The sequence below is a fragment of the Eutrigla gurnardus genome (genome assembly GCF_963514095.1).
Source record: "Eutrigla gurnardus genome assembly, chromosome: 24".
NCBI lineage: Eukaryota > Metazoa > Chordata > Actinopteri > Perciformes > Triglidae > Eutrigla > Eutrigla gurnardus.
Genome location: NC_139935.1, coordinates 10707161 through 10832918, shown reverse-complemented (window position 1 = coordinate 10832918; position 125758 = coordinate 10707161). Strand labels below are relative to the sequence as shown.

General features: G+C 43.9%; 5 protein-coding genes and 1 long non-coding RNA gene across 6 annotated transcripts in view; 2 read left to right on the top strand and 4 right to left on the bottom strand.

Annotated features, from left to right (window-relative positions):
* Positions 1-5152: 5152 nt before the first annotated feature.
* On the bottom strand, positions 5153-20016 carry LOC311010060 (scavenger receptor cysteine-rich type 1 protein M130-like; the record flags this gene model as incomplete). Its single annotated transcript, XM_084004541.1, has 8 exons — positions 5153-5272; positions 5383-5465; positions 6939-7268; positions 8109-8351; positions 8445-8759; positions 17871-18155; positions 18249-18515; positions 19932-20016. 8 exons carry the CDS (start codon positions 20014-20016, stop codon positions 5153-5155), a joined length of 1728 nt encoding a protein of 575 aa, XP_083860667.1.
* Positions 20017-46969: 26953 nt separating this feature from the next.
* Positions 46970-47451, bottom strand: LOC311009682. Its single transcript, XR_014596677.1, has 2 exons — positions 47197-47451; positions 46970-47103 (listed from the first exon to the last, which is right to left on the bottom strand). It is a non-coding gene; the product is annotated as an uncharacterized lncRNA (long non-coding RNA).
* A 14768-nt stretch (positions 47452-62219) lies between these two features.
* LOC311009664 (ubiquitin-protein ligase E3A-like) lies at positions 62220-71392 on the bottom strand. The gene is made up of 12 exons (XM_084003990.1): positions 71100-71392; positions 70469-70513; positions 69521-69825; positions 68177-69429; positions 67947-68091; positions 66906-67111; positions 66658-66822; positions 66163-66318; positions 65997-66070; positions 65743-65886; positions 63483-65110; positions 62220-63238 (listed from the first exon to the last, which is right to left on the bottom strand). Exons 1-11 carry the CDS (start codon positions 71174-71176, stop codon positions 64990-64992), a joined length of 2691 nt encoding a protein of 896 aa, XP_083860116.1. The 5' UTR covers positions 71177-71392; the 3' UTR covers positions 62220-63238; positions 63483-64989.
* Positions 71393-74256: 2864 nt separating this feature from the next.
* On the top strand, positions 74257-86971 carry sonb (SON DNA and RNA binding protein b). Its single transcript, XM_084004710.1, has 20 exons — positions 74257-74371; positions 74868-75083; positions 75752-75786; positions 76500-76708; positions 76797-76960; positions 77047-77261; positions 77838-78123; positions 78440-78633; positions 79353-79505; positions 80178-80347; positions 80433-80567; positions 80659-80745; positions 80820-81038; positions 81191-81301; positions 81793-81909; positions 82790-82937; positions 83539-83607; positions 83751-83866; positions 84437-84538; positions 85276-86971. Exons 1-20 carry the CDS (start codon positions 74289-74291, stop codon positions 85351-85353), a joined length of 2907 nt encoding a protein of 968 aa, XP_083860836.1. The 5' UTR covers positions 74257-74288; the 3' UTR covers positions 85354-86971.
* A 2287-nt stretch (positions 86972-89258) lies between these two features.
* On the top strand, positions 89259-102959 carry chrm4a (cholinergic receptor, muscarinic 4a). The gene is given in 7 exon segments (XM_084004101.1): positions 89259-89315; positions 98463-99061; positions 99854-100008; positions 100412-100652; positions 100656-100745; positions 101602-101865; positions 102675-102959. Coding segments are annotated over 7 exon segments (1650 nt in total). The 5' UTR covers positions 89259-89260; the 3' UTR covers positions 102921-102959.
* Positions 102960-121925: 18966 nt separating this feature from the next.
* Positions 121926-125758, bottom strand: part of LOC311009675 (midkine-B-like) — a 9403-nt gene continuing 5570 nt past the window's right edge. The window contains exons 2-5 of the mRNA XM_084004009.1: positions 124697-124773; positions 123636-123803; positions 122300-122461; positions 121926-122064 (exon numbers count right to left, since the gene is read on the bottom strand). Coding sequence (XP_083860135.1) covers positions 122036-122064; positions 122300-122461; positions 123636-123803; positions 124697-124773 — 436 coding nt within the window. The 3' untranslated portion in view covers positions 121926-122035. The remainder of the gene's footprint in view (positions 122065-122299; positions 122462-123635; positions 123804-124696; positions 124774-125758) is intronic.

The following is a 125758-nucleotide window of genomic DNA, read 5'->3' as shown; positions in this document are numbered from 1 at the left end:
AGAAGAGAGGAGAAGAGATAGGGCAGAGTGGAAAACCAAGTGGAATGGATGAACAGAGAGACTGGAGTGGAGAATCAGGAGGACCAGTTCAGTCCGAACAACAGAGGGGACCAGAAACACAGACAGGAGAACAAATAGGACCAGAAACACAGACAGGAGAACACAGACAACCAGCAGCACAGACAGGAGAGAGAGCTCAGACAGCTAAACAGAGAGAGGGTGGGAAAATCCAGAGAGGACCAGGACATAGAGAAAACAGTCAGAATGAAACAGTTGCCTTCGATGCTCTGGATCCTGTGAACTACAAAAATAAAATGTAATCGGTGTGATCATTTTATCTTATGATTGTGTATTTGATGTCATTTCAGAGGGCCAATGCAGAGAGAGGAGCATGTGGAGGATGACTGACTGACACACACACACACACACACACACACACATACTGCTAGCACAATAAAAACATTTTCTTTTTGCCAACAAGTGTATCAGTGTACTTATTTTTGTAGGTGACATTTTGGTATGGTTTGTGCAAAAACTGGTAAAAGGGGTGTCTTTCCAGGGACGGACCTCACTAATTTTGAAATCCTGGCTACGGCCCTGGCTCCTTGTACAACTTATAGGCAGGATGTGCTAAACGCACATATTGGGTCTCTACATCATCTCACTCACATTGAGATGGCAGCAAGCAAAAGTAAACAAATAATGTAAATACAGTACACTGACTAAATTGAAATATTATAAAATAACAAATAGCTTTTACGTTTTTCATGTTCTAGGCTTGTCAGTCACTGAAGCCTTTGAGCCAGTGATTAACATGGAGCAGGAGGCAATAATCGGTGGGTTTAAATGCCTTTACTGGCTGCAAAAACATGAAATTGCCCACCATACAAATTATCCAGCCTTGCTTGATCTTGCCATTACTTGGCTGTGACTCAAAATGAACAGTAGAAGAGGTCACACAGTACAGCATACCTCTTCAGCCTCTGAGTTCCCTGTCTATACCCCTTGGCCATGTTTGCACTTTTATATTTATTTAAATTTATTTTACTTTTAAATGTGACCAGCAACTGCTCGTTTTAAGATTCACTGATTTAACTTAAGTTTAATTGTATTTGTTTTTGTGTGTTTGTTAAAACAGTATTTCAAGATTTTGCCTTTTTATAAGACTCTGCATTTAAGTATTGTTAATAAATGGCTTACAATAACACGTAATAGTCATAATTTCAAATTTTATAAAAAACACGGTGGGCCGCCGGTGGGCTTCTCTAGCGGCCATACTACCAGGCTTTGCAAGTTTTCTGGGGGAAACCCTGCTCTATTATTCTCCGAGTCTGTGTGTGTCCCACCAAACCTGTTACCCTAGCAACAACAAGCCTCAGTTCAACAAGGAAGTAAGGCGCCTATGCAGTGAGACAAATGCATGTTATCATGTTCCTGTAAAATTATGAATGAACATTTGAGGAGGATTCAAAACAAAGAGACAAAGGTGCACTACCTCAGCAGTCAAATTCAAAATGAAATCATAGCACTAATTGGAGACAAAATCATTGACGAGTCAGAAAGGTGAAAAAAACAAAGTACTTTTCCGTCATTATGGACTTTACTGCCGATATAAACCAGAGAGACATCTGTTGGTGCATCTATCGCTGAACATTTTGTATGATTTGTCAATGTTGAAGACACCACTGGAAAAGGTCTGTGTGACACACTTCTGGAGAAGTTGGAATAGCTCAATTTGAACATTGGAGACTGTCGTGGACAATCCTACGATAACATGATAGGACATAGACAAGGGGTTCAAGCAAGAATATTGCAACTAAATGAGAAGGCACCGTGTGTCCCATGCAGCAGTCACAGTCTTAGGGCACTAGTTTCGTGGCGCAGCGCAGGTTGCGCAGGGTGGCGGAGCCGGCGTAATGCAAGTTTCGACCCGCGCAGCCCTGCGCACGGTCGGTTTGGCAGTTTGGTGGATCGCCTGCGCCAAGATGGGTGTAGCGGCGCAGCAGGGGGAGGCGTCACCGATTCAGCTTGGAGCAGTGGAAGTTTCTTGGCAAAAAGCCTCGCCGAGACTGCACCGAAAGCCCGCCAGCTCCAACCTGGTCAACTCTTGGTGTAAGGCGAATTACAGCTGGCGGAGTGGCAGTTTGGCTGACCGGCGCACAGTGCGCACACGTCACCAAGACCTCACAGGCAGGTTTCCACAGTTCCAGGCACATTAAAATGCAATAGATAATCACGACAAACACTATTTAATGCAACTAATTGAATCAACACGTGAATTTATATCTATATAGATTTTCCTGTCACATCTGACGTTGGATCAAAGGCGGATGGCACGCGTAAGGGAAACTCAGCCAGACTGAATTAACGCAGCTGCAACTTGGACGTCTCGGACCAAAACATCTCCCTCTCTCGCTCCTGTTTTTCATATCTATCCACTGCTAATAAAATGCGTCTATGCCTGAAAAAATCGTTCAGCTCGTGCCTGGTCTCGCGCCTCGGCAGCCTGTTGTCCGTGTCCGTGGAGAAACGCGCAACTTTGCCGCGAGCTGGAACCGGAGTTGGGGCTGCAGCTGGTCTGAGCAGCCTGCGAGGTCCCGGTGTCCCGCCGTTCTGGTGTTGGACGGGGAATCCGGTGCAGCTGTGGAGCGCAGATGATGAAGACGGTGATGATGATGATGAATGGCCCGAATTATGTCGACTGCTGTGCACCCTGACCCTGTTTTGTGAAAGACATGCCTAAAATGCGCCTACAATTTCTATAGTGATATAATATCGGCATTATAATTATGACTATACACATGCACAGTGCGTGATGAGCGTGGTGGGAGCGGCGGCGCTGCTTCTGTCATCGTCTCCTCCTTGTCTCCCACTCACGCCTTCTTCTCCTCCCTCTTTCCCACTTGCGCGGGTGGGAGTGACGGGAGGTGTGCCTGCGCGAGCCTGCGCGGTGCATGAAACTTGCAAAGTCCAGGCGGACACACCCTGTCGGCGTGCGCTGTGCGCCGACTGCGCCTGGTCTACGAACCTAGGGCCCTTAATCTTGTTATAGCAGATGCAGCCAAATCGTCTGTAGTCTCCATCTCCTTCTTTGGTGTTCTCAAGAGATTGTACAATCTGTTTAGTTCCTCTGTGCAACGCTGGGCAGTTTTACAGGAACAGTTAAGTCTTTGTCAGTGACCAGATGGGAGGCCAGGGTTGGCAGTGTGGAAGTGGTGCGTTACTACCTGCCTGACATCATACAAGCATTCTCTGCTCTTCAAACCATCTCAGCGCAGAAGAAGGACTCAGAGACAATGTCCACAGCAACCAGCAGAAAGGGTGAACTCGTGACATGGAGTTTGGTACTGTGCACTGTAATCTGGTACAACATATTGTATCAAATCAACCATGTCAACCATGTCAACAGTTCTTGAAAAACTTCAAAGAGAAACAAGTGCAGTGAGAGTATATCAAGATAATTTCAGGGAAAGTGGACTTGCTGCCTCTCAAACTGATGCTAGAGAGATAGCAGGAAACCTAGAGATTGACAGGACCTTCCCTGTAAGAAGACAGCGGAAACAACCCGGTAGTTCCTATATGAGGGCAGAAAAGAAACGCAATCCACGCTAGATGAGCACTTTTAACACTTTTCTGCCCCTCGTGGACCCAGCCAGGAGAAACAAAAGCGAGAGAAAGTAGACAGAGCCTCCAAGGTCATTGGCTGCAGTCTGCCTACCATAGCCTCACACTATGACACCAGAATCATCAGAAGGTTAGAAACATCCCCACTGACCCCTCCCACCCAGCACATCACCTGTTTACTCTTTTACCATCAGGGAAGAGGTACAGAAGCATCACCAACAGATCCTCACGCTTCAGAGATAGCACCTAGCTCCAAACCCCCCACTTCAATATGGACTAATCCCCCCGTTACGTACAGTATGTGCTGCATCTCTGTACAGTATGGTCTGGACAGACAGTGTCACCAGTGTTATGGTACTATGTACTATGGACTGTTCCACTGTACTATGGTCTGTCCCCCCTGTACTATGGACTGTTCTTACTGCATCAAGCACTTCATGGACTGTTTACACAACCTGTTACACACATCCTCATGTATTGTGTAATATATGTTGTTTATGTTCGTGCATTGATGTCAGGTGTGAATGTGAGCACACCGGGACCAATTCCTATCAACTGTATTGTTGAAATGGCTATAATAAACTTCATAATATACTTGATACTTGATACTTTACCGCTTGGACTCCGCTACACCGGGGCTGGATTCCGGAAAGCAGGTTTAGTTCAAACTCTGAGTTTGTTAAGCCTGAGAAGAGGGACACTCTGGGTCCTCTGTTCCACAAAGAGAGTGAACCTGACTCTGAGAACCTAACCTGCTCGCTGGCAGGTTTTCTTCAACAAACCCTGAGGTTCTCCCGATCCGTCTCCACCTTTTTCAGGAATCTGAACCAACTCTGGAAAAACGTGTCATCCTTTCCTCGTCAACCATCCATATGGAAGGAAAAGTGATTCTAGCAGCTTTAAGTCGGGAGAGGATTTGGATTAGTACCAGCACATATCTAAACAATATTCTCAGACGATTTTCAACATTTCCACGATAATCCACGACCAGATTATTTTCAGAGCTCTTTAGATTTTTTGGGAACAAGAGTTTTGTGAAATGTTTAAGGATCAGCTCGTTATCTCCATAAACACTAAGTAATATCTAATAACTCTGGTTGCCATGGTGAATCAGAGCTCCATTGATAATGACTTTGTAGAGTCGGCAGGCATGCGCGTAACTCAGAGTTGACTGAACTAATTCAGAACAGCTATTCTGGAACTGAAAACTTGGTTGACTCAGAGTTCAGGGTTAAGTTCAGAGGTTCTTGAGCCTGCTTTCTGGAATACACCCCTGCTTTCTAATGACATGTTCTATTTGTGCTCATAAAGATCTATGCCTTCAGTCGGAACCAGTAAGCTCGGAGAGCCACACACAGGAAGTCTGTTACAACATATGAAGACACCAACACATCTTTTCATGTCCAGAGTAATAACAATATAGTAGAAATGTGATGAGTCATATTTCCAGAGGAACATGCGTATGAACATGAGCTGGTGTCGGTGTGTTAGAAACCCATGTGGATGTGAGAGGAGCTCCTTGGAGGTGCTACTCTGCTCCCCGAGCTCCTTCCTGTTCAGTCGGCCCTCCTTCAGCTGCACCAACGCCCAGGTTGTAGTAATCCGGCTCCACGTCCTCCCGTCTGCCCGGCCTCTGCCCCCTGCTGGCCTGGAGAGATGTGACAGCACACAGTCATGTGACTTCTTGCATGGCTCCTCTCTCCAGGTCAATGAACACAGACTGAGTCAGTACTCTCAACAACAGACATGTGTCAGTACCTTACAGCAGAAGTAAAGGCCAACGTTCACCAACAGCAGAAGCAGCGGCACGGTGACCACTCTGATGATGACAGGTCTCAGATCTGATGATCAAACACATGGACAGTCATCACATGACTCATCATGACTCCAACAGCTGCCATTCAACACAAACTAGGGACCTGGCATTCTGTCCTCCAGTCCATTGTTTGCTGTCACCATTTACAGACCTGGTTTCACTTTGTTCACTAGATCAGGGCTGGATTCCAGAAAGCAGGTTTAGTTAAACTCTGGGTTTGTTAAGCCTGAGAAGAGGGACACTCTGCAGTGTTTCCCGCAGGATTTTTTTCAGCAGCGGTGGTGTGGTCCCCGAACCCTCTAGGGGTGTCCGGGGGCATGCCCCCCCGGCCGAATTTTTTTTGTACCCTTTACATTGGAATGCATGAATCTGGTGCACTTTGAGAGGAGAATATGCACTTAAATCCTATTCAAACAGTCCTGTGTATTACTGTAGATGGGATTATTGGTGTTGGAACTTTGCCTTTTGTGTCTTCATTTAAAGATTTTTATATTTTTGTATAGTAATATTTAACAAAAAATGCCACAACGCAAATATAATTTGCACAATTTATTTACAGATTTTTGCCTAATGCTTAAACACTAAACATGGTTGCTATGCCCAAAGCATAACTGTTTTTTACATAAGACACTTTGTTCAAAAATGAAATCTCCTGCAACAATGGGCAAAACACATCTTCATAAATTATAAACCTAACTAAAATTTGAAAAGAACACAGACTCACACACATGAAAAATAAAAAATAAAACTAATTGAATACCAATCAGTGTGAGCCCTTAGCACTACAAATAGACCTCAGGTGAGCTCAGCTCCTTTGTGAGACAGTGAGAGTCAGGGGAAGAGGACAAGAGAGCGACAGGAGGATGAGGACAAAGAAGAGTTTTTGCTCATCCACAAAGGCTACATCCAGCCTGGAGCATTTAATTCTCCTGGGCTTTTTAAAGAAGAGCTCCAGGGCTCTTCTGTAGGGGAATTTGGTGGTGGGGGGGCCATTGATGCTGACTCTCAAACATGTGCCGCGTGCTGCGCAATTGACGTTACGCGCTGTACATTTTCTAAAAGGAGTTACGTAAAAAAAAAAAAAATATATATTTTTTTTTTTTTTTTTTTTTAAGGATTTTTATTGCAGCGGCGGAGAAAATTCAGCAGAACGTGGGGGAAACACTGCTCTGGGTCCTCTGTTCCACAAAGACAGTGAACCTAAACTTCCACCTAATAGATATGGAAGCACATTGATTGGAGCAGCCTGACGTCGGGACACGATGTTCAGAATCAGAATCAGAAAGGAGTTTATTGCCGAGCATGGGCAGACTGGCAATCTGGCATCAGATTAAAACCATATGTCTTAGGCTGCCTGTTTGCACAATATTCTTCTGCTTCATTTTCAGCTGCAGCCACATTCTTTTTGTGTCTGTGGGATTAAACCTAAATCTAAAAGAATATTATTACATTTCACTTCTTCCAGTCATGCTAATCAGGAATTGAACAGTCAGCTTACCTACGACATTGACAGAGAGCAGACCGCTCTCAGAGGAGAAGTTATGAGAAAGAACATGGACGTGATAAACACAGCTGTAGCTTCCCTGGTGGGCGGGCTCTGCAGCAGGAAACAGGAAGTGGGCAGTGTGATTGACAGCTGGCTGGGTGTAGTTGTGTGCTGAGTTGGAGGAGGTGAAGGTGAGCTGGAAGGAGCCTCCTGGGTACTGTGGCTGGACGGAGCAGAAGACGATGAAGGTGGAGCCCCTGAACGCCTGAAACCCCTGCTGCTGGGCCTCGGAGACCCCGTCCATGGAGGAGGACACGGAGATGTTTGGCTGCAGCAGCAGGTCTGTAAAGACAGAGAGATGATGAACGGTCACATGAGGCTCGTTGGAGATGAACTGCTCCTCGCCTGGAAAGTAGACGAGATCAGGCGGCAGCAGCAGGAGGCGGAGCCTAAAAGCTGCCGTCCAGTCCAACACTTTCCAGCAGCCTTCATAGACGTCACAGGAAGTCATAGAAACAGTTACATCCTGTTAGATGCTACCTGTAGTTTGTGACCACGTTCAGATTGATATATTTTTTAAGAATTTATTCATATTTTTGTTCATAAATATCTGGAAATATGTGTATGTTGCATTTTATTCTCTCGTTTCCTCTTTTGATGTCTGCCTCGAATGATGTAACTACTTGTTTTGATAAGTGCTATAAATAACCTCTTATTGTCGTTGTAATTATGGATATTATGATTATTATCAAACACAAAAGATATGTTTGAAAGCTTTTAATGCACAACATGAGACTTATAGCCCATAATCTAGCGTTAAATATTAGAATGAGATCAAGATACGCTGTGGAAACAGGAAGTGATGTCACAGGTCTGACAGACAAACAGACAGACAGACAGACAGACAGGTGTGTCCTGCCAGGTGAAGCTCAGCAGTTTATGGAGGGTCTGAAGCTTCCAGAAACCAGCCCACTTCTCTACATTCTAGGACGTCATTGTCCTGGAGAACTTTACAGTTCAGTCCAGTGGAAACCACTGACTGTCACTGGGACAGAGGAAGGAACATACTGGGAACACTGCTGTCATAGATGATGTCATAGATGATGTCATAGATGATGTCATTGAGGGGCTTACCTGAGCAGGTTAGATTCAGGATGGAGGAAGAGGAATCTGATCCTGCACACTCCCTCAGAGTGGATCCAGAATGAACACAGTCAGACCTGATCCTCCACACAGTTATTCTTACGGACTCCTCTCTCCGTCCTACAGAAACAGCAGAGCCACAGTCCAGCTCTCTACAGACAACAGCTGCTTCCTTCAGGGTCCAGCCATCGCCATCCACTGGTCTCCAGTCTCCCTGATGTCTCATCTCCAGTGTTCCAGCACAGCGACTGGCTCCTCCCACCAACCTGACATCATCAGGTTCTGAACAGAAAGAAGAGAGTCGTCAGTCAAAGAGCAAAGTGAGTTTGATGAGAACAGAAATGAACCAGATCAAAGCTGCAGCTCCTCTTCTACCTGAGCAGGTGAGTCCAACAGCTTTGCCAGGTGAGCAGGTGTTTCTATCTGAGCCTGAGCTTCTACAGTCCAGGAGAGCAGACTCATGGCCTCCACACTGGAACTCTTTGGTCCACGTTGGAGCCCCCACGTCTCCATAGAGCGCCCCCTGGAGGACTGAAGGAGCCCCACAGCCAAGCTCCCTACAGACCACCTCTGCATCCTGCTGGTCAAAGTCAGCTTCACACACTGAGGACCACCACTGGTTGGACTGGTTGGACTTCACCTCCAGTCTGCCTGAGCACAGACTAGTCCCATTCAGCAGCCTGACAGAGTCTGGAGAGATGATAGAAGATCAAATAGAGAGAGAGAAAAGACACCAGACACCAGAGAAAAAGATGTCATGAAACTATTCAGTGATTCAAACTGGACTCAAAACAATTCCACCATCAGTTCATCATTTACAGTTTTTCTCAATTGCTTTGCCACAATTCTCAAAAGATAATGAATATTTTCTAAACAACATGTGTAAACCTCCAAACCACTGGCCACTGCTTCACAACAGATTATCATTTCTCATTCTTTTAAACAAATTGCAAATGTTTTAGCACATATATGCAAATGAGTACAAGTATCTACTATTTGCACAATTCATGATTGAAAATATCTTGCTGATCAAAACTGATTATGTTGCTTCTCAGTTGAAAAGTTGTTCTCTTCAAAACGTATTAATTCTTTCATGGTGTAAGTTATCACATACACAATAGTCCATTAAACTGTCTAAATGTGTTGGCATATGAATATCATTGGGCCCTATTGTAGCGGTCTGAAGTGTGAAGCCTCAAGTGTTTTTGTGGGCGGATCTCGGACATTGTTGCTATTATAACGGCGGATAAATGACTTGTGCCCGACGAAGAACTAAAAAGGGTTGGTCTTAAGTGGCTTCAATATTTATCGGTGTGTTTTGGGCGTAACATGCAATAAACCAATCAGAGTGTCATCTCCCATTCCCTTTAAAGGGGACATATTATGAAAACAGGTTTTCTTTGGTCTCTGCACCTATAAACTGGTCCTCCCTGAGCCTGTCAACTCCCAGGATGAGGAAAACAAGCAATTCCTGCATGGTCTCTGCAGCCCACACACCGGCGCTCCTGCAGGCTGTTCAGATTCAGTGCTTAACGTGACGTAACGATAAGGGTCTTTTGCATAAGCCAAACTCCTCTGCACGATGAAAGGAGATATCAGAGAGGGGGAGTTTCGCAACACAGCGCTGACGCAGCCGACAGCCGAGCGACGGCGCTCCACAGAGCGAGGATAGTGCAGCCCAACTTACCGGTTGAGGTGCTGGGTGATCCGGCTGGTGCTCCGTGAATAAATCCCAGTGCGGGTGAAGCTGGAGACAATCCTCCCTGTCTTACACGCTCTGGTGCGTCTTCACTGCTGCCTCCGGTCGGACGGAACCCGGGAGCACATGTCCGACAGCGCCGTGGATGACGGTCCGGGTCTGGTCTCTTGCGTTTCATTTTTAATGACAATGTGCCGGCTACGGTCCGTGTTAGCTTGTATGTGTGTGCTAACCACTTCATATCGGACTGCTTCAGTAACGAGGGTCAGTACAAAGCTGGCTTTGCCTCGACACTGACCTTGGTAAAAGGATCTGTCCCAACCATACAGGACCTAGCAACTTCACCTGAGCCACATAGGCGAGCCATAGCGATACAGCTACGTAAACATTGCCGCAGGCTGCCACGTAGTGTAAAGCCCAAGTTATGCTTCCGTGTTGACACAACGCAAGGGAGCTTACGGACCCCTTACGTCCTTCGGGACCCACCGCAAGGGCCTGACGTGCACCTCCTGAAAATCCTAGACTTGCGTCGAGGCGACGCAGCACCAACGCAGCGGCATTGGCTGTGATTGCAGTGTTTCCCCTACCATTGTACAGGCCTGGCAGGCCGCCAGGCCAAGGAGACCTGCCACCAGGCCAAAAAAAAAATCAATATGCCAAAAATAAGCCACCTATCAATTCATTCATAAATCAATAATCATTTACATTAGGAGCGCCTCCGCGCAGCACAGTAGACTTTCTCCGCAAGACGCGCGGCCGCAACAATCCTCGCCGCGCGCTCCCGCTACGTTCTTCTTCGTGTCCTTTACGCGCTTGATGTTGTTCTGATGCCGCTCTGCCTCGTTAAACCACCACGATGCTGCTTTCTACTTTGAAAGCACGGAAAGTTGACACTGTATTTTGATAAGCTGTTGCACTCTTCAGACTCGTGGTGTGAGCGGAACCGGACCGGTACCGGAACCGGACCGGTGCATTTATAAGAAAAATGCCGCTGTGTCTCCGTCCAAAATCCGCTTTCCTCGCGCTGCCTGCTCGCACAGATCCGCTCGTGCGCACATTCGCTGATGCAGGTCGAGTGTTGTCGAGAAATATATGCAGAGACGGCGCTCCTTAAAAACAACATCAAGCCATAGGCAGCCTAATAAAATAAGGATTGTTTTTTGATAAGCTGTGGAACTCTGAGTTAACCTATTTCTACCTGAATTTCTATGAACTATTAGGCTGTTGAGTAAACCTATAACTTATATTTTACTTGATAAAATAAGACAATATATGCACTCATATGTCGTTATAATGTTTTATAACGTATAAAAGTATCTGTAGCTATTAATGTGATGCTCCTCATTTTCCAGCCATATTTTTCCGGCCCCTAATTTTGGATCATTTCCATCAACCGGCACCTTAATAAGTCACTCTCTCCTTTAATCCTTGAAAACCTTGAATACACTCAGGTTGAACAAAAATGTTGAATGCAAATATAATAATTGCAGAATTGCAGACTGCTTGCTGTGCCACCTGACTTAATCCAACTGCACCAATACACCATCCCACGCGTCTTGTCTGTTTAGGGTTTTTTCGGTGGGTACCACCGGGCCTGAAAAAAATTCTAGGGGAAACACTGGATTGGTCCGCTAACTACATCCGCTGGAGACCGCTTTTCCGGTTTCCACTCATAAACACCGCCATTTAAACTTTTAATACTTTTATTGTTTGCACCTTGTTGCTTTTGCACAAAGAAATAAAACACTGATCGCTCTTATTCTACGGAAATAGTTCACCAAAACGTGTTTCTGAAAACATTTTATGCAAGAAATAAGCTATGCAGTTGCTGAATCTGTTAGTGCTGGGCGGTATACCGGTTCATACCGAATATCTGTTTTTTTTTTATGATCGTTGGGAACGCAGAGCGGCAGAACGTTGCGCCGCTGGACATTGTTTGAGAGGGGGCTGTTTAGCAGCTGCACCAAACAAGCAGCATGTGAGAGCACAGCCTGTGTTGAGCGTACGGACGTCATTGAGCGGTGAAAAAATGGATAAACACGGCGAAAGTTCTGAAACTGAAGTTTCAGAACGAGCAAGCGATGAAGCGGAAGAACTTGTGCCGAAAAGAGGAGCCGTGTCTGTTTGGAAATTCTTCGGCTTTAAAAAATCCGACGTCCGACAAACAACAATAGTCTGCAAATGCTGTCGGGCTAAAGTTGTAGTCGCAGGAGGCAACACAAGCAATTTGCTTCATCACCTCAGCCACAAGCATGTCCTGGAATATCAAGAATGCATGAAACTATGATCTGCTTCCTCCACGTCTGCAGGTAAAGTTGGCACTGCGGGAGAAAAGACGAGTCAAATTGCACTCAAAGACGCGTTTGCTAGGGGGACTGCCTACGACAAGAAAAGCAAACGGTGGAACGACATTACAAACGGCATCACCATTCACATAGCCAAAGACATGGTACCACTTAGTACTGTTGAGAAAGAAGGCTTCAGGGACATGATTAAAATACTGGATCCCAGATATGTTTTACCAAGTCGAAAATACTTCAGCCAAACAGCAATCCCCAACTTGTACCAAAAGCACAGAGCCAAGCTAGAAGCAGACGTGGCTACAGTTCCCCACTTCACAGCAACGACTGATTTGTGGTCTAGTCGCAGCATGGAACCATACCTAAGCCTGACTGTTCATTGTATAAGTGAGGACTGGGTGTTGCGTAGTCATTGTCTGCAAACAAGCTATTTCCCCGATGACCACACCGGCGAGTTACTCGCAGCAGGCTTGCAAGAGGCACTTGATTCCTGGTAGCTTTCTGAGCAGAGACTTGTGGCCATAACAACAGACAGTGGAGCCAACATCATTAAGGCTGTCGAGCTGAATAACTGGACAAGACTCCAATGCTTCGGTCACAGGCTTCACCTAGCCATTGGTAAGCACTAGTTATTATATTATTATGACTTGTCATGATTTGAGATTTATCTTCAACTTACCATGTGTGGGTTTATTGGAATAATTTGTGTGTGGTGGTGGGGGGTTATGGGAGTATTTTGGGGCTATATATTAATGAATCTGTACTAATTAATTTAACATTAGTATTAGCAAACTAACATTCTTTCTTTGTTGTTTTTACAGAGAGAGGTGTGAAAGATGACTGCATACAATGCGCAGTTGGAGTCTGCAAAAAAATTGTTGCAGCCTTTTCATAGTTTTGGAAGAAAAGGAGGGACCTGGCCATGGCTCAGGATGAGCTGGGTCTTCCAAAGCACATGCTCACAACTGAGACGCCCACCAGGTGGGGATCACGTCAGATGATGATACAAAGAGTACTTGAGCAGGAGAGAGCCATCAGTCAGGTTCTAAAAGCCGACAGAAAATCAAGGCACTTGGTCATCAGTTGGCAAGATATGGATGTCCTGGAGGCTGTCAACAAGGTGTGTGGATGTTTTTTCTTTTATTATGTGCTCTCTTTTTTTCTATTCCTTTTCTAATCTGCAATGGATGCACTTTAATTTCATTGTTATGGAAATAAATAACAATAATAAATCTCTCTCTCTGTCTGTCTGTCTGTCTGTCTGTCAGGTGTTGAGCCCACTCCAGGACTTCACTGATGCCTTGTCTGGAGAGCAGTACGTCAGCGTGTCCTACGTCAAGCCAGTACTTCATCTGTTCAACACCAGCATTCTTGCTGAGGAAGACAACAATACTGAACTGACCAAGGATGTGAAGAGAAAGATTCTAGCCTACTTCAACGAGAAATACTCAGATCCGGTCACAGATGACCTGCTCGATATCGCATCTTTCCTTGATCCACGATTCAGAACCACCTACACGAAGAAAGAAAAGGTGGAACACGTCATTTCCAGAGCAGTCGAAGAAATCAAGTCACTAAAGGATCAACAGCAAGACCCTCTCTCAGGGCCTTCTGGTGCAGCAGCAGCAGGGCCTGTTGCTCCACCTGAGGAAAAAAGAAAAAAGACCCTGTCCAGCTTTTTCAAAAAGCAGAGCACCAGCAGCATGGGCTGCAGCGGAGAAACGCTCTCAGAGGAGGAAAGCATCAAGATGGAGCTGAGAGCCTACTTGCAGACCACAGAGGTTGAGAGTCATGCAGACCCTTTGGAGTGGTGGAGATGCCATCAGGCAAATTTCCCCCGTGTTGCAAAACTAGCTCAACGGTATTTATGCATACCTGCCACCAGTGCTCCATCTGAAAGAGTGTTCAGCACTGGGGGCAATATTATCACGTCCCACAGAGCTGCACTCAAACCAGATGCTGTGGACCGTCTGGTGTTCCTTGCTCAAAATTTGTAATAGCTGAGATGCCAAATTTATGGAACTTGTCCATAAAGTTGAAATGTGTGAATATTGTTTCTATGCTACAGGATAATCCTGCAAGCCAAGTCGCACTTTTTTTGATACTTACTGTGTCTGGGCTTGAGCAATAGTATTACTAATGCAAGTTGCATACTTGAAAAGTTTTAGTTTACTATTTATTTGTTTAAATGTGTGTACCAGTATACCTCATCTTGAAGCAAAGAACATTTGGATGCAAGTTGTCTTAGTGAAAGTTTAGTTGTTTAAGTCTTCAAGTTAAACATTTATATTTTTAATACTTGAATACTACCTGGTTGGGCTTGAAGCAATATATTAATGCAAGTTGCACACCTTTTCTATTTATTTGTTTCAATATTATTTATGGATGTTGCCTTAATTTATGTTCAGTGGATAAAGAAGTTTGTAGTTACAGGAGACGTATTGTTTACATTGTGTAGCCAGTTGGTTTACAAAAGATTTTTTTCACGTTGCAAAACTTGCACAATAAAAGGTTCTGTATTTTGACTGCAACAGTCATGCATTCTGATTCCTTCACATCATTAATACTAGACTGGACATTAAAGGAAAACACCACCGCATCTCCATACTGAACTATGTTCTGCTCTGATCTTAGACGAGGTACTACATACCTCCCTCTCCTCTGTGCGTGCACTCAATGGCTCTTGCGCGCACTCCGCGCAGCGCTAATTTGCTAGCATGTAGCTTGTCCTTAGGATCCAAAGGGGGGTGAAGTTAGAAGCGACCAAGCACTTCCACGTTGTCCCTATCTAAATACGGTTACGTGAGTAGTTACACGACCCAAGTTTGGTTACACAAAATGAAACATGCCAATTTTTCTAAGCGGATAACAAGGATAACTATATAGTATGGCGGAATAACAACTGGAAGCACTTCGACGTCGGCGCAGTAATATCATCACTCCGCTCCCCCTCTTACTTCCGTCAATAGAACCTACGTGACCTGCACGCCGTCGCCTGCACCAGCTGTAGTAGTTTGTGCACAGCTGAGGAAGCATCAGAGTAAGATAGTTTGTGAACAATCAAACATCATGGTTATAACGTGGATCGTACAGGGTTGTGAAAACAAGCAGAAGGTATATAGTCCCGTCATGTTTTGAGTGATGATATTACTGCGCCGACGTCGAAGTGCTTCCAGTTGTTATTCCGCCATACTATATGTATCACCTCGTCTAAGATCAGAGCAGAACATAGTTCAGTATGGAGATGCGGTGGTGTTTTCCTTTAATGTTTTTCTACAATATTCACTCCTCATGACAGTAAAATATGTCATTCCAAGCCAATTTACTGCAGTAATTATTCTCTAAATTATTAGAAAATTATGTTAACACCCAGTCGTGCTTGAAAAAAAAAATACCGTCAAATACCGTGAAACCGATATAATTTTGAAAAATACTGTGATATAAATTTTTGGTCATACCGCCCAGCACTAGAATCTGTCTTTATTTTAGATCGACAACGGTCAGTTTAAAAGAGTATCGAGAGCTTGCGGGCGGCGGCGGCGCCGTCTCTCGAAACTCGCCGCGCTGCACCGGCATTGCACGGCTTCTTACATAGACAATGATTGGGAACATTCCCTCCGCTATGAACTCAGTCAGGACGGCGTTTAGTTTCCCGGTGGGTCTGGGACTTCACAACATGTACAAAGCTGTAATAGTGTTTATTACGGCCACGAATGATGAAACATTATCGGTGTAAATGCAGCGGGTGCCGGTCGGATTTCTCTCTCACCCCGACTGCAGAACGTCCCCGATCCCAAACTGCTCGCCGATCGCTCGCCACAATCCCCCCTCCCCCGCTGACGCCGCAGCCTCAGCCAAAATCACGTGAGAGCCCTGCTCCATACCTGAACTGCTCAGGGCAACAAGCGTACTTGTCCAGTACTCACAAGTCAAAAGTGAGTCGAGACGAGACGTGAGCAGGAGCAGGAGAGTGAGCGAGGATTGGATCGGAACATTTAGCCAATAGTAGCCATGCGGACCGAAAGGCTAGTATTGGCTGAAGTTTGGCGCAAGTGAAAAATTGTAGACTAGAGCTTTAACAGCGAGAGGCGCTTGTTCCATGGCTGATTGCTATATTATAAAGCCTTATAAGTGTGTGTGGAAGACCGGCCTGCGTCCACACATAGTTGAGCCTCCCCTCCCCTTCGTCTCCCTCTCTCCTCCATCCTCTCCTCCCCACGCCCCTGGGAATACCGCGGCTTCACCCTGCCCTCCTCCAGACTCCACGGTGACCGTATACAGGGAAACAGCGGCGAACTTCCTTCCAAGGCGCTGCACCGTAACGATACATTCCTCCGCTAACAGGCCTGTGTACGCAAGATGCTTATTTGTTTATATCGTCGTGGACTCCACAATGATTTCTCCAGGGTTGAAATGTTTCTTGTAATTATTTATGGTTTGCATTAGAGTTGTTCTGATTCCGATACCAGTATCAGAAATGCCTCCGATACTGCCGAAAATGCTGGCATCGGTATCGGCGAGTACTGGAGTCCAGACACCGATCCAGTACCACGTAATTTATTTTTCCGTTAGCTTTGACACAGTTCTTTTCGCTGCTCTTAAAACAGCCGTGCTGTACTGCCGGCGGCGGCTGCTGTTTCAGAGGGGTGAAGAAGAATTGATCACCTGACACCTGTTAAAAGGAGCTACTGTTAGCGCATCATGTCGGCGGTTTGGCAGTACTTCACAGTGGATGTTCCCACCTGTAAGACGGCGACATGCAACACAAGTCTCACGCATTTCAACCTGTTCACACGCTCACACGCCACATCTAATATTTCTCATGCAGACAAATTACTGGGATAATTAAAAAAAAACGTTCTCATATTTTATGAAAAAAGTTCACCGAAATGTGTTTCTGAAAACATTTTATGCTAGAAATAAGGTATGCAGTTGCTGAATCTGTCTTTATTTTAGATCGACAACATTCAGTTTAAAAGATATTCGCGAGCGTTGACGAGGCGGCGAGTCGAGCCGGGCGCCTCTGATTAGCATATAGTAGATTCGACTTCAACTTTATGCAAATGAGGAGCGGCCAACTCGACAAGCCGTCTCTCGACATTCACCGCGAGGCTACCAGAATGCACTGCACGGCTTCTTACAATGAATGGGAAGCGTGGAAACAACGCTGCCTGTGGACACGTACCTTCAGCCAAAATCTCACGCTGAACTAAGTTATAAACTTGAGAGCCCTGCAACATATGCAGAGACTCAATTTCGAGGGGTGGCACGAGTGTTACAAATTTGCACTACTGTTTGATACTGTTATATTTAAAAATAAATGGCTTCCATTTGCCGTATTCATTCATATTCATTTACAAAGGGTTTAACCTGAGCCAGGCCTCACTACAATGATAATCATATCACAGTCATGCAAGCGTATTATGATCTTTTTCTTTTTAAACACACTGGTATCGGTACTCGGTATCGTCCGGTACTCGGTATCGTCCGATACCCACAGCACGAGTATCGGAATCGGTATCGGGAGGGGAAAAATGGTATCGGAACATCTCTAGTTTGCATCAATGGGAACTGCTGCGTCCCTGTGGATGAGAGAAGCAGGTGTACGCGCGTTGTGTTGGAACATGGAAGCTATTTTGACAAATCAGGTTTTCAGAATATTAACAAAGTTTCAAGAGATGAGCCAAATAAATTGATAATAACTGTAACACCAGAACACATGTTCAGAACACCACAGCCTGCAGCACTGACACTGAGCAACATTACAGATGATGTCATAGATGATGTCACTGAGGGGTTTACCTGAGCAGGTGAGATTCAGGATGGAGGAAGAGGAGACTGATGTTGCACACTCCCTCAGAGTGGATCCAGAATGAACACAGTCAGACCTGATCCACCACACAGGTCTGAATGAGGACTCCTTTCTCCGTCCTACAGAAACAGCAGAGCCACAGTCCAGCTCTCTACAGGCAACAGCTGCTACCTTCAGGGTCCAGACATCACCAACCACTGGTCTCCAGTCTCCCTGATGTCTCACCTCCAGTGTTCCAGCACAGCGACTGGCTCCTCCCACCAACCTGACAGGCTCTGAACAGAAAGAAGAGAGTCGTCAGTCAAAGAGCAAAGTGAGTTTGATGAGAACAGAAATGAACCAGATCAAAGCTGCAGCTCCTCTTCTACCTGAGCAGGTGAGTCCAACAGCTTTGCCAGGTGAGCAGGTGTTTCTATCTGAGCCTGAGCTTCTACAGTCCAGGAGAGCAGACTCATGGCCTCCACACTGGAACTCTTTGGTCCACGTTGGAGCCCCCACGTCTCCATAGAGCGCCCCCTGGAGGACTGAAGGAGCCCCACAGCCAAGCTCCCTACAGACCACCTCTGCATCCTGCTGGGCAAAGTCAGCTTCACACACTGAGGACCACCACTGGTTGGACTTCACCTCCAGTCTGCCTGAGCACAGACTAGTCCCATTCAGCAGCCTGACAGAGTCTGGAGAGATGATAGAAGATCAAAGAGAGAGAGAGAAAAGTCACCAGACACCAGAGAAAAAGATGTCATGAAACTATTTAGTGATTCAAACTGGACTCAAAACAATTCCACCATCAGTTCATCATGAACACCAGAACACATGGTTACAACACCACAGCCTGCAGCCATGTTCCATCACATTCCCGTGTACTCGTGGCTTAAGGTTGAAGCTGATGTGGTCTCTGTCCCACTGTGACACAGAGGTCTACAAGCAGACAACACAACACTTCACTAACTGTGGATGCTCCACGTAATAAGGCAGGGAGACACCAATTGTGCCACGTTAACACCATATCACTCTCTTCACACAGCACTCTTGTTGCAGAATAGTGGGGACATCCATGTTCTCCCTCATGGTCCTCATGCAGCCGCTAACCTGTGATGATCACATTAGAGCTACACAGTTTGATGTGTGCACGAGGGCGTAAGTTTGCATCGGGACGATAAGGACAAGTCACAACCAAAGTTTGGGAAAGACAGACTTGTTCCAACCAATATTTTGATATATTTTAATATCACAGAATGTTATTTTACATAATGCATTGAATATAATATTTCTCAGCAAAATTTACCGTTTTCAGTCCAAATATGTCATTCACGTGAATCGTGTAGATCCAAAGGTGGGGGGTTGTTGGCATAATTTCACATAGACTGGAATGAGACTATTTTCAGAGTGTTGTTGGGACCTCACCAATGAGACTACACAATGCAGCCTACACAGAGACCAAAAGCCTTCACATGCAGTCAGAACAAAGGGGCAAAGGGGATTAAAAACTACAACCGCCATTTTAGTTTCACTTCTCACCGAGGTGCGAAGTGCAACGTCACACAACTGGTGCCCTATTGGCTGACAACCACAGGTACCCCAGGGGGGGTCCCCGGGAGCAGCCGTGAGGTATATAACCCGGAGCCGCCTTAAGAACTTTCTCTCTCCACCGTGACATGCGTTACAACAGGAGGTGAACTTTTACGTCTGCAGCATTTTCCTTTGTCCTAGGCTGCAGTCTTTCCCCAAACTCGCTGGACGAGCAACAGACTGTTTTCCCTCTCTTTTTCTCTACTCGCTTTATTTTTCTTTTTTTTTATCATTTTGGATCCTGAGGAGATCGCCGCGACAGCGTGACTCTCCTGTTTATCCGCGGAAGGAAGAAAAACACTTTCTTCCTCCCAGCTGCCAGCAAGATGGATAACTTCTACGACCTGTTCTTGTCTTAAGTCAGCTAACTAAATCGCCGAGCCCCGCGATTTTATTGTTGCCTGCAGAAGGGAGAAAACACTAACTGTTTTCTTCAACTAAGTTGATCCGCGAGGAGGATAACTTCTACGACCCACCCTCACTTGGATTCAGCCGGCTCGTCGCATCCTCCGTCGCCGAACGAGGACTCGCGAACCACCGTCCGTCGCCGGCGTCAGGAGACGCCATCACCGTACGGGACGGAAAACCTCACATCGACAAAGTTAGAGGCTATTTGTTTGGGCAGAAGCAGAGATTCGATAGTGTAGGACTGGCTTGTAATTCTTGTTGACGTGTTTTAAGTTTTGATCACGGACCGCCGAGTCCGTGGCTTTCTGTATTGTTGTATTCGAAGGCTGATTGTGTACCCACGCTGCTGGGTTGATTTCTGTAACAGTGTTTTGACTAACCTCAGCCATATTTGCGAGCTCAGTAAGTGGTCTACTATCAGTTAAAGGACCGGGGTCCCGCTGAACGAACGCCAGTTCATTCACGAGCTCCCGTGTGATAGTAACACGCCTCCTGAGTAGGCTTTGGCGGTAATAAGGTAATACGGTATACCACAGGTCTTAAAAATAGCAACGGTATCAGTTTCAATACCGTCATTAAAAAAATGCAATGCACTTATATAGGAGAGAGAGAGAGAGAGAGAGAGAGAGGATGGCAAGTCGCGCACCGAGTGACCTGGTCTCAAAGAAGAACACGACTTCTGCAGTTTGGCAGTATTTCGGGTTCCGACCTAATGAGAAGTAGAGCTTAGTTCAAACCCGGACCGACCCGACACATTAACTGTAATTAAGAGCCCAGCAAGATTTCAACCCAACAATTATTTTTCATGCATGAGGCTGTTGTACGTGCATATCCGTGGGAAGTGGGGGTGAGGCTGCACCGCTACTCAGTCACAAAAATATACAAATAATTGTATACGCTATAGTGCCGCGATTAGGATATGACTGGACAAAGCCGACACGTATGTTATCGCCTTCTCCCACTACTCACTTGAAATGATCCCGTACCTCAGACTTTCCGGATGACTTGCTCAACGTTAATTGTCCTGTTTTTAATTTATCCTTTATGTCTCCAAGTTCCATGTTGCACTTTAGCGTAACTGCTTTATTCTTTGATTTAGCTGCACAGAGCGGAACCGTTATGAATGCTGCGTGCGCACTATGTGTAGCGTCTTTTTTTTTTTTTTACTTTGTGTAACTTTTCTTACGTAGACCTACTCTTCTAAACATATAACCAATAATATTTAATGTTTATGCCTAGCCTTCTCCTCAGATAAGGGGAGAAGGCTAGGCATAAATGCAATGATATAAAAAAAAAAAAAAGAACGAACGAACACAAACGTTTGTTTAAAGGCCCGGCCCGACCCAGCCCGAGGGGTAGGGTGGGAAATTTCGGCCCGGGTCGGGCTCGGGCAGAGAAGCTAAACTCTAATGAGTTTAGTGACGTCGTCTGAGCCTTATGTCATAATTGTTAATTTGTCACGGTAATGCCGTATACCGGGGTAAAATAGGGAGGAGGTTTGACGGTATCAAAATTTGGATACTGCCCAACTCTACTTCTGAGCCTTTGAATATTGCGTGCGCATTCTCTCCCTCTCTTTGTTTGTGTCCCGCTAACACACACGCACACATACGACCCTGTTACGGCCCCAGCCCATGGCTGTGTCCTGTCTGTATATGTCTGTGTGTATGCTGTGTGGGTGTGTTTTACAGGTTGCTGATTGTGGGCTGGCTGGAAGCACCTGTGTATGGCTGATTGGCTTGCAGATATAAACCCCTGACGTGGGCTGCCTCGCTCTCTCACTCATCCCTGAGACCTCGATCCTGCTGCACCTCGTTTGTTATGTTCTGCACCTGACAACATGCACCACACATACCACATGGCACTCAAACACTTTCACACACTACTGACGCTCACTTCCACCTGCCATTGCACATTCCTTTTGTTGTCTAATCAATAAAACACATTGTATTTCGCTACATCGCGCTGCCTTTGCCTGTGTGTTGTTGCGGCCTCAGAGCTGGGCGTAACAAAGTTGGGGGCTCGTCCTTTTGAACGTGCTGGGCGTTTAGTGGATTTGTTGCCTTGTGGGTACGTATTTCGTCGTTGATGTTCTGTGTGAGCGCAGCAGTTGGGCACTGCTGTTTGGGTAATTGGCGGCGCGTGGCGCTCGTTATGGTTGATTGATCTGGTGCGGCGTGTGATGTCAGGTTGGTGGGGTTCCCTTTGTGGGGATTCCCTAGGTAAACGGTGACGTGTTTCTCCCTTTTGTGCGTTGGCACGCATGCGGTTGTGTTTGTCCTTTAGCTGTTTTCATTCATTCATGCAAGATGGATTTTGGTGGAAGCGGAGAAAGGTGAGTGTCGGACAAAGTGGGTGTGCATTGTTCTGTCGGAGTTTTTCCTGGTAAGTTTAGCGGCGTCTCTCCTTTGGGATTTGCCGGTGGGGGGTTGTTAGTGTTGGGGTACGGTGGTTGAGAGCTTTCCTTTTCCCTTAACCTGCTCGGGAGCGCTGTCTGTGGTTTGGGAGCGGTGACCAGTTTTACTGGGGGCTGCTTTCGTACCAGCGGGCTCTAGGTGCATAAATACCCGCCGCTACGCCTCATGAAGACTAGGGGGGAGTTAAGTAGGTAGTTTCTGGATAGGCAGATAGCTAGCGGGGAAACTCCGGCTTAAAGCGCACAGGTGGGTCTGACAGTTTACTTTTTTCTGTGTTTTTCTCGCAAGTGACTGAGATGGATGTAACGGTGAAGGCGTTTTTGGAGGAGCCTTCTGAGAAATGGTTGGATGAGTGTTCTAGGGATCAGTTGCTTAAAATAGTTGACCATTATGAGGTCGATGTAGGTGACAGGCGTGTTAAGGAGACCGTTCGGGCCAATTTGAAAGTGCATTTGTTTAAAATGAAGATTTTAGGCACAGTGAAGGAAGCTGGTGCTTCTGTGTGTGTGATGACTCGGTTGCGAGGTTTAGTGTTGGTCCTGGTTTGTCCTTTGAGCAGCAAAAGGAGTTGCAAAAGGAGTTACTAGAGTTGCGTTTGAAGTTAGAGGCAGAGAAGGAGCTTTCTTTGGAGAAAATAAAGCAGCAGACTGAGTTGGCGAAACTGGAGCTGCAGAGGCAACAGCTGCAGGTGGCTTGTGAGGAAAGAGCAGCGGCTAGTTTGTTACCCGGTGGTCCCTCTGTGTCTGGGGGAAATGCGGTACGTGCTGATGCTTGGAATGATTTGAGGCTGGTGCCCAAATTTAATGAACGTGACCCGGAGACGTTTTTTCTGATGTTTGAGCGTCTGGGGGATGCGCGGGGGTGGTCTGAGGCCACGCGCGTATTGTTGTTGCAGTGTGTGATAACTGGCAGGGCCCAGGAGGCTTATTCGTCATTGAGTAGCAGTGAGTGTGCTTATGTACGTCGCAATGCGACGTACATAAGCGCAAGGTTAAGACGACAGCTGAGGCCGCTGCCTTGGCCGACGACTATTTGCTGACGCACGGGGGGGATGCTCCTGTGACTCGCGGTGGCGGGCACAGAGACACTTTCTCCGGTGGCAGTGCGTGGTCTGGGCGCTCGGTAAGACCAGCAGAGCAGCAGAGGAACGAACGTGGTGCACGTGAGTCTGACAAAGTCTGTAATTATTGTTACAAACGGGGCCATTGGCCATTGGATTGTTATGCGTTCAAGTCCAGGTTGAAGCACACGGAGTCCAGTTTTACCCCCAAGCCAGCAATGTTTGTTGCGCAGGTCTTGGAGGGGTTGCCAGCAGGGAAGGAGGCGGGGCCTCAGGTGGCCGGTGTGGGGCTCAAGTCTTTTGAGCCATTTATCAGTGACAGTGTGGTTTCCCTGGTAGGTAGTGACAAGAGCTTTCGATTCTTTTATTTTGACATCAATTTTACCGTTTTCAGATGGGTGAAGTAGCGGTTGGTGTGCGCCCGGCTTTACCTCTGGATGGAATCGAAGTGATTCTTGGTAATGACATATGCGGTGGCAGAGTTTGGGCAGATGTTCCCCCTCCGATTGTGGGGCCGGTGCCCCTCGTTAGCAGTGAACCTGATGAAAACGAGAGGGAGCGCACCCCTTCGAGGTCAGGAGCTTGGCTAAGAGTAAGTTGGTGGGTGCACAGAGCAACATGAAAAAACATTACGACCGTCAGGTTGAAGATCGTGTTTTTCTCCCAGGAGATCAGGTCCTTGCTCTATTGCCCATTGTAACATCTCCCTTTCAGGCAAAATTTTCGGGTCCTTACTCTGTGGTTGAAAAGTTGTCTGACCTGAACTATTTGATTGCTACATCAGACCGTAAGTCGTCTACTCAACTGTGTCATGTGAATTTACTGAAACCATACTATGCTTGTGTGCAGGAGTCCGGTGTTCAGGGGGTCCAGTCGTCAGATGTCCATCCTGCCTGTGTGTCTGTTTCTCCATCCCCTGTGGTAACTGAGCAGGGAGGTGACGGCGTACCAGGCCCTGATGACGCTGTACTCTATGGCCGGCTCAAGAATTCTGAGACTCTGCAGAAGTTGGATGGTTTGTTAGGTCATTTAGAGGTTTCCAGACGTGCACAGTTGGTTAGTTTGATTAAAAGTTATGTATGCAAATTTGACTTGCTCAAGGGATATTGGCAGGTCCCATTGTCTGACAGGGCGAGAGACATTGCAGTGTTTATTACACCCACAGGCTTATATTCCTATTCAGTCATGCCTTTTGGTTTGCGTAATGCGCCGGCGACCTTCCAACGCCTAATGAACAGGGTTGTGGGAGATCTGGAAGGTTGTTCGGTGTATTTAGACGATGTCGTCATTTATTCAGATGATTGGGACGTCCATCTTGACCGCATTGACAAGTTGTTTGACCGTTTGGCGCACGCACATTTAACTGTCAATCTGGCCAAATGTGACTTTGCGAAGGCCACGGTTACTTACCTCGGTCGTGTGGTGGGTCAAGGTAGAGTATGTCCTGTGCGAGCAAAGGTGCATGCTATCGATAACTATGTTCCTCCTATGACCAGGAAAGAACTGATGAGGTTTTTGGGGCTCGTTGGGTACTACCGTTGCTTTTGTAGGAATTTTTCAACTGTTGTTGCGCCTCTTACTAACCTGTTGAAAGGTAAGGTTAAGTTTGACTGGTCGTCTGAGTGTCAGTCTGCGTTTGAGAATGTGAAGGCCCTTATTTGTCATGCTCCAGTTTTGGCTGCTCCTTTGTGGGATAGGCCCTTTAAAGTGGAGGTAGATGCCAGTTATGAAGGGGCGGGAGCGGTGTTACTGCAACCTGATGACTTGGGAGTTGATAGGCCTGTTTGTTTTTTTTCAGGGAAGTTTAACAAGCATCAGCTAAATGATTCTGTTATTGAAAAAGAAACACTGGCTTTGGTTTTGGCTTTGCAGCATTTCAGTGTCTATGTCAGTTCTAGACCTGTTGTTTTTCACTTCCACCCGCCATTGCTCATTCCTTTTGTTGTCTAATCAATAAAACACATTGTATTTCGCTACATCGCGCTGCCTTTGCCTGTGTGTTGTTGCAGCCTCAGAGCCAGGCGTAACAAAATTTGGATACTGCCCAACTCTACTCCTGAGCCTTTGAATATTGCGCGCGCATTCTCTCCCTCCCTTTTTTTTTTTTTTTTGTCCCGCTAACACACACGCACACATACGACCCTGTTACGGCCCCAGCCCATGGCTGTGTCCTGTCTGTATATGTCTGTGTATGGTGTGTATGCTGTGTGGGTGTGTTTTACAGGTTGCTGATTGTGGGCTGGCTGGAAGCACCTGTGTATGGCTGATTGGCTTGCAGATATAAACCCCTGACGTGGGCTGCCTCGCTCTCTCACTCATCCCTGAGACCTCGATCCTGCTGCACCTCGTTTGTTATGTTCTGCACCTGACAACATGCACCACACATACCACATGGCACTCAAACACTTTCACACACTACTGACGCTCACTTCCACCCGCCATTGCACATTCCTTTTGTTGTCTAATCAATAAAACACATTGTATTTCGCTACATCGCGCTGCCTTTGCCTGTGTGTTGTTGCGGCCTCAGAGCCGGGCGTAACACTGAGGACATAGCTCCATCTGGTGGCTGTACCGGCCATCTCTCTCTCCCTCTCTCGCTATTCTATCAGACGTCAGTGGCTCCGCCCCTGAACGCTGTGGGAAATAGCTCCATCTGTCGGCTGTACCCAGCCATCTCTCCCTCTCTCTCTCGCTATTCTATCAGACGTCAGTGGCTCCACCACTGCACGCTGCGGGAAATAGCTGTACCTGGCCCTCTCTCTCTCTCTCTCTCTCTCTCTCTACACACATGCACACACACACTCCACGTGTGTCTCTTCCCTTGTTTAGCTTAGCTTTGTGTGTAATTAGGTAATAAGGCTTTGTTAATTGCAGTGTTATTGATTGTGATCATTATTACTGATTTTAATAAATCTTATTATATTATAACTAGCGGTCTCTTTTGCTTGTTGTGTATGTCACTGGATAACAGCAGGTTATGAAGGCTAGTGCTCGAATTTCACGCCTTTTTAATTGTTCGATTGTTTTTATACCTTCATGCCAATGATCACGGTGATTGGCATGTGAGTATAAAACCTTTATATTGAGACTGAATACAGTTTTCCCATCCCAGGGTGGTGCCCCATATATTCATGATTATATCATAATGATATATTAAATCTAATTAATATTGATAATCATATTGACATTATTAATTAGCTGTTGAAAACCAAATCTGCTCCTACTATATCCCCAACAGTGTGATCTCCTTCACAATAAAATATCTTTGGTGGAACGTCAAGATAACGGCATCGTCGTCTTCTTCACCTTTCAATGATACTCGCTTTGAGGTAAGTCTCGTTATCTGCCAACGATATAATACGCTGTTTAATGTTGAATGAAGTTTAAGTGTGTCGTGATTCCTTTTTCCTAACGTTACCTTTTCAAACAAGTTTATAATGGAAAGCTAGTCGGCTAGTTAGCACGTCAGCTAGAGGTGTAATGATTCATTCGATTAATCGATGAACCGATTGTCAGGCCTATAGATTCTACTAAATCGATCTGCTAAAATAAATAAATTGAATCGTTTTGGCTTCACCAATAATCGATATGCATTTAATGGGATGAATCGTGATTCTTACTTATGATTAATGTTTTAATACGTTTAAGACGCACTCTCCCCTGCCAGCATGTAGTCTTTTGAATATTGTTCAAAATAACTGAGCAATATTTAATTACATTTTTGTATTCAGCATAAAATATTATGCAGGACTACTTTTTTTCTAGAATAAATATGTGATTTTTTTTACCTTTCAGAAGAATACAGATAGTCTCACTTGCATTATTGCATGTTTATTTCATGGATATAGAATTTTGGTTACAAGTTACTGAATCGAATCGTGGTTTACAGAATCGAATCGAATCGTTGCAAAAAAAAGAAATCGTCCTTGAATCGAATCGCCAACTACTGTATCGTTAATCGAATCGAAGTGAAGCCAAAGATTCACACCCCTAACGTCAGCTAATGTGACTGAATTGTGTATTAACGTTAGCCTACAATCAACGTCAGTTCAGATGTCATTATGAAGGAGCGCCGACCCAGCAGATAATATCTGGACACTTCTTTTCCAGAATGAGAGCTCATAGAGGAAGACGCTATCTATGTAGCACAGCTAGCGTCAGGGCTGAGGTGCAGATGGAGCTGGGCCTGGCTAAAGGTTGAGACAAGAAATGAATTAGAGCCATCCCATGTCTCATAATTACTGACGATACTTTATTTGATCACAGGGTGTCTGTAGGTCCTGAAATATGTCCTTTGTGCTTTTAGAAATTGGTATGCATATGTATGAGCAGGGGCGTCAATAGGTTTTAAGGACAGGGGGGGCTTAGCCCCCAGGAGATGCACAGAATGTGAGCGAACGTTTAATTTCACAAATAGCTATCAAAAACAGAAATTGCACGTTTTGGACAGATTTAACAGAGATACTTTACTGTGTAAATGTTTTAGGCCACCATTACATTTTTAACACAGTACAACAACAAACACAGGAAGTACTGTATGTTTACAGCATTAACAACAACAAAAAAAGAAAAAAATCCACAGTTACAGTGCCGTATTTAACCAATGCTTCTTATTCATTAAGTATTAGCCAAAACTGTATAAACTCTACAAACAACCAGGACCTTCACATTGCATTTCGGACTAACTAGCTAGCTACTGTAGCAGAGTTCTTTTTGAGCTGAAATGTAACTTTTGACCGCAAAACAACAAAGGTAAGACGTGCACAGAGATATGCAGCACGCATCTCATGCTGCCTCCTGTACAGGGGGCTCTCAGCTACAGAGTGTGCAGGCCAGGTTTTTATTTGTCAAACAGGGAGCATTTGGCAATCACGTGGGACTTTCTCCTGTTAGCTGGGGGGCTGCAGCTAACTTATTGTTACTATCAGCAGTGATGAATACTTACTCTCTTGAAAAAATTCCGTATATCCATTCTTGTTCACGTTCTTCTCCTAATGCTGATCTAGTAGGTTCTGTGTGCTCCGCTCCCGGTACACACACTGCAGGTACCCAGGTACCGAGTGCAACCTAGGTTGCAGGGAAAACGTGGACTGGATTTCAGTGATGTGAGCGTGCTCAATATGACCAAGTGGAATGGACTGGATAACGACGCACTGACTCTGACTCTCTACCGCTTCCACTATGAAGTGAAGGGAAACTAAGATTTATGATCACATTTAAGTTAATAATAACTGGCTGAAGCCCCCCTAAAATAGGCCTAATGACGCCACTGTGTATGAGTACTTTAAATGTATATACTGTAATTACATTGATGAATGATTTCTTCAGAGCCTCTGCTGGGTTTGCATGATTACATGTACTGTTGTAAGTGTTTGTGTGCTTATTGTTGTTGATCTGTTACTACATTTGGTTTTTTTTACCTGAAGTAAATCTTGTCTTTTCCCTTATTTTCTCCTCAGAGTTCACCAGAATGCTTCATTTATGTGATAAAACCACAGAGAAATCTTCTGGGGGGGGATGCCCCCAAACCACCCTACTCAGGTTTATTTGGCAAATTTGTCACCTTTTTCAGCCCCTCTGAGTTTGCAGGTCTGGACAAAGAAAAGAGACATCCGAAGCTATTTCCCCACCCAGAGAGTAAGCGTAGCTGCTAGACAGTGGGGTTGCTGGGCAGTGTCCCGACCAAAGCTGAGACCCAACTTCAGCCCTTGTGTGCATAAAAGCACCAGATGTGATCAATGATGCATGTGAATCAAATCCTTTAAAAAGTAGGAATAGAAATACATAAAAAGAAGCAACCAACTAGTTAGAATCTATAAGACAAGTCAATAAATAAAGAATAGTAAAAGCAACAGGTGACATGTAGGTTAAAACCAATAAAAAGAAAGAACACAATAAAAGTAATAATCCAGACCTTCAACCAGACTCCTGGGGCCCGTTCCAGAAAGCAGGTTTTCCTGAAACTCTGAGTTTGTTAACCCTGAGAAGAGGGAAACTCTGAGTTTTCCATTCCAGAAAGAGAGTGAACTCAACCTTTAGGTCAGTTACCATAGTAACTGACTCTGTGAACCTAACCTGCTCACTGGCAGGTTTGTTTCAACAAATAGTCCAGGCAAAGTAGCGTTTTCCGACAGACTAATTGTAAAATAATTTTTTTCAGCATAGATCATTTCTATGAGGTGTCCAGAACAACATACTAAAAGTCCTAAGAAATCCTAGTTGAGGAAATATGTTAATTTCTCATCAATCCCAGATGTGTGCCAATAAGGCCAGGCAACAATACACCCCAAAGGGGCGATTTTTTTCCTTTACTCCTATCAAAATGAAACTTTACACAATGAAAGTACCCATGAAAAGTTAAACAAAACGTATTACAAGTTTCTTTGAAAATAAATTTTAATATGCAAATGAGCTATACACTAATCGAATATAGCCAAAATACACCCAAAAGTAACTTTTTTGTATTACAAGTTTCTTTTGAAATGAATTTGAATATTCACATGAGCTCCAAACTTATTGAATATGTCCTATCTTGCATAGGCAGAAACACCATTCATATGTATGATAAATATATCAGCCAAATCTTCATCCAATCATCCTGCTGCTTTTAGACTGGCCTCTTACCTGGAAACTGTCTGGCTTGGTAGTACCTGCCAGGGCTATATCCCCCGCCGGTATAGTATTCAGGGTCACGGAGGAACACAAGCCTCCCCACCACGACAAGGTAGCAACAAAAGGGGAGAGTTTTTTTTGGTGTTTATTTTTATTTTATTTTTTTTTATTTATTTTTTTTAAAATCCAGCCTGGATCCTCGACCCCTTCTCTGTGGCTCTTGGTTCTGGCACCCCCTATATCAGTTCCTGGTTTGTTCTTTGCTTAGTTCTTCCCCTCTGGGTCATACTCATCTGATAAATCAGGCAACTGTGAGTTTGTGCAGCTAGTACCACGACATTCTCCGCAAATGTCAGTGCAAGGGAGTCCATGTTTTTTGCATGTGCATCTCTTTGTGCTGCAGTCTTTCTTGCAACTACAGCGGACAACATCTAGTATTTCTGGTGGTGCCGCAGGCTGATCGGTCATTATTGGCATAAATCTCCCATCCAAAAAATGCCACCCCCAGTCATTTGGGTCCATACGTTCACTTCCCCCTTTCCACGCCATTATTTGGTAAAAGACCCAAAGACTATGGAACTTTGCAGCTGTTGACGTTGGAGGGAGAGTTTGAGGCTCCACTGGAGATGAGTTCAGAGTTACTTTAATACAGAATCACCTGTATCTTAGCATATCCAGTGATTCATCTTTTTCGCCCCCATACAGTGATACTAGCGCTTTTTCACCTGCTGCAATGATGATGCCTTTTCCCACATTTTCCTGTGACTGGCTGAACACCTTAGCTTGTTTGAGAAAGCTAGTGTCGTTCTTTACTTTTTTCAATGCCATTCCCTTTCCTATGCCAAATAGACGTGATGTAGAATCACAGCCTAAAATGGCATGGATAAAGAGGATTGGGTTTCTAGCCTAGATATTGCTGTGGCTAGCTTCTCATAACACTGCAAAGCTCTTTTCAAACAGTGGAAGTCTGATGTGTGGCCCGTCTGGTCTAAAATACTTGCTTACTACAAAAAGACAAGCAGTTTTTTGTGTCTGGCAAACTTATTTAAAGAGCTGGAATGTCTGGAAAGTGTGTCAATCTGGTTTTCATCTGTCTTTAAATTCTTGTGAAGCTGTCTATACTGAGTGGGCAATCAGCTAGTTACAGCCAGCTCAGCTGTAGTCAATAGACTTGACTGGAGGGAGGGGCCCAAGTCAGAACATAAAGGACTGCCAGTGAAACTCCTTCAAGCCACATTTGTCTGGAGAAAGGAAGGAAGCTGCTTTGTCTCTTGTTGGTAAGTCAGAAACTAATTGTAGATTTGGGTTTAGGCATTCTGTGAGTAAAGCTAGTTGTAACCTTTTGGTCTTGTGTTGATAGCTTGTTGTTTAAATTGTTGTGAAGCTGTCCATACCGAGTGGGCAATCAGCTAGTTTCAGCCAGCTCAGCTGTAGTCAATAGACTTCATTGGAGGGAGGGGCCCCAGTCTGTGCATCAGGTAAACTGAGCACTGAGCAAGGCTGTCACTACAGCGTCAGCTGCAGCGTCAGGACAGCAGAACGAAGACAGTTGAACAAAGACAAGGGAGTCTATCTGCAGGAGTCAAGACAGCTGAACAAAGACAAGAGTCTATCTGCAGGAGTCAAGACAGCTGAACAAAGACAAGCGAGTCTATCTGCAGGAGTCAAGACAGCTGAACAAAGACAAGGGAGTCTATCTGCGGGAGTCAAGACAACTGAAGAAAGACAAGGGAGTCTATCTGCAGGAGTCAAGACAGCTGAAGAAAGACAAGAAAGTCTATCTGCCGGAGTCAAGACAGCTGAAGAAAGACAAGGGAGTCTATCTGCCGGAGTCAAGACAGCTGAAGAAAGACAAGGGAGTCTATCTGCCGGAGTCAAGACAGCTGAACAAAGACAAGGGAGTCTATCTGCAGGAGTCAAGACAGCTGAACAAAGACAAGGGAGTCTATCTGCCGGAGTCAAGACAGCTGAACAAAGACAAGGGAGTCTATCTGCGGGAGTCCATCGAGGAAGTCCATTGAGTTAGGCGTAATATCTCACCCCCCTCCCATCGCAGCCATGTGTCTTATCCCAGTCAGGACATCACACTGGAGAAGATTTTACCAGACACCCTTCGCTCGAGGCTGTAACCCATCCAATCTCTGCTACCCACCATTCTCCACCGGTAAGGAACTTGAAGTACTAGGGGGGCTGTGGAACTGCCAGTATGCAGTCAAGAAGGCGGACACCATTTCAGCGTATGCCTCCCTGGATCACCCCAGAAAACACTGCCACTCCAGCTGCCCTCTCAACTGCCTACTCGTTTTCACACTCCCCAACACGAACAGGGCGAGGAGGAGGAACTGGGCTCCTCATCTCACCCAGGTGGTCCTACCAGGTCCTTCCTCTGGACCACCTACCCCGATCTGCACTTGAATTCCACGCCGTCTCTGTCACCCTTCCTTTCAAGCTCAACATCATAGTGATCTATCGCCCACCCAGTCCTCTTGGTGACTTTTTAGATGAGATGGATGCCCTCCTGAGCTGCTCCCCTGATGATGGCACACCACTCGTCGTCCTCGGTGACTTCAACATCCACCCGGGAAAGCTGCACTCATCTGAATTCATTGACTTCTTCTCCGCATTTGACCGTACACTCTCCTCCTCTCCACCCACTCACTGGCCACCTTGTCTTCACAAGATCCTGTGGCATCTCGGCACTCTGTGTTACCCCGCTCACCGTGTGCAACCACCACTTTGTGACTTTCTCTCTCCCCATGAAGCCCACCACATTCTTCCCCTCTACGCCTCGAACTGTCACCAGCCGCTGCAACCTGAAATCCCTCACTCCCTCCGCTCTCTCCTCAACTGTTATTTCCTCACTACCATCCACAGAACAATTCTCCTTAATGCCTACTGAGGAAGCCTCCTCCATCCTGATGTCCTCACTCTCCTCTTCTTTGGACACTCTCTGTCCCCCATCTCACGACCTGCGCGATCATCTCCCTCCCCTCCCTGGCTGTCTGAACCTCTGCGAACCAACAGATCATTGTTGCGAGCATCAGAGAGAAAATGGAAGAAATCGGGCCAGCACAAGGACCTTGCTTACTACCACCACCTCCTCTCTGACTTCACCTCAACTGTTTCGGCAGCTAAATCTGCCTTCTACCTGGCAAAGATCAACTCTTCCGCCTCCAACCCCAGGAAACTCTTCTCCATGTTCTCCTCCCTCCTCACCCCTCCTACCCCTCCCCCTCCTTCCTCCCTTACTGCTGATGACTTTGCAACTTACTTTACCAAGAAAGTAAATGACATCAGCTCCTCATTCAAACCTATTCCCTCCTAGAAAACATCTCCCCCAACTCTCAACTCTGATGGCCTTACCAGCTTCAGCCCCCTCACCTCTGAAGACGTTCACACACTTGTTGCATCTAACCGTGCCACCACCTGCTCCCTTGACCCGATTCCCTCCTCTCTTCTCCAAGACATCTCACACGACATCTTGCCATTCCTCACCAGCCTGATCAACTCCTCCCTCACCTCTGGTCTCATTCCAGTGGCTTTTAAGACTGCTACAGTGAAGCCTCTCCTTAAAAAACCCACCCTAGATGCTACTGACATCCAAAGCTAAAGACCTTTATCTCTTCTTTCATTCCTCTCTAAAACCTTGGAGCGTGCCGCCTACAACCAACTGTCATCCTATCTCTCGCAGAACAACCTCCTTGACCCTAATCAATCAGGATTCAGGACTGCTCACTCCACTGAGACGGCCGTTCTCACAGTGACCGAGTCCCTGCGAGACACCAGAGCCTCATCCTACTCCTCCGTTCTCATTCTCCTCGACCTATCTGCTGCATTCGACACAGTCAACCACCAAATCCTCCTCTCCACTCTGGCTGAACTTGGCATAACTGACTCTGCTCTCACCTGTTTTACATCATACCTGACAAATCACACCTTTCAGGTCACACGGAATGGCTCTATGTCCAAACCCTGTTCTCTGGACACGGGTGTCCCTCAAGGCCCTCAAGTATTAGGACCGCTTCTGTTCCCACTATACACCAGATCACTAGGTTCTGTTATTACATCGCATGGATTCTCCTACCATTGCTACACAGATGACACCCAGCTGTTCCTCTCTTTTCCCCCAACCTCTGACACTCACATTGCAACTCGCATCTCGGACTGTCTGGCTGACATCTGTGTCTGGACAACTGCACATCACCTCAAGTTTAACCTGAATAAAACCGAACTCCTCTTCATCCCAGGGAAAGACTGCCCTCGCATGGACCTGACGGTCACTGTCGAGGGCATCACAGTATTACCTTTCTCAACTGTGAGGAACCTGGGTGTAATCCTCGATGACCAACTATCCTGCACCCCCAACATCACTGCTGTGGCCCGATCCTGCAGATTTGCCCTCTACAATATCCGCAAGATTCGGACCTTCCTCACAAAGGATGCAACGCAACTCCTGGTTCAAGCACTGGTCATCTCGCCTTGACTACTGCAACTCTCTCCTGGCCGGACTCCCGGCCTCTGCGACTAAACCATTGCAGCGTATCCAGAACGCTGCAGCACGCCTTACCTTCAATCTACCCAAATTCTCCCATGTGACCCCCCTCCTCCGTGACCTTCACTGGCTCCCTGTTGCAGCAGGCATCCAATTCAAGACGATGGCACTGGCCTTCAGGGCCATCAATGGAACGGCACCCATCTACCTTCAAACACTGGTCAAACCACACGCCCCGAAGCGAGAACTTCGCTCCTCTACTTCAGCTGGCCGGCTGGTACCAACAAATGTCGCTCAGCAAAGTCCAGACTCTTCTCTGTTCTGGCGCCTCAGTGGTGGAACGAGTTCCCGACCAATGTCAGGACAGCAGAGTCATTTGCCATCTTCCGAAAAAAGGCCACTAAGGACAATAGGAGATTGGAAAAATTTGCCTGGTCTGTTGAGTCTCGATTTCTGCTGCAACATTCGGATGGTAGGGTCAGAATTTGGAGTCAACAACATGAAAGCATGGATCCATCCTGCCTTGTATCAGCGGCTCAGGCTGGTGGTGGTGGTGGTGTAATGGTGTGGGGGATATTTTCTTGGCACACTTTGGGCCCATTAGTACCAATTAAGCATTGTGTCAACGCCACAGCCTACCTGAGTATTGTTGCTGACCATGTCCATCCCTTTATGACCACAGTGTACCCATCTTCTGATGGCTACTTCCAGCAGGATAACGCGCCATGTCATAAAGGGTGAATCATCTCAGACTGGTTTCTTGAACATGACAATGAGTTCACTGTACTCAAATGGCCTCCACATTCACCAGATCTCAATCCAATAGAGCACCTTTGGGATGTGGTGGAACAGGAGATTCGCATCATGGATGTGCAGCCAACAAATCTGCAGCAACTGCGTGATGCTATCATGTCAATATGGACCAAACTCTCTGAGGAATGTTTCCAATACCTTGTTGAATCTATGCCACGAAGGATTAAGGCAGTTCTGAAGGCAAAAGGGGGTCCAACCCGGTACTAGCGAGGTGTACCTAATAAAGTTGCCGGTGAGTGTAAGTCTTTTTGTGGCAAGTGACCCAGGTAAGTGTGGCAAGTGACTTCAAATTTATTGTGTTTATGCATAGGTTAACTAACTGAATGGACATGAATGTGTTAGTTATTTGGCCCCTGTTTTACTTGTGACTTTATGGCTTATCGGACAAGTCAATTTGGCTTAGTGTTGAGCTCATTTGCATATTTAAAATAGAAAAGAGTTAGTTTGCCTGGACTAAAAACCTGAGTTTCTCCTACACGTCTCCGCCTTTTTCTGGAATCTGAACCAACTGAAAACAATTGCCGTCCTTTCCTAGTCAACCATCGATATGGAAATTAGGGATGCATGATATTGGATTTTTTGCCAATATCCGATATGCCGATATTTTAAAACTCATTTGGTCGATTACCGATACCGATATATATATATAGATAGATAGATAGATAGATAGATAGATAGATAGATAGATAGATAGATAGATAGATATCGGCATATATATATATATATATATATATATATATATGTGATATATATCGATATGGAAATAAAAGTGATTCTAGCAGCTTTACGTCGGGAGAGGATTTTGATTACTTAGAAGGAAATTAACGTTTTTCCTACCGATCACATATCTAAACAATATTCTCCGACATTTTCAAAATTTCATATCATGGACATAATCCAGATTCTTTGCAGAGCTCTTTTGGTTGTTTGTCTCTACATGTCGGCCCTGTGATAGACTGGCGACCTGTCCAGGGTGTACCCTGCCTTCGTCCAATGACAGCTGGGATCGGCTCCAGCCCCCCGCGACCCTGAATACAGGATAAGCGGTAGACAATGGATGGATGGATGATTAAAATCATATGACTTAGTCTACGTATTTGTGCAATATTCTTATGCTTAATTTTCGGCTGCAGCCACTTTCTTTTTGTGCCTGGGGGGATTACACCGATATGAAAATGATTATTTGCTCACTGCGCTACTTTGTGAACCGTGGGAGTTGAACCTCTGTCGCCTGCACCGTAGGCAGCGTTGCTAACTGTTACACCACAGTGTCGCTCTGTGAGGCTGAAAGTAAAGACTTATCACCTTTAGATCAATCCACTGTTTCATTCAGTTATACACATTAAGTCAGGCAGTGATTATCTGCCACGCCAACTGTCTCCACTTTGATGCAGTTACGTTGGTCCGCTTTCTAAGGATGACCTCGTTTTCTACATAAACACTCAGTAATATCCCTAACTCTCTCCCGGTTGCCATAGTGAATCGTAGTATCGGAGCTCCATTAATGATGGCTTTGTAGAGTCGGCAGGCACGCGCTTAACTCAGAGTTTACATCCTCAGAGTTGACTGAACTAATTCAGAACAGCTGTTCTGGAACAGAAAACTCAGATTTGCCCATCTCAGAGTTGGTCGACTCAGAGTTCAGGGTTCAGTTCAGAGTTGTTTGAGCCTGCTTTCTGGAAGGGGCCCCTAGACGGTGCCGCTAGAAAGGAATGTTTCCAGTTTAGTTTTAAAGGACAACAGCATCGGGGCTCACCCACCATGATGAAAAGCTAAAGGCACTTTCACCAGTTTTCCTGGAGAGCTGGGGAATAACCAGACGGCCTGTTCTAGACCACCTGAGAAGTCTGGCTGCTTGGTACCTCACAAGCCTGTCAGAGAGATATCGGGGTCCCAGACCATGTAGGGTCTTAAAAACACCATTATCATTAACAAATCAATTCTAAAATGGACTGGAAGCCAGTGAAATGACCTGGGCCCGGTTTCCCGAAGCCTTCTTAAAGCCTTCTTAACGCTACGTCATTCGTAACCCCTACTTAGAGTTCCTACTTAACATTTTGCGTGTTTCCGAAACGTTCTTTGCTACGAATCTCTTTCGTACGTCATACGTTGGTAAGAGTGGTCTGGAGCACTGTTAGAGCCTTCTTAGCTCTATCGTAGGGATGTTTCAGCTCCTGACGCTAGTCGCCGCCACTGTACAGTAATCCAGAAATTCCCGCTGCGCATGGAACTGCACATTGCCAGTGTTTCACCAGTGGTTTTAAGTCATTCATGAAGAAAATAAAAATAAAATGCGCATGCATTTCATCACAAGGCTAAGCTTTACCTCAACCTCAGAAGTAGCTGAACCAAAGACGTCGCCATCTCGGAGCCGTTGGTATAGATAATTTCATAAGGATCAACTTCAATCCCATGGATATATTGACCGACGCGGCTATATTGCATAAGTTTTGACTTCAACGGCAACAAATACGCATGTAATTAAGGATGTAATTGGCTCAATCTCCTCCGCTGTTTCTATATTTATTATATATTTTTTAAATTAGTATAGGCTACGGTAGTATGTTCGACCATGGTTAAATAAATGTTTAGGCCTAGAAGGATTTCTAGCCATGTTTTATTGGCAAACACTGCAATAGCCTACATTTTATAATAGAGTGCTGTCATGCACGTGCGCATGAAATGGAAAATCGAACTCTGAGCAATCGATTTCAGCACTTTCTTTCTGGACAGCGCCGTGTACATACGACATAAGGAGGGTTTCTTAAGAAGACTCCTAAGAGACTGTTCGGGAACCACGACTATAGAGGTAAACAACTTTGGTAAGTCATAACGTAGGAGTCTTCGTAGCGCGCTAAGAGTGGACGTTATCGGGAAACCGGGCCCTGAGCACAGCTGTTATATGGTCCTACTGCCTGTTTGTAGTTCTCTACTGAAAGGAGTTTGGTAAGACTTTAGATGGAGCTGAGGGACGAGAAACCAGAAACCAGCCCACTTCTCTACATTCTAGGACGTCATTGTCCTGGAGAACTTTACAGTTCAGTCCAGTGCAAACCACTGACTGTCACTGGGACAGAGGAAGGAACATACTGGGAACCTTGCTGTCATAGATGATGTCATAGATGATGTCACTGAGGGGCTTACCTGAGCAGGTGAGATTCAGGATGGAGGAAAAGGAGACTGATGTTGCACACTCCCTCAGAGTGGATCCAGAATGAACACAGTCAGACCTGATCCACCACACAGGTCTGTCTGAGGACTCCTCTCTCCGTCCTACAGAAAAAGCAGAGCCACAGTCCAGCTCTCTACAGACAACAGCTGCTTCCTTCAGGGTCCAGTAATAGTCAACCACTGGTCTCCAGTCTCCCTGTCTCACCTCCAGTGTTCCAGAACAGCGACTGGCTCCTCCCACCAACCTGACATCATCAGGCTCTGAACAGAAAGAAGAGAGTCGTCAGTCAAAGAGCAAAGTGAGTTTGATGAGAACAGAAATGAACCAGATCGAAGCTGCAGCTCCTCTTCTACCTGAGCAGGTGAGTCCAACAGCTATGCCAGGTGAGCAGGTGTTTCTATCTGAGCCTGAGCTTCTACAGTCCAGGAGAGCAGACTCATGGCCTCCACACTGGAACTCTTTGGTCCACGTTGGAGCCCCCACGTCTCCATAGAGCGCCCCCTGGAGGACTGAAGGAGCCCCACAGCTAAGCTCCCTACAGACCACCTCTGCATCCTGCTGGTCAAAGTCAGCTTCACACACTGAGGACCACCACTGGTTGGACTGGTTGGACTTCACCTCCAGTCTGCCTGAGCACAGACTAGTCCCATTCAGCAGCCTGACAGAGTCTGGAGAGATGATAGAAGATCAAATATAGAGAGAGAAAAGACACCAGACACCAGAGAAAAAGATGTCATGAAACTATTTAGTGATTCAAACTGGACTCAAAACAATTCCACCATCAGTTCATCATGAACACCAGAACACATGGTTACAACACCACAGCCTGCAGCCATGTTCCATCACATTCACGTGTACTCGTGGCTTAAGGGTGAAGCTGATGTGGTCTCTGTCCCACTGTGACACCGAGGTCCACAAGCAGACAACACAACACTTCACTAACTGTGGATGCTCCACGTAATAAGGCAGGGAGACACCAACTGTGCCACGTTAACACCATATCAGCCATGTGACAAAGAAATGTGTTGCACTCTCTTCACACAGCACTGCTGTTGCAGAATAGTGGGGACGTCCATGTTCTCCCTCATGGTCCTCATGCAGCCGCTAACCTGTGATGATCACATTAGAGCTGCACAGTTTGATGTGTGCACGAGGGCATAAGTTTGCATCGGGACGATAAGGACAAGTCACAACCAAAGTTTGGGAAAGACAGACTAGTTCCAACCAATATTTTGATATATTTTAACATAACAGAATGTTCTTTTACCTAATGCATTGAATATAATATTTCTCAGCAAAATTTACCGTATTCAGTTCAAATATGTCATTCACGTGAATCGTGTAGATCCAAAGGGGGGGGGGGGGGGTCAGTTGGCATAATTTCACATAGACTGGAGTGAGACTATTGGCGTTTCAGAGTGTGATCTCCTTCACAATAAAATATCTTTGGTGGAACGTCAAGATAACGGCATCATCCTCTTCTTCACTTTTCAATGATACTCGCTTTGATCTAAGTCTCGTTATCTGCCAACAATATAATACGCTGTTTAATGTTAAATGAAGTTTAAGTGTGTCGTGATTCGTTTTTCCCTAACGTTACCTTTTTAAACAAGTTTATAATGGAAAGCTGGTCAGCTAGTTAGCACGTCACTGACGTCAGCTAACGTGACTGAATTGTGTATTCACGTTCAGCTCAAAGAGGAAGACGCTATCTATGTAGCACAGCTAGCGTCAGGGCTGATGTGCAGATGGAGCTGGGCCTGGCTAAAGGTTGAGACAAGAAATTAATTATAGCCATCCCATGTCTCATAATTACTGACGATATTTTCTTTGAGCACAGGGTGTCTGTAGGTCCTTGCATAAAAGCACCAGATGTGATCAATGATGCATGTGAATCAAATCCTTTAAAAAGTAGGAGTAAAAATACATAAAAAGAAGCAACCAACTAGTTAGAATCTATAAGATAAGTCAATAAAAAGCTAAAGGATAAATAAAGTATAGTAAAAGCAACAGGTGACATGTAGGTTAAAATCAATAAAAAGAAACAACACAATAAAAGTAATAATCCAGACCTTCAACCAGACTCCTGGGGCCCATTCCAGAAAGCAGGTTTTCCTGAAACTCTGAGTTTGTTAACCCTGAGAAGAGGGATACTCCATTCCGTACTGAGTTTTCCGTTCCAGAAAGAGAGTGAACTCAACCTTTAGCTCAGTTACCATAGTAACTGACTCTGAACTTAACCTGCTCGCTGGCAGGTTTGCTTCAACAAACCCTGAGTTTCTCGTACATGTATATACACTCAACAAAAATATAAACGCAACACTTTTGTTTTTGCTCCCATTTTTCATGAGATGGACTTAAAGATCTAAAATTCATTCCAGATACACAATATTACCATTTCTCTCAAACATTGTTCACAAATCTGTCTAAATGTGTGATAGTGAGCACTTCTGCTTTGCTGAGATAATCCATCCCACCTCACAGGTGTGCCACATCAAGATGCTGATCTGACATCAGGATTAGTGCACAGGTGTGCCTTAGACTGTCCACAATAAAAGGCCACCCTGAAATGTGCATTTTTTTGCTTTATTGGGGGTCTGGGGACTCAGAACCAGTCAGTATCTGGTGTGACCACCATTAGCCAGTGCAACACATCTTCAACACATCTTCTTCGCATAGAGTTTATCAGATTGTCAATTGTGGCCTGTGGAATGTTGGTCCACTCCTCTTCAATGGCTGTGCGAAGTTGCTGGATATTAGTGGGAACTGGTACACGCTGTCGTATATGCCGGTCAAGCACATCCCAAACATGCTCAATTGGTGACATGTCCGGTGAGTATGCAAACCGAGATTCATCCGTGAAGAGAACACCTCTCCAACGTGCCAGACGCCATCGAATGTGAGCATTTGCCCACTCAAGTCTGTTACGGCGACGAGCTGGAGTCAGGTCAAGACCCCGATGAGGACGACGAGCATGCAGTTGAGCTTCCCTGAGACGGTTTCTGACAGTTTGTGCAGAAATTGTTTGGTTATGCAAACCAATTGTTTCAGCAGCTGTCTGAGTGGCTGGTCTCAGACGATCTTGGAGGTGAACCTGCTGGATGTAGAGGTCCTGGGCTGGTGTGGTTACACGTGGTCTGCGGTTGTGAGGCCGGTTGGATGTACTGCCATATTCTCTGAAACGCCTTTGGAGACGGCTTATGGTGGAGAAATGAACATTCAATGCACGAGCAACAGATCTGGTTGACATTCCTGCTGTCAGCATGCCAATTGCACGCTCCCTCAATGCTTGTGGCATCTGTGGCATTTTGCTGTGAGACAAAACTGCACATTTCAGAGTGGCCTTTTATTGTGGACAGTCTAAGGCACACCTGTGCACTAATCATGATGTCAGATCAGCATCTTGATGTGGCACACCTGTGAGGTGGGATGGATTATCTCAGCAAAGCAGAAGTGCTCACTATCACACATTTCAATTCAATTTTATTTATTTATATGGCACCTTTCATGCAGGGAAATGCAACACAAAGTGCCGTCCAGAAAATACAAAATTAGAAAATAAAAACAACAACATCAGAAAGAAAGACCCGACCCCCCACCCGGAACACACTCGCACACTCACACTAACATGCACGCAACTCGGGTATGGACACCACACACACACACACACACCCCCACGCACTGCATTGGCTAAAACTGTAGAGACATGGCTCGGCACTGAGACATCGGTGAGTGAAAGGCAGATTTGTGAACAATGTTTGAGAGAAATGGTAATATTGTGTATCTGGAATGAATTTTTGATCTTTAAGTCCATCTCATGAAAAATGGGAGCAAAAACAAAAGTGTTGCGTTTATATTTTTGTTGAGTGTATATGTGTATATATATATATATATATATATATATATATATATATATATATATATATATATATATATATATATATATATCACCACTGCTGTTCTGCATAGGCCTGAACCCCCTCAGTCAGATAATCACGAAGAGTGGCTACGGGTACCGATTCTTTAGTGGGGCAACAATCAGCCACCTGCTCTACATGGATGACATCAAGCTGTACGCCAGGAGCGAGCGAGAAATAGACCACCAGGATCTACAGCGATGACATAGGGATGTCATTCGGATTGGACAAGTGTGGCCGGATGGTCTCAAAGAGAGGCAAGATGATCAGGACTGAGGGGATTGACCTACCAGAGGGCAACATAGGTGATATCCAAGACAGCTACAAATACCTTGGCATCCCGCAGGCTAATGGAAACCATGAAGAGGCCACAAGGAAATCAACCACAGCCAAATACCTCCAGAGAGTAAGGCAGGTCCTGAAAAGTCAGCTGAATGGTAAGAACAAGGTCCGAGCCATCAACATGTACGCACTACCAGTAATCAGATACCCCGCTGGTATCATAAGCTGGCCAAAGGAGGAGATAGAAGCCACAGATATCAGGACTAGAAAGCTCCTCACCATGCACGGAGGGTTCCACCCCAAGTCCAGCACCCTGAGGCTATACACTAAGCGGAAAGAGGGAGGCCGAGGGCTAGTGAGCGTCAAGGCCACGTTCCAGGATGAAACATCGAAAATTCAAGATTACATCGAAAAAATGGCCCCGAAGGATGAACTGCTAAGTGAATGTCTCAGGCAGCAGAACCCTGACGAGAGTGCGGAGGAGGAGGAGAAGCAGACAACCTGGAGGGACAAGCCCCTACATGGCATGTACTACCGTCAGATAGAGGAAGTGGCTGATATCAAGAAATCCTACCAGTGGCTGGAAAATGCAGGACTGACAGACAGCACAGAGGCACTAATCATGGCAACACAAGAACAGGCCATAAGCACAAGAGCCATAGAGGCCAGGATCTACCAGAGCAGATCAGACCCAAGATGCAGACTGTGCAAAGAAGCCCCTGAGACAGTCCAGCACATAGTAACAGGTTGTAAGATGCTAGCTGGATCAGTGTACATGGAGAGGCACAACCAAGTGGCTGGGATAGTACACAGGAACATCTGCAACCAGTATGGAATAGAAGTACCCAAATCCCAATGGGCCATACCACAGAAGGTGACTGAGAACAACAGGGCCAAGGTTCTGTGGGACTTCAGCTTCCAGACTGACAAACAGCTCCTGGCTAACCAACCGGACATAGTGGTGGTGGACAAAGAGCAGAAGACAGTGGTGGTGATAGATGTGGCGATCCCAGCTGACGCCAACATCAGGAAGAAGGAACACGAGAAAATTGAGAAGTACCAAGGGCTGAAAGAGCAGCTGGAACAGATGTGGAAGGTCAAGGCTAGCGTGGTCCCCGTGGTAGTGGGGGCACTCGGGGCAGTAACCCCCAAACTGGGAGAGTGGCTCCAACAGATCCCAGGAACAACATCTGAAGCCTCAGTCCAGAAGACTGAAGTCCTAGGAACAGCCAAGATACTGCGCAGAACCCTCAAACTCCCAGGCCTCTGGTAGAGGACCCGAGCTTGAGGATGACACAGATACCACCCCACCAGGGGTGAGAAGGAGATTTTTATATATATATATATATATATATATATACACACACATAAAGTGCAGTCGGCAAGTCTGGCAGATCTAGTCACATTTTGAATGAACACTCACGTGCCCCCCCTCTACCACCGAGCTCCTCCGCTCCCTCCCATCGATGCTTGTCAGTGCTCGTGCATCAGATTCTGTGAACGTTTACGTGTCATCTCTCATCGATAAACGGCATGGAGTACACTAGAACAATTTTTTAAACTACATGTTTTAACAGGTTTTACAGCACACACCTCACAGTTTTACTGATATTCTACCAAATAATTACCTCATAATCTATTTAACACACCCTTCTAACTGAAATATTTTAACAGTGTATTTCTATGAATAACATCCCCTCACGCTCACGCTCACAAATCAGCGGAGCAAACCCGTTTCTCGCCCGCTTCTTCATTAATCGTCCGTCGACTCAGCGTGCGCACACAAAGCCTTCCTGCCCCGCTCAGCTGATTACGCCTCCGCCTCACCTGCAGAGCCTCACACACCGCGGAAAGGTTCGGCGTGGGCGAGCGTGCGTGCGCGTTCCCTGCTCCGTGCACAATGGGACAATCAGTCTCCACCTGAGGGGCGCTTGGCGTTACCTCTGACTCGCCACATAGTGTCGGCTTCAGTGAATATGATCAAACAAATGTTGCCGACTGCGACTTACGTGTTAAAAGAATGCATCTTGGCTCCTCCTCGCATCACTGACACTGAACAATCGTTGCAAATACAAACTTTGCTATCCGTTTCCAACACCTTAAAAAATGTACATACCGCTTACATTTTAAACTTCTCCCTTGCTCTGCTGCAAGTTGAAGTAGGTGACGTGTCGCGTCGCGATGGCATGCAATCCTCGCGCCCTCGGGCATTTAATCTGATTTAATCAAGGAAGCAGCAGTCTTTTTTTATCGTTTAATATATCGGCGTGTTACCCGATATCCGATAATATGTTTTAACGTCAATATCGGCCGATACCGATACCTTGCCGATAATCGTGCATCCCTAATGGAAATAAAAGTGATTCCAGCAGCTTTACGTCAGGAGAGGATTTTGATTACTTAGAAGGAAATTAACGTTTTTCCTACCGATGACATATCTAGACAATATTCTCCGACATTTTCAACATTTCATATCGCGGACATAATCCAGATTCTTTGCAGAGCTCTTTAGGTTTTTTGCAAATGGGAGTTTTCTGAAAAAGGACATTTCTTTATTGAAATAGCCGCTTATATTTAATGTTTAATACGTGAAATATGATTTGAATCAAGGGCTGCACGGTGGTGTAGTGGGTAAAACTGTCCCCCCGGGTTCCTTCTGTGTGGAGTTTGCATGTTCTCTGTGTCCGGGTTCTCCGGCATCCTCCCACAGTCCAAAGACATGTAGGATGGGGGTAGGTGAATTGATAACTCTAAATTGCCCATAGGTGTGAATGTGAGTGTGACTGGTTGTTTGACTCTACATGTCGGCCCTGCGATGGACTGGCGACCTGTCCAGGGTGTACCCTGCCTTTGTCCAATGACAGCTGGGATCGGCTCCAGCCCCCCCCGCGACCCTGAATACAGGATAAGCGGTAGACCATGGATGGATGGATGATTAAAATCATATGCCTTAGTCTACGTGTTTGTGCAATACTCTTATGCTTAATTTTCGGCTGCAGCCACTTTCTTTTTGTGCCTGGGGGGATTACACCGATACGAAAATGATTATTTGTTCACTGTGCTACTTTGTGAACCACGGGAGTTGGAACCTCTGTCGCCTGAACCGTAGGCAGCGTTGCTAACTGTTACACCAGTGTCACCTTTAGATCAATCGACTGTTTCATTCAGTTATACACATTAACTCAGGCAGTGATTATCTGCCCCACCAACTGTCTCTACTTTGCTGCAGTTACGTTGCTGCGCTTTCTAAGGATGACCCCGTTTTCTACATAAACACTCAGTAATATCCCTAACTCTCTCCCGGTTGCCATGGTGAATCGTAGTATCGGAGCTCCATTAATGATGGCTTTGTAGAGTCGGCAGGCACGCGCTTAACTCAGAGTTTACATCTTCAGAGTTGACTGAACTAATTCAGAACAGCTGTTCTGGAACCGAAAACTCAAGAGTTGGTCGACTCAGAGTTCAGGGTTCGGTTCAGAGTTGGTTGAGCCTGCTTTCTGGAACAGGCCCTGGACGGTGCCGCTAGAAAGGAATGTTTCCAGTTTAGTTTTAAAGGACAGCAGCATCGGGGCTCACCCACCATGATGAAAAGCTAAAGGCACTTTCACCAGTTTTCCTGGAGAGCCGGGGAATAACCAGATGGCCTGTTCTAGACCACCTGAGAGGTCTGGCTGCTTGGTACCTCACAAGCCTGTCAGAGAGATACTGGGGTCCCAGACCATGTAGGGTCTTAAAAACACCATTAACATTAACAAATCAATTCTAAAATGGACTGGAAGCCAGTGAAATGACCTAAGCACAGCTGTTATATGGTCCTACTTCCTGTTTGTAGTTCTCTACTGAAAGGAGTTTGGTAAGACTTTAGATGGAAATGAGGGACGAGAGATGAAAGGTCACATTTACCCTCCGTTCAACAAGATGGACCCTCAAAACAGGAAGTGATGTCACAGGTCTGACAGACAGACAGACAGACAGACAGGTGTGTCCTGCCAGGTGAAGCTCAGCAGTCTATGGAGGGTCTGAAGCTTCCAGAAACCAGCCCACTTCTCTACATTCTAGGACATCATTGTCCTGGAGAACTTTACAGTTCAGTCCAGTGGAAACCACTGACTGTCACTGGGACAGAGGAAGGAACATACTGGGAACACTGCTGTCATAGATGATGTCATAGATGATGTCACTGAGGGGCTTACCTGAGCAGGTGAGATTCAGGATGGAGGAAGAGGAGAATGATCTTGCACACTCCCTCAGAGTGGATCCAGAATGAACACAGTCAGACTGGATCTTCCACACAGGTCTGTCTGAGGACTCCTTTCTCCGTCCTACAGAAACAGCAGAGCCACAGTCCAGCTCTCTACAGACAACAGCTGCTTCTTTCAGGGTCCATTCATGGTCATCCACTGGTCTCCAGTCTCCCTGATGTCTCACCTCCAGTGTTCCAGCACAGCGACTGGCTCCTCCCACCAACCTGACAGGCTCTGAACAGAAAGAAGAGAGTCGTCAGTCAAAGAGCAAAGTGAGTTTGATGAGAACAGAAATGAACCAGATCAAAGCTGTAGCTCCTCTTCTACCTGAGCAGGTGAGTCCAACAGCTTTGCCAGGTGAGCAGGTGTTTCTATCTGAGCCTGAGCTTCTACAGTCCAGGAGAGCAGACTCATGGCCTCCACACTGGAACTCTTTGGTCCACGTTGGAGCCCCCACGTCTCCATAGAGCGCCCCCTGGAGGACTGAAGGAGCCCAACAGCCAAGCTCCCTACAGACCACCTCTGCATCCTGCTGGTCAAAGTCAGCTTCACACACTGAGGACCACCACTGGTTGGACTGGTTGGACTTCACCTCCAGTCTGCCTGAGCACAGACTAGTCTCATTCAGCAGCCTGACAGAGTCTGGAGAGATGATAGAAGATCAAATAGAGAGAGAGAAAAGACACCAGACACCAGAGAAAAAGATGTCATGAAACTATTCAGTGATTCAAACTGGACTCAAAACAATTCCACCATCAGTTCATCATTTACAGTTTTTCTCAATTGCTTTGCCACGATTCTCAAAACAATGAATATTTTCAAAACAACATGTGTAAACCTCCAAACCACTGGCATCATGAACAGGGCAACTGTAACCGTTTCCATGGAAACGTGAGTGCAGTGTGTAATACTGTAAAATAAACTTGTACTGATGAAATCAGCATGTGGATAGTATTCAGTTTAGTGTTCAGTTCACTGGACAAACAGAACATTCTAGTAGAGGAAACATTCAGGGTCAACTAAAGAAATAGGACAAACCTGAAATGTGGATATAAGGAACATTTCCAGGCTCCACTGCCGTCCTGAGAAACATCTAAACATTCTGACCACCATTGTTTCCATGAGGTCAAAGGAACTTTTCATTTGGAGGGCAGAGACTTTTTATATGAGACACTAACTTTGTTTTGAAGCACGACTTCAATGTTTTGAGTGAGTTCTGACCTTTTGCAGTTGAGTTATGGTGTTGTGTTGGAACATGGAAGCTATTTTGACAAATCAGGTTCTGAGAATATTAACAAAGTTTCAAGAGATGAGCCAAAGAAATTGAAATAAACTGTAACACCAGAACACATGTTTAGAACACCACAGTCTGCAGCAGTGACACACAGCAACATTACTGATGATGTCATAGATGATGTCACTGAGGGGTTTACCTGAGCAGGTGAGATTCAGGATGAAAGAAGAGGAGTCTGATGCTGCACACTCCCTCAGAGTGGATCCAGAATGAACACAGTCAGACCTGATCCCCCACACAGGTCTGTCTGAGGACTCCTTTCTCCGTCCTACAGAAACAGCAGAGCCACAGTCCAGCTCTCTACAGACAACAGCTGCTTCCTTCAGGGTCCAGTCACCAACCACTGGTCTCCAGTCTCCCTGTCTCACCTCCAGTGTTCCAGCACAGCGACTGGCTCCTCCCACCAACCTGACATCATCAGGCTCTGAACAGAAAGAAGAGAGTCGTCAGTCAAAGAAGTGAAGATTCTGCTTTCTTTCTCTCTTGTTAATTTCTCTATTTACCTGTTGAGTTGTGATTTCCTTCAACCTGGAGTCCTGGAGAAACACAAACATATATATTGTTTTCATTCAATGAAATAAAATCAACAAACATGTTTTCAAATGATGTTGAAGAGAGCGAATATCTGGTCGATGTGACCACTGCTCTTTGAAAATCCTGTTTGTGTCCACTCCTGCATCCATCCTTCTGAGGACAAGCAGATGATGGAGGGAGACAGGAGAGAGACAGACAGCAGATGATGGAGGGAGACAGGAGAGAGACAGACAGCAGGTGATGGAGAGAGACAGACAGCAGATGATGGAGGGAGACAGGAGAGAGACAGACAGCTTAGCTTCTTTTTAAGTTGTGATTTAGAGAAAATGGGCCTGCAGCCATATAAACTACATTAACTAGCTAAAGTTATCATTAATGTTAGCTTAACCCATTTAATCACAAATTTTTCCCAGAGATGGAAATATCCAAATCATATGTCATTACTAACCCTTTTCAATAATCAATCATTACTTTTGAAAATCTTCATGGAAAATTAGGTGAAAAGTGTGTTTTATGGTCACAAAGGTGACCGGTGGGATAATGTCTATGTTAGCATATTTCTCCTTCACAGTCTTATAAAATACTTCTAAAATGTAAAACTCTGTTTCTGGCAGCATCTCCATCATCGCCACTAAAATACTTCATCACATGCTAGTGTGACTATTTTACATATCAAAAGTCCTCATACATCACCGATATGAATACAGAAAGCAAACTCAAAACATCTCCTTTATTGTAACATTGTGACTTTTGGAAAATGTATTGAAACCTTCATGTTCTAACTTTGTTCTAACATTTTATCTTGTACTTTAGTTCAATATTACTTTAGTGCATTCATTGTAACATTGTAATATTTAATCTGTAGACCAGTCACATGATTCATTTACAATATAGGGGTTATTCAGGATAGAGGTATTCTGCATTCAAGAAGAGGAAAGCATCAAACTAAACTTTGATATATACATGTATATATTTATGTGTGTGTGTGTGTGTGTGTGTGTGTGTGTGTGTGTGTGTGTGTGTGTGTGTGTGTGTGTGTGTGTGTGTGTGTCTCCCCCTCATAGTCCATATCTGACCCATCACTATCACCATCACTGAGGACAGCATCTTTCTCATGTTGAGGGCTAGCTGTAATATTGCATGCCTTGTGTGGGCGGGCCCCTCGGTCCAACATATGCAGCATGTTAGTGTGTGTAAGTTCAACTAGAAGACAGAAGAGAAAGTTAGGTAGAACAACAACTCTGTATGTGTACAAGTTGAAGTATGCCCTGTCTTCTCATGATAGGATTACTTGTTCATGTCCTTAACACAATCATGTCTGATCACTAATGTCACTTATTAATCATCTAGTTTCTTTGATCGTCTGTTATACTTCTCTATGAGTCGTATCTTCCCATCTTTTTTTTCTTATTTAATTAATGACATGTTTCTGTTTGTGTCCGTGTGTTTCTGTTCAATGTTTTGTCTAAATTGTGTTTTCATTGTATTCATGTTGTTCGGGACCCCCTGGAAAACGAGATGGTACATCCCAAGGGCTTATTCCTAATAAAGAACTCCAAACAAGTACATGTACATCTAGATACTGTACTTTGTGTTATCCCACTGGTCACAACATGTTTCTTCATTCTGTGACTTCAGTGAACAGAGTTGAGTGATTGTAAATACATATATCAATACTAAACATCTTAAAGATTATGTGAACCAGAAATATTAGTCTTATCTTCATATTAACATACTTTACTAAGCTTTTTTTGTCGGAGCTTTCATGCAGCCATCCTCCTCTACAGGTGCAACCAGGAAGTAATCAGCTCTGGTCATGTGACATTTACACTAAACATGCAACACTGCACATATGTCATTGAGAGGTTTTATTACTTCAATACTTTCTGGAAATGGATCGATACAATATTCAGTAATGTTTTTAGGACCTGTTAACTGAAAATGTTTTCATGGTCACTATAGTGACCGATTGGATTAAATTTAAAGTGCACAGCTTAACTAATGTTAATGTTATTTAATTTACCTGACAATGTTCCTCTCTCAGCCTGAACCATCATAATATCAAATAAAAAGGATACAAATTATGATCTCTGGCTCCATTTTAATCAGATCAGTTAGTTACGTCTTCTTTGTGCTTTAGGGTCAACAGCAGCTGGTTGCTAAGCAACGGGAGCGGCAAAGTAGGTGACTCAAACAGGAAGTCCTCTGTAGATCAGACCGTCTCGGCCTTCACGTTCTACATCAGCTGTGTTCTCTGAAGGATGCGGCCGCTGAATTTAGACACAACTATTGTGTTTCCTGTGACCCCTCCACAATAAAAGTTTATCTAGTTGAGGTGTTTTAATGCAGGCCCGGTTCCAGAACAGAATGCCTTGGGGTGCATCTGAGATTACAGAGGGTGCACCAGTACTATACTAAAACCAGCTACCCAGCTTCAGTTCAGACTTCGCTTTTATACACACAGGACTCTCTACCACAGACAAGCACTTCTGCGTAGTTCTACTGACATGTTGGGACAACAAACATTTACTGTGCTTAAAAGATGGTATCAGGGTGCGCGCATTTTGCACACGACACACGACGCGGCCAGCCACCGGCCGCCGAAGGCTATCACAGCAGCGCTGATATAGAGCGACAACATTGCGACCTCGAGCGTGATATTACTTTATACAACAGTTATATTTCGTAAAATGTACTGTTAATAATAATAATAATTGACAATAGATTGTGATTTGTTTGTTTATTTAATCATATAAACGGATGAAATTGCTTCCGCCAACAAAAATAGATCCCCACTGAGCGGACTGTTGCCAAGCAACATATAAACAAAACACCATACATAAATGCGGAGTGATTTTGACAGTTTGGTGAACAGTCAGAGTGATGTTGGAAGCTCATATCTCAACGGTATTTAATGGAAATTGTCACAAGTTTAACTATTTGTTTTGTGAGCAAGTATTTTATTATTTTTATCATATTTCTAAAAATGAAAATCTTTTTTTTTTTTTTTTATTGAGGGTGCAAACTATTTTTTGGGGGGTGCAATGCATGCTTATGCACCCCCGTAGAACCGGGCCTGTTTTAATGTGAAGCAGCAGCATTTAAATGCAGCTCTGACACAGAGTGAACAGGAAACAGTGAGGATGATCAATCAGATGGACTTACACACAGTAACACTGATCACATGCTGCATCGTTTGTCACAAGTCTGAATATATGGCGGACTAACAACACCAACCGCTGCACAGAGAGATGCTTACTGAATATACATACAGTGATTGTAGAAATAATACATGTAACCACTTCAAAACATTCATTTCACAAATACTTATTTAGAACAATGATAACTGCAGCTTAGAAAAACATAAGTAGACACTGGCTGCAGCCCAACCCTCCCACAGTAGAAGAATGGACAGATATGATTAATGATAGATACTGAATGGAAAGAAAATCACCTTTTCACTTCATATACAAATAGATAAATTCACAAAAATATGGTCAAAATGGGTTTCCTTCATGAAAAGACAGACGGATCTAAGGGAAGTAACGGATTAAATATGAAAGTGTCCTCAGCTAATTGAACGGTCATTTTAAAAGCTGATAGACAATCTCCCTACAAAGGTGTTTTCTCTTTTCATGTATTATTTTCCCACACACCCTGCTCTATTTCACTTGTTCTAATGTTGGGAAAAACCTGATTCTTATCCCCTCCTCTCCAATGTTTTATTTTTATAGTTATATAAATTATCCATGTACATGTGTACACAATCGCACTTTGTGTAAAATGTCAATGGAATGAATGAATACATGGCGCTTTATAAGAACATTTACGGTAAACATATTCTCAGCCTCTCCTGTTCTTTGACCAATGAGCTGACAGCACACTCACACACGAGTATGACGATCCAGAATCCTGCTCATCTCATTGGTCGAGGTACTGTTGCTTGCGGAGGAGATACCGGAAGACAACAAAGCGGCATGGACGACAGTGACGTTGACAGTGCTTAACAGGTCTCGGGCGGTACACCTTCTAGCAGCAATGCAACTACTCCTCCGAGGAAAAAACAGAAAAGAATGCAAAAATACCGAGAGGAATGGGAAGAAGGAAACACCTGGGTGGAAAAAGTGCGCGATAACGTCTATAAAGCGTGCTGCACTGTGTGCCCGTGGACTTTTTCCAGCCCATGGTGGACTAACTGACCTAAAGCAACATGCTTCCAGTGGTGGGCACACAAGAAACACAAGGGACACCAAAACGAGGGGAACCCTAGACCAATTTATTGTCCACCAGGCAACGCCAGAGGCAGATATGGTATAAAATGATTTTTAACCCTCTGGTTAAGGTTAATATGGGAAGTACAATGAATGTCTGAATTATATGGAGAAATATATCATAATATTATTTTCTGTGTAATAAACAAGTACAATAGCTAGATGAGTAGGCTACATTAAATAGATGAATTATTGCAATAATTGTGCACTATGTTCTGCTTTGTATTGTTTTATATTAATTGATACAGTTTTAGGTTAGGCAGGACAGATATTTATTTTATTCTGTTTGAGTCAAATAGTTAAAAAAATCGCTTCACACAAACAAAAAAGAAAAAAGATTCACTACGCCAGGAAGGGTGAAGACAATCTCATTGGCCCTGCCAATGAGGTGTCCCTTATTTATTTTTCAGGGAGTTGGCAACCCTATTTGAACCAGACCCCAGCTGTAATTCAGTCTGTCAGCCGCTAGAGGGAGGTAGAGGGCCATCAATCCCACCGTCCGAATACACGGAAGTACATCTCTCATGTGAAGAGATGCACAAAGATGCTCCTGAAGTACAAAGCTGAAATCTAAAAACTGCAGTTTAAGAGCAGCAGAGAACTTTACAGAGGATAACATGTTTGAGAAATATAATTTAAAAATGTTATGGAATGTAAGGGCAGAGAATAAAATACAAAGAGATATGTTTGCACTGAAATAATATATGACTCAGGAATGTTTGTTTCTGTGTGAAGTTCACAACATTTTTCTGATGAAATATTAATGTTAAAAATGTTGGCCCACTAGGAAGCCTTGTCTGGGTCATGTGTTCTTGAGAGCCAAATCATCTGTATTTTTTTTAAATTGGTATAATAAACTTTGAATGCTAATATATATGTTGTTGTATTTATTAAATGAGTGAGCTATAGATGGCCAATGAAGTGACAAGGTTATAATGGTGGAAGTGTATGGTGATATATCTGGCCCTCTGGTCGTGAGGTGAACATTTGTGTGTCCCTCCCTTTCATCAAAGCTGCCCTCCCTGTTCTGGATTAACTGCTTTTTACTTCCCTGTGATCAAAAGCAAGGGAAACATGATTGATGTATGAAATACTCTGAAAAAACAAACAAACAAGAAATAATAAATGAATGAAATGGAATGAAAACCTCTGATTGGATGAAAACCCCGTGGAGTGGAGCCTGGCGGTGTTGATGTATGTGAGCACTTTGTTCTCATTTAAAGATTCAACACAAATAATATCACATCATCTTTAAAGCAGAGTCCTACCTGAGCTCCACAGCAACAGCACCAGCACCAACAGGGGGTCCATGATGTGCAGGTAGACCGTCTGTCTGCCTGCCTGTCTGTCTTTGCTCTGATAAAGACCTGTGCTGTCCTCAATGTAGATCTGCGTACAGGAAGAGGTGGAGCTTTACTCTTTACTTAGAAACATTTCTCAGAACTGCATTTCTGGGAAACCAAAAAACTTTTAATCAGACAAGAATCTACCTACTGAGGACATATTATATGACTGTTACTATGACAACCAGGAAACCACTTAGCTGTTCCTGTGAGATTAATGCTGTCAGTGTCGTCTTATTATTTCCGCTCGATGTTTCAACATCAAGTCTTTCAGAGGAGACTGGATGACAGCTTATATTAACTGTTGATGGATCTATTGAATGTTTTAGTAATCAATCATTGAGTCTATAAAACACCAGTAAACGGTATAAAATGTGCAGCCCAGTCTGTCAGAATCCGAGGTGAAGTCTTTAAATGTCTTGTTTTGTCCAACCAACAGTCCAAAAGCCAAAGAGATTCAGTGGATGTGGATCTCTGCAGGAAGCTCCGAGCTGTCCATTCCTGTTGGATTCCTTCTAACTTCTGAATTCAAACATCGTCCCTCAAACTCGTAGCAGGAAAATGATGATGAGAAACGGTGCAGGATGATATTTGAGTATTTCAGTGTGTCGTCTCCTTGTTGACTGCAGCTGTAACTGTGTCTCAGTCAGTTCACTGACATCATGTTTCAGTCTGACTTTGACTTTCATTCGTCCTTCATAAAGCAGCAGGATGTTTTCAGCTCTGCTGCTTTCTTTATTCAGAACACCTCATATTTTATTGCTCTGGAGGCTCATTTTATTCTGAACCTGTAAATCTGTTTGTGTTGTTTTAGCTGCATTCGGCCTCCAGAGGGGTTCCACCTTTGTCACGGCCTCCTGCACCGCTTTAATCTGGCACTCAAATACTCTAGAAAACAACTTTGACAGGTACGGTGGCTGAGGGGGAACATACAGGGTGAACTTTACAATAGTGATCCAGCGCTTTATCAATACATTACAACCAGAATCAAAGAGAGGGAGTGAGGGGGGCTCACAGTCTGGTTATGGGACCAGCCGGTCATAAACTGATGCACGGTGAACCTTTGCTGAACAACATGAACAGCTTCATGAACACAATTCAATAACATTCATGAATATAGGCCAGAGATCTTCAACATGGGGTCTGGGACCCATAGGGGGTCCATGGATTTCCAGCATTATTCCCAACATTATTTGATCCCTAACCTTTTATTGTTCCAAAATATAAAATATGTTCAAAAATACACATTAACATTAATACAACATCTAATAAGCAAATATAAATGTTAATTGTTGTGTAAATGTGAAATTGTGATGTAGAAATGCCAATATAGATTTACAATATGTTCTGTAAATATATATTTCTGTCAACAATTATTATTTTAATGGCTAAGCATTACATACATACATCATTACAAAGTACCTGTTTACATGGCACTATAGGCTGCACTACACATTATTATTGGCCCAGCTTAATAAGGAACATGATTAATATGATATGTAATAGGGGGCCCTCCACCGTGTCACTATCAGCCAAGGGGCCCTTGGCCTGGAAAACGTTGAAGACCTCTGATGAGGAGTTTTTTTCCACCCAAACCCAACCGTATACCTGTACGAGCCTGAATATACAGAGGAAGAATTGCGCGAGAGGGATGCTCCAAGGGCAGAACGTGAACGATGGTCGAGGTAGCCCCCGCTGGAGCTGAGAACCGGGACCGAACAAACAGAGACTGGTGGTGCCAGGAGGGAATCCCCCGCAACGCGTCCGAGGGTCTACGGTTCTCCGGATGGAGCAGAGGTTCGGGTTTGCGGTGCGTAATTGTGGGTTCGCTGAGCCGTGGGCTGCCCAGTGTTTGCATGAGGTCCAAGAGCTTTTCACCCAGGTCTGAGGGCATGAGGCCCAACAATTCGGCCCTTTAGATTGCCTATTTACGTGCAGTATTTCGCAGCGCGTCTTAGAGTTTTGAGTCCGACGGAGAGTCCGCATGTGTGGATTCGCGTGGCCGTGTGCTGCCCGGTGTTTGTGTGAGGTCCAAGCGCTTTTCAGACAGCCTTGGGGGCATAAGGGTCAACAATTCGGCGGTGTTCAGGTGTGTATTTACTGGAGGGATTTCCCGCAACGCCTCCGAGGGTTAACGGTTCTCCAGACGGGTCAGAGGTTCGGGTTTGCCGTGTGTAATTGTGGGTTCGCGGGGCCGTCTGCTGCCAGGTGTTTGAGTGAGCTCCGAGGGCCTTTCAGACAGCCTTGGGGGCTTAAGGGCCGACAAATCGGTGTTCAGGTGGATTCCGAGCAGAGCGTCTTCGAGTTTTGAGTCCGACAGAGCAAAGTAAATTCCGCTGCTGCTGAGAAAGTAGTCCCTCAAAAAATGGATGATTCATGCGATGCGAGGTTAGTTTTGTTTCAAATATTATTCTATCAACAAAGATATGTACATCGACAGTCTAGTGTTTTAATTGATTTGCATCGGGTGCACTGTGGAGTCGGAATCAGTGTTTTTAATGCCATGCTAACTAGAACGATTGCTCTAGCCATAGCACAAGCGAACTCGGCAACTAGAAGAACTGAATGAAATTTCTTGAAAACGTCTCCAGACGTCTCGAACACACCGGCTGAGCTGGAAAATAGGTCTTATGTCCAAAATTCCGAACTATCCCTTTAAACAGAGTTAATATCAGTGGCTATTTCTACTTCCAACAGAATGCTGCTTCAACACACAGTAATGTCCTTAAACATTTCAGAAAACTCCCGTTTGCAAAACACCTAAGAGCTCTGCAAAGAATCTGGTCTGAGATTACGATATGAAATAAAGAAATGTAAGGCCGGAGAATATTGTTCAGATGTGATGGATGGTGAGGTAAAACTGAAGAGTTCTACTAAGTAATCAACATCCTCTCCAGACGCGAGGCTGCTAGAATCACTTGTGCTTCCATATCGATGGTTGACGAGGAAAGGACTCTGCAAGTTTCCACAGCTGGTTCAGGATCAGCAAAATGGAGGAGACAGATTGGGAGAAACTCAGTTTGTTGAAGAAAACCTGAAGCCAGCGAGCAGGTTAGCTTCACAGAGTCAGTTACCATGGTAACAGTTTACTGATAAGGAAACGTCAGCCTGTTAAAGCCTGAACGTATTAAGTGTATGTTGCAATAACAGCTGAGTGGAAGGAGAGGCGGTTTGAGGGGGAAGGGGGTGGAGCTGCTGATACAGCTGATAACGACACACACGTGCACGCGCTAGTGCTCGAGACGGCAGAGTGTGTGCAATCAGGAAGTAAGCATCGACACACAGGCACGCCGTCCAAGTTTACCTCCGGCCCGACTTTTTGATTGACGGGGTTTTTAACCTTTAACGACAACTTTAATCTGCAGAATCAAGATCACTTTAGGTATTTACAAATCAGGGACTTTGTCTGCAAAATAATAATATTGCATATAATAATATGCAAAAAGCCTGTAAAAGAAGCTTCTTACCAAAACCAGAATATCTAAATGATATTGAAAAGAGACCATTCTCTGAATATTAAAGCAAGATGGAAAGCAGAGCTTCACAAGCTCTCCCTCCTGGAGAGAACGGGACTCCATTATTCTAAACTCAGCACAAAATACTCACTTCTCTAATCACTCTGCTTGCTGGAGGTCCTGTTGAAGCATCTTCACATTTCCTGGAATCGCCCTTCTGTGGCTCCATTTTGGTGTCCATGGTGTCCTGGAAGCAGTTTTTAAGATGCTAATCTATTTTAGTGTTTAAATCTTGTACCTGGGTGATCTAGAAGGGCTTCACTGTGCAAAGTGTGATACATATTAGTTGAGGGTGTTATTAATGGGATGTAAAAAGACTTTGACCTCACTGTAAGACATTTCAAGCTGGCAATTTGCAATTTAAGTTCATTTTTAAACAGTTTAGGTGATTTTGATGTCTTTGTTTGCTTTGAGATTTAAATAAACAAAAAACATTCATCTTTTGCTTTTTTTCTCTCCTTTTTTTCTTATCTTTATTGCTTTTTATAGTCATTGACCGAATGTGTTAAGAAATGAACAGTTTATATGGGAACTGTATACAATGTTAATTTTTCATCCTATTACTCGATAAACCAATGTAATAATCGTTAGATTACTCGATTACAAAAAGATTTGATAGCTGCAGTCCTACTTTTAACTCCGAGTTATTTCAACATCATAATATCAGTTAAAACAAATAACTGTATACATTATAAATGCCAGAAAACTTCCCTTACCGAGTCACACAAACACACGTCTGCATTATTGTAACTCACCATCTCAAGTTAAAACAACTTGAATATGTTTATATGACTTCCCATTTCAAGTTAAGATTTATATTCCAAATGACTTTCGACTAACATGTAGAAGTTAACTTGACTGACAATTATTGTAGTGTATCTGTTCAAAGATTGGGTTACAAAGCAGCAGAACATTTCCAGTACATTTTCCGAAGACTTTCCATGGGAAGTTACGCTGGGGAATTTGGGAAATATTCATATATTATATTTGCACTTTGCAATATGCTGCTGTAGTTTTGTGGCATTCTTCAAGTATGTCTTTTCACAATATTTACAAAAAACTTTCCTTGAGCATTAGCTTGTGTGAAATCGGATGGTGCACATGGCATTTTATGGTATAATAAGATCACAACATGGATATTCTCAAGTGTACTTGCATGAAATCTGTCCGTTTTAGTCAAAATTACGCTTAAGTATATTTTCCACAACTATATTAAAAAATCCCTGTTCAGAACCAACCTTCAATTTTGTAAATTCCAGGTTTATTCCCATGAATTCCTGTTAATTCCCATGGAAAGTTTCCAACCGAAACATTAAAGGGATAGTTCGTAATTTTGGACATAAGACCTATTTTCCAAGTGAGCCGGTGTGTTCCAGACGTCTGGAGACGTTTTCAAGAAATTTCATTCAGTTCTTCTAGTTGCCGAGTTCGCTTATGCTATGGCTAGCGCAAGTCAATGGTTCTTAGCTAGACGGGCATTAAAACAGTCTCACACCCAACACACCGGCTCACTTGGAAAATAGGTCTTATGTCCAAAATTACGAACTATCCCTTTAACCAGCCCTGTGACGTCACTGCTCCTCTCCTGTCAGCCTCTCTGCTGCTGTGAAGACACACAGCGGTGGTAGGGAGGACAGGCTGGTTGTCTCAACCTCAGAGTAACAACAAGTTCACCTGTTTCCAGACGCTTGACGTGAAATCATGACTCAACTATTTAACCTTCAAACTGACGTTCGTATTGTTTAATCCGACGTTCCGTTTTTCGTGTAAAACATAATGGAGGACACGAAAAACCCATTCTAACGTTCGGTTTAAATGAATAATTTCACTGTACGACTCCAGTAAACTTGAACCCAAAGTCCGTCTCATTCTCTCCGTGGTCTCTCCGCTTCGCTGTCCGCTCTTCCAGCGCGTCATCCAGAAGATTATTGATGCGTGTTCCCGTAAAGACCCTGAGGGTTCAGGTCTGTGCCACGGTCAAGTCCTGAAGTGCGCAAGGGCTCGCTCGCGGACATTTTGAGCCCACTTTCCTCAGACTTTACCTGAGGGAATTACCCACAGTTCATAGAGTTGCGACATGAAACATGGGGTTACCAGGGGAAGCCAGAGGAATTACAATGTGTGGAATATTACATTGTTACCTTCACAGCTCCTCTCTCCGAACCGTAGTTGGGAGCGAGCTAATATTCTTGCTAACTTGGCTCGTGGCAGATTGCCTCCGGTGGTCCGGGTTAACAGCCGAAGGACTGGACAGGGAGGCGGTGGTTGCAACAACATGAACTCGGTGCTTCATTAAGCATTAAAGGCACTTCTTCTTATTTTATAGACTCTCGTCTGGAGCATGGACCGCATTCACCCCCGTAGACTGACTCAGAGCTTACACACAACACTTTTAGTTACACTACCCACAACACACCTGCCCGACTACGTCACACATTCATATATTTTCTCGATAAGCCGCCAGGGGGAGACTGAGATTGCAACAACATTTTCACAGATATATATTAACATTAAATATTTAAGGAGCATAAAACACTTGAAATCATAGGAATGTCATCATAGGCTACACACCTGGTTTGATCATCAATCCGTTATTTTAATTTAACTTATTGAAGTAAAACTAGTGAATCAATGATTTGACAATGACGTCTGGTCTGGGATGATAAGATCCTGGAAGACGTTCAGATCAGGCTGTAAAATATGTGAAATAAAAACCAACACTTTTAGATCATCAAAATAAAGCGACATGCGGAGTGATGTCCTATTTGTATTTCTACCATTTCAAGCCCTCACAGCCTCTCACACTCACCATATTTGACAGTATGTGACGACGGACTGCCGTTACGTCGGTCATAAATCAGACGGGTGTGTAGAGGTGGATACACAGGTGGAATGAGATGCACACATATTTGTTTCTTTATTGTATGTTTAGGGGTGAAGGAAAGGTAATGGTACATGCTTATTAGGGAAAGGAGGTGCTGGGGGGATTTAAGCGGGTCATTTGGGGGAAGATGGTGTTGAGTGAGGATGTGTGGGAAACCTGTTGTGTTGAAGGTAGTGATGGTGAGATGAAGCCTCATGAAACATCAGAGCCTCTCAGCCAGATGAACCACCCAAAGCTTCAAATAAGTACGCTAGGGACCCCTAGTGGTGAATGAAATAATGAAGAAAGTCAAAGAGTTTCCAGTCAACCTAACATGAGATGTTTGCTTCATGTGCCGATCCAACATCAAATCATTTGAGAATTAAAGTCATCTTGGTGATACATGTGTGTGAGTGTGCCTTTCATAAATAGTTCTGAACTCAAGGTAGAAAATAAGTCATTCGGTAAAATTCAAACCTGGATTTGAACCTACAACACTTTGATAATGTGTCTTATTCCTTAGCCACTACACCACCATTGTCTATTTGTAGCATGAGATAATAGTAATACTTATAATAATGATGTATAATAATAATCATTTGGCGCTGGCATTCCTCTCGGCTTGCTAGCTGGTGTTCAGAGGGGTTACCTGGGGTTGCAAGATAGAGCTCAGTCTGCTGCTCACCAGGATTTGGACTGAAAAAGTATATGCACATCCATTTCTAAATGATATATACATTCAGTTAGAATATATGTGCTTCCTGTCCTCAGCATGGACCTCTGAAGCCAGGCATGAGCTTTCTGAACCAAGACTTCTTCTTCTTGGGGCTCTGGCTCTGAAGGTGGTCCAGCTAGGACCTCAAGGAGCTCTCGGAGGTCTCCCATTGCTCCTCCTTCTCCTGGAGAGTCTGCTTGACGCTCTCCGTGGCCTTTGATCCAACCTGTTCCATGTGACATAGGCGTATTCTATTGTTGCTATTGGATACCGGTTTAAAATCGGTTTAAAATCGGACAAAATAAAGCAATAAAATATACAATTGTATAATTTGGAAATGAATCAACATGACAAATGCAAGGACAAGGCCTTCATCGACATTTAACATTTACATACTCGTTACACTGCCACCTATAGGTTCGGCATGGTTGTGACGGCACTCGAGGCGATGCGTTCAAAGTCAAGTCTCTGGTTTTCCCAAATAACCTACTCTGCCTTCAAGTACAAAGTACTTTAATTCTAAATATAGTGTTAATATAATACATTGCTAATGATAATCGCCACATGATGTCACTATTAGAGAACTTAACCGTAATCAGAACACTAGCCGACATGCTAGCGGTTAGCTCCCTAGCTAGCTAGCTAGCTAGCTTAGATGGGTAAAACTGAGCTTAATGCTTCATTTACGCTACAGATTTCACGATGTTCCCAGAATTAGCATGTTGTGCGACATCATGCGACAGAGTAAACCCAGCAGACCAGATGGAAGATTCCGGGCTCCGTGGACTCAAATCAGGATCACGAGTCAATACGAGTTGGAAAAAGCTGTCATCTTTATTTCGCATGTTTCACAACACTGAATACGTGTAGACCTTCATCAGTTTCAATCTTTCAGAATGCAACTGTCGGGAGTCGAACCCATGGACGAAAACGCCTTTCCCTGCCAGGATTGGGTTGACCTTTTGACCTTCCCTAGAGCTCTGTCACATGTCCAAGTGAGCAGCATGTCCAGCATTACAAAACAGAGGTACAGAGTCATGTTAAAAGAGACCCGGGCTCACTAACGGCTGAAAGTAATCCTCCATCGCTCCACATGACGGAGGTTTCAATGAAAAGTTGCCTCCAGCATCACTATGCCCAGGTCCATCTGTAACCATGACAACGAGAAAATGAAGAGCAACGGAACAGAAAGAACGGCTCAGGTTTGTGGCGCGCCGTGGGAACCCCGCTGTGGTCTTAGCGGTACCGCGTGGGGACCCGTCAAACTGGGTGGTCCCCCTACAGACAGGAAGCAACACAAGACGACCGACTCAGCACTCTAGTTGGACATTTCACCGTTTGTGGTTTTCAACCCCACGTCTTGGTTTTCCTCGGTGGACGGGTCTGTCAGGTGTCATGAAGCTTGTCTCAGGTGTAATGAGGGGGGGGGGGGGGGGGGGGGGGGGGGGGTCACATGGAAACAGGTGGTTGTCTTTGGGGACGGATGGTCACCTCCGTCTCTGTCCGCCTTGAGCTTTCTCCAGCCACCCACCGACTCCATGACCTTTGACCAGCTCCCAGTGGACCACTGCTTTTGGTCTGGTCTGTTTCTACACACAAAGATCATGTTTGGACTCCCGTCTCCTCTAAATGGCGTTCCTGTACGACTTCACTACACTCTCAAGTATGTTCAAGGGGACGTCAGGATCTGGACCACATGGTTTCAGTTTGAAACACGAGGTCAACAAACCATAAGTTAGGTTGAGACAACAAAACCACAGTGTTAGGTTTAGATAACTAAACTACATGGTTGGGTTTTAATAACTAGAGTAGTTAGGTTGAGACAACAAAGCCACTAAATGTAAGTGTTCACCATAGCTTTCTGCTAAATCTTTTAATGTCTGCACTGTTTTTAATTATTGCAAATATGTTTTTATTCTCTTTTCTTTCTGTAATGCATTTTTAATTTTTTTTTATTATTTTCTTTTAATTCTTCTATTTTTTTTTCTTTTTCTTCTCACTTTGTTTTATGATGTGAAGCACTTTGAGTCTGCCTTGTGTATGAAATGTGCTATACAAATAAAGTTGCCTTGCCTTGCCTAAATGTCAAACAGAATTGACAAAGTAGTGGTGAGGCTGGACAGAGACGGGTCACCATCTCCCCTCGGGACTCCAGGTCCAGATAGAGGTGCAGCGATGACACCTGAGCCAGCTTCATTCCCTGATCAGGACGATGTGGTTAAACTGGGAAAAGCTTGTGGGCCGACGTCGACCTGAATCACCGTTTAACAGTAGATGTTCACAGTCGTGTGCAGCCTTAAACACCAGTAGAACCAGATGATCTCAACCACTTATTTGAAGGTTGAAGCACCAGTAACGTTCTGGAGGGTTCTTTAGTTTGGGTTTTTTGACACATTGAAATAAAGCTTCACTTCAAATAAGGGTTTTCAACCATGTGTTTCAAAGCTGCTGCTGAGTGGAGGACATGATGCCGACGTTTCCAGGGAATGATGTTCAAACGAATGGAAGTAGCAGGACGCAGACTCGGTTACACAGCTTGAGAGAAAGTCCCGCCCCTTCCTGTAACCTTCAGAATAAATGTGTACAATATTCAGAGGAGACAGAAAAATCCTGTTTGTTGATCCCGTTTCAATTGATCCACGAATTTGAAATGAACATACATCATATGAGGAATTTGTGGTCCAATTAAAACGGGATTCAAAATTTAAAGTCCATCTTTATTGTATAAGGGGAGACGGGAAGGGGCGGGGCTTAGGGTCTCTAAGGGGACAGTGAGATATCAGCGTTACACTGACGTGATCATCTATTGTGGGTGTAACGGCCACGTCTCCGAGACTCAGGAGCTCCAGCACCCCCCCCCCCCCCAAGCGCTCTCAGGTGATATAAATACTGGTTTATTTAGAATCGTCAACACAGGAAGACATGGAAATCAAACGCTCCAAACAATCGTGGCAGCCTGTGGCCAGAAAACAAACATTCTGAAAATGTCTAAGTGCACTTACACAGCTCTGACACGATTCAAGTCTACTACCCCCCCCCCCCCCCGATCCGATGCTTACCTTGATGAAAACAATAGAGTGGAATGATCGGCGAGAGCTCTTCTTCTGCGGGGGAATATTGTGTAGGAACGACTCTTCTAAACTAGATCTCCTGTCTGTGAACGAGAGCTCGGGTCTACTTTAAAGTTCATTGTCCCAGATTTACATTGCCTATTATTATTATTATTATTATTATTATGATGAACCCCCCCTCTGTCCCAACAGGCAGGCATGAAAATAACCCATTTCACCTTAAAATAAATAATAAGGAAAATGATCCTCTCTGTACATAGAAAACAAGACGGGGAGGCCGCTGCACATTCTCAGGATGTGACCTTTGATCAGGAGGTCTCTGTGCTTACACTGACTCATGATGGGATGATGCAGGCACAGCAGAAGGACTACCGGAGCTCTAGTTCTCCTCTTTCATCATTCACTTTTGCTTCTCCTCAAACCTTTTCGACCGTGTGTGAGATAAAGGAAGGGCGGGGCTTTGATGGCCTTTTTCTGACAACAGTCCGTCGGCTGTGTGTTTGGGAGCGCGGCCTCAGAGCATGCCGAACCCTTTGGCGTAGGTGATGGCTTTGAGCAGTCTCTCCCGCAGCTTCTCCTTGCTGTTGTACTCGGGCAGCAGCAGCACGTTAAAGCAGGTGTGAGACGTTGGTAACCTGCAGGACGAGATGACGGAGTTATTTATCAAATATATACATGATGGGAGCAATCTGACGTCCCTGATACTCCAGTTTATACACTTAACGTCATATTTACTAGCACATCTCAAGTTAAACAGTGTTTAGTGAGACTTTTCCTTTGGAAAACAGCGCCACCACTAACGGTTCAGGTGGAGAGTGGTACTGCAGCCCAGCAGACGGAGACAGGCTTCCACCAACAAACCAAAAACCCACTAATTGATAATACATTCAGATGGAGTTCTGAGAGAAGTTGGTGAAGAAAAGCTGCTAAAATGAGGAAGACAACAGTAAGTGTAGAAAGCTCTGGGTTGGGTTGAAGTGGTGTTTGTGGACAGAATGTTACCTTCAGTGTTTTTCTGAGAAACAGGGTGAAATAATACTTGAACATGGATTATGTGTTGGATGAACTACAGGAGATGCTGGACAGATACAGAAAAGCATGCTGGGTCTAATGTCATCAGTATATTTGGTGGGTAATTGGAGCCACGTTGTTATTTTCCTTGCTTTTTGAATGGAGTTCTGCTGGTACAGACACCAGTTCTTCTCCAGTTCAAACCAGCGTCTTGCGGCTCCATTCAGAGCTGCTACATAAAGACGGCGTGGCTCACCTGTCGGTGTCGGGGCCGTTCTTGGCGATGATCATCTTCAGCTTGCCCAGCCCGCCTACGGGCGCTCGGTCGGTGCCGGTGGTGAACTGCAGGAAGAGGCGCTTCTGGTCCTCCCTGAACGAGTGCAACGTCTCCCAGAACTCCCTGCGAGTCATCAAACGGACATTCCAACAGTCTGAGTCCCTGAGGAGCAACTTGTAGACGTTCCGTGTGTTTAACCCATACATGCTGCACCGACAAAAACACTTCCTTACTTGATGATTGAAGAATCTCTGTTGTAACCTCCGTCGTACTCCGTCGTTTCTTCCAGGGCGAGGAAGTCCAGGTTCTGCAGCGTGACACAAAGACAACGTGGATGGAGATGAAGCGGAAACAGAAAACAGGACTGGCCATCTTTAAATGCGTGCTGACAGATCTCACCCTGCTTCCACATATGAGGAGCTCGATCTCCTCGGGTCTGAACAGGTATTTGAGCGGCGACTCGTTGGTCACCATGTGGAAGCCTCTCCTGAAGGCTTTGAACTGCTTCTCCACACTTTTGTTCAGCATGTACTCAGAATACTGAGCCACAAACTCCTGCACAAACACACAGCAGCAGGGAGAGTTAGTGGCCAAATCCCCATGCAGACGTCGGCCTGCCGCTTCGCCCGCTGGGATTTACCTGCCAACACAGCTGGGCTTTATTTGACAGCGGGACATTCTGATCCTAATTCTGTTTTCTTCACCCAACATTCAAAAAAGACATCAATCAGCTACTCCACTTGATTAACATGAGCTAAACGGCCTGGTGGTCCTGAAGAAGACCTGCTCCAGTAGGCTGCATCAGAGGGAGCCAGTCTTCCTAACGCCATGGCAACAATAAGACCTCCGAGTCCTGTGGACCGTACGGTGAGAGCTCAAGAAGGTTTGTCTCACCTTTCGGTTTTCATTGGTCACTGGAATCTTGTCCCCGTTTTCCCTTAAATCATACATGAGTGGGTTCCCAAACAGGTCCGTCTGGGAAATCTGGAAGGTGATCATCATGTCGTCCTCCACGCTGCCCTCGTACTCCATCAGCTCCTTCAGACTCTGGTGGAGAACCTGTCCCAACACAGTTCAGCGGGTCAGACCGAGCCCCGCAGCACTGACGGTGTGCCGATTTGATCGCTGAGGCGGGTTCTTACCGGATTGGCGTCGGCCAGGTCTCTGAAGGTTCCCTTCTTCCCCATGAGTTTCCTGTAGACCACCATGGGGAAGTGGACGTCCAGAATACAGTTGTTGTAGATGGCCAGGCCCAGGACGATGCCTATGAGAGTGTACTGGCCCTCGTTCTCAAACGATGACGCGTTGAACCAGAACATTTTGGTGCGCTCGTCGTACGTGAACATGCCTGCAAGAGGGAAAGGTCACGTGGTTACAGAGTTCATTAATATGCACATCTACGGAAACCTCATTTGATTTCAATGCAAAGATTTCCAAAAGGTTGAATGGCACAAACCCAGAGACTTACGAGTTTAGTTAAAACAGGGAGTCTGAGCTCTGCTAAAGTAAACACCGATACAGACAGGAGGAAGCTCTGCTGATGGAGAGGAGTCACAACTACACTGGTACACTCCTTTAAATCCTTAATGTCTTTTAATGTCAATCAAAGGCCGTTCAACTCATCACAGAAACTGGGAGGAATGTGACTCAGTAGTGTGTTTGGCCCCGCCTGCCTGGATGCACTCCTCACAATGTCTGGGCTCCTGAGGAGTCAGCGGATCAGGGCATCAGGGAGCTCCTGGACAGTCTTTAGTGGCATCGGATGAACCGACAGATAACGTCCCCTAGGTGGTGCTCAATGGGTTTAAGTCGGGGGAACGTGAGGGCCGGGCAACAAATCAATGTCATCCAGGACCTGGATAAATACTGGTCACATGAGGCCGGGCTAGTCTGTCACCAGGAGGAACTCAGGACCCACTGTACCGGGAGGAACCCAGGACCCACTGCACCAGGAGGAACCCAGGACCCACTGCACCAGGAGGAACCCAGGACCCACTGAACCAGGAGGAACCCAGAGCTCACAGAACTTCATTTGAATTTTTTATCATTTAGTGTGCGTTTGTTTTGGAAGCCTCGGTCTCCCGTGCTGCAGTACCACGTTCCACCTGAACTGTCATTGATGCGCCGGCGGGGGCGCTGTTTTATACAATATATTTTTTGTAAATGGTGGTGTGTTTTCCTACCGATATCCGGGTTGAAGATCTCCTCCACCACCAGCTGGAAGAATTCTTTGGAAACGCCTCCTTCATCAACGCCTTGTTCTCCTTCAAACTCAACATACAGCTGCTTCTTCAAGTCTGCAGGATTCTCCATCGCGATCATCTCCAGCTGCAGACAACCAAATCAACGGATTCATGATTGATCTTTATGAACACAATAAGAATGAGAAGGATTTGAAGTGGCGCACACGTACCCTGACCAGCGCGTCGTCAATGATGTGGTCTCTCCGGACTTTGAGCCTCAGGTAGGGGTTGAGCTGCTGGCCCTGCACCAGACTGTAGAGCACAGTGATACGCCGCTCGCTGTACATGCGGATGCGGTTGTCGTAGTACAGGCCCAGATTCTTTGTGACGGCGTTCAGGATGAAGGGGCAGGTCATAAAAGAGAACTTGTTCTCAGTTTCCACCTTAAAGAAAGTGTAGTCCTTGTCCATCTCCAACACCTCGTTTAGAGGCTCGTTGACAAACTCCTCGAAGGCAACGAGCGGCCGCCGGCAGTCGTTGGTACGGATCCCCAGCTCCGTCTCCACCGGGTCCACCCGGGGGCCCTTCTTGTTCCGCCGCTCCTCGCCCAGCAGCTCCTGCAGGGTGAGCTCGCTGGACTCCGGGATGGGCTCCTCGTCCTCGTCCTCGTTGTGCTCCGTGTCCAGGTCGCCCCCCAGCACGTTTGCATAGTAGACGATCTTCAAGCACTTGGTGGCCGCCACCACCGCGTCGTCGTCGTTGACCAGGTTGCGGCTGTTGAACTCGTTGCTGATCACCTTATAGGTGATGAGTTGCTGGAAGGTCTCCACCATGCGGCGAAGCTGCTCGGCGCCGTAGTGCGACCACAGGCGCGCCAGCTTGGCCTGAGCTGCCAGCGGGAGTTTGCTCATGGCCTTGCAGAACTGAGGCAGGGCGATCTCCAGGTACTCGGGGCTGTGGAGGTTGCTGTTCTCCATCACTATCACAAACAGGTTCAGGTAGTTCGGGTCTCGTGAATACACGTTGTGGTACGTCAGATCGCACTCCACGTTGGGCGAGAGGTAGACCAGCGCATTCAGGAAGGCAGCTTCTATCTTCTCGTTGGACAGAAGGCGCTCGTAGACCCGCCGCACAGCTTCAATGTCCACCGATACCTCGTCGGGGGCCAGCTTTTGGACTTCATTGTCTCCTGAGGAGCCCTCGCCGAGCCTGGATGATGAAGAGGAGGCGGGGGAGTCTTCCTCCATGGCGGTGGCGGAGCAGGCGGCGGCCTCCTTCTCGTCCTCGTCCTTGTCCTCGTCCTTACCTTGAAGGGACTTGAGCTCCTCCTTCGTGTGAGGTTTGGACCTCCGGAAGCTCTGGACCAGGCCGTCGGCACTGGAGAAGACCCGACCTATGACCCTGATGAGAGGGGAGTAGTCCTCCTTCTCTCCACAGTTGTCCAAGATTTCATACACCTTCTCCTCTGTCAGGTAACTTACATCTGCACGCAAAAAAAGGTAAACGCCATTAAAGTGTAGGAATGCATCATCAGAAGGTCCTGCCACGTTTCATCCATCAACGTCCAGACTCACCTTTGAAGTTGTCCCGCACAGAGTGGACGTCTTTATGGTTCAACTTCCTGTTACTGCAGGCGGAGTTGCTGAGAGCGCTGCTCTCCAGGTAGGCCGAGGCTGTGACTTTTTTTGAGGGGTGGGGGTCGCACAGCTTGGTGTTGACCTTGTAGAGCTCCAGGGCTTTGACCGCCGCCGTGTTGTTATCCATGCGGGCAAAGCCGACCGAAGAGGCACACCATGCGTTGGAGCAGGACCCATTCCCACAGCCCTCCGTTAACTGGTGGTAATAGCGCTCTATTAGATGTTTGGCAGCTGCTCGCTTCCTGTGTTCAGGGGTGAGGCACAACACACGATGAGCACCGGGTGATTTCATCCACTCATAAGGGATCCGACATCTCGCAGTTTAAAAACACAGTGCATTAAATACATGACCACGTCCATTAACTCTGGGTTTATGGATTTTAATGATGGCTGACATTAAGCAGCCATACACTCAGACGATTGAATAGTTTTTCCAACGTTGTTAATCACTATTTAAGTCCAAAATAACTGCAGCATATATAGAACTCTGAGAGGCCCAGTCGCCATTATAGAGTTAAAATTAATATGTCAGGCAGCAGGAATTTTTGATACATTTCTAATAAATTTGAGAATTAAATTAATTATTGACGTTGATTCGTCAATTGCAGTTCAACCATATCTGTATATTTCTGATTTGTTTTCTATTTCAAACTGAACTGTCCACCTTGAATAATTCAAATAATCTGAAACTTGTTTAAAAAAAACAAGGTTTGAAGGAATCTATTAAAAAAAAACTCTAATTTTAACTCGCTGGTGTCACTTTTTTGTTCCAAAGCAACAGCACTATGGTTCACCATCATTAGAACAGATTCAACTGAGCATTACAGGAAGTGAAATATAAGTTAACAGACAAAAGCAGATTTCTATAAAAAGAGGTGGACTTACATTCGGCTTGCTTCTGGGTTTTCTATTTCAGGCTCCTCGTATTCTCTGAGACAAACAGCAGACAATAAGGATGAGCACAGCAGAGGTCACACATAACAACAAACACTGGGCCTCGAAATATTATTCATATTATCTGTTCGGACAACATTGGGACAGATTTTCATATACTTATCGCATTATTACGAACGATGAAACATGACATGCTAGCCAAAAAGCAGTTAATTCACCTTAAACATATTACTGTCAGTGTATTCTGCTGAATGTGTGGCCATAGTTTATTATTGAATATAAAAACAAAGAAACTGAATCATAAAATTCAGCAATAATGCTAGTCCAGTAAGCTAGCAGAAATGACAGGGACCTGAACATCCTGACGGTGAGTTAGCCCGCTAATATAGCTCAAAACAGCTAGCATGCGGCCTTCCTTATTTCAACTATTATTCACGCAGAAGTGACGTTTCCAAAGTAGGAATGTTCACTTCTTAATCAACCAATACGATGTTTGTCTGACTATAATGCTAACAACAAAGACAGCGCAACAGCATTCGCTGAGCTAGCAGCGACGTCTAGCTAGCTGTCCGTCCCAGTGATTCTCCTAGCATCCCCGAGTGTTTCCTGCCGGCGTCCCCACCTATGTGCTCCTCCTGCGGGGCTAGTCTCGGCCTGTGGTGGCGCACACTCACAGTCCTGCTTCTCGTCGGGATTCATACGAGACTTTATCCTCAGTTGTTTGTGACTTTGTTGCTCCCCGTGAATGTACCGAGTCCTCCGCGGGTTTATCACAGCTTCGACAGCACGCTGGTTCCAATGTAAACGGGCAGCGACGGGGGAGAGTTTATCCTAAACTTCATTCACGGCCTTCCTATTACAGGTTTTTTACTCTGCCTGAGGTTCACAGCCATCTTGACTTCACCATTAACCCTCGTCCCACAATGCACTGCGTCCTAGCGGTTCACAGCTGCCGGAATGGATCACATGCTCCATGGAACTGGACTGACACTTGATCAGATTCAGCATGACAAATGCATTGGGGAATACAAAAAAATCTAAAAAAAAATGAAAAATAAATTATATAAAAAAAAATGAATAAAAATAAAAATATAAAAATAAATAGGAATCAAGAAATTATATTATATTATATTATATTATATTATATATATTGCATAATATTTATGATGTTTTAATGTTTTAAATCTGTATCAGCAATATCACTGATGAAATGTTTAAAAAAGCTACCAAGAGGATACTGGACTGGCACACAATTTAAACTTGTGTGCTTTTGAAAATGTATCAAATCATATCAGTAATAAAAGTTCAACTTCTAATGTGTCTAAATTTTGTCCAGTCAACATGTAGCATCATCGGCACACCTTGGTTCACACACCTTCGTCTCATTGTGTTTTTAATATTTAATATATAATATATATATATATTTATAACATAAATTTGGCACAAATCCCACAATGGCCCCCCTTGGGCAAAAACTCTGTGATCAAATACAAACTGGAAGGCTTTATTCCTTACTGGTAATTCATATTTCTCATTGTACAATTAGAAAAACTGGTTTTTAACCAAGTTAACGACTTTTTAAACAGAATTAACGTTTTAGAGAAGCATCAGTCTGGTTTTAGGAAAAACCACAGTACCGAGTCAGCACTTTTAAAGATTTTAAACAACATCAGGTGGAATTTTGATAATAAAAAGCTCACAGTGTTGGTTCTACTGGATCTAAGCGCAGCTTTTGATACAGTAGACCATCACATTTTATTAAATAGGCTCAGACACCTGGTGGGCATCTCTGGTACTGTTCTTAACTGGTTTTGTTCTTATCTCACAGACCGATGCTTTTATGTAAGTATGGATACATGTTCCTCAGGAACCCATGAAATTGGATGTGGGGTTCCCCAAGGGTCAATTTTGGGTCCACTTCTTTTTAATCTTTACATGCTGCCCCTTTGGGGACATCATCAGGAGGCACGGCATCAGCTTCCATAGTTATGCTGACGATATGCAACTGTACATCGCTGTGTCTCCTGATGACACAGGGCCAATTGACGCCCTTTTTAACTGTATTTTAGACATTAAGTCATGGATGGCAGAGAATTTCCTACAGCTCAACCAGGACAAGACTGAGGTTTTAGTTATAGGTCCTGAAGGCCAGAGAGAGAAACTTTTACCAAAACTACAAGATCTTAAACCAGCACAGTCAGTAAAAAATCTGGGCGTGATTTTTGACTCTGAGCTGAATTTTATTCCACATATCAAAAATATGACGAAAATAGGTTTTTATCATCTTAAGAATATAGCCAGAGTCCACCCGTTTCTCTCTCAGGCCAGTACGGAGGTGCTGATGCATGCTTTTATCTCCTGTCGTTTAGATTATTGTAATGCCCTGCTCTCTGGTCTTCCCAAAAAGAGTATTTTAAATCTAAATCAATTATTACAGAACTCAGCCGCACGTGTGCTGACGAGGACCAGAGGGCGGGAGCACATTACACCAGTTTTAGCGTCGCTGCATTGGCTCTCGTACGCTTCAGGATCGATTTTAAGGTTCTTTTACTAGATTTTAAATGTCTTAACGGCCTTGTGCCCTCTTATTTAGCTGACCTGCTTTTACCATATCAACCCTCGCAGACCCTGAGGTCCTCCGGCACCGGCCTTTTATCCATACCAAATCCCAGAACTAAAACCCATGGTGAGGCGGCATTTAGCTACTATGGCCCAGTTGATATTTTTAAAGGAAGTTTAAAGACACACCTTTTTAATCAGGCTTTTAACTAGTATTTTAAATTCTTCTCACGTTCTTATGTGATTCTATCTTATTTTATATTTTTGCTTCTATCTTGTTTTTAAGATGATATTGATCTTAAATCATTTTAGTTGTTTTACTCATCATTGGTATTGTTTTATTTTATTATCTTATATATTTTTATCCTTTTAAGCTGGTCACTCCATTTACTTATTTTTTCATGGTTTTTTAATCCTATTTTATGCTTTTAATTTTTAGCTTTAACTCCAGTGTTTCCTCAGGGGGGTCTTCCACACTGGGAGCTGTGTCTGGGCTGCTGCTGGGGGCGCTGTCCCTGGGTCCCTTCGGCTCGGCTGACTGTTGTCCGTCGGGGTCGGGGGGCCTGGGCACTGGTGCCCCCTGTGGCACAGCGTACGACTCCTCCCAGTGTGGATGGCCCCAAAGATAGCGTTTCCTCAATCATCAGTGTCATGCCATGTCTCCCTATTGTCAGAAGTGAGAGTGTGCAGGTGTGTGTGTATGTTTGTGTGTGTGTGCGTGTGTGTAGTATGGAGGGTGGGAGGGAGGGGTTTTATTTGTAGTTGTTTTTTCTATTTTCTTTTTTTATGTGTGTAAAGCACTTTGTGTTACATGTTTATGTAGGAAAAGTGCTCTATAAATAAAGTAAAGTTGAAGTTGAAGTACAACACTGAATATGTTTTTATATACATAGGCTACATTCTTTTCATATGTAACATATAGTTGGTGTCATCATTTCTTTTTCTCACAATGTCAGGTATCCTGTGGAAAGCAGCAGGGAATATACCCACAGTGACATTAAGTTATTTAAAGAAGCTGGAATAGCTAAAATAATTGTTTTGTTTTGTTTAATTTTCTTTATTATTTCCTGTCCAGTCTCCTGTTCCACACCCACGGTCCAGTTAGTGGCGGTAGTGCGCCAGTTGTTTTGCCAACCGCCAATAAACAAGAACGAAGAAGAAAAAGCTGCTTGTGATTCATGGATGACACTCGGAACACAGCGAGACGGGGAACAGTTCCTACCCGGACCCGCAGGGAGATGCACGTTTAAAAATGGCGGCCAACATAGAGCAAATTTTCCAAGATTTTATATTGAATAAGATCAGAGAGATTGAAGACCAGAATGAAGACAAGGCGTATGTCAATGTCGTGTTTTGACAATTAAACTTAGTTAGCTAGCTAGCGGCCAGAACGGAGATTACGTGCTAGTTTTTGCTGCTAACGTTAAAGCGGCCGGTTTGCCGTTATGATAACAAAACAAGCTAACGTTCTAGCTTTGTATGTGTACGTTGAAACGCTGGGGTACGTGTTATAGCTGGCGGGGTGTAACGTAACGTCAGTTTATTCACGAAGCGACGGCTTTGCTGGTTAGCCCTTTACTACACGTTAGTGCATGCCTAGCTATCAACATGTATAAAGTATCCCCCCTGGTCGTTTTGCAGAGGAAGGAATGCATACTCAAAGATGCAACAGACACACTTGCAATGAAGTAGTTCCTCAGCAACAACCACAATTAAATACAGCATTCAAATCCCCATTTATGTGAGAAGTAGCTCCAGGTTTTAATTCATGAAAATTATGTATTATGCAGAGCAGTTATATCTTATTTTTTTGCCACTTTGTGTCACTCAGTGCTTCAGAAGGAGCTGGCGATGCCGTTGAAGTGGCCGGTGCAGAAAAAGCCACGTCGGCGAGGGACAAGCAGGAAGACTTGAGTGGCGGAGGCTCGCAAAGGAAACACAAGAAGCACAAGAACCACAAAAGCAAGAAGAAGAGGAGGAACCGGGAGAAGGAGAGCAGTTCGGAGTCCGGGGCCGAGTTGGAGGGACGGAGCAGACATGAGCCGAGGTGAAAAAACCTGGTAGAAATAGCCACTCATATTCACTCTGTTTACTATGTGAAATATGATTACAATCATAAGCCATGCAGCAGATTTCAGTGGTAGAGCAGCCACTCAACCTGACGCCCTCCTTCTCACTGATCTCCTCACCTGGCCTTTTATACCCCCCAGTCTCCGCCCCCCCCCAATTAACAGTGTAAGGACCTCGATGCTCCCATATAACATATTTACATCACTCACTTTTCATTCACACGCGCTGCAAACTGCTATCGACTTATACGTAAATAGGAAAATGCATAATTAGCTGAAGAACTACCAAAAGTTAGTAACAAATCCCCTCCACCCCCCCTCCTCTGATCATTTGGTTCAGCCTAACAAGGTAATTGTCATCTGCTGAACAAAACACACAGGAAGTAAGACCTTGAAGAGAGAGTGATGAGCAGGGGTTACAAAATAAAAGCACGACAAAACAGTGGATATCCTGTGTTGTCAAACTTTATACTCAGTGTGTTTTTTTCACCTTAAGTGTACAATTATGTCTGTAAAGTTTGCCTCATGAAGTCATAAAAGTGGTCAGGTTTATTTTGAAGTCTTTCTGGGCAGAAAAATGGTTGTTATTTTACAGTAGATCGCTTTTCAAACGTCCCTGACTCAGGTTTCTATCTTTGCTCCACAGAAGAGGAACGCCCACAGAGGCAAACAAGGAGCAAGGTAAGTCTTTGTCTTGTTTTCATATTAATAATATCATTTTAATATGCTGGGATGGAACAAAACACAGCACCTTATTATGAAGAATGCCTTGGAACAGAACAGGAATGAACCCTTTCGCAAAGTCACGCCCTTCGAACACAGACCGGCCAATCACAGCATAGCATCAGCCAGCTCTGACCAGGGTCTATTTTTTTTTTTTTGCTAAAAATAAACCTGTGGGGCTACCATTAGCAGAAGTGTTAACATTACAGCAGATTCACAGGTACACTGAATGTATCCACATGTTACATTTACTTTTTAACAATCAATCAACACAGGATCCGTACAGAGAGAGACCTTTTTGTTACACTAAATACACCAGACTCCATACAAGCTTTAAGTGTGAAAATATCACAAGAGGAGTGAGAGGGAGGTCAGAAACAGCTGTAGAGACTGATTCTTCACATCCAACTCCATCAGACTCCCAAAGACGGGTTTAGTGACTTTTGTTTTGTTTGGCCGAATTGACGTTTTTCCGAATGCAGTCTGGTTTATTTGGCGAGAGTGATACAGCCTCTGGTTAAACAAAAAATAACAACCTGTGCCACATCAAACCAATTTGATATCATCATCATATCTGCAATCAAACAACGCACATCAGCACTAGGTGTACAGTAATTCCCGTTGTATGAAACATGCTATACTGGCACAGAGCTGCTGAACTGTCTGTCCAGGTGAGGACCACGACCGGAAGTCCAGATGCCACAAGCAGCATTCGACGGGGAAGAGGAAGAAGAAGAAGAAGAAGAAGAGGAGGAGGAAAGGTCAAGAGAACTCGTCGGCGTCCGACTCTGAGTTCGTGTCGAGGCAGAGGGATGGTAAAAGTGTTCAAAGCTTGTCGCCAAGGCGACGAGAGGAGCTGCCTGATATCATCCCAAAACAGGTAAATACAGCAAAAAATGACACCCAGATATATTTGCTGTACTTATATGAAGTTGACAAAATCAAAATATTGCGTCTGACACTAACAGGACAGCTCCAATAAGGGAAGAGGAGCTGATGAAAGACTCCGTTCCTGTTCAGGGTCGCATTCCAATTCCCATTCCTGTTCAGCGAGGAGAAACTCTCCATCTAGCCATAGAAGAACCAGGAGCCGCTCCCTATCGGGTTCACAACGCCACAGGACCCGGTCCAGGTACGAAGGAAAACCCTCAGTTGATGTGTAACATTAGCTTTATAATCATTTTCTCATTGTGACGTGGCTTTATCCTTCCACGATAGCTCTTCAGAGAAGAGGGGAGCTTTGGATGAATCCACGCGATCCGCCCGAGGTGCTCCGGAAGGCCTCCAGCCACGTCAGCTGACCTCCAGTCCGACCCATCACATAGAAGCCGAGGAGCTGACAGAGTCCAGTACAGAGCGGCAGAGCCCTGATCCCAGGGAGAAGCCTCCAGAGAACAAAGAAGAGAAAGCAGGCGACTCGACACAAACACTAGGTAGGACTTGTTTGATGCTATAGAGTCTCAATTTGAAATAATCACACTGTAAAGCCTGTTTTTGTGTGTGAATTAAATATTTGGCAAATTAAAAGGAGTATTTTTATTATTATTATTATTATTGAAAACAAACCAGAAAAAATGAATAAATATGATTTTAAATATGTTTTTGTGTTGTCACAATACTGAAACCATGGTAAAAAAAAATTGATGACGGAACATTGACCTTATTTATTAAATATGTTAAAAAAACAAAAAAAACATGAATGCATTAATCTGATGTCCTCTATACTCGACTCTAACGTCATAATTGTGAACAGATATCACATTAAAAATAATTAATTAAAATAATAATTTTAATAAGACTTCTTTTTTGTAAAACAGCACCCCCCACCAGTTCAGGTGGAGAGTGGTACTACAGCCCGAGAGATAAAGAGAGGCTTCCAAAAGAAAATGATAATGAATTAAAGCTGCTAAAATCAGGACGAGTCCCCAGTAACTGCAGGAAGCCGTTTGTGTCCTGCTTTAATATTCTTTTAACGTCATGTCATGTTTTTCTCTGGTCTAATGTCAAAGCTGCAGGTTCCGCTGCACTCCAGTCCATTCTGAATCGGTCCACGTCGACAGAACCTGACCAGACCACCGAGCCCAGCTCCTCTCAGCTCAAAGCATCAAAACACCCCAGGTCGCCCGACACGAATGTTAAATCCCCGGCAAAGAAGAGGAGAACATCCAAGTCCCCGCAGAGGAAAAAAGAAGTCAAGTCGTCGAAGAGGCAGAGACGGTCCAAGTCACCATGCAGGAGCCACAGGAGGGGGTCCAGATCCAGGAGTCCTTCAAAGAAGAAGAGATCACGGTCGAGGTAGAGTCACCGGGGAATTAATTTGCATCAGAGTCCGGTCCTCTGTCCTGAGATCATGGAAGCTTAGCTAACCCAGCAAGAAGTCTCCACTGCCCAGCATGTCTGATGTCTGGTCACAGGAAATAGAAGGTCCCTGATCTGGCTCCATTGTGGATTTGGACCTCAGGACAAGAGGAGGTGGACTCTGAGTTGACGGTCCCTCCATGTTATCTGACCAGAGACATGACGTTGCTACTGTTTACATTCCTTCTGGTGCGATTTTTAAAATACAACAAAGAATGCACCGCTATTTTATTTTTGTGTATTTTTCTTGCAGGTCAGGGGGCCGGCGGTCGCGGAGGTCGCGCTCGCGCTCGCCGTCGCGCGGTCGGCGGAGGGCCACGTTCAACCAGAGGGACCGTTGGAAACGAGAGCCGAGTCACTCCCCCGTACTCATCCTCCGCAAAAACCGATCCCCAACTCGGAAAGTCTGCGCTTCGAGCAACAGCCCCCAGCGCATCAGTGAACTGGGTCAGATGATATGAAGTTGCTTGTTGCTTAATTGCATTATTTCTCATACAGAATGCGCCAGTGTCATGAAATCATTGTACACCAGTTCTCTAGAGTACATGATGATCACCTCTTGCAAGTTCACTTATTCCTTCTGCCATTGCAGAATAAAAATGAAGGTTAGGTTATCTTTATATTCCCATCAGGGGGAAGTAGTTTTGAAGTTTTGAGGGCAGTAGCTCAAAATCCCTCAGGAGTGGATGGTCCTGGCAATCCAACATAGCACTGGCCCTCCTACGGACCTGCCCCCCCTGAGATCTGGCCAACAAGGCGTCCAAGTCTGGTCTTAGTGGACATATTTAGAATTTCCAACCCCCACAGTTCCAAATACAAAAACGCAGATTCAGTAAAACTTAATTTTTCTTAAAAAATAAAGCCCCTAATCCGGGAGAGGTAGCACAGCCTTTTCATTGCCGTTTCATCGTGTCCATGAATCTTAGCCTGGGCCCCCCTACTCTGGGACCATTATGCCTTTGGAGAGGCCTATTGGCTCCCAGGCACACAAACCCCTCCATCACATTAAGGCGGTACCTGTATACTGTGATATGACATAAACGATAACATTTCTGACCACCTGTATGAAAAAAAAAATGGTTTTCATGGTTGAAAATGGCTCCATCTAGTGGTTTAAATCAGCACCGCCGATGCCCTCGTTATTTTTGTTCTCTGCTTTTCCTCAGATAAGGAGCAGTTGTTGGAAATTGCCAAGGCCAACGCTGCAGCCATGTGTGCCAAAGCCGGCATGCCCATCCCTGCCAGCCTGAGGTCCACGGTGCTCCCCCTGGTTCTGCCCACCATGGCCATGAACGCTGCCATGGCCAGTATGACAGCTGGTATGATTTGGACTCTTCTGTCCTTTGTGCATGCTTGGTTTTGGTGTCCTTGTTGAAGGCTCACGTTGACTCATCGTAAGGGTCACATAAGCCCAAGTGTAGATGGTTGTCGAGTCCTCCAGAGACTGATCTGAGGACTGTATTGTGTGTGGCCGATAGGTCAAACCACCCTCCCAGGTTGACATGTTGGCTTCTTTAGCTCTCAAACCGTCAGAATGCAAACATTGCTGTCCTCGAAGGACTGTCCCTTTGTCCTTACGCTTCGGCTGGACTCAGCCCGAGTTCCTGATGCGAGGCGTTTTCCAGGCGTGCCGAAATGGTGGCCAGGGGTCTTTCAGTGTTTGTAACTTATCGACTGCATTTGCCACTGCCAGTTCCTGCCGCACCTAGTGAAACAGGAAGGAAGTGGTTAGGTAGCAAAACCCGCCTATCGCTCCATTTGATTGGTCGCCTGGGCCAAGTGTGACGTTGCAAGCGGTTCAAGTCCATGTAGTCCAGTCTCGCCATACCATCGGAAAACACCTTCCAGCAACGGCCCCTTAGAAGGGTCAGACATGGGCAAGGTTTCTTGCCTTGGGTTTGATTGAGGCTATCTGAGGTTTTGAGAGTGTATGCGACTACTGTAATAGCTTCCCATCGGGTCCCCTTACTGTGTCTCCATCTTCCTTCTAGCCACCATGACAGCAGCATTGTCCAACATGGGTTTGTCTACACTGCTCCCACTGCCTTCCATCACCAACAAGCCGCCTCCCTCCTCCGTCCAACCCATCGCCGCTTTGGAGGAAGTGAAGAAGAAAGTAACGAAGCAGGCGAACAGCATCAGCATCAAGGAGTTTACCGATGTAAGGGGACGGAGCGGCGCTAACCATGTTTTGCTTATAGAAATCGATTAAAAGTACTTAATTCCCTGCATGTGTGTGTTTGTAGAAGTGCAAGATGATCGTGGACAGTAAAGGAGAGCTGCCGGTTGCGATGCCTCATGTTTCAGACGAAGAGGACGACGGGAAGCCTTTCGGAGGATCGGCTCTTCGAGAGCAAAAGGCCATCAGCTTCAGCATCAACGTAACTTCCACCTCTATGAGTTTCCTATTTCTGCAACTATTTGGATAACAAAAATATAATCATGAACAATCTCTCCTATGTTTTTCTTCAGAACACCACGGTCCGTCCAGCAGCGCGCATCGACGCAGGCATGGCCAAGGAGTTCCCCGTGTCTTCGGGATGCCAACATCGGAAGAAGGTACGCCCATTAGATTTGTACCTTCTAGCAGGACGCACCCCGCTTCTAATAACGCTTCATGTGTTGTACCCCAGGAGGGCGAGGCTCTGGGCGCCTATGGAGAATGGGTTCCCATTGACAAAACGGCAGACAAAGGCGCGGTCGCCTCCAGGAAGGCCCTGGCCACTGTTCCCATAGTGACAGCAGCCTCATCGTCGGGTGAAACGACAACGACGCCGGGGTTACCGGAGGTCGTGGAGCAGCCGGCGTCGGCGCCAGACAACGACAGTGTTTTCCCTGACCCGTTGCTGCAGGTGAGAAGTAAACGGAGTTCCGCCTATGCGGTATGCCGATCCGGTGTTACATCATCGGTGATGATCCTGTGTTGGGGGGGGTTTGTGATGCGCCAGGTGAGAACAATGATCTTTACAAAGGACTCTTTTGTGTTTCTGTTCTGTGTCTGCAGCCGGTCGACATCTCTCAGGCTGTAACTGAGAGGATCAAAGCTCAGAGGCGATTGGCTGAAAACCCCTATGACGTCAATGCCATCTGCATGCTCAGCCGGGCCCAAGAGCAGGTACGACACACACATTCTCAGGATTCTTTTTAATACGCACACTCCGAAAAGCAGTGTCAAGTAAATCCATCTCCATCAACTATCTATGACTGTTTCCAGGGCAACACACTCCCATCCTTCCACTTCTTGGTACTCTATGGACCACATATCTCTTGTTTAACATAAATGCAGAATTGATCTCAGACCTTGTCTGTCATGTCCACATCAGCCTTAGCGTCACTGTGTTGAAGGCTAATTAGCAAATGTTAGCATGTCAAGATGCTAAACTAATATGGTGAACATTGGAATATAAGTATCGACACATACGCAGTGTCGACCTTTTATTATATAAATTACAAATTAAACCTTTTTGTAACAATTCCTTCTTCAGTCCACTAGATGGTGCTGATAGTTTTTTTTCTGGGTGAAGTCAGCTCATTTGCTAGGAAATCGGTCAAAACAAAGATGGCATGTTGGTCAGTCCATCTGATCAATTGTGAACGTGTTGATAGGTGGACGCTTGGGCCCAGTCCAACACGGTTCCTGGCCTGTTCACTGGTTCAACCGGAGCCCAGGTCCTCAGCTCCGAGGAGCTTTCCACCGGTGGACCGCAAGCGTGGCTGAAGAAGGTAAGGAATGCAATGTACACAAACAAGAATACCAAATCACCAGAGTATTAGCCTCTGAGCACGAGCATGTGGAAAATATATGCATAATGCCGACACGAACACTTGCGGACCACACAGCTTTTAGGTTGTACAAAGCCCTCATTCCAAATAGACTGGAATTTGTTTTGCACACAGGGAAAAAAAAATGCCAAAATGTACAAAAGTTCAACCTGACTGTCAAGTGAAAATGCAGAAAGAGACAAAGATCCCCCTGAGCAACAGTGAAATAATCAGAGAAGACATCCTTGGTAACAGAAAGTGGAAGCTTACATTTAAACAGAAACATGTTCCTCATTCAGTGTCAAGAGATTCAAAGAAATTAACAGGCAATGTGTTGCTTCAGCAAAGTGCTTAAACTTCATAATAGCAATAGACGGTAAGTCTGGTGTGAGCAATATTAGAATAAAGCATCCCCTGCTTTCTGGTCTGGTGGACTCTAAATGGATCATAATGTACTAAATGAACATCATGCTGGATTGAAGAAGACTTGAAACTAGAGATTGAGACCATAAACTCATGTTTACAATGTTTACTGAGATAATACATCCAGAGAGAAGTAGGACCATTTTCTCATAGACTTCTATACAACCAGAGAGGAGTCGCCCCCTGATGGCCAGCAGAGAGAATGCAAGTTTAGGGCACTTCAGCGTCGGCTTCTCTTCTCAGAAAGTTGACGTCATGGACTAACTCGATATTGAGGTTTGATAATCTGTCCTGCATCACTGTGACATCCACTACATCCAAGTTTGCATCCTTTCATTCTTCTTCTTTTGGCCAAAACCATTTCAGAATGTCAATCATACATTTGGTGTCTCACTGCGTCCGTTTGTGTCTCGGTTAGGACCAGTTCCTGAGGGCAGCTCCTGTATCAGGGGGTGTCGGCGAGTTCCTGATGAGGAAGATGGGCTGGAAGACGGGAGAAGGCCTTGGGAGGAACCGCGAGGGCACCGTGGAGCCAATCATCATCGACTTCAAGGTGGACCGCAAAGGTGGGAAGCCATACAACGCTGGGTTGAGGATGAATGGAGCAGTCTCTGCTTTGATCTTGTGTATCTTTTCCCAGAATGCAGCAATGAACAGCCTGTGTCTGGGTGGGTTTTGACTCTGTGCAGGCGCCTCTTGTCACCAATATCACTGATGCTGGTAGATGGTACCGATGATGTTTTGGTGGTTTGTAGCTGGACATCTCATGGCAGTGTTTGCTGTTTAATGTCAGGATGCTTTGTATTGGTCCCTTGGCGCAGGAATTTAGTCTTAGGACGTTTGGGAGCACTGGAAACCGGTTTGGTTACATGTGTTTGAGGCCGACCCACGGCCCTTTCCCCTCTCTCTCCATCAATAAAGGCAAACAGCCAAAATAATGTGTTGCTGTTGACTACCGTACATATTTATTATGGCATAAGGCCTCATGGTGGTCCAGCGGAACAGGCAAGCCTTAAGCCTTAAGACACTTGGTCTTGGCCTAAAACCAAAAAGCACTTTTAACACTACCCCTCCAGCATCTAATTCCATCTCCCCACTCTGACTGATGCACACGCCTATTTACGGACATGGAGTTGCAGTGATGATGGTGGTTTTGATGTGTTTCAGGACTGGTGGCTGAAGGAGAGAAGCCCCAGAAGCAGACGGGAGGATTGGTGGTCACCAAAGATCTAATGGGTAAAAGATACTCACGATATTATCGCGATACTTAAGTTACCATATGATATTATCACGATTATTAGTTTAGCTGAAGTATGTAGTTTGATCGAAATCCCTGAGATTTTTCAGATTATCATGTTCCGCCTTTGATCCGCGTGCAGGGAAGCATCCGGTGTCGGCTCTCATCGAGTTGTGCAACAAGAGACGGATCATACAGCCGGACTTCGTCATGGTCCACCACAGTGGTCCCGACCACCGCAAGAACTTCCTCTTCAAGGTGGGTCATTTGGAGTCTGCATTCAGGGCAGGAAGCGGGTGTAGGTTTTGAGGGTTTATCAGAGTCATTAACGCTCACCGACAGTTCGACTTAGCTTTGAGGTGTAATTTCTGTTGAATCTGAAGAGGTCGACAAACCCTTTGATACAACTCTCTGATCTGACGGATTAAGCCCCCTGGTATAGAAGGTACGCCCTCTTGTGGTAGGTTTCATCATTCGTGCTGCTCACTTTCTGTGTTTTTTCTCCGAGGCCTAAAAAAAAAAATCCCCATCCTCATCCGTGGAATGTGAGCTTTGATGGGTTTCATCTTCGCTGCCCGCGAGGTTAAAGGAGACAGTTCTGGGTCTTCTTGGGTCCTTTAAAGTCCTGAGTAGACTTTTACCCATTTTCTAGTCATCTCTTTTGAACTTTCTCAGCATCTCCTGTTTATGTTTCAGAGTAAAGCGATGAACATCTTTCAATTTGAGCTCAAATACCCATAATCACCCTTGTGTGCGATTGGAAACACAGTTGGTTCCCTCCCCTGTTCTAATCCGCTGTCGATCCCATGCCGTTTGTATCGCCTGCAGGTCACGGTGAACGGCATGGACTACCAACCCCAGACAGCTAGTCCCAATAAGAAACACGCCAAGGCTATGGCGGCGACGGTGGCGCTTCAGGCTCTGGGAGAGGTAACGTTGAGAATAAGAACACAAACGGAATATTTCATCGAGGCATCTCGCCGAGGGAAACATAAATAGACGCTCATGTCAAAATAGTTCATCAAGGCCGATGCTATTGTTGCCAAACAATGGCAGGAGAAACTTCAAAATGTCATATTAATCGATTCATTCTCAACCTCAAGGTCTCAAACAATCACGTTCTCTATGAATGAAATTTTCATTATGTTCTATTTCATTGTCAACATGTTAACAGGACACACAGGCAAAACACTTGAGACTGCCTGAGTATATCTCTGTAATGGTGAACATGGCAAAACGTCCAGAATAATAACACCACACTTAATATTCAAAGACGTTGATCTGTCTCCATACAAGAAGCTTTATTCTTCATGTGTCTCAACCTGCTGCAAACATGACACTCACGTTGTGTTGTTATGTTATGTTGTGTTGCTATGACGACCAGCAGCCAGGAGGTGTCACGCCGTTAGCTTTGGCATAACTGCATATTTAGTCAGGTTGGGGGAAAGGAAAATCAATACAGTGGAGAATTTGTTGAATCTAAATTTGTTTTATATATTATGAGACATTATTAGAAATGCTCAATAAAAAAGGGAACAAACCCCCCCACAATTGTATTTATAGCGTCATATCTCCACAAAAGTTACCACGCTGACTCTTTTTATTATATGTATAAATGGTATACATACATATGTTGGTATACATGTGGTTTATTTCATCCCATTCAGGTTCCTGTTGATGGACCAGGACTCTACACTGGCCCCGTCTTCACTGCTGCTTCCACTGGCCCCTTGTTTTCTACATAGACATCCACACACACAGAGGGACTGGGACTAGAATCTCTCTTCAGTTGTGGGAACCGGCTCATTAAGAGTTCCATTAAAGAGCCGGCCCAGCATTTCCACTCTGGTGACTTATTTATTCAGTATACTGAGAAATGAACAAATACTCCAGAGAGACCAGAGGTGTCTTTGTATGGAACCAATTTCTACCTACAGAATTCCGTTGGACACGAGTCACTGTTCATGACAGAGTGGCATGTATGTATGTATGTATACTATAGTATTATTTCAGCCTGATACATTGTATATAAGCTGACCAATCATGGATTAGTTGTTGGTACCAGCCAAGCAGTTTATCTGTTAATGACTGTGTTGTCTTTTGTTTGTCATATTACATTTGTGGCCTGGACGCCTTCGAAAAGTACAAAGAAAAAAAAAACCTCTATGAACTCTCTGTGTTTCTCACACGAGGCTTTTATGGAACTAACCCTCTAAAATGTGTAAACAGAATAAAGATTATATTTATGTTATGTAGGAGAGGAAGCCACATTATGTTTCTGATTTGAATGTGATTTTAAAGTGGAACCATACCCCCCAAACCACGTTTTCAGCCATATCAACAATGCCTCCTTTCAATTAGCCTGTGATGTGCTCATGCTAATCGCTAGCCATAAATAGAATACGACTAGAAAGGACATTCCCATTCAGATCAACGTAGCAGGATGGTCAGAGCGGCGGCCATTTTTATATGTACTATTGACATTGCGACTGTTGTAGCAGGCCACTCTTGTATGAAGTAAACTTAATTTTGTTCTACAAGTGCTACATCAAAGTACAGGAATTAGCTAGCTAACTACCAGGCAACTGGCTAACTAGTTCTAATTCTGTCGTTCTTAAACGCTACACTGGTTGCAGAATATGAGCCAACACTCCACGCTGCTAACCTAGCTAACCAGTGCCAGAGCTGCATCCTCTCACTTCCTGGTGAGCTGTGACATCACTTTCCAGCCACCCCGACGTGTCTCGTCACCCCGACAACAATCCCCATTTTCTTTTGTACTCGTCACATGACCACTGAAAACGGTTCAATGTCCGTTCTACTCCTATCTCGATGTTGCTAGCAGATAGCTTGTGCGAATGCTAGTCGCTAGCAAATGTATCTCAGCCTTGCGTGTAAACTTAAATACGCAAATGTTTGAATACTGTATTTTGTCACGATAACAGACCTCGACAGCAACAACATCGTAACAATGGACAGCATGCGGGCGATTAGCATTTGCCCTAGCAGTTAGAATAAGCTAATTGAAAGGGTAAGGACCATTGTGAACGGTAAGTTGAAAAACTGTGAAGTTCGGCTACATGTTAAAGTAACATGGACCAGCAGTTCATGTGGTGCTTTTTTAATGTCCTGTAACTGTAGCATCATGGTGGAGTTAGCAAGCTAGGTAGCTAACTAGCCACGCACAGAAGTTGTGGCAGCTGCTTCTTTTCCCACAGTACCCTCACCCACCAACAGGTGTCACTAATGGCATCGAACACTGCCAGATGTCCATTATAAGTGTTCGTTGTCGCCACTGACTGGCTCAGATTGTTATTAAAAGTGTCTGACAGAGAAATAATAAAACTTTTTTTTGTTTTTAACCTTTCTCCTGATCCTAGTCTTATTATTATGAAATTTGTGTTGCATATTCTGCATGTGTGCTGTCGAAAACGAGCGTGTACACTTTGGATCGTTCTCAAAATTGGAGCGATTAGTCACTGAAGGTGGTAAACCAGCAGAAGTGTTTCTTGCCGTACACTGTGAATACAGCTCTTTGAAATTCACCCAGTACCTCAACACGCGAATAAACACAACCGATCCAGCGGTTAAACTTGCGTGAGTAACACAAGACTAAAGTTTGCTTGGCGTTTGGTGTGGAAACACCTTTAGACCAGGTGGCAACCTCCAGTTCTGAAATGTGAAGCCAAAGCTGAAGTGCCTCAAATGCATTCTCTCTACTGGCCACCAGGTGGCAGACTCCTGGTTGCAAAAAGTGTGTGCAAAGGCTGTTACAGTGTATTCTACTCCATATTTTGGGCACCAAAAGTCCATACTTCCATTTCACAAGTGCATGACACCATCATCTGCGTAGAACTACACCGGAAATGTATGTTGACTCTGTTCTCCATGACAACAACATCTGATTTCTTTTTTTGTGTGTGTGTGTGTGTGACAAATGTGGATGCTACTTGCCACGACATCAGAGAAAACTTGTCACCGGTGTCTCTGAGCTTTCAAAGCGATCGTAATTGCAGACTCGGCTGACAAACAGGGGCAGAGGGCTGACAGGGAAAAAAGCGCACCCAGCTTTATCAGGGTGCAATTTTTAGAAATGACTCGGAATGGCACAGAAGCACATGAGTAATGCCAAGACTCTCTCTCCACTGTAGTGGGTTGTGTAAGGAGATAATGGCTGAGCCAGAATCAGCCCACCTCCATCCATTTGGACACGTGTGGTGTGTGTTTGTGTGTGTCAGAGGTGAGGTGATGGAGCAACGCGCTTCTTATGTAAGGCTGTTGACTCAAACACACACATACAGTACCAACACAACAGTGCATATATAAATAGTATAAACAGTGATATATACACACACTGCCAAAGGAGCTGCCCGGTGCTGGGCTTGCAAGACCAGGTCCCACATGACACACTTCATGTGATGGTTGTGGGGTCTTATTCTGGAAGGTTGATGTGGTCTGCTCTCAGATCCGCTAGCTACTGAGTATTGGTGTTATTATTATTATTAACCACACAAGATCATGTAATATTAGTAGAAAGGATCTGTCCTCACACTTCTGTGGGGGGTCAATTCATGAGTATGGAAGCCCATTTCTGCCAAAATAATGGCTCAGAATTGTAAAATAATGAGAAACCTTCTCAAAATAATGACTTAGTATTTTAAAATGAGAAACTTTCTCAAAATATTGATTTACCATCTCAAAATACTGAGAAACTTTCTCAAAATATTAACTTGGTATCTCAAAATATTGAGAAACTTTCAAAAAACTTTGTCTTATTATCTCAAAATAATGACTTAAAATCTCAAAAAATGACTCAATATCTCAAAATACTGACTAGGTATCTCAAAATATTGACTTAGTATCTCAAAATATTGAGAAACTTCCTCAAAATAATAACTTAATATCTCAAAATGATGAGAAACCTTCTCAAAATATTGACTTCATATCTCAAAATAATAAGAAACTTTCTCAAAATATTCACTTAGTATCTCAAAATATTTACTTAATATCTGAAAATAATGAGAAACCTATTCAAAATATTGACTTCATATCTCAAAATAATAAGAAACTTTCTCAAAATATTCACTTAGTATCTCAAAATATTCACTTAATATCTCAAAATAATGAGAAAATTCAAAATATTGACGTAATATCTCAAAATATTGACTTCATCTCGAAATAATGAGTGAATATCTCAAAATAACGACTTAGTGTAGTATGTCATTATTATTTTCTCACAGTGGCAGAAGTGGGCTTCCATAAATGTCAGTGACATCGTAGTTATCAATCAGAATAGCAGCAGTGTGGAGAAACGTTAAAGACAAGTCACTAAGGATTGGCTGAGGAAAAATGACATCACAAGTCTCTCTCTCGCGCGCGCTCTCCCTCTCCCACTCTCTCTCTCTCACACTCTCTCGCGCGCGCTACCATCCACGAGGCACCAGCTGAGCGGCCAGATGTTTCCATGGTTTGGGGGAGTCGCCTCGTTCAGAAGTGATTAGCCGTCACGTGCGTGAACTGACCGGAGACCCGCAGACTGACGATGACCCCGGGGGGAGTGAATTGATCCTGGGGCGCGGAGGGATACGGACGCACACGGGAGCTAATTTGCGTGGAAACTTGGAGGAGAGGACGCAGGTGGGCTCATGCAACATGAGTAACGACAGTAATCCAGCTGGGGGGCTTCCAGCCCTCTGGAACTTCAACGGTGAGTGAGCCTCTATTATCAGCTGTTCATTAATAATATCATAAAGCACAGAGGAGAACAATTCCACCAACGCGTAAAAACGCAGAGTTGTGCGTGGAAATATGGTGGATGATGGCATCCTGGTGAGTTCGATGGGACAACCAGTGGAGCCCAACAATACATAGAAACAGCCTAAATGATGGAAAACACTTCATTAATGCTTTTTCTTTTAATGCAGGTTCATAATATTCTCAATTTATTTACAATTAAAAATGTATTTTAGTGATGAATTGATATTCATGTAATTTCTTTTAGAGAACCAAACAATGAGAGAAGCAGGTTTTCTGAAGGCGCAGCAGGAAAGCATGGAGGTGGTGAAGGAGGAGAGGACAAAAACAGGACCAGAATGAGGGGTTTTGGGAGATTAACAAACTGGAATAAAACTCCCCCTCCTCCCTCTCCCCTCTTCTGCTCTTCCTCCTCTCTTTTCGGGGAGGGGGGGGGGGGGGGTACAAAGAGAGAAGAGCAAAGTCTAGAAATTGACATGTTAATATGAAATTCTGTGTCTAAATGTGTGTGAACAGTGCAAATCTGCCTCAGGACAGTTGACACAGTGTGTGTGTGTGTGTGTGTGTGTGTGTGTGTGTGTGTGTGTGTGTGTGTGTGTGTGTGTGTGTGTGGGTGTGTGTGAGACACCAGACAATGCATTTCCCACTTAATGTGTTGATTTTTATTTTTTATTTTTTTTGCTGAGGTTGCACTTCTTTGTATCGAGCTGCTCCTAAAAGGTGTAAATAAAATGTCTTTTTCTCCCCCCCCCACATATATATATATATATATATGGAGAAGACAATTCAAAAGAAGAAAATCATATGCTTTAAAAGGATAATTCAATATAATTTAATATAATATAATAATTGAGCTTAGTCATTTGAGAGCATAAAAGTTATTTTTTTAATTATTGAAACCGGAAAACCATAACCATAACGACATCCTCGAGGGCAGTTTTGGTCTTCCGTCTCATGACGTATTATAGTTGATTTGAAGATGATATCATCACCTTCTCCAGCTCTGATGATACGTGGATGTTATTGGTTGGTACAAGCTGACATAAGCACGTGTCAAGTTTTACAGCGAGAAAAAAAATGTTGGATTTTGATAAAAAGAAATACAAAGAAATCATTTTTTGATAGAAGATATAATACTTATAAGTCCTGACTGACAACTCTAAGTTCCAGATTAAACACCAGGCGGTTGATGGAACATCCCCCTCTTTCCCTCCCTTCCTCATTCCATCCTATTTTACATCCCGGGGGTGTAAAGATTTTTTTTACAATATGTAACATTATTTATGTACATGAATATATTTGGATAGCAGGGAACATGGGTTGTGATATTTTGATTGAAGTTGAACTGACTTGTTGTTTTTAGTTGTTTACAAACTACAGATATTGCAAATTCAACATTTTAGCAACAATTGTGTCTTCAGACCACTAGATGGTACTGTTTTTTCTGGGTTAAATGATCTGATTGATTGCTGGTTCAAAAAAAAAAAGAAGATTGAAGTGAAAACTTTATCTTATTATCCTTCATTTATGCAGAGACCTTATGATAAATTACCATTTTATTTAAGATTATTTGATTGTTATTTCCCAAAAAGGATGTTAACGACAAGAAGATCCTTGATGCAATTCAACATTTAAAGTGATACTAGTATGTTTAAATGCCATTTTCAGAGTTTTACGCATATCTGGATGATTATTAGGATAATATTCTCCCGCAATTATTTTGGCCAGGATAATCATGACATGTCATTTTCATATCGTCCCATGTGTGTCATATCGTGTGGTAAATTAAGTAGTGATAATATCATATTGACTAATGTAATGCAATAATAACATACAGTGACTTAAGTATTGTGATCATAGTTTTGTAATAATATCGTATCATAACCTAAGTATCGCGATAATATCGCATTTTGACTTAAGTATCGTGATACTATGATGGTGACTCAACAAACATGATAATGTCGTATGTATTCCTAATTTTTAATAATATCATAACATGACTTAAGTATTGTGATAATATCTAATATCTATATCTTCATGCACAAATTAAGTTTTTACATGAATTATACATTCATGCTTTTTATATTATTTTGCATGTGTACTTTAAATGGAGTAAATATCGTGTTGCTTTGAGGCGATGACTTGTTTTCTTTGTAGCTCTAAGATATTTTTCTCTCTTTGCCTGATATATACTGTGAAGGGAGACATGTGGGTGTATGAATATGAATGGATGTAGTGTGTAAAGAAAATGTTGTGTTTTGGGCCGATGTTGGCATACGATCAATGCTTTGCTCCACATCGATTTAGCAGTTTGTCACAACCTGCAGCACTGCCTCCAGTAGAGGGGGCTGTTGTGTTCATTTCCTCTCATAGTCTGGTCAAAGCCATAACGTATTTGTTTTGAATTATTGATTCATTCAGACATTATTATCCATCTTGTTTAAACAGACTAAACAGATGGTGTTGAATTTCAAACGTCATCCATGTGTGGCTATAAAAAACACGACTGGCGTAGTCATTTCAGGTGCTAAAAGGGGCCTATTAAACTTATTATTAGAACTACAAATTGCTAAAGTGGACTGTCATTTTTTTGGGGGGGGGGGGGGGGGGGGGGCATGCTGCTGATTTGCTATAAGGAATAAATGCTGAATGTGATGCATGAAGTGAAAATGAAAAAGCTACCCTCCGACTTCTGCAGCTCTGGGTTCAGTAAGAACACTCAAAATTCCATTTCCAGGGAAACGTAGTTTTCTGAACTTAACAGTCTCAATTTTAAAACAAACAAACAAACACGCTACCAAACAAACTACAACTACAGTTAAGTAGTTAGATTTAGACAACTAAAGTACATAGTTAAGTTGAGACAACTAAACTACATAGTTAGGTTTAGACAGTTAACCTACATAGTTACGTTGAGACAACTAAACTACATAGTTAGGTTTAGACAACTAAACTACAGAGTTAGGTTGAGAAAACTAACCTATATAGTTTGGTTGAGACAACTAAACTACATAATTATTTTTAGACCACTAAACTACATAGTTGTGTTTAAACAGCAAAACTAGACAGTTAGGTTGAGAGAACAAAACTACATCTAGTTTAGTTGTGCTGGAACATCATTGTTCCTTTGTGGATTCTTTCATCCGTAGTCATTGCCAAGGTAGAGCAGATAACAAAAATATTTGTAGTTTTAATTTCTTATATTGTTTTGTCGATTCATCTTAATTTTCATGATTAATCATTTTAACTGAATACCTTTTGGGTCTTATCTGAAGATGTGGCCTTGACAAATTATAAATACTTTTTCTTTTGATGTTTTTATAGACAACCATAGACAAACATCAATAAAGAATCAGCATTAAATTGATGATTCGTGAAGGTAGACAGTGTCCTTCACTTGCTGGTGAAACATAATGACGCTTCACAGCCGCTACCATCCCTTTCCGATCCGTAGTTCTGCATGTTGTCCCACACTCTCTTGCTCCACCTGTAATGGCCTAGTTTTCAGGCTGCGGCCGCCGTGTTGGGTTAACTGTGTCTGAATGTGGATGTGTCAGACCCAGATGTTCCTGGTACGATTCCCTGGGAGCTGGCATCCGACCGGTCGGGGGGGGGGGGGGGTGCACAGGGGCGAATTAGGGGGGTAGATGTGGATTTATGCCAACTGTTAAAAGCTGGAGAGGACAACCAGAGCTGCATTTAATTACCTATCATTCATTTAAAAAAAGAAGGCCCTAGTGAAGAACACAATGATTTCACAACGACGACTGAGGGCAAAGATATCGATAAAGAAAGAAAAAACAGCATCTGAAATCGACAGATGAACAAACAAAAAAGGCCGTGATTGGGACAAAAATGAGTTCTTAGTTCAATTCAATTAACTTTATTTGTCCCTCGGGGGGCAATTAAGGGTAGCTGTGCAAGAATCAAATATAAATGAGGCAAGCATGTTATATGTTGTTGCCTTCTGTCCATCCTGATAGAGGGATTCTCTCTTGGATATCGGACTCTGTTATTCAGGTTATTTTGTATTTAATTCTCTCTGTTCCAGCAGGAGAGTCATTTGTTTGTGATCATCAACAACATCCAGGTCTTCCTGGACCCCGATCGAGGCCCGCTGGAGCGGTAATGCGGATGATGCTGTGGGCTGAGCCACAAGCCCTGAGGGGGTTTTAGCGTTTGAGTCCACCACCGAAAAAAAAAAAAAACCCCGAAACAACAACACCGGCCCCCCTCGGGAGCTTGTTTGCTCCAAAACGGCGCGAGCAGCTTCCCTCCCCCCGAGGACCATTTTTGGATTTCCTCCTCTTTATTGAGCCTCGTTTCAAAATGTGTATTCGCATTAAAGAAGAAAAGAATGTGACAGAGAAAGTAGTCCTCAAACAATGTTCATTTTCATCTTTAAGCATCCAGGGCACGCTACGTGGTTCTATTCCGATCTAAAGGAGTTAAACGAGGAGCGAAGCCAGTGAAGATCGACAGTTGTATAATTGAATATAATGTCTATTTGAGATGAATATTTGAACAGAGGGCTGTGCGGATGGATGCATATGTTGGAGCGATATAAATGTTGCAGCCTTGTTGCTGGCATGCTGCTCGTGTACTGTATATATACACACCAGTGTGTACCATGCTGATGAAATCAATGGTAACATGCTCCTGTGTTGTATATTTCATGGAGGCTCCAGGCTGAGTCTTCTGGGTGTGTCCTTCATGTAGAGTTCCATTTTTTTAAAATCTTTTTTATCTGGGGCGAGAGCCGTTTTCACACGGATGCAAGAAGAGGAAAACCATATTAGAACATGTCAGACATATAACAGTCTATTAAAGGGAGTAGGTCATTTGGAGACTTTGACCCAATCTCAATGACCCCCCCTTAAAGCTTTAAACCCTGATCCCTCAGGGACTTTTTACAGTCCTGCCACGGCCATAGATGACATTTTTTTATGTCAGAGCATTTAATGTATTCATTGCTATCGGTGTGTTACGAGGATTTCCAGTAATATGACAGGAAGTGTTTCTGAATAGAATCACCTACTCAAGCTTTAAGGAGAATATTGAGTTCAAATGATGATTGTTTCATAACTTGGTTGTTCTCATTGACATCTTGTTTTTCTGTCGTCATGAAAAAGTAGAATCGACACACCCACCCACCAACCATCCCACCCACCACAATCCCAACCAACCAACCAACCGTCCCACCCACCTACCATCACACAAAACCAAACAACCATCCCAACCTACTCACCCACCCACCAACCATCCCATCCACCAACAATCCCAACCAACCATCCCACCCTACCTACCACCCACCATCCCATTAACCAGCCATCCCACCCACCAACCAACCAACCAGACAGCCACCAACCAACCCCCCACTGACCCTACCTACCCACCCACCAACCATCCTACCCAAACAACCACCCCAACCAACCAACCAACCATCCCACCCACCAACCCAGCAACCCATAAATCAACCATCCCACCGACCAACCAACCATCCCACCCATCCAGCAACCAACCAACCAACAATCCCACCAACCATCCGACCCACCAACCATTCCACCCACCCACCAACCAACCAACCATCCCAACCTCCGTCACCACCCACCAACCATCCCACCTACCCACTAACCAACCAACCAATCACCCATCCCACCCAGCAACCAACAAACCAACCATCCCACCCAGCAACCAAACAACCAACCATCCCACCCACCAACCCAGAAACACATAAACCAACCATCCCACCAACCATCCGACCCACCAACCTAGCAACCAACCATCCCACCAACCATCCGACCCACCAACCATCCCACCCACCCACTCACCAACCACCATTTAATCTTTATTTTTTACTCTCATTGCGACTTCATCATTATAATACTACAGCTTCAATTCGGTGCATGTGCAGTCTAAATGACCAGGAACTGATTCTGCTTCTCTGTGGTGGCACACACAGATTTCAAATGTAATGGTGGCTCTCTGAATATGTATAGAACTGTGGCTCTGCCTGAGAGCAGCAGGGTACACATCCATGATTCAAACCCTGCAGATACATTACATACATGTTTAAACAGCCGCAGCATGCTTGAACTAACTATACACAACTATATATGCCAATGATACAATATTATGCTTTGATGCTGCAGTGTTTGCATATGCATGCATTTAGTGAAGCACTTACATAAAGGTAATTGATGAACTGTAGTATTAATATTATGCTGTTTCAGTTTCACCTTTCTGCAGCCAAGACAGAGACGCTGGTGCAACTTTGAGAATACACTGCAATGATCTATAATCAAAATGACCATTTCACCACATTGTCCAGATGGTTTCTGGGTATTTTGTCCTTGGGGTGGAGAAGAGTTTGCCTCATTATGTTGCTGGGCATGATGTGCACAGGGAGGTGGTGTAGTTATGGTCTATTTAGAGTCAAACAGACCAGAAAGCAGGGGATGCTTTAGGGGCGGGGCTACCTGCTGATTGACAGGTCGCTACCATGCTACCAATGCAGTTAGCTACTATGATGAGTTTAACACTTAGCTGTAAAGTTGAACCTTGAATCATGAAGCTAACTTTGTTAACAGCTTCACACCAGAATCCAGATGGATCCAGATCCACTAAGGTTGCCACCCTGCTGCTTGTGTTCATCAGATCCACCCGTCGCTCCTCCACAGTCCAAATATGGTCACTTCCTTCACTGGTTGTAAAAACATGGGACAATATCCCGTTTGCTACTAAAGACTTATCTTTTCTTGAAAACGTGATCTGTGTGTCCCGTGAGGCTTTATCAGAGGAGGACAAACTCGGAGGTCTCCTATGCCAGTGTGGGCCCTTAGGCAAGACCCTTGATGCTATCTGCCTACCTTTAGGCATGAGTGAAACTGGCTCGGATGCTGATCAACAAGGTTTAAGAACCAGGGCAACCGGATGAGAAACGCGCTACTGGAACAAGTCATACCTGGACGAGGGAAGAGAATATGAGACTGTTGGAATGACACAATTCTAGCAACCCCACTGAGAGGATCTAGAATCTATTGATGCTTCAAAACCCAACATTGCAGCACTATGAGGTTGTACACGGAGCGGAAGGAGGGTGGCCGAGGGCTAGCGAGTGTCGGAGCCACTATCCATGATGCAACAACCAAGATCCAGGACTACTTCAGGAAGACGGCCTCAGGTGATGACCTGCTAAGTGAATATCCCAGACAGCAGGAGGAGGAGGAGGAGGAAGGCATACAACAGACCTAGTGTGGTAAACATCTACACAGTTGGCTTCCCTAAAGTCCGGCTAAAAGCAACAACAACACAAATTAATATATGCATGCTTTAATGTTGAGAAACGAAGCTCATCCCCCGGTTTCTTGGTTCCCCAGCACTTCTTTGTGCACTCAATATTGAATGTTATCAGAGGCAGCCAGTTTCTCTCAGCTCAATGAGTTGAAATAACAGAATAACTCTCACGATTCGGCTTGTTGTTGGGAAAGGACAATGCACCGTGTATTTAAACCTAAAATGGGATTCACAGCACAGATTGGTAAGAGGGGACGCATTCGTTTTTCAATCGGCGTGGTGCTTTGAAGTGGTGCCAGCAATAAACAGGAATATGTTTGGAAGCATTCTGTAGGTCGAGGAAAGAAAGAGCTTTTTTTTTCTTTTTTTGAGCATTTTTATTTCAAGCAGAAATCATATTCTGGTCTGATTTGTTGTCATAGTGAGTGAGTGAATTGTATAACTCTGATGAAAATACTTGACTGTTGAGCTATTAATGTAAAGGCTACCTTTGGACTGAACAGAAGGGTAGATTTACTAAGACTGGCGCAGTTTGCGCCGCATTTGTTATTGAGTTCCTCATTTTGTGTCGTATTTATCAAACCTGACAGCCACCGGGCAAACAGCGCATACTCCACCCCCCAGAGTTATTAGCGCTCCTCTAAAAGAGCAATGAATGGGCCCGCTTGTATCTAACATGGATCTTGAAACGACAAAAAGAAAGCACTAAAAAGCACATAACGAACCAAGGAAACGGTAGCGTACAACAGGGCACAGACGAGGATAACCGGTTCAGGTCCACTACAAATTAATGTCTAGTAATGTGCAGCCAAACCGCGAAATGAGACAGATACAATAACTGGTTTGTGTGTTAATGGATCGGCCAGAGTGGAAACCAAATTATGTCACCACCAGCAAGAGACGAACAACTACGGAGCATCGCTGCAGGCATGGTCTGTACTCTGCAGGGGACCTGCATGCAGACCTGGGACATGCAGACCTGAGACATCCAGATCTGCACCATCCAGACCTGAGACATCCAGACCCGAGACATCCAGACCTGCACTGTCCAGACCTGAGACATGCAGACCTGAGACATTCAGACCTGCACCATCCAGACCTGAGACATGCAGACCTGAGACATCCAGACCCGAGACATCCAGACCTGAGACATCCAGATCTGCACCATCCAGACCTGAGACATGCAGACCTGAGACATCCAGACCTGAGACATCCAGATCTGCACCATTCAGACCTGAGACATGCAGACCTGAGACATCCAGACCTGAGACATCCAGATCTGCACCATCCAGACCTGAGACATCCAGACCCGAGACATCCAGACCTGCACTGTCCAGACCTGAGACATGCAGCCCTGAGACATCCAGACCCGAGACGTCCAGACCTGAGACATCCAGACCTGCACCATCCAGACCTGAGACATCCAGACCTGCACCATCCAGACCTGAGACATCCAGACCTAAGACATCCAGACCTGCACCATCCAGACCTGAGACATCCAGACCTGAGACATCCAGACCTGCACCATCCAGACCTGAGACATCCAGACCTGAGACATCAACGTCCGCGACCACTCGTGTTCTCAGGAAAATTAAGTCTCTGTGGTTTTTCCAAATGACCTACTCCACCTTTAACGTGTCCACCATGAAAAAGGATCCCAATAACCATTGATATTGTTTTCATACCGAGAGACACGATGTCCCTCTACATGAAGCCAATCCATTGCTTTTTGTGACTGTTGTACAATCTGAGATGAGATTGAATGATGACCTCATATTTTTCCTTGTCTCTCTTTCTCCCTTAGGGTCATCGGCCATTCAATCAGCTGACCTGTTCCCCAACACCTCATGCAACACGTCCTCCAACGACTCCACATTCTGCCCTACCGTGGACGATGACGCGGCGGCAGGAAGTTCATATAAAGCTCTGGAGATGTTTTTTATCGCCTTGGTTACGGGATCTCTGAGCTTTGTGACCGTCACGGGAAACATTTTGGTGATGCTGTCCATTAAAGTAAACCGCCACCTACAAACTGTCAATAACTATTTCTTATTTTCATTAGCATGCGCTGACTTGATCATCGGTGTCTTCAGCATGAATTTGTACACGGTCTACATCATCGTTGGTTACTGGCCACTTGGGCCTGTGGTCTGTGACTTGTGGCTAGCTTTAGATTACGTCGTCTCCAACGCCTCGGTGATGAATTTATTGATCATCAGCTTTGATCGCTATTTCTGCGTGACCAAACCCCTCACGTATCCGACAAGGAGGACAACCAAGATGGCGGGGCTGATGATCGCGGCGGCGTGGATCCTGTCGTTCATCCTGTGGGCTCCCGCCATCTTGTTCTGGCAGTTCATTGTTGGACAGCGAACGGTGCCACCCGGGGAGTGTTACATTCAGGTACAGTACATAAAATAGTCTAGAAGCAAGTGTAGTGCCTGATGAAAACATGCCTGTTCAGAACGGGGCTGAATGCATTTTACACTAGATATTAATCTAGAGATTATACAATATAAATATAATATTAGAAGACTACAATGCCTATGGTATCAAATATTAACAAGATAACATACTTTGTACAGTAAACATGAGGCAGTGTGCCAATGTGCGAAAAAAAAGGGAAACAAGAACTATACAGCTATAGCCTAATTGACCTGGCCATGAAATACTTGGTGTTTTCCTGCCTCCTTCAAGACCTCCATTGTAATAACAGCTATAAGCTTCATGGAGTAAATGCTCTTCTACCCCATTAGTCACGTGACCCTCGACTTGCAGGTTGAAGTAATGCTTTGTTCCGTCCGTCTGCAAGACGACAAGCTAACAACTTTTAAAATGCTTGTTTTCTGAATGGAGTCTGGCTTGATGTATGCTAGGCTACGCTAACATTGTAGCTGCTTCATCAACCCACCAAATAAGGTAATCTAGAAATAAATACTGCAGTTGTTGCTTGGACCACAGACAGTCTCTTGTTCCTCCAGATGGTCTAGTCTGGTCTGGTCTCTGGAATAATGTGAGCTACTATCGTAGACCTCTAGGGGACCACAGACACAATTAGACAGTTGCTAATGAATGAGCTCAGTATATATATATATATATATATATATATATATATATATATATATATATATATGAAAAATACATATGTACAAACAGTTATAGATCACAAAAGGGTATCTTTCTTTCTTTCCACAGTTCCTTTCGAACCCTGCAGCGACGTTTGGGACAGCCATCGCAGCGTTCTATCTCCCTGTCATTATTATGACTGTCCTGTACATCCACATTTCCCTGGCCTCCAGGAGCAGGGTCTCCAAACACAAACCAGAGAAGAAAGAGAAGAAGGGAATAAAGTAAGAACATCAAAAGGAATCACATTAATAGCATCAAACAAGACAAGATAAGAGAGCATGGCAAACAAAATTAGACCAAAGGTTGACCTTCAACACAGACAGTCATGTGACCTTAGAAGGCTTGGAAAACACATCATGCTAATATCATACAGATTCACACCCTCTATGTACATGCGTAGTGTTCGTTTCCATGACAACAGGAAGTTGAGCATAGTGGGAAGGCTGTGTTGTCATGACAAAACGTAGAATATAATCAACTTTATTTGTATTTAAAAAAACAAAAGTTTACATAAAACAAAGTCTGTAAAAATGTGTTTTAAGAAGATTGGCGGCAGAATGTCTCATATGGTATATAACCATCTGTGGGTTTCTTATAATGTGCACATGTGATTCTTCCCCCCAGAACTCCCAGCTTGATTAAGAGTCACTTGTTAAAGCAGAACAACAACAACGAGACCAGTCCCCAGGCCAGTCCTCGCTCGACCCCCAAACTCAGTCTGGATTCAACCATCACGGCGCTGGAGGCGGTGAAGAACGGCAGGGCGGAGGAGACCAAACCTGTCCAGCAGGTACTAACTGGTACACCTTTCACATCTCTGTTAACACTAGGGACGTTGAGCTACCTGTCTGTCTGTCTGTCTGTCTAGGAGGAGAAAGAGAGCTCCAACGATTCATCCACAGCCTTTATTCCCCCCACAGAACCAAAGGACAACACCAACAACCAGGTCACATCTGAGGTTGGTGTTGAAAAGTTGGATCATCTTCCTTTTTCCCCCCTCGCAACGCAACCTTTTAAATGTTTATTTTCTGTAGGGTTTCACCAAAAAAAAAACTTTCTTGGCCAAATTTCATGATTTTGTCACAACCTTAGAAACATACAACCCAAAAACCCTAAAGTAACAGAACCCAACGGTCCTAGAAGACCATAGACTCCTAAACAGGAGCTCACAGCAGCAAGACCTCCAGCCTTGAATCAAGCAGGCCTTATGAAGCCTCCTAATCAGGTGATGCGAATCAACCTGATAAGATGGGTTGGGTCAGCCACCTGGAGGCGGAACGAGCACAGATTTACTGAGGGTGGACAAGATTGGTAGTCAAGACAACAAATCCCCCACCGATTACAATTAAAAAGAGCAGATTCAACACCTTAATAGACGACCATTTCTTCCTCAGCATTCTTACAGAATTGACTCACATTGTGAACTATGTGAACTACCAAATATCTGACGAATGTTCTGACCAGATACATGGATTCAAAAATAAAGATGCTTGAGGGGACAATGACATTGTTTTTTGTTAGTTCTAGATATTTCGTCCTGTGCATGAATGTGTTGTATTTGTTGACTTTTCTTTTTAGCAGTCAGTTAGAACAAGTTTGTAGGTCATGTGGTTATGATTCTTGTCATATTCAGTTTTAATGTTTGAGATCCTGCTCCTGTCGAGACTGTCTGTGGAAAAAACTTGTAATACCAGATGGTTTGCATTCTTTCTGTTACTTCTGTTAAGCTACACTATGCCTCCATAAACCTTCATCCACCCTACAACAGGTCACACTGGCTAGAAAACATAACGTTTCTCCCGGTTTCGTTTCAGGCTGCTACGAATCCCAACCCAGTTGCCATGACAACTGACAATCCTGCAGTGACCAAGATCAACTCAAGATGGTCCAAGATAAAGATTGTGACGAAGCAGGCTGGGGATGAATGCATCACAGCTCTAGAAATTGTCCCCCCTGTAGAGGGAGCAGAGAGGCATTCGATCCCAATCAGCCGTCCCAGGACTGTGGCAAGAAAGTTTGCAAGCATTGCTAGAAGCCAAGTGAAGAGGAAAAGACAGATGGCCGCTCGAGAAAAGAAAGTATGTTTATGCAACACTACACAGACATGAGACAATACAGGGTCTGCTGACACAACATAAAATACATTATATTACCATTTTCTAAGGTTTAGACAACGGAACCAACGTTTGCTTTGGACAACAAAACCAACATTAGGTTTAGAAAACAAAACCAACGTTAGGTTTAGACAATAAAACCAACATTTGCTTGAGACAACCAAACCAAAGTTAGGTTTAGACAACAAAACCAACGTTGGGTTTAGACAACAAAACCAACGTTGGGTTCAGACGACAAAATGAACGTTAGGTTTAGACAACAAACCAACGTTAGGTTTAGACAACAAAAACAAAAAATCAAAGCTAAAACTATTGGTTTTGCATGGCAGCATACAGTATGTTGCTGGTTTACATGTGGGACTGTGCACTATACCTTCATGTGAATGCTAAAGAGCAGCTGTTGAGATGAATTGCTGCCGAGCCTCAGTCACTTCACATCATTAGTGTAGGCAATGACAGATGGCATTTTGGAAACATTCCCCTGAGCTTTAAAAATGACTGAGCATTATCTTAAACCACCGTTTTCTGATTTTGGTCCAGCACTCATAAAAAATCCCCAAAGGTCATATTTGAATTTCAAAACCATGGTAGTGTAGGAGGAGGTCTGGTGGATCTGATGTCAACCTGGGACAGTTCCTCAAATGGCCACTTGATGGTTTAAAAGCAAGTCAAGACTCATGGATCAATCAGCAAATACAGTGAAATGAATGAAATGCTCAATTACCCTTTGCTCGGTTCACTCTTCCTCTCTATTTTCCTCTTGTTCTGTATAGGTGACCAAGACTATCTTCGCCATCCTGCTGGCCTTCATCCTCACGTGGACGCCGTACAACGTCATGGTGTTGATCTCGACCTTCTGTCAGTCCTGCGTCCCGGACACCGTTTGGGCTATCGGCTACTGGCTGTGTTACGTCAACTCCACCATCAACCCAGCTTGTTACGCACTGTGCAACGCCACATTCAAGAAGACGTTCAAGAACCTGCTGCTCTGCCAGTATAAAAACATAGGTACGAGATGAGATGGAAGACTAGGACTAGGATGGATGGGGTAAACCACCGCAAGAGAGGAATTGTTAAAAGGTGAGTGGAAGAGGAGGAATAGTCCTTCAAAAGAGAAGAGATGGGGAAGAGCAACTGTGCTTTATTCTCCAAAATGAATGCCAAATAGATTCAGTGTCAACCAGTGATTTTTAACCTGCCCAGCTTCCCCTCTGGTGGAACTAATCACCATGCTGTTATCTCATCTATCCATGACAGATGGGATTCCAGTGTACACCGCAGGAGTTCAAGGAGTAGCTTTAACACCCGTTCAAAAGTCACATGTCACTGCAAGGATCATTAAAACAGCAACTTAAGTCATGGTCTGACAATCAGTATAGAGAACTCCTTAACAAGGTATCTGAACATTCCATATCACAATGCATCAGTGCTGTGTGCATGCTAGAAGTCAGAGGATCAGAGGGTATGCATCAAGTATTGCGAGGTAGCTCAAAAGTTACTGCGAAGGAACGTAAAAGTAGGCCTTTTGGTGGTCATGATCAGACCTAACAAACTGGTGGTGAACTAGATCTAATCTTATTTTTTTTATAATTATTCAAAACTGATTCTGATTGACACCCCTAATGAGGTACTATAATTTGTTATGTGGACACGATGTTCCATAAAATAGAAAGGAATGAGATCTAACCGGGAGGCTTTGAACGCGACTTAATGCAAGACAAATGGTGGAGAGGAACAAACCAACACGGTTTCACAGCACTTCATGAAGCTGTCGCGACATTGGATCTTGGTTGAGCGACACCAATTGTGAGACCTATGAAAGTAACAAACGCCAAAACCTCCTAGTTGGGACACGTGCTGTCCCACACTGGTCTAGTGGTTGAAAGTCCTGTGTTATCGGATCCATTCAATAGGTTTAATTTCATGACTATTTCACAAAGAAAAACAAACAGTTGTTATGGTGGAGGACAGACAATGAGGTAGCAGCTCTACAACGCGGGAATATAGGGTATTTAAGTAGCATACCACACAAGTAAATTAGATTTACTTGCCATGTTGGAGATCTTTAATGAATAAGAGTGAGTCGTCCACTAGTCGTAAGATAGGGTGTGTTTACAATGCAGCTGGAGGGAGGGAACGCAACAAAAAATGGTACGAAGAAAAGAGATGCTCCAGAGAAAAAATCTGGATGGGAGGAAATAACAGAGGGGATGGGTGGAGGAAATGGGGAAGAGGGAATTAAGTAAAAGGAATGATGAGCCTGTAGACGAAAATTAGGCCACAGTAGGAGGAGAATCGAGGAAGTACATGGATTTCTCATTAAGTTCTGGGCTCCCATCCCTAATACTCATGCTGGAGTTATAAGGATTAGAAAGACGAGCTAAAATCATTCATCTAAAATCAGGATACAATCATGTCCTTCAGAACGTCCTTCTATATAAACAATTCTTCCCTTTTAGTAACGGTTTGACAGCTCAGAAGTTTGTGCAGGGTTTAGGTTAGGTATTATTTGTGCCCAATATGTATTAGAATGAGTCAAGGTCAAGAAATTCAAGCTGCACTGAACCTCATGTTCTTTTTTGGCTCACTTGTAGCATTGACTCACTTCCAACCCAGAACCAAACCAATTCATGAAATTTGTGGTGACAGTATGTCACAGCATCAGCTCAGAAACTCTCACACTTCAGAATTGTCCTAGAGTTGTTCCTGCTACAGATTAGTTAAAAAAAATATATATTAGATGTTTTTTGTTTTTTTGACAATGGGAAGATGAATAAGAGAAGTTAATCAGGCCTTGCACAGATATAACAAATGAGAAGTCATAAGGAATCAAATCAAACAGGATCAAATTAAATACAATCAGGCCAAATCAAACAACGTACTATCAAAAGGGATCAAATCAAAGATGATTCAATCAAATGAGACCTTTTCAAACAAATTGAATCCTATGGGATCAAATTTAAATCAAAAAGCATGGTACAGTATCAAACTGGATCAAATCATGAGGGATGACTCAGGACTTGGGAAGTGGGAGGAGATATTTCTGGCTGGAAGTAAAAGGAATCTTTTCTATGATGTGCGTAGATGACACTCTAATCTCCAGTTTAAATAATTTTATTCTAGTGATTTTAGCAAACTATGGGATTGTGTTTTGTAAACTGAATTTGCTTCACACCACTGGCTGGCTTCTTCTCCAAAGAGTTGTTTCGCTTATCTGCACATTGACTACACGGTCCAGTCAGATATGAGGTTTCACCTCGTCTTGTTCCAACTCTTGGCCCTGAATTAGTCAAACTGGAGCGCGATGATTCAAAACACAAAGCACAACGAAGTCATTATAAATCGGATTCTTCCACCCGACAAACAGTTCTCTGGTCTTCCACATGTTGATGACATCAGCCGTTTTTGTTCAGACATTTTGCTTTTAAACTCTGACCATTTAGAATAGCACTATAATTGTATGACCGTCACAACATGTATAAACAGGAAACAGTGTATTCCTAAGACACATGATGAAGTGAAAATATTTCCCTTTATTGTCAGTTGAGTCAAAGACACTGGAGACTCTGCAGGATCATTTCAAAAGCTTTTGGTAATTTATTCTGAAGTATCTCTTCATTTATTCCTTATTATTCATGCTGTCTTCTACCTCATCTTCATTTTCACACCGCTTCCTTGCAAATGAGGAACATTATTGTGGAGCATTTCAGAGCAAAATACAAGTGGCTGCAGTGACATTTCAATTATATGGCAGATAAAAAAAAAACATAGTTCTCAAAGAATGTTTAAAAGTCCCAAGACTGAACCGTTGTATTAGTTGTAATAAATTCAGCGTTTAAATGTTCTGCTACCATTTAAACTTCAGATTCAATCCAAGTGACCTTTTTTTTGGTTTATTTGCTCACAATGTTGATAAAGTCTGTATTTAGATAAAGACTGGGTGTAATATGAAAACAGAACGTGATCTCAGAGAAAAGAAGAGTGAAAAAGGAATTGTACAAAGGCGGACATCACCAACAGACTGCAGGGTGTGATTGGCAGAAAGGATCATTGCTTGGTTAGTCAGACATACTTAATTGACAGCATTTCAGAATAAATGGATGACAGTAGGGTTTAGGGAAATTGGACTGACTTCTTTACTGATTGAAAGAATGGAACCCATCCATCTTAATTTGAGCCATGAATGCCAAACTTTCACAAACGTGATCAAATTAAATTCAAAAGCATCTAAATATGACATGCAGCTCCCGCCGTTCCACTATTCCTTGTGATGAATGGAATGGGTTAAGAGAAGATTTGCTTGCTGGTGGTTGGTTAAAAAACATCACCATTATTTTATCCTGGTCGTCTAGGGTTTTAGGACACAGACTATTTGATGACATAACAGTCTAACGGGAGTTCGTGAAATAGTTAAAAAAAAATGTCATCTATTACAAACTCTACAAAACCAACGTTAGCTTTAGACAACGAAACCAACGTTAGCTTTTGACAACGAAACCGTTAGCTTTAGACAATAAAACCAACGTTAGCTTTAGACAATAAAACCAACGTTAGATTCAGACAACAAAACCAACGTTAGTTTTAGACAACAAAACCAACGCTAGGTTTAGACAACAAAACCAACGTTAGTTTTAGACAACAAAACCAACGTTAGCTTTAGACAACAAAACCAACGTTAGCTTTTGACAACGAAACCGTTAGCTTTAGACAATAAAACCAACGTTAGCTTTAGACAATAAAACCAACGTTAGATTCAGACAACAAAACCAACGTTAGTTTTAGACAACAAAACCAACGCTAGGTTTAGACAACAAAACCAACGTTAGTTTTAGACAACAAAACCAACGTTAGCTTTAGACAACAAAACCAACGTTAGTTTTAGACAACAAAACCAACGTTAGATTTAGACAATAAAACCAATGTTAGCCTTAGACAACAAAACCAACGTTAGCTTTAGACAACGAAACCAACTTTAGCTTTAGACAACAAAACCAACGTTAGGTTTAGACATCAAAACCTACATTAGCTTTAGACAACAAAACCAATAATACAAACTAATACTGTTCGTAGCTCTGGGCGTTGAATAGTCATTTGGTTGTGGTTAATTCATGTATCCACCATTAAAAAGGTTCATATATTTTTTTAGTACTGATAGACAAAAATTGACAATTTGTGTCCCTTAACATGAACCCAATACGACCACATCTGCTGAAGTGTCCTTGGGCAGCATACTGATCTCCACATTGCCCCATAAGGCCTGCTAGGTTAGCCTGTGTGAACCTGCGTGAATGGGTTAGTTAGATACAGATGGGCAGGTGCTACTTTGTAGTATGAATGTGTGTGAATGGGTGTAAAGCGCTTTGAGTGGACGGAAAGACCAGAAAAGTGATGCAGAAATGCATTTCATGACTATTTCACGACATGTGAAACTGGCCGTCTGCGAGCTCGTTCTCCATTCAGAACATTATTTCTGGTGTAACTTCGACTCTCTGGAGAGAGAGCAGAGCGTGGTGGAGGAGGGAAGAGGGATCAGGGCAGAGTCCGACCCACGGGGACCATGAAGTGCTTTGATGCTGTGGGCGTACATTAGGTCTAACAAGCATGATTGAGGTTTCCTCACCTCCTGTCACAATGGAACAAATTGCCTCCCACCTCCAAAGACAACTCTGCATTGATTGGTTTTCTATGCACCAGGAGTTTTTAACTCGCTGCCACGGCTGGAATCGTCAACGACATTGCTTCCGCTGCACCAAAATATATATAAAAAAAAAATTATTTCATCAGATATTGCTCGATAATCAGTGTTCTTTTGTATTCATTACATAGTTTAACAACGGAAATGTCTTTAAAGTTGCATCAATGCAAAACAAATTTTGCACTCATTAAAAATGTAAGTTTAAAAGAAAACTAAGTATTATCATAGTTGACGGAACAGTATCCCAACTCGTCACATACGGGTAGAGCAGCGTACCGTTGCAGTAAACACCCGGTTAACGTTGTGGATTCAAACAAAATCACTTTCTTAGGTTTACCCAATTAAATCACTTCGTTAGGTTTAGGGGAAATGTCCTGGGGTTAGGGTTATAAATAACGACTTACTAATTAGGTTTCAACAGCAAAAAGAAAGTTAGATTGAGACAACAACATTTTGTTAATTAAGTTTCAGAAAAGCTTAAAATAATAATAATGTAATGTAAGCAACATAACACAAGTACAGGAAACCCCATCTTTTACCCATTTTTTTAAATACAAAATTAACATTAACATTGGAGTTACTTGAAAGCCCATTGCGTCTCATACAGACAGTAAAGCCAAATGGTCCATTTTTTCAACTTGTAGTCCAAAATTTTAAAATCGCAATAGGAAGGATATATCATGGTGATAATATTAAATCCCTGGAGGATCACAAAGTCGCACCCAAAGGTCACATAACTACATAGTTAACTATGGTTTCCTAAAAACATCAGTTTGGACAAAAATGCAACAAAAGTACATTGATTATGTGAACAGAACTACTTGGTTCTAATAGGACGCTAACATCAGTCTCCCCATCCACCACCAAGGCCTCTTCCCTACGTGGACTACCGCAGACTTGTTTGAAACTAATTTGTGATACTTCAAGAGCAACACGTAATCCTCCACTAAATGCGTTTCCCTGAAATGGAATTCAAAATGCAGTTGTGGGAACGTCATTTTTAGGCAGATGATACTTGATTTTATCTTCTTATCAGAAGATTTCGCACAAAAATTGTATTTTAACTAATAGAATATAACAAACAAATCACATTTTCTGTGTTATTGTTAGGATGAACTATGTACAGAATGAGCAAACTGAAGCCTATATATAAAACCTGCATTGGGTTCTGAGATTTTGTTTCATTTGCTGTAAAACATTTTTAAAGACCTCTATGTAAAAGTCTGTGAAATGTATAATTCAAAGGGGGTAACTAGTCGCTAGTGTAAAATACGCCACTGTACGTTCAAGCTAAACTTCATGACTGTAAATACACAACACACTGAATATGAATAATTGTTACTATCAATCATATATGGAATCATTCCAAAGAGAGGAGACTTTGTTTTCCTTCAAAATATATTAAATAAAGCTCCCAATGTACAGAGCATGAATGTTATAGTGATCTAAAGGCATTGTGAATTGCTGTCTTATATTTTTGTCAGAGTATTGCTTTTAAAATGTCAGCAGTTAAGTGATAACAAAACATTTCTTCCCCACAACTTATTACATCATTTTTTATGTCCAGAGTGTATCCCTGAATGAAGATGTTTTATATTGGGAGCTGGAAATCTGTAATATAGATGCCAAACTGATGTAACATCTATGTAATTTTCCTCTATGTTGGTAATCATCTGTATACGTACTGTATGTGCTTTAAATTTCATGGGTTCCCAACAGAACTCTTTAAAGGGTAAATCAACACGAAATGTAGCAGCCGTTTTCTCTTTGCTCACGAGACGGAATTCTTTGTCGGTACACAAATGGACCTTTTCAAATACAGGAACCCAACAAACCCAAATAGAAGGTGTAGCCCCTTGTTTCCACTGCGATTACCACTAGGGACGAGTTCCTGAACTTATATTCGGGCACTTCTCTGAATCCAAGTTCCAAGTGTTATCTTTAAGCGTCAAACATCAGAATCTACAACGTGGACCTCAACCACAACACGTTGCTAGAAACGCACTGCCCACAAAACCATTGTTTTCCTGGTGTTACGGTGCATTTTTCTAGCAGATTTGGGATAAAAGTTTACATTTTCACACTGCTTGTTAATGTCACTCTTGGCCCATTTTGAAGGTATCTTTTTATTGGCTTTTTGCCCCTCCTCTTCATCCAACAGAAGAGCAACATCAAGAGCTTCAATCCACAGCACTCTTGTCAAACAGGCCAGTTTGACAAGTCTCTCGCAGTTACAACACAGTCTCTTGGCAGTTTGTGAAAGGAAATTGAAATCTCTTTTTTCATGTTTTTCAGTTGGAAGTATGGTTCATGCCTGCTCCCCGTCAGTCCAGACAATATTACGTTACAATACCAACATCAGGTTGAGGAAAAACATCAGGGTTGGGATTAAAATAGATTTGGCCAACAAAACCAATGTTGGGTTGAGACAACTAAACCAACGTTAGGTTAGTAACAACACGAACTTTAGGTTTAGACAACAGTTTTGTAAAACCATCACTTCACAATACTGGTCACTGGTCTGGTGGTTGAAAGTCCTGTGTTGTTGGACCCATCCATGTCCCCACAACCCCCACCATATTGAGAATTGTGAATTGTCTTTCTCAATATTTAATACTACACTACTAGCTCTAGATGTTGCATCATCACGTGGACGTGTTCCATGAAAAAGCATCCTAATTATCTTCACATTGACATTGTTTTAATGCCGGGAGACACGGACAAATTGACAATTTGGGGTTTTGTACACAAAAACACTGGATTTCAATTTTGTGACTATTAAAAGTTAAAATACTCCAGTGAGGTACTGTTACATCACACCTTTCAAGGACTTACTACAGTAAAAGTAGTGTAATTTCCTATGCGGCCCATTTTGCAATGAAACAGCAGTTTGCTGCACTTAATGAACAACGGTTGATTTACTCTTTAAAAGTTTGTGTCCCAGCGTAGCCAGGGCCTTTTTTTAAGTCCTAGTGGTGTTTTGTAAAACCTGTATTTTTGTCTGTATAATGCTTTATGGCTGTTTGTAGTTTCTCTTCTACATTTCTGTATAAAATACTATTTGAATCGGGGCATCATTTTTAAAGCACATTGCCTTGCACAATTCACAGCTACTATTACTTTTTAAATGAGATGTATTAAAGATGTATTAGAAGCAACTTGTGTTGATACAGAATAATGCAAATAAACAGCTGCTGTCAAAAGGTTGTATAATGTGTGTTGTCTCAAACTACATTCAGGCCTTTATACATTATATAAACCTGATTATTCAGCATCAAGATTCTCCTCTTGTTGTCCCGACAATGCAGAATCTTAAATGGAGGTAAACAAATGTTGCATCCTGTGTCTGTGGTCCCCCAGAGGTCTACGATAGGTACGGTAGCTCACATTAGTCCAGAGACCAGACTATGTGGAAAAACCAGAGACTGTCTGTGGTCCAAACAACAAGGTATCTGCTGTATTTATGTCTAGATGACCTTATTTGGAGTGTTGATGGAGCAGCTACAATGTTAGCATAGCCTAGCACCCATCAACCAGACTCCATTCAGAAAACAAGCATTTTAAAAGTAGTTAGCTTGTCGTCTTGAAGACAGACGGAACAAAGCATGACTTCACACTTTTTACTGATCACCATCATTATGGAGCTATTTCAGCATCATTTTCATCTGGTTGTTGATATTCAATCCCAGCTAAATAGTTTGTTTTGGGTTCCTCCAGCTGTGGTAAACCAGCAGACATGTGTCTTGCAATATCCAGTGAGTACAATTTGATGAATTCCATATGTTCTATATATAAAAAATCAGCCACTAAGACACTAAAAAAAAAAAGAACAGAATTGCACACTAAAATTGGGAGGTATGATATTATATTAATAGTATGTCCAAATCTCTTTTATCTACAATGCACAATACTAAAAGAGCAAACAGTTCATCTCTAATAAAAAAAAGGATACTATATTAATTTGGTTTAATTTTCAGTGACGGGAAAAATCTAGGAGGTAGGATAATTAAATGGTTCAGCAATCAGATGTCAATTCATGTTCTAAATGTGAAAACATGATTCTGCATAGTGAGGCTCAAACAAGACAGACAAGGAAGCAGGAAATAATTTGCAATTCAACTATTATTATGGTTATTTTCATGATTATCTTCTTGTACTTTTATCTACTTAAGCAAGCGTTGTGAAACAACAGATAACCCCCACCCCCTCATTGGCACCGTAACCATGGCAACACAGACAGAAACGATACACATCACTTATTCTGGTGCTGACCTAGATTGGGAGGAGCAGGTTGTTAACAAGTCACAATCGGATTAATGCACCACATCTCAGGTAATTACATAAGTGCAACATTGAGGAATGCGTATGTCATGAGGCGTTCAGGGACACGTTAAGTCTGTGTCTAGATACCAATGCCAGCGATGGACTTGAATGCCGATGCCGCTCGCACGATTGTAATCTGAAACAACGAAAGTGGTGTTTAGCAGTCAGTCACACAGAGGGAAGGAGAGGATATGTGTTGCCATGGTGAAATGGGATCATCATCAGAGTTAGCTGGAGCCTTGTTAGGAGGGGTGAATAATCGCTGCCAGGAATGTGAATTGGTCACACGGTCACACACACACACACACACACACACACACACACACACACACACACACAATTAAAATGAAATATTGTACCAACAAACCCATATGTGGAAGTGTAAATCGGAGTGTGTTATTTGACACCAGTCTGTTTACTCTTGTAAATGTGTTAAATCTAATGAGCAGACAGCAGCGTGAAAAAAACTATATTCATGCAAAATGTTGTCTTCACACTGGAGTCCAATAGTTGTTTATTACAGTTATCAGGCAGGCATCTATGTGCGAGTGATAGGATTGTTTTTTATCCCCTTGCCTCGATGCCGGAGAATTCTCGGCCCACGAGTTTGAAAACTTTGCTCACAACCCAGTATATTGCCACAGACTATAGTTATATTAATTATTATTGTTCTCCTGCACTGTAAAAACAGCTTTTTTTTACGAAACGTATCCTGTTTCTTCATTTTTTTTTTGCGCAGCTACCCTCCCCCACATCCAAACTTTTCACCCAATGTATATTTAATTGATAATAAGATTTTTAATAATTAGCATGTTACACAATAATTCATGAAATAATGCATTTAATTGTAACTGAACAGAAGAGTCTACACTGTGCTTTATAATTTAAACACATTTTTTTAAATCAACTTTTTATATGGAAAAGTGACTTACATGGAAACATGGATGGTCATCATTCAATATTTTAAGTACGTGAGGAAAGTGGTGAGGAAAAAACTACCCAAGGATCTTTGGTTGCATCCATGCTCATGGGAGATCAGCTATATTCTGGAGCGATCCCCCTACCAGCCTTAAATATTAAAATCCACACCGAGACAGACTGGGAGCCAATGAAGTGATGTGTTCCCTCCAGTTGGTCTAGAACTACCAAACATCTACCATTATTTCCTTGTGAATAGATATTTCAGATCAATTCTAGTCCATGAATGAGTTTAACTGTAGAAAACTTCAGTTACCCACTTATTAATATCTGGAATGGACATGTGGAGGTTGTGTGATTGATTGTCATAGTCAGTAATCCCTGTGGAACTCGTTATGTATTTTTGACGTTTAATTAAAAATGAGTGTGAAAGATCATTTTAAGTTTCTGTTCTGGATTCATTAGGGTCCAGGGGGAAAAAGAAAGAAAAAATACTGAATAAAACCACATCAGTTGAATCACAATGAATTAAACATTTACTAAACAGATGACACCATGCAAATACAGATATACCTAAAGTCTATATGTCCATATATATGGACATACATGCATAAAAACGTATTTAGTGAATCAGTAACCCAAGACAGTTAAGAATCAATTCGGGGTTGGTTCACAGAGACGTTGAAATGTGTTGCGTAAAATACATAAGTAACAAGTTAAAAATACAAGAATTTACTACAAACTTGCAGTCTGGGCAGACGCAAGACTCAAAAGCAGCAGGTTGTTTCACAAAAAGCAGTCTTATTGACCAGGTCAGGCAGGCAAACAAGACAGTGGGAATAAGCTAAACCCAAAAATCCATTGACAAAACCATGAAGACGAAGACTAGAATAATAACGCTGGTGAGTAATGTACACTAGGGAAACAAAGAAAAACAGACAAACCAGGACTATTTAGGGGAAGGCTTGATGGGAATCTGAGGGGTGGGTAACGGGAGGCAGGTGAGTAATCAGAGACAGGTGGGGAACGGGAGGCAGGTAATTAATCAGAGGCAGGTGGGTAATCAGAGGTAGGTGGGTAATGGGAGGCAGGTGGGTAATCAGAGGCAGGTGGAGAACAGGAGGCAGGTGGGTAGTCAGAGGCAGGTGGGTAATCAGAGGCAGCTGGGTAATCAAAGGAAGGTGGGTAACGGGAGGCTGATGGGTAACGGGAGGCAGGTGGATAACCGGAGGCAGGTAGGTAGTCAGAGGCAGGTGGGTAATCAGAGGCAGGTGGGTAATCAGAGGCGGGTGGATAATCAAAGGCAGGTGGGTAACGGGAGGCTGGTGGGTCACGGGAGGCAGGTGGATAACCGGAGGCAGGTGGGTAGTCAGAGGCAGGTGGGTAATCAGAGGCAGGTGGATAACCGGAGGCAGGTGGGTAATGGGAAGCAGGTGGGTAACGGGAGGCAGGTGGGTAGTCAGAGGCAGGTGGGTAACGGGAGGCAGGTGGGTAATCAGAGGCAGGTGGGTAACGGGAGGCTGGTAGATAACGGGAGGCAGGTGGGTAACGCGAGGCAGGTGGGTAACTGGAGGCAGGTGGGTAATCAGAGGCAGGTGGGTAATGGGAGGCAGGTGAGTAATCAGAAGCACAAGGGCAGGAACTGAAACGACGAGACTAGTAAGAACTACAAAATAAACCAGGAAACACAACAGGTAATGTTTTCTAATGGAATGTAACATAGTGTTCATTCAGATTTCTGCTTCAGATCTCTGTCGGGAATGAAGGAACCGAATGATTAATAGAAATGGTTCGGCCAACTTAAGGCTTCTGATTTTGTATGAGCTTGAGTATTTAAATCAGGAGAGTCTGGAGAACCTGGAGGACTACAAGGAAGAGAGTGCTTCTCCCGGATTGTCATGAGTCCTAAATCTTCAATACTGACTCTCTCTACAGGAGATCCTCTACAAAGAGTTTCAGGCCTTGCAGGAATCTCTGGAGTTCAGCCAGCAACAGGTCTCCTCCCTGGCTGCCGTGAAATCCCTCTATGACAGTGTTTCACTTCTCTCTAAAAAGGCAAATAAAATATGCATGCAGGACAGTTGGGTCTTTTCTGGAATATGCTTCAGCGTGTTCAAACAAATTTGTGCACATTTCCACTGCACATACAACATTTGCCTCATGCTTGCCACATGGTATCAAGTCTCAAAGTCACAACACTTTGGAAGTTGTCTGTGGTTCTTCTCATTTTGCAAGGCTTGATAAAAAATTCATGCGGGCTCGCTGCTCGAGTGTTACAAACTATCTCTGTCTCTGCCGGGTACTTGTTCAAGATGATCTACATGAATGTCTGCAGTTCGGAGGCATTAAACGAAGGTTTCTCTCTCTGGTCTGAATGAGCCTTCTCTCATAACCCATAAGGGGCCCTGCCACTGGTTTCCACTGGTTACCATTCCCAGCGTGATAAACGGAGATGTAGAAGGGCATTGTGGGGGTACTGTCACCATCCACATGCTACAAAGTGTGCGTGGTTTACAACTCTCTCCACAAAGGATTATTGCCTTCATTAGCAACACATAATGCAGAGGTGGGAGTCACAGGCAAAGTTGATCCGGCAGCAGGAGCAGCAGGGGGGGATGGGGCCGATTGTTTTGCACACCTCTCCAGTGCACGTAGCCATCAAAATAATGAATATAATATCAGCCTGACTCGTCCTCTTTCTTGGTGGAGAGATGGTACCAATAGCTCTGATCCCTGATCAGTTCCTCTGTTGAGATTTGGATACCCGAATGTGTCTCAACACTACCACAGAACTACTCATTTGGTAATATATTATTACGCTACTGCAGTTTGGCAATTTTTTGTATATGTACAACAAGCCAATACCCCCCGATTTGGAGTTTCATGGGACATTTCAATTGATCAACTCTATTTTATTTAGCCATCTAGACGCCCAATCCGAGCATTTACAACAACCCCTCGGATCTGATCCACTGCTTGACGTGCGTTTCCCATTTACAATGGCACTTATTTGGTAAATGGACCATTTCTATCGCACTTTTCTAGTCTTTTTCGACCACTCAAGGCTTTTCTCACGACATGCAGTCTAAATGTACCCATTCATATACTGATTGAACAGCCTTCAGGGGCAATCTGGGCCACGAACTGAACAACCGATGACTCGCTCTACCCCTATTTTGTACTACCATTGTTGCTATGAGGGTCCAAGTTTTCCCCTCTTTCTCTGATGAGCCACTTAACTGCACATGTGGTCAGGTTGGTGAAGTAATTACCTGAAATGTGTCTTAGATGTATTTAATCACATTTCAGATCAAGTCAGATTCAACGTTTTTACAAGATGCCTTTTCTGTTCTTTTTCTTTTTGTTGCCACAACCTCGCAGAAGGCCCTTTAAAAGGTAATAGACGAACACATCAGAGCTGAACACATCAGAGATGTGGGTGTATTTGATATGAAGCGCTGTCTCTTCTCCCACCTTTAATAACCCTCATTCAATCCAATCTAAAACTCTGTGTGAAATCTACAAAAGTGCTTTATAAAATCATTGATGAGGTCCTGCTTGTTCGTAAAAAGAGATAAATCGTCCTTTGGGTTTCTATCCTGAAATAGTCTGTAAACGCTGGCAGGCTTCCTCTGTGTCCCTCTTTTGAGTTTGACTCGGTCTCGTCCCCGTAGGCTGCCTCGCATTCCTGAAACTCTGGGTTTGATCTGCCTCTGCGCTGTTCTCATTTCCTCCTCCATTCCTCCGGCTTTAGAAAGGCTTTTTTATTTTTTTCTTCATCTGGGTTTTAAGTTCCGTTGTCGCCATAATTTGTTTAGTTTTTTCTGAATAACCAACTTATATTATACATAATTGTGTTGAATCATTGGCCACTTCTTGCCACCTACCATCTTGGTGCCACCTAAAGGTCCACTGATAGGCTTCATGGTGTTTTCATAGTAACAGTGGTTCCCAAACTTTTCACAGGCCTGGACCCCTTCATGTATCCCCTACTCATTTACATTACATTTACATTTAGGTCATTTAGCAGACGCTTTTGTCCTAAAGCGACTTACAATAAGTACATTTGTCAAAAGAAGGAAACAAGGAAACCACAACGAATCATTGCCGATAAAGTAAGAGCTAAAAGTAGAACAAGTGTTTGGTCCTCATCTGAGTAAACTAGTAGTTCAAGAGCAACAGTGCTACGATCAGAGTGCTATAGGTAAGGGTGTTTTTTTTTTTTTGGGGGGGGGGGGGGGGCGGGGGGGGGGGGGGGGGGGGTTATGCTAGTCGAGGTGAAGTCTGAACAGGTGAGTCTTGAGCCTTTTTCGGAAAATGGCAAATGACTCAGCTGTCCTGACATTAGTCGGGAGTTCGTTCCACCACTGAGGCGCCAGAACAGAGAAGAGTCTGGACTTTGCTGAGCGACATTTGTTTGATTTCAGCGATGGTGGTACCAGCCGGCCAGCTGAAGTAGAGGAGCGAAGTGCTCGCTTCGGGGCATGAGGTTTGACCAGTGTTTGAAGGTAGATGGGTGCCGTTCCATTGATGGCCCTGAAGGCCAGTGTCATCGTCTTAAATTGGATGCGTGCTGCGACAGGGAGCCAGTGGAGGTCACGGAGGAGGGGGGTCACATGGGAGAATTTGGGTAGATTGAAGATAAGACGTGCTGCAGCGTTCTGGATACGCTGCAATGGTTTAATCGCAGAGGCCGGGAGTCCGTCCAGGAGAGAGTTGCAGTAGTCAAGGCGGGAGATGACCAGTGCTTGGACCAAGAGTTGCGTTGCGTCCTTTGTGAGGAGGGTCCGAATCCTGCGGATGTTGTAGAGGGCAAATCTGCAGGATCGGGCCACAGCAGTGATGTTGGGGGTGCAGGATAGTTGGTCATCGAGGATTACACCCAGGTTCCTCGCAGTTGACGACGGCAATACTGTGATGCCCTCGACAGTGACCGACAGGTCCATGCGAGGGCAGTCTTTCCCTGGGATGAAGAGGAGTTTGGTTTTTCAGGTTAAGCTTGAGGTGATGTGCAGTTGTCCAGACAGAGATGTCAGCCAGACAGTCCGAGATGCGAGTTGCAATGTGGGTGTCAGAGGACGGAGGAAAAGAGAGGAACAGCTGGGTGTCATCTGCGTAGCAATGGTAGGAGAATCCATGCGATGTGATAACAGAACCTAGTGATCTGGTGTATAGTGAGAACAGAAGCGGTCCTAATACTGAGCCTTGAGGGACACCCGTGTCCAGAGAACAGGGTTTGGACATAGAGCCATTCCATGTGACCTGAAAGGTCTACTCCCGCGTAATTCAGTGTTATCTTTTTTTATGTACCCCTACGCCAATTTGCGTATCCCAGTTTGGGAACCACTGATGGCAACCTCCTATTCTAAAAAGTGAATCCGACGCTTAAGTGCCTTTTACTTGCATTCTCTCTGGGGCCATCAGGGGGTGACAACCTGTGGTTCCAAAAATAATTCACGTCTCGCTGAAGCAACAATGCCTGTGTGTGTGTGTTCGGTACCAGGATGTAACGTTACTCACACTAACAAGAGGTCTCTCGCCTTCTTTCTCTTCCGATAAAAAGCATCACTGAATGAAACACATCGGCTACGATAATTAGAACATATGTGATGGAACGTAGCTAGGTAGCGAGCAAAAAGGGCGTTGTGTGAGATCAGAGATGTAGTTCACGGAGCGATTTCACACTAACCTAAATAGTACAACAACAAACAGACTTTGGAACATAGCTAAGGTAGCTAGGTAGCAAGACAAGCGAATGGCTGCGTTGGTGAAGACGTCCTGTGAGACGAGAGACGTAGTTTACCGAGCGGTTTCACACTAAAATACATCGTACGATGACAAACTGGGACTGTAGCTAGAAAGACAAGCTAACGACTGCGTTGGTGACATACGTTGTAGTTCCTGATGTAGTTCACTGCTTGAAAACTGACAAAAACTGATTTTAAGTATCTAAACGATACAAAGCAGCTCCCGCCGTTCCACTTTTACATGTTTTGTCGCGATAAATGGCAAGTACCGGCATCCACACCGAGAACGAATGGGATTCACCAACTAACGTTATGCTAATGGGAATATGAACGGCTGCATGTAAACGAGAATATAAGTGGAATATTCATTTTCATCAGCCATCAGATTAGTCGGAATATTGTCCTTTTAGGCGCATGTTAACAAAGTCATTCACATCTCGTCTGAATAAGTCATATCAAAACTTGAAAAAGAAAAAAAAATGGTGTCACATAACAAAACAAAGTTAACAAACACCGGGATCAACTTGTGTGGAGGCTGAATGAAATGTGAATGAGTGGATCAAATGAAGACGGCAGAATGGAAGTCGCTGCTGCAGGAAGCTGCTGATTTATTGATGAAGGCTTTCTTCTCCAACACACATCAAAGACGGAGTGACAAGCGAAAGGTGTGAAGAGAGAGAGGCTGACTGGATGCGTTTTCAAATCAGGTCATGAAAACGAGATCAAAGTGGTGCGACGAGTGAGTTTTATTTATTCAGCCAATATCACAAATTACGGATTTGGTGTGAATAAATGATAAAAAGGCTGCTGCAACAAGTGGAAGCTGCCCTTCAGACCCTGCATAGACCAAACAAGCAAAGACCAGGATAAAGAGGACCAGGTGAAACCAATCAGGTAGACCGGTCAGGAACACCAAAGAAGACAGGAAATAATACATGCAGGAGGAAAAGTATCCATGACATGAAGAGAAGGATGGGATATGGCAAAAATGTTAAAGCTAAACTACTAAAGCAATACATACATATTTGAATACATATAACTAAAATATGTATTAAAAGGGTTTTAAATAAATATTAAAGCCCAGCAGCCTCCTTTGTCGGGACACTGAAGGCACCGTTGTGGGAGATCTGGGAATTCACTTTTATCCATCTTTTTTTATGATGTACATAAAAAGTGTCAAAAAGTTAATCAGATGATTAGTTCTTGAGATATGTGGGGGAAAAAAGACAGACATGAATGTGGTTATTAAAAAATAAATAAAGACAACATTCATTCTTTTATGTTTTCTTAAGGAAACAGTTCCATTCACTCAAATTAAGTGCTTTGCATTTGATTGGATCGTTAAAAAAGTAGACGGGCTTATAAAATGGACACGCCTTCCTTATCACTAAAAGTTCAGAGCGATGGAAGGAGTTCATTCATGATATTATTGGTACTAGCTGATGCAAGCACACCTCCTATAGTTTAACAACAGCAACGCATCCTCATTTGTTCTACCTTCATTTGCTCCACCTTGAGCTCAATTTCTAGTCGTTTCAAACCCACCTCAGCAGCAGGTTCATCGACACCCACTTCCCCGTCACCCTCGTCACCTGGACTTAGGCTCAGAGGCATCAGCAAGGATTTGTTCCTCCAATAACCAGATTACCCTTTTTTACACCATCCTGTCTGCTCCCCGCCGTCACAGTAACACCAAATTGGCGAGCAAATAGTTCTGGAGTCTCCACAAACGAGTCCAACCTGAATTCTCAAGCTTTTCAAAAGCTACCAATAGAATACCTGCAAAGTGACAGGTTCATTCCAGATACTAGACTAGCCCCCGATTGTTACATTCCCAGAAATAAAAGCCTGAAGGACAAAACTACTAAGAAAATACTGCACAATAATCTCAGTCAGACAGAAAAACTAAAGAATTGGACCCAGAAAATGAACAAACAGCGAAAACAAACACACACTCGCACCCAAAACCCAGAGAGCCAACTGAAGGTGTTGACCCTCCCAACACATCACAAACTGATCAGGGATCTGCAACTCCCTTATATAACCTCTTTGACTGATGGATTGCAGTCACCTGAGCGAGATCACAGGTGCACCCTCAGCTCCTGATCACTTGTGATCCAGATCTTCCCAAGGGGATCCGTAACAATCATTACGTCTTGACAGCAAAACCAACGTTGGATTTAGACAAAAAAAAACAATGTCTTTGTATGTTTTGCAATGTTTTTTCGCACTTGAAAAAATAAAAACCTGGTCCATTATGAATAAATCCTGCTCAAAAAAAGAAAGGAGAATATAAATATGTGGGGCTTTCATGTCTACACAAGTCTGCAATAATACAAACAAGACACAATATGTTTTGTCATTTTAATAAACAAAGGGAAAATGCAAACCTTCTACAGGAGAAAAACATTTGCTATTCTGAAATGGGAGGATTTTTTTGCTCCCCAGTCTTCAAAGTGAAAGGATTGTATAATGGGGCTTTTATGTCCAAAGGCACATTTACAAAGTAAATATTCCCAACTTTATTCTACAAGTCGGTCCTGTGGTAAGAATTATTGATCAGGGTGGAAGACAATGACACACAAAGAAACCGTTTGTGTGTGGATAACAACATGATTTAGACGGGAAGATTAGAAGAGCTGAGACAACTTCAAAGGTATAGTTTCAGTCGATGGTCTCAGTCTAGTTTTGGTCTCAGGGTTGTTATGGTTTCAGTCTAGTTATGGTCTCAGGGTTGTTATGGTCTCAGTCCATTGTCTCAGTCTAGTTATGGTCTCTGGGTTGTTATGGTCTCAGTCGATGGTCTCAGAGTTGTTATAGTCTCAGGGTTGTTATGGTCTCAATCTAGTTATGGTCTCAGGGTTGTTATGGTCTCAGTCGATGGTCTCAGTTTAGTTATGGTCTCAGCCGATGGTCTCAGTGTAGCTCTGGTCTTGATTTAGCTCTGGTCTCGGTATAGCTATGGTCTTGGTGTAGCTATGGTCTCGGTAAAGCTATGGTGTAGATATGGTCTCGGTGTAGCTATGGTGTAGCTATGGTCTTGGTGAAGCTATGGTTTCGGTAAAGCTATGGTGTAGATATGTCTCGGTGTAGCTATGGTCTCGGTGAAGCTATGGTGTAGATATGGTCTCGGTGAAGCTATGGTGTAGATATGGTCTCGGTGAAGCTATGGTCTCGTTGTAGCGATGGTGGATTGGATGTCCAGAGGCATTTGATCTATCAAGCGTTCAGTAGTGACGATGGGTCACAAGTTCCAATGCACTTTAATTGGAAGCAGCTGGTGTTCATGCTGAAGGTGAGGCTCCCTTTATTAGTCCAATAGAGATTTAGTGCCTTCCGGACTGTGACTTATAGTCTATCAGGCTGTTGTTCTATAAGGCCACTGTGCGACTGTCAGATGGTGCGATCGATAATTATTTCTAGTTCTTCTTTTCATCTCCGCAGCAACGTTCTAGTTGTCCTTGCCTTTTCTCTTCTTTCCTGAAAAAAAAAGACACAGAGGTGCAAATAAGAATCACAAGAATATAACAATAAAATGAGCAAATGGGTGCCATAATATCACTTCAAATATCTCGACTGTGGAACAGGTTACCATGACATTTTGTCCAGACATTCATGGTTGAATGAATACTCTTGTTTGAATGACAGTAATTGTCCATTTTCAGGGGTTAACTTACATATTAGGAGTGTAACTTTTCACGTACAGCAGTCTCACCTTTGGTTTTTGTCTTGGTTTTTCCAGTGCACGGTTTGGTGACAGCAATAGCCTGTTGACACTCTGCGTTATACAGAGCCCTCTTCAAAGTCCCCGTTCTGGTCCGCAAGTCGGAGCTTGGATCACACTCTCCCCAACTACCAAAGCGATACTTACAGTCGGCTAGAAGAGATGGAAAGAGGCAGACAAAAGACATGCAATAAGTCTTCATATCAAATCTGACCACATTTGGGCTAAAATGACTATGAAATTCAAACAAAACAAAAAGAAACATACTGGTCTAGCGGAACCAGGCTGGAACCTGGGCGTCCTCATAACTCAAATTTACAATACCAAGGTTAAGCTTTGGCATTACTTAATTGTTTTTGTGGAGCGATTTGAATTGGTTTTCCAATTAAACTCCAAGCATTTATATGGAAATCAAAGTAGGTAAAATCATAGAACAGCTGCATCATTAAAATGATTATCGTACTGTTCCGATTCAATTGGCAGGTATTTTGTCTTTTAGGAAGCAAGTTACGAGAATAAATCCAAATAAGGTGCATTATTTAATTCTCGTTTGTCAAACTTTTGTGTGAACTAGTAAAAGTAGAGACTCTACCATTGTCACAATTTACGTTCAAGTCATTTATGACCTTGGCTTTGTGTTTTTCTATTATTTTATTATTATCATTTTACAAATAATAGATTAATCTAAAGTGAGCATCTTTTAAAAAGTGGTTTAAGAAATGAGCAAGCTACGACAAATACCAGGATGTAAATAATAGCTGAAATATCCTTAGACAAACAATTAAAAACACTTTTAAAAGGGTCAAAATATGTTACAATAGTACATTTTGGAGGAGGCGGGGTAGGAGAAATGGACATACAATCTGAATTTGAAGTTCTAGAGTTGTAAGTTAAAAGTTAAAAGTAATTCATAGATTTTGGTATATCCAGATGCTCTAGAAGCTGGGTTTATACCATTAGCGCCTTTTTCATCACACTTTAATTTAAACAAAACCACCTAAAACGACTTCCGTTCCTCGACTAAAGGTGGTAACCACATCTTCACTGGGTGACATATTAGACGTAACAGCATAGAATTTGGAAACTATTAGACCCTTACAGGATCCAGAGAGTTGATCCACCATAAATGTTCTGGGTACGATCCTTTAAAAAGGCTTTATTACTTATCCCAATGACTGAATCTTCCCTGACACAGAATCTTTAGCCCCACAGAGGGTTTCCATGCAGGGCTGCTGCACTGGATTGCATCACATGTTCCAGATGCTTGTGGTGATGAGACGTAATGGAGCTTTACCATTCTCTCTGTGCGTATGTGTGTGTGTGTTACCTCCAAAGTCTTTTTTCCAGTTGCAAGGCACTCTACATTTCATCTTTTTACTCTGCTGGTCACACGACCCCTCTCGAAACCCGGCTCCGCAGTCCCCGTTGCTAGGCACACAGTTGCCATAGCGCCAGTCAGTGCATTCTGACCCGGGCTGGGAGGGTTTGTTTTTCTCTGAGGGCAGAACGATCAGACGTGTATAGTTAATTCAAATGTGCAGTTTCCACAATGTCGAGAGCTGCTGCCCAGTTCATCCAGTCCGCTGGTGATTGTTGGTGAACTGGGAACAGCCATTCTGTACTCAACACACACACACTGAGAAAGAGTTTCTAAAATGTTGAATTACTTCCCTTTGAGGTGGCGAAATTTGAATTCAAAACAAGTTTGGAACAACAAATCTTGATGGAATACTTTTTGCACATATTGGCACATGCCCTATGGTCACATGATGGGATGTTCCAACAATGGATTAGAGGGGGCCGTACATACAGTGACATTTAAATCAATGGTTTCGCAAAAATGCGTGTTAAAATTGTGAATTACATTTTGAGGGGAACGTATTCCACGACCCTGAATACAGGATAAGCGGTAGACAATGGATGGATGGATGGATGGATGGATGGGGAACGTATTCCGATGTAGACTTAATTTGCTCATTACGTATCGGAAATGAGTTCCAACCATGACGACCATGAATAGTACCATTTTGAAGAGTCATGTTTGGCATTTTGGCCGCCGCCCTCTTGGAATTTTTGGCACCAGTGACCATATTTGGACTGTGATGGAGCGACGGGTGGATCTGACGAAACACAAGTGGCACCCCGAGCGATACGCTGACTGGATCGGCATCCATATTGCTTCAGTTCGTGGTAGCAAGGCCGCGGTAGCAACCTGTCAATCACAAGGTAGCCCCGCCCCCTAAAGCATCCCCTGCTTTCTGATCTGTTTAACTCTAAATGAACATCATGCTGGATTGAAGAAGACCATAAACTCATGTTTAATAATAATAAATCAAATGTACTCTGTTGAGAAAGAGAATAGGGAGTACAGTAAGAGAGAAGTCTCACCTTTCTTGTTTTTCCCTCCAGCTACAGTGTTGACGACGATGAGGGTGACTAACAGCAGCAGCAGTTGGGCCTTCATCCTGTAAAACACACAGTGGTGAGAGAGCCACCATTAAACAGGGACACAAACAGCACATTAAGTGTTGACCCTTGGCCCTCGTCTCTTCCCAGCATGCCATCGCCGTGCATAACAACCCGCCAGGGGAGCACAACAAGCACATGTTTTATTAGTACAATTTTTACAAAGCAACAGCATAACTACTGCTTGTGTTCGTACACAGTGGGCTTAAATCGCCTGGGTGGTGTTATCCCAACTCCCGATTGCACTGAGATGTGATGCATCAGGATCGGCTGATTAAAAAAAAAAAAAAAGGCCCCGCCATCTAACAAGAAGGAAGTAGTTAAAGCCTGTTGCACCATTTGAATGGCTACCTGGAAAAACTGTTTTGCGGGCGACAATAAGAGATGAGTCGCCCCCTGGTGGCCAGCAGAGAGGATGCAAGTTTAAGGACCTTCAGCATCGCAGTGACCCAGGTTTTTTTGTATAGACATAAGATAAGAAAAAAAAACAAGAGAAGATGAATACCATTCACATTTGAGATCCACCGACTCACCCGAAGCCTTGACGTTGCCGTGAAATGAACATTTCTATTGAGACACTCATGTGACACATCTTGTGGGTTTCATCAGGTGGAGTCCGACACAAATGTTTTGCCAAACTGCTGCTTTGAAGGTAAAGAAACAACCTTCGACTACAATATACACCTTCAAATGCAGATATATTTTCCAAACAAAGCATGGACGGTGTGAGTGTCCTCGTGAGAAGCTCAGACTAAATATCTTTGAAGGATTTCTCAGTAATAGTGCGAGCAAAGCTTGCAGAGCATGATGGAGTGGATGTTTCACACAGGCTGTAATTATGCATCGCTGCTCTAATAACCTGTCCAGGGACTGGAGTTGAAAGGCCTCCCATGAGGAAACAAGTCCAAGCTTCTCCAGGATCAACCCAAGTAGCACCAGGAAGATAAAAGAATATTCAGACTGTGGTCAACCACAGTCCTAGTT

Excerpts from the sequence above, each read along its gene's own strand:
- LOC311009664 (XM_084003990.1), bottom strand. The coding sequence starts at position 71,176 with ATGAATCCCGACGAGAAGCAGGACTGTGAGTGTGCGCCACCACAGGCC. Across the intron at positions 70,514-71,099 it reads CCCGCAGGAGGAGCACATAG|AGAATACGAGGAGCCTGAAA; the intron begins GTGGGGACGCCG and ends TGTTTGTCTCAG. Across the intron at positions 66,319-66,657 it reads TGACCAATGAAAACCGAAAG|GAGTTTGTGGCTCAGTATTC; the intron begins GTGAGACAAACC and ends GTGTTTGTGCAG.
- sonb (XM_084004710.1), top strand. The coding sequence starts at position 74,289 with ATGGCGGCCAACATAGAGCAAATTTTCCAAGATTTTATATTGAATAAG. Across the intron at positions 74,372-74,867 it reads GACCAGAATGAAGACAAGGC|TGCTTCAGAAGGAGCTGGCG; the intron begins GTATGTCAATGT and ends TGTGTCACTCAG. Across the intron at positions 78,124-78,439 it reads AAGAAGAGATCACGGTCGAG|GTCAGGGGGCCGGCGGTCGC; the intron begins GTAGAGTCACCG and ends TTTTTCTTGCAG.